Source organism: Trachypithecus francoisi, unplaced genomic scaffold (genome assembly GCF_009764315.1).
Source record: "Trachypithecus francoisi isolate TF-2019V2 unplaced genomic scaffold, Tfra_2.0 Lachesis_group0, whole genome shotgun sequence".
Lineage (NCBI taxonomy): Eukaryota > Metazoa > Chordata > Mammalia > Primates > Cercopithecidae > Trachypithecus > Trachypithecus francoisi.
This window is the reverse complement of record NW_022681453.1, coordinates 188,998,367-189,128,964: the sequence shown is the minus strand read 5'-3', so window position 1 is coordinate 189,128,964 and position 130,598 is coordinate 188,998,367. Positions and strand designations below refer to the sequence as shown.

The window sequence follows — 130,598 nt, the reverse complement described above, 5'->3', positions numbered from 1 at the left end:
TCAGTAGATAAAAATATAACTCCTCTCAAAAACAGTTTTAGCAGTATGAAAAAAAAAAAAACACAAATTTACTACAGAACTTGCCAGAAAAAATGATCTTTTCTTTGCCTGTGTGGTAAACATTTTTGAATAGGTCTAAAGCAGTGCCTTAGTTAAGTATTGCGTGTATATTTATTTACTGAAGTAGATTTACTCAGAAACATTACATTGAAAATCCATTGTGCATTTTATATACTGATAAGCAAAATTATTATTTTACTATTTATTATTATGAATAATGCCCAAAAATGAAAAAAGCTACCTAAAAAACTGTGAGTCAGAAAATGTAATAGCAAGGTATTTTTTTTCATTTAAAAGGAAAAGACCTTATCCTTTAATTCAGCTTATATAACTTATATGATTCAATATTTGTTGGTTTATGTCATCTTTGCACAAGAATCTTAAGCTTCACAGAAAGAAAGAAGTTGCTAGCTTAAAAATTTTTTTTCAAGATTCTAAGTTACCCTGAATATAATTTTCTTATGTTGTTGCCAGGGAGTCATGAATGTCACCACAAGTGCAATTTTTTGTTCTTATGTTGATTTCCATTAACTAAGCCTTTCCTTTTTCAGCCACTTAGTGTCACCCTATCGCAACCCAAATTACAGTCTAAATTACAGACACAAAGTGCTCCTGTCCTCAGTCATAGAGGAATGCAGACTCCATGGAGCAGAAATTCTCCCTAGGGCATTCACTGGTCAATCTTTCCTTTTCTTTCACATTCCTCATTCAAGGGAATTTCTGTCAAAATTATGTGATGGGAAAATGAATATTTGATTTCCTTGATATTTTGGTACATTTATAGCCTAAATTACTTTCATCATTCTATTAAAAATCGGATCAACTATTAACATGTTTAACACCTGAATAAAAACTAAGTAAAGACATGATTAATTATTAATAATATGCTGAAGTACGTGCAACCATTTTGTGGTTTAGATGTTAATAGTAGCAAGTACTTCACTTGACATTTTCTCCAGCCAGAAGGATCTCTAAATGCGATACTAATCATGGTGTCACCTTGCTTAAAAATCCTCGAAGCAATTTCATTTCCTGAAGAGAAAGACTTGTTCAGTCTTCTTATTCTGATAATCAAAGCCTCCACAGTATATCCCTGCATTCCTGTTTCCAGCCTCATTGAAGTCCTTTGTTGCCATTCCCCAAGTATGTCTTACACACTCTTGACTCTGTACCTTTGCTCATCTGCTGTCTTCCACCTGAGATGCTCATAACATTCACTTTTCTTTATGCATACTTAATGATTCATCTCTGATAATGTCTCCTCCATGAAACTTGCTATGAAATAGACACAAGGTTTTAAACAGAAAGAATTCAGAGTCAGAAAGTTTCATCATCCTCCAGTTAATATTTTATAAGTGTGAAGAAATGTTTCTATAATCCAAATTCCCCATGGTATATTTCTTCTCGTCTCTCATTATCTAACACTGGACACACCTAAACTAATACTATGCCTAAACCAATTGTTAATAAGGTGAATGAATGTATACCACAAATGGTTGAGCCTTCCATGGGGATAAAACCTAAGCTACATGGAAGAGGAGTAAATAGTTCAATAAAACCATTGCTATATGAAAAGAGGAATCGATTTTGATTAGGCAGTCATTATTGTTTTTAGCTCTTTGCAATGCAAAAACTAATTGCTATCTCTTTAAATCCAAATTGCATTTTCTTTACACAGTTATTAAAGAAAACATATTCCAGTCCTCTGTGTGTTTGACACAAGAAACAGACTTGAGACTTCATTTCTGTATCCCCAGTATCGAGCACACAGGGAGTATCAACAAAGGTCTGTGGAAGCAAATGCCATCAAGTGTATTCGTGAATAACAGAATGATGACTCTGTATGTACTTCGTGTCTAGACAGCAATACATTGAAGTTAAAGAGAGAAGAGGAGCATTTGTGTACACATGCTGCTGGCAGACATGGTGGTTTCTTTTTCCAATTCCTCTTCTCTCACTTGCTGGCTATTTGAATGTTGGCAAGGTGCACAAGTTCTATTGTTTTACCATCTCCATCTGTAAAATGGAATGACTTTACATGAAAGTAAGTTACAGTAAGGCTTAAGCAATCACTAATTGCAAATAGCTTATCCAGTGTCAGAGACTTGGTAAATAGTAGTGACAGTTAGTACGATCTGCTTAGATCAGAAAGTTGTGGCTATTTTGGTCAGCATGATATGGGAAAACAAAAGAAGCTTCCAGGAGCTTGTATTCTCTCCACAAACCAAACAGAGCCAATTTTCATAGTGAGGGACAGGCCTAACAAGTCACATTTGTCCTTAACTAACTGTCATGGAAACAGCAAAACTGATAAGTTCTGAATTCTCTCATCACCTCTTCTGGATTTAAAACAACAAAACAAACAGCTTAAAAAGTATTCTTTATTATTTTTAAGATAACCCTGACTCTAATATTTATGTGTAAAGTGAGAAAATCTGGCAGCCCAAAATGAAAGTAGGAAGGGAGGTATGTCAAATGAGATATAAAAGAAGAACTAAGAGTATTTATTCTTCATACATTCACAAAAGTTTGGGTAATACTTTGCATAACCAATTTTGAAAGTCAGAATTCTAAACTTTTAATATTTGACAATGAAGAAAATTCCGGTAAAATGTGTGAAAGGAATCATGAAATAGAATTTAATATCTGCCATATAGTATTTAGTAGACCAGTAAACTCACCTATTAAACAACGGCAATGTTGATTCAATGATTTTAAAAACAAACCAGAATTTGCAATTTATCAGGAATTCGATAATGTGGTCAGTTAATGAAAAAACCCCTACCCTTAAACACATCTAACCTAAGCACGATTTGTCAATGATTACCATAAACAGTGCCACTTACAGCAAATGTTTAACTCCAAGTTATGTCAAAGCACTTTTCAGAGTGATATAATTTGTGTTAAATTTGCAAAGGACTACATTTAATGGTCCATTTCAGACACGGCCTCTTAGTTGCTGGTACAATCTAGTAATGAATGTCGAACAAACCAATGTCAAGTTTTTCTATTCGAAAAGCTGTAGAGATACTATTTCCCCAACCTGGCCTTAGATTCATCTACCGACTGTGCCTTTGTGGCAACCTTGATTCTCTTCTTTCCTCTTCGTATTTTTCTGGTTAACAGTTTCTTATATTCACATGACATTAGCTTAATCAGTAAAATTCTAGCAAAAGTGACCTAAGCAGTTTCCTTTCTAGTTAGCCAACTGTTATGATGATTTTTAACCAGCCTCTAGGCCAGGTCACTTAAACATTACTTAGTTAATCAACTAGTTCATCTATTTATCAAATATTTATTGAGGACATAGTATGTGAAAGGTTCTATTTTAGGTACTGGAGATACACAGTGAATAAAAGAGGCAAAATTCCCTTTTTTCATGAAGTTTACATTCCAAATGATGGGGAAAAATAATAAGTACTGTATATATAGTATTACAAATGAGCATTTTCCAAAATTTTTTTGAAAACATAAATTACAAACATAGGATAGAGAGTGTTGGCTGGGGAGGAGATGGTTGTGATATCGATTATAGCAGTTGAGGAAAACGTCAATGAGAACGTGGCATTTCAGCAAAGACCTTAAGGAAGTGAGGAGGGAAGCCATATGGAAAGTGTGAGAGGTGCATTTCAGACAAAGGGAAGATCATAGAAGGCCCCTGAGGCAGGAAAATGCCTGGGAAGTTTGTAAAAAGGCAAGAAGGCCAGGGTGCCCAGAACAGACTGAATTGAGAGAAGATTAGTAGGCCAGAAAGAGAAGGGAGAACAGACCTTGTGAGGCCTTTTAAGCCATTATAAAAAGCATGTTCATTTCACTTTGTGGTAATTAAGAAGTTTACTTGAGAGTTTTGTGTGGAGAAGTGACAGGATCTGACATAGTTAAGAACATCATGACTGGGTGCGGTGGCTCATGCCTGTAATCCCAGTACTTTGGGAGACTGAGGCAGGTGGATCACCTGAGGTCAGGAGTTTGAGACCAGCCTGGCCAATTTGGTGAAACCCCGTCTCTACTAATAATACAACAATTAGCCAGGCACGGTTGTGGGCACCTGTAATCCCAGCTACTTGGGAGACTGAGGCAGGAGAATCGCTTGAACCTGTGAGGTGGAGGTTGCAATGAAACAAGATTGTGCCACTGCACTCTCTAGCCTGGGTAGAAGAGGGAGATTCTGTCAAAACAAAAACAAAAACAAAACACCATCATTCTTGTTGCTATATTGTAGATAGGCAAATGGAAAAACAGAAGTACCTGCTAAGAACCTACTGATGGTAATTTTGGTAACATATGAAGGTGGTTGGTGAGTAAGTTAGGTAAAAAGTTGCTAGTTAAGGTAGTAAAAAGTGTTGAGGGTCTGTATATATTTTGAAATTTTAGACTACAGGATTTACTGATACATTAGACATGGCATATGAAGCAGAGAACTAAAAAATATTTGTAAGATTTTTGGCCTGAGAAAACACAAAAGATAGAGAAGAGATAAGAAAAGCGAGAAGCTAGGTTTGGGTTAAGTTTATTTGGAGAAGCCTAATACGTCCGATGATGACATGGATGTGATGTGACATGTGACGTTTCCTCAGCTGCTACCACAAGTCTCCTCCCCAGCCAACTGACAGTCTCTGCTCAACTCCGTCTGTTCTAGGCACTCTGCCTTCTTGCTTTTCCACATGCTTCCCAGGCATTCTTCTGTCTCAGGGGGCTTTGCATTTGATCTTTCCTTTGTCTGAAATGCACCTCTCCCATTTTTCCATGTGGCTTACTTCATCACTTCCTTAAGGTCCTTGCTGAAATGCACCTCTCCCATTTTTCCACGTGGCTTACTTCATCACTTCCTTAAGGTCCTTGCTGAAATGCCACATTCTCAGTAGTGTTTTCCTCAGCTGCTATATTAAATATCACGACAATCTCCTCCCCGGCCAACTGATACGGAGTTGATTACATGAGTTCAGGGGAAATATCTGGATTGAAGATACAAATCTCAGAGTTGTCATTTTATGGATGATAACCTGTAAGACTGACTGAGATTCTTGAGTGAGTGGATGTATATAGAAGAGAAAGAGGTCTGAGAACTGAGTCTTAAGGGCATCCCTAACATGTCAGGTCTAGAGAGTTGAATAGAAATGGTCAGTAAACTGGGAGGCAAATCAAAACGCTATTGTTCTGGAAGCCAAGTGAGGAAGGTAAAGGAGCAAGAAGTGATTAACTGTGTCAAATGTTGTCCATTACTTAAAGTAAGATGACTAAAAGTTGATCATTGATTTGGCAATGTAATCAATATTTCCTTTCACCGCGGGAAGAAGCAAGTGGAGAAACTAGAGACTCCGACAGCTTGCTCCCTCATTTTATGTCCTCCTTGTATTACCTCAACTCCTGTTGTTTCCATGGATCTCTGAATTAATTTTGAAATTCTCATTTATTTTATTTTGTTGTGTTTTATGCTCTAGTAATCAACATCTTACATCCGTGCAATATCTGATTTCATGTTGATAGTTTCAATGTGATCTTTAATGAAATTATTTGAGAAAGATAATTCAATATTATTATCATTATTTTAGAAAATGCAGCTTTTATAAATAACTGTTTATTGTCATACTGCTGTTTATTAGTGACCAAGGCTTCCTAACTCCTAGAACCTTAACTTGTACTTTTAATTTTGATAAAAAGAGTAGCTGGTGCTCCCTTGCTTGCTCTTTGGACCTTCCTTTATGCATGCCCACTTTTATTCATACCTTTTATTTATTCTCACTTAATTCCTTGAATTTTGGTCCTCAATTCTTTCGAACAGCTGCATGCCATGACCTTTAAAGACAAATATTGATATGACTTCAGAGCTTCAGGGAATTTTGACTTATGTCAGGCTCCAAATCCAGAGGATAGTTTTCATATTTCCTGAACTCCGGCCATTTCAGCAGGATTAATTCCTTCTCACAAAGAAAAGACATAGGTGAATAACCAGAGCTGTGAAGTTGAATATATGTGTGCCCATTCTCTTGTAACAAAGACGTAGATGAAAGGTCCGCCATCCAAGTACTGGGCGAATTTTATACACTATCACAGTGCATGTCCTTTCCTCTGCTACAGATTCAAGTTTTGCTTACTTCTACTCTTATAATCAAACATAAACAGTCCCTAGAATCTTAGTGATCTAAGAGACCATACTGCTATGTATAGCACTCATCCATCTTCAGCTTGACTTTCCAGTGATGATAATTCACTACCACAAGTTCATGCACATAAGGATGTAGTTGGACTTACAAAATTAATCACACATGTTAAGTGATAAAATATCACATGTGCCCCATACATATGAACGACTGCTATGTACATATTTTTTTTTTTAATCATACAGATGGTGGATTTTCTCCGTGTCAATTTTATGGTTGTGATACTGTATAACAGTTATGTAAGACGCTACCACTGGGGTAAACTAAATGAAGAGTATATGGGATCTCTGCAGTAGTTCTTAAGACTGCATGTGAATTTAAATTTATCACAAAATAAGTTATTTTAATTGTAAGTATCTATTTAAAAAACTTTGCAGGTAAAATTGCGCTCATGGTCAGATTTTCTATTCCGTGACCACCACACTGTCATGATGCTAGGAAGGAAATGTAATAGATAAACTACTATCTTAGAAAATATTATACTGGACTTTGGAAGTGGCGTGGGGAAGTCACAGATGTAAATGGATAAATGGCAATTTGGAAATAGAAAGGTGGAAATGAATGTAAAATTTGATTTTAGCACCAAATATAATAGTGGTGTTTGCGTTACTATTGTGACTATAGACTCCACCTCCATTCAGCTGCCATACTCTTAATCAGGCAGCTGCTGCAGAATCATGCTTTTTTTTTGGGGGGGGGGACAAGAATTATTTAATCCATGTATCTAGTTGGTCATTATTGCAGTTTCTGAAGCAAAATCAAATATGCTGCCCTTATTTCCACTCTCTTTTCCAGTCATCTGGCCTCTTCCTTTCCCAGAAATTCTTAAGATCATTGACGCCACCGACGGAAGTCAGGCTTCTGACTGCCTAATAAATAAGTTCACCAGTGAAAAGCCTATTTTTCATTCTGCTTAATTACAGGCTTCAGAGACACTCAAAATGGAGAGTGTCTTAGGGATAAATAATACTATAGATTTGGTTTACTTTTCTCCTATTGGCATTGGCACCAAGCCCTTCCTCTGCTTTGAAATTCATGGCTGTGACTGTGGCTGCATACTAAACAGACCATGGTCACCACACAGTCGGCTTCACCCATCCAGATGCAGCTCAACTAGTCCGTATACTGCAATGGCCAACTCTGTGCAGTAGTTTAGTTAACACTGCTGGTTTGTTTCTAGAGTAATCTATGTGTGTGACCATAAATCGGTTCATATATTACAATTTGAATTGGATTTCGTGAACTACACTGGAGCTTGAATTACAATGTTCTCATTCTGCATTGCAGATGATTGCCTTCAAAATTGGCTCTTAGAAGTGAATGTATGTATAAAATAATTAGATGACATATGGACATCGTGAAAATATCAAAAATACAAGGAAGTAACAGTGAAAAGTAAATTTCCTTCCCACTCTCGTTTTCTTAGTTTCCAATTTCCCTTTTACAGAGCAGCCACTGTTAGCAGTTTCATGCAGAGACATCCTATGCATATATAAGTATATATGCCTAAGCTTTGTGTATGGAGAGAATACTATAGCTCTACCTTCCTATTTTTGCATACAAAGGTAACATGATGTACACAATATTCTGTGATTTTTGTTCCTTTCATTCAGTAACTATTAGAGACCTCTCTATATCAGCATCTGTGATTTGTCTCCACCTTTTAAAGCAGAGTCCTAGTATTCTGTTGAATTTATATAACCATTTTGTACTTAGTCTGTCACATTTTCACGAATATTTGCTGTTTCCAATATTTCGTTAACACCAACAATGCTTTGATGAACATCATTGCCTATAATAATTTGTGCCATGTGTAAGGGGTACGTTCATGTATCTTGCGAGGAGAATTCTTGCTCTAAGGGCATATTTATTTTTTATGTTGATGTATATTGCCTACTTGTTTTCCAGATAAGCTGTACGGTTTTCCCAAACATATAAGAGAGTATTTGTTTCCCCATATTTATCCCTCCTCCCTATAGTATCAATTTTTTGAATTTGCCAATCTGATTATAATTCTAAGGTATGTTTATCTAATTATGACTGAGGTTAAGCATCTTAACAATCATTCGTTGCATTCTTTCCACATAACCATTTAGTTCCTCATTGTACCCTGAAAGAGATCCATCTTCTCTCCACTAGTTTAAAATGGAAGCTTAAATAAATTTGCTTATTTGAGTCTAAACTCTCCATTTCTACACTCTCTATTCTTTTACACTTACCTTATTATTTACATGTATCAGTATCAATTTTTGTAAAATGCATAGATTAAGACATCTTAATGTACAATAGGTTAGTGCCTCTTCTTTCTTTCAGAATTTCCCTAGATATTCTCGCTTTCGTTTTCAGTGGTAGTGATGGAGTTGTTCCATAAAATAAACACCGAAATAAACCTTGTTTAAAAGAGGGATATTATCACAATAAAACAGGGAACACTTTATGCCTAAGGTTGGTTTAGACCTGGAACTGAAAATGGTGTGTAGGAAAACAAAGAGTACCAACAAAGGGAAGAAAATTGAATACATGTTCCAAATATGAGATACTATTAGAAACTCAGAAGTTCCCCGGAATAAAACATGCCCTTGGATGTGGAAAGTTATTAAGTAGCCAGCTAGCTCTGTAGGTCAGCATTTATAACCCCTGCTTTTAAAGGCCTTGACAAACAGTGCTAAAGTTCTGACCTTAAACTGAAATTCCTTGGGCTCTTAGTACCTGTAAACATGTCCCCAACATTCCTTCCCCTAGCACGCACTTTACCAGTCACAAGGAGCCATTATTAATGCATGTCCTGGTAGGAAGCGTAACTTACAGGGAAGCTAGTACGTTCTGAAAAGAAGGAAATAAACACAGGCACCAAACCACGATCCTAAGCTGATTGTCCTTTAAATATGTCAAGATCCAGACTTTTCAGTGTCACTTCAGTGATCTCAACAATAGGGATCTTGTGTTTGCCACTATTCCAGGTAACTCACTCTCTTTCTGGGTTAAGGTTTCCAGAGGTACTCTGAGGACTTGATTTGCTATAGGTTTATATGTGAGCAACTTAACTGCTCTACATTGGAAAGATTTCTTTCAAGCGTTACTAGCATCTTATGATTTCTTGTATTCATTGGTCAGAGGGACAAAACAAAATGTCCATGGCATTAGTCTTATTTCTCCTTTAATTACTTCTATTGCTACTGAAATAATGTGATTGCAAATTTAACCTTTGTTTAACTTTGCTATGCTGTATATATTTTTTTAAATTCAAAATGCTATTGACACAGAACAAAATGCTATGGCTGGATTAATTTAAGACATGTTTACTATTGCCTGCAACCATACTGGATGCTTGACAGTTTTTCAATGCTGACTGATGTAGACAGAACCATTTTAGGATTTATTTCAGTTCCTCTGCTCCAGCATCCCTTTCTGACTAATACGTGCATCTCTATATCTGTGCTACTTCAATGTAAGGTATCTGAAATATTTAGATCTAAAGTAAATTATGGCTTTTCTTACCTCTTCATAATAACTGGAAGTTTGAAAGGTAATGTGTTGGCAGTGAGGTGCTAATAATTTAATACTATGTACTATTGCTAGGTTACAACACACACGAAAGACATGGAAGTGACCAGAAAGTGAAATGCTGGCTTCATTTATCTGTTAAGCTGGATCCCAGATGATTTCATCTATTCATAAATAAACTTTCTTTATGGACAAAATGTGAATGTTCACTTTCCTTTCACTTAGTATGCAAATCTATTTGCAGCATTCTAGCAAAAAAGAATGCAACTCATTTTCTGTGCTTATAAATTGTTCATTACCATGCTCTCTGATGGCCAATTCATGGCTCCATCTGCAACTCCACAAATCTCTTTGCCCAGATAAACTTGGCGGAGTAAATACAAGGTGCTGAAGAAGATGTACTTGGGATTAAGGGGGGAAAGACACATCTCACATAGAAATCCCAAGTCTATCACTTTAAATTTTGTAACTTCTTTTACTTTTATTTGCATGTTATAGTCCAGGAAAATAAATACTTCAACTGACCTCATCAACTAAGTGTTTAGAGCTACATATAAATGCCATTTAAAGACTTTCTCATTGTGCAAGGAAGGAGTCCTGGTACAAAGGGTCAAGGAAGCAAACAGATAATAAAACCTTTAGAAAGAGGTGCCTTTTTCCTTGTGATTTGGTGTATGAGATGTTGTCACCTATGACACTCAGTGCAGAGAACTAAGAACATTATTTTAGAATGCTTATAGTATTGGTCATTTCAAACAAAGCGAGCAAGATGATTACTTTTTTCCTCTTCTCTGATAAAGAGAAGACTGTAAATCTCAACTGGAATGTCATGTGATCTTAAATGGACCTTACCCTTAGAGCAGGTTAAAGTCACCCTTTCATGAAGATATATTTAATACCCATTAATGCTGACAGGATTGACTCCTGTTTCCATATATGTACCTGGAACTTTTTTTTGCGTGAAAATAATACTCACTAATAATGAACCACTGTCCTCTAGCTAAAACATGAAAACAAAAAATGCAAGGTGCACAAAAGCTCTTTAGAGCAAGCAAAATCTGCGTATAGAAAAAACAAAAATTGTCGTAAAATCCATTTATATTGGTATGTAGAAATGGAATCTGGTTCAAAATATGTATCTTCTGCCACTGCTGAGCTTAAGAATCCACCCAGAGATTTTTTTCAATTAAAATTCTGTGTACCAACAATAAAGTCTGCTACAGAGCTTTTAATTAAAAAAGCAAACGAAATGATATAAACCCACATTGTCTCTAGGTGCTGCTTGTATTAAAGGATAGATTGATGAGATGTTTGGATTTTATTGTTCTAAACATGTGTTTCAGTTGGTGCTCTCGGACCTACCATGTGAAGAAGATGAAATGTAAGTAAACACCAAAAAACTCCATGTTTTTATTTAGCATTAAAAAAATTCAAAGTATAAAAAAGGCTCAAGTCATTAGAAAAAGCCCAGCTGAGTTACAAATGATCATTATAATCAGAAGAAAAGTAAATAGTTTGTAAATGCAGATTGCTCAATTTTTTTTTTAAACAAGAAAGGTAATTTTCATTACGATCAGCTTTGTTAAACAGATAAGAGGTCTAGCTGATTTCTAGATAATTTTGCACACTGAATTTCTCTTCCACAAGGTTTCAAGGGTATTTTCAGTTCATAAAAGAATCACGATGTTATCTATGGCTGCCTCCACACTCAAAAATCACAGTGACCAAGGGAGGCAGTTTTCTGTATAACTCAGTTTAAAATATAAGCAAACGAATCAAAATTCTAACCTGTACTGTGTGTATATTTCAAAGTGCTCGTGATATGAATTATGTGAACAATTGACTCAGTTTTTTCACTTTTTGTGCTATAGACTTAATGGTTCTCAGAATTCTATTCAGGAGATGAAGAGAAAGTGCCATTCATAATGGTACCGATAATTAATATCTGTAATTCATTGTGATTTAGTGCCAGCAAAGCACTTCCACCCAGCACTGTCTTCTCCTGGTTGCAGCCCTTACTGTTAGTCAGCTGTTTTCATTGCCTGCTACCCTCAAAGCCATGCTCTGTGTATAGCAGGAGGCTTATGCTTGTATTGCACAGCAGGGATTGGGACCATTCACCTGTTTCTGGTAGATCATCTTATGGTTAATAATCTGCTTATTACATTTGTGCTGCTCTTTCAGCTTTTGCATGGCTCTCGATTGCTATATCTTTACGTTAATTTTGGAACTGCTTTTTCCCTCTATCTTATGCTGTTTGTGATGTAACAGAGGATTTGATTGTTTGCATGCTTATCTGACTCCGGATTTCCTGGCTGCCCTTATCTTATCTCCTCATCTTCTGCCTTTGACCCACACTAACAAAATACAGAAGTTCAGAATTGGAAAGGATCTTAAATGTTGAATCTAACTCTAATCAACGTGACAGAAAAAATATGGTATTAAGAAAGTTTTTATGCTGACTTTAGAGCTACTGAGGCTACTGCTCTCCCTTTTAGGTGAAGGAATTGAAACCTAAGAGAAATAGTAAATTAGTAGTAGGGCTTCAACTGGTACTTAGGTATCACATTCTTTGGCTACATCATTTTGCATCTAAGTGTCTGTAATGTTTGTCATTATTTAGTACAATTGCTTTTGAGTAAAAACAAAACAAAACCCTCAAATGAAATGTAAATTGGCAGAAAATAAAAACAAAAAAGAGAGTGGCTGGGAATGTAGGGTGGTTGTATAAGGTAAGAAAATGTATTGAAGATGGGCACAATATCTCAAATCTTTTGTTATCACAAGACTGTGTCAGCGGAATGAATCTATAAGGAAAGTCACGCTGTTTTCTGCAGGAGTAAAAAGTCCCCCCCCAACAAAATCCTCTTTCTCTAACTATATTTATACAAGAGACTTCAGTGTAGAATCACTTCTTTGATCTGGGACATTATCTCCTGTTAACATACACTACCCAGCCAAGAGACCATATTCATCCATTTACCAGCACTGCTATTAGACAGTAACACACAAACATGGCAGATAACAGTGAAAAGGACCATAAAGATGGCCAACTCCAAATGTCTTTCAGAAATAAGAAACACAAAAGGACAGTAACTTGTCCAAAGTTCACATGCAAAATGGACACTGGAAAGGGAGACTTGGATTGGAATGCAAGGGAGTATCAAAGTAAAAACATGAAACATGGGTCGCCTAGGTAGAGGTCATGGTGGAGGAGGCGCTGATTAGCTAGAAATAAAAACATTGTATCAGTCAACTTCCATGTTCCAAGAATTGTGCAAAACAATTTGCATATATTTTCCATTAAAAAAAAAAAAAAACTGGTCGATCGACCGGGTGCAGTGGCTAACCCTGTAATCCTAGCACTTTGGGAGGCCAAGGTGGGTGGATCACCTGAGGTGGGGAGTTCGAGACCAGCCTGGCCAACATGGTGAAACTCTACTGAACATGGTATTCTCTACTGAAAATACAAAAATTAGCCAGGTGTGGTGTCACACACCTGTAATCCCAGCTGATCAAGAGGCTGAGGCAGGAGTATCACTTGAACCTGGGAGGTGGAGCTTGCAGTGAGCGGAGATTGCAACACTGCACTCCAGCCTGGGTAACAGAGAGAGACTCCGTCTCAAATAACAGCAACAACAACAACAAAACTGGTCTATTTTATTATTACCTATTTAAATTTGTTTTCAAACACCAGGGTATGTTTTTCTGATCCAATCCAATTATTTTACTTTTATAACTCTACTTTTAACATGAACAAAGCATTGCTGTGCTGTCTTTGTATAAAATTTAAATGCTAACAGTAATTTATTTTATGAAATAAAACATGACAGAGCCCTCTTATACTTCTGACTTAGTCCTCTTCTGATAAATAGCCAGGGACACTGATGTGCATGAATCTACAAAAACAGATTGATTTATGAAACATAAATATGACTATACATATAAAAGATTCTGTAAATTAATTGCATTGATAGATTTTCTAATGACATACCACATCTTGCTTGGCTTCGATAAAGAGAAATAGTTTACTTAGGAGTAGAAAAGCAAGTTAAAAGGCAGAGCTTGGACTTGGACCTGGGACTGACTCCTGAGGCCAGAATTTCAACCACAAAGTTATATTGTATATCCAACATTTAATCAATTACACATCTGATGAAATACCTGAGAGATACACAGTCCATTCATTCTTTGAGATACTGTACAATTTACTACCAGTTTCTGGGTGATATGATTGTGACTCATCTGTCCCTCAAATTACTATAGCTGAATTGCACTTTGGCCTACGTTGAGAAATGATTTTTTAAAAATAACAAAAAAAATCATGAAATTTGTTGTTGAATTTATTCTGAGAATACTATGGAAAACATTGTTCTTATGTTAACAGTGCTGTCTTTGTGAGGCCTCATAGCTTGAATTTTTCTCTCAGTTCTAGGCCAGGAATAGTTGTACATCTGGTGAGTAATGCTGTTCATTTTGTTAATTTTAGAGGACACTATATAACCAATATTCTCTCTCATTATGTTAGCTGCTAGGAAGCTTAAGTTAGATCTACAGTTCAATTCAAATTTTATATATGGTATTTACTATATTCGGTTTACAAACTGATCTCACTATTGGCCTATTCTCTTTGTCTGATCCTCACCAGGCTCTCATTTCCTCTTTTTTTTTTTTTAATTTTCAGTATTTCCTTAAAGCATTTGGAACATGGGATGTTGGATTCACTCAGGCAATACTCCACACAGTAATATGAGGTTAGAACTGGCTATTACTGTTCCCAGTGGCACCACTACATGGTGCTAAGAGACATGGAGTCTGCAGCCAGAACATTTGAGTTTAAAACCTAGTTCTACCACTTCCAGCTATGCTAACTTGGGCAAGTTACTTAATGTCTCTGTGACTGAGTTTTCTCAGTTGCAAAAGGAGCATTATAATAGTATGACCCAAACGTATAGTGATGGAAGTTTGAGAGTTCATTATTTCACATATAGTTACACATCTGATTTCAGAAGAGTGTCTGCCCTAGAAAATGCTGAATGATGTAACAGAGAAACCAATGGAGCAACTCTGCATATTTCTTCCTGAATTTATCAAATCCATAAATGTATAGTTAATCTAAGGTCCACAGATTCTCAGCACCAAGAAGAAGAATAAAGATCAACTCATCTAAACATCCGTGTAGCACAGAAATCATCTCCATGACCTCAAAGTAACAAAAGGAAATCATTCTGATAAGGACAGAAATTATCTCCTTCAACAACTAATTCTAGATCATTCTTATTCTAAATGTCTTTCTCACACATTATAGTCAGCTCTCACTGCCCCCTGACGATATTTCTTTTTAGCTTAATCATACCAATTTGACTAATCTCTGAGGAATAATTTCATTTTCAAAAATATAATGTCTCCCATACTGACTATCTTGGAAGTAATATTTGAGGAATTAGAATACTCTTACCTTTTTAGGAACTCAAAAAGTATCTGTTTAAAACTTGAATTGAAGAGAGAAATGGAAATAATGTTTAGGGAGGGGAGCCTATGGAGCCAGAAGACACGTGTAGTTCTCTGACTAGGCAGTGACCTTCCCACTTCCTTTCTCCACCTTAAGTCTTAGTGGTACACTGTGCAAAATCCTAAAGGTGAATAAACGATCTCAAAGGTGCCTGCAATTTGGAACTTACATGATTACTGCATTTCTCCAGCTAACTGCTTCCTAGTCGTGTTACTGCTTATCAGAAGCTCCACCAGAGGGTGCACCAGCTCAGAAAGAAAAAGTGAAACAAGTCGGTTTGGAAAATTGTTAGCCCAGAAAGAAAAAAAAAGAGGGCCTTAAAAATTAGATTTAAGACTTTGGGAGGCCGAGACGGGCGGATCACGAGGTCAGAAGATCGAGACCACCCTGGCTAATACGGTGAAACCCCGTCTCTACTAAAAAATACAAAAAACTAGCCGGGCGCGTTGGCGGCGCCTGTAGTCCCAGCTACTCGGGAGGCTGAGGCAGGAGAATGGCGTAAACCCGGGAGGCGGAGCTTGCAGTGAGCTGAGATCCGGCCACTGCACTCCAGCCCGGGCGACAGAGCAAGACTCCGCCTCAAAAAAAAAAAAAAAATGAGATTTAAGAAACAAAATGAGGTGGTTAATATTTAGAATTGAGTTCAACTATAAGTAAAGGGGCTATTTTAAAATAGAAAAAAAGAAAAGGAAGAGGAGGGAGATGGAATAATCCGTACTCCTGGTCATGAGCTTAGATGTCACAATTCAAAACAAAACAAACAAAACAAAACAAAAAAAACCCTTCTGCTTTATTCACTGAATCAGGACACCAAGAGAATTTCCCCACTTCCGCCTCTTAAAAAAATCTGTATTTTTAATGTTTTAATTTTTTAATGTAATATTTTAAAGTTCTTTTTACTACAAAGTGATTCATGTACATTACAATAATTCAAACCATAGTAAAGGGATAGAGTTCTTCATAATGCCATCTTCAAGAGAAGTGGGCACTTTAGTAGTTTGGTTTATATTTATGTCTGGTAGTAATTTTGGTGAAATCATTGTACTTGTGAAAAATAATATATACAAAGTAAGACTGAAGGCTCTATACTACTTAGCAAGACTTATTTATAAGCATGTCTACATTATTTTTGATGATTTAATAATATTCCTTTGTAAGTATATCCCATTAATTATTTTTCACATCTTTTATTGATGGTCATTTGTCTTAGAATGCTTTTTAAAGTCTTACTTCAGTTGCCATTTTTTCTTCCAGCCATGCCTGTGGATTTTTTTCTTTTTTTTTTTTTCTTTGAGATGGAGTCTCGCTCTGTCGCCCAGGCTGGAATGTGGTGGTGCTATCTTGGCTCACTGCAAGCTCCGCCTCCCAGGTTCACACCGTTCTCCTGCCTCAGCCTCCTGAGTAGCTGAGACTACAGGCGTACCTGTGAATTTTGCTAAACACTCTGTGTGCTCAGAACAAAGAGCAAACAAACAAAAAACAGATAGAAAAAAAAGCAGCAGAGATTTATACGTGGAGGGGGACGAAATCATCTGTAGGCTGGGTGATTGGTTTTTGTCTTAAACGTTTGTGATAAAATTTTTAAATGGACACTTCACATACGTTAAAAGTCATTTCTGTCTGATGTGATGATGGGATGACACCCTGCCTCCTCAGGGAAGAGGACGCAGTAAATTAACTGACATTTATGAATGTCTTCAAACTGAAATGAAGTGAGTTATTTTAACAACGGCTGAAGAAGATATGATTAAGTATAGTGTCTTCTCAGAAGCGTATCTGACGGTGAATAACAGATTTCCACTGCTGAAGCACAGAATACCTTAAAAGTAGTTCGTACATTGATGTATGAGAAAAGTCCATCAGCACATTTACATTTAGTGTGCCATGTTAGGCATAGTGAGGGACTCTACACTTGCCGAGTTATACCTTCCAAAAATGACTCTGTGAACTTTGTCTGTCTGTGAGCTTTTAAAACTTGTCTCAAAAATGATTGAGTTGTGGCTAGACACACACAGGAGGGTCAGCTTCCTGACTGAAGGAATCGACTTCTAACTCCTTGGTAAATGGTAGGTATGGCCACATTCATTCATTTTCCTCCTAGCCTAATTTCTTTCCTCACCGATTGTATAACAAGAGTGCAAAGAGTTGTCCAATGCCTCCTATTCTCTACCGAGATGTTCTTCCCTGGAGAATTTGAGTTTTACGTGACTGTGGGTTTCTAGATGAACAGTATATAGCTATAATGGTTATCTGCCTAACACGCAACACCTGTGCTTTGTTGTCCCTGAAGAGTTAGTCACTGCCTTCTCAATGAATAACAGTATTTGTAACTCTAGAATCAAACCCATTATAATACAATTATCTGTTTATATATCAGTCTGATAATTTCACATTTACTTGTATTCTCAGTGCCTTGAATTGAGTGGACATAAACATTTGCATAATTGTGCTGGGTGTGGGGAGGTGTGGGCTGGCATGGGAATAGGTAGGTGATTGCTCTGGAGAAACAAGTGTGATCAATACCAATTTTATTGGGTAAAAGAAATAGGCTTTGGCTCTCCAGAGTTCCAAGACTAACCCTCTTCCTTTATCACTAGGTGTGTAAATTATAATGATCAACACCCTAAAGGCTGGTATATCTGGTAAGGATATCTTCCATTTGTTTTACATGACAGTTGGTGGTATATACACACGCTTTCTCCTAAATAATTCAAGATGGTACATGAAATCATACAGCTTAAGGAAAGATTAGGGGTCATGCAAATGAATATAGAGATATCACTTTCAGATTGTTGGCCAATGTTTCCTTAAACACTTCTTGTCACAAAGGGACTCACTATTTTTAAAAATAAGTTTATTCTAGACTTGAAAATCTTTAACAGCAAAATAATTGTTATTTTTGAAAATATAGTAGAAAGAAACATTGTTATTGAAATCTCCCTAAATGACCCTCCACTGATTTTAGTTCTGGCCTTAAAAGCCATTCCAAATGACTACTATCTCTTCTATGAGATAATCCTACAGTTTTTTTTTTTTTTTTTTTGAGACAGAGTTTTGCTGTGTCACTAGGTCGTAGTGCAGTGGCACGATCTTGGCTCACTGCAACCTCCGCCTCCTGGGTTCAAGCAATTCTTCTGCCTCAGCCTCCCAAGTAGCTGGGACTACAGGCGTGCACCACCACATCCAGCTAATTTTCTGTATTTTAGTACAGACAGGGTTTCACCATGTTGGCCAGGATGGTCTCGATCTCCTGACCTCATGATCTGCCCGCCTCGGACTCCCAAAGTGTTGGGATTACAGGCATGAGCCACTGCACCCGGCCCCTTCAGAAATTTCAACCTCTTAAATCTTGACATTTGTATATTCTAAACTTAACATTGTCAGTTCACTCAATTAGCTGGTTATCTCCTTAAAGGCAAAGACCCTCTCTGCCTACTTTTGACTTCCTAACCCCAATATCTAAAGTGTGTGCAGTTGCTTAAATAGTAACTGGATGGATGAATGGATGGATGAAGGGATGAATGAATGAATGGACGGATGCATGGATGGATGAATGGATGGATGGATGAAGGGATGAATGAATGAATGGACGGATGCATGGATGGATGGATGGATGGATGTCTGAAAGGAAGAATGGATGAATGAATTAAGACACTGCCTTTTAGAATAAGCCTCCGATTTCTAAGGAGAAAATGATTATTACCACCTGGAAAGATTCACCCTCTCTGAGGCCAAAGAATATTTCCAGTTCAGTGGAAATGTATGGGTGGTGGTAGGAAATTGTTTAAGGAACTCGGTGTCCCACATTGCTTGTGGCCAGTCTAGCTGAGTCCTCACCCCACTTCTAGGTAGTAATGGAAGCTCTTAACTTCCCCGCATGCTCTACCTCATTCTTTTCTCGGTTACTTTTGGAGTCAGGATCCTGCTGCTGGTTTTGGTGGCAGCTCTTCTCTGTGGAGCAGTGGTTCTCTGCCTCCAGTGCTGGCTGAGGAGACCCCGAACTGATTCTCACAGGCGCACCATGGCCGTTTTTGCTGTTGGAGACTCGGACTCCATTTATGGTGAGTTGTCTATACACTTCTGGACTCTTTTTTGATCCTTTGTAGTTTTGTGGTGAATTGAAAAACTGTTCTCCCAAAAGCAGATGTGTGAACTTAGAAAAAGATGTGGCTTATTGGAGACACCAATGATTGCATTAAGAAGACTTTAAAGGAGAAAATGTCATAAGAAAGGCAATCCCAGAAGAAAGAAAATGTGTCTGGGGAACTGACCCACAGTTAAGTATAAGGAAAGCAACTACACAGTTTGTTGTTCAGCAAGCAGAAGAGAAGAAGTATGCAGGGCTGGGCAGTCCAGGTGAATGGTAGGGTTTAGGGTACCGAAAAGCATCTCTGCGCTTTTATTATCAACCTATCTTAACTTGTATTTATAATCTCATTTACTGAGTTTTCTATGCTTTACTGAACTCATCTGAAGTAACATTGAACAACACTTTCCAGACTGTCTGTGGTCAAGGCAGAATCTGAAATTCCGTGAAGTGGTCAGGGGAATGTCAATTTTCATCCCCTTTCATCTCAGCATCCTGATCCTGTCAGCTTCCGAGCCCCTCCCAAAACCATGCCCTTCCCTTCATTTTCCAGTTTGCATAAGGAAGTAAAGACTGCAGGAAATTAAGGGCTTAGAGTTATTTGTAGCTGCCAGCCTTAGCTGTGAGCAGAAAAAAAAACAACTTACTGATTTCTGGGAGGCCGTAATTGATAGCTATTTCCTCATCTTAAGTATTGTCTCAACCAGCACTGTTGTGAGACTTTATTCTAAGGTGCTGCATTACACACCACAGTTACCTCGAGAGCGCTTAACAGAGATAATAGCCAAAGCCGTCTTTCAGGAACTTGGGCCACCATGAAATTTGCAACAGATGGAGAAGGGTGTTCCCTGAGGAAAACTAACAGCAAGATGAAAAGTGGGGTAAAAATAAACAAAAATGTGTTAACATCAAACTTAGTTTTCTAAGATAATGATTATATTCACCTCTGGCTTTTTTTTTTCCTTCAAAAGTTATTATTTAACAGAGGCAACACATTATCAGTTTGGGAAGTGGTTATTTTAGGAAGGATAATTAAAGTCTCCAAAACAATAGTTCTTCCTCCTACAATCAAAAGCACCTTCCACGGGGCATAGAGGGAAATAGGGTTACTGATCTTTTAACAAAATATGTTAGTCAAAAGAGTCAACATGGTAACATTGGACTATTTTTCTTTATTTACCTAGAGGTATTTAATAAGTCAATGCAATCATGCTTCTTTCATCTGAGCTTAAGTTTCTAAAAAGAAAAATGCAGCCTAGTATTTTCAGCTCTTCTCTCACTTTGAGAAAGACCTTTTCCTCAACTATCTTGAATCTTAAAAGAATTTGTTTTTTAAATTTTAAGTGTATTATTAAGCTAGACAGTTATACTGTTAAAATTTTTAAAGCAGTTTATGTGCCATGGTTATATACCTCTTTATCTAATGTTTTTCTATTTCTTGCATGGCAGTTTCCGGATATGCTCTTGAACTTGGCTGAACAGTCATGAGTGTGAGAGAAGGTGTCGAGGCTGATGTACTGCTTTAGCACACTGCATGTGCTAGCACTGAGTGATGGACGATAGACTCACATACTCTATATTACTCTGAAATCATTCAGAACAGGCACACACACAAAAAAAACCCTTGGGGGTAAATTGCTTTTTTAAAAAAATAAGGTCACAATTTTTTTTACGTCTGTCAAATGCTAAGCAGTAATTTGAGGATTTTCAGATATTATCTCTAACTCCTAAATATCAACTTGGAAAAGTGACTATTATTTATCTTAGAGGATGTTATTTACTTCTCTCACTCTCAAGGGGAAGCATGCATGCATAGATGTTTACTGCAAGTCAACGAATCGAGCTTAAACTGTCCAGAAGTTGGAATAGGGAACCTATGAAAACGTAGGCTGGTCACTGACAGCCCAGCCCATCCCTGACACTAAGTACAGCCTCACTATTTGAACACCTACGCTTTTCGATAGAGCAGCTTTTCAATGGTAGGGCTTGTGCTCCAGGATCTTCATGCCCATCCTCACTCTGTTCTTTCCTCCCAATTCTACTGGCTTAACTTCTGGATATCATTTTGCTCAAGAAACATTTAAACTCTTCCATCCTGAGATGCACTGCAAATCTCTCTACTACTGATTCCCATTACTTATTCTGTCCTATTTATCTTTTCTTGTGCCTATGCTGAATTGATTGTTAGGTTGTTCCACCCACTGCCCATGTTCCATCGTGTCCCAAGGATGCTCAGGATGGCAGGACAGCCAGGGAACAGCCATTCATACAGTCTTTGATGTGGATATGGTGCCCAGAGCTGAGCTTTGTGGCATTCCTGTTTCTCTTCTCCAAAACAAAATACAAAGGAATAATTTAGGAAGTGGTGATCTCCCATCTCTAGCGACTTCTTACCTAGTAATTTCTGGAAGTAAATTTCAGGCAGTCAATATTTTAAGACAGTTTGAAACCTGGACCCATGCTAAATTTATGTTCCTCACTGGATCTTCATGATACCTTTACTTCTCCATATAAATGATTCTTCCTACCTAATATTTCTACAAAAAGAAGCTGCTTTCCAAAAGGGAAGTTAGAGAACCACTTGCTTTTGTGGCTACAAAGGAGGTGAGGGTCAAAACCACAGCATCTACCTCCGCAGCTCCCACAGAGTATGTGCTCACAGCTAAGAATTGAGTCCAGCTGCCTCAGGATTCATACACCCACACTGAGGTTATGGGACTGTGCTTCTGAATTTCCCTCACAGTCCCTGTTCAGAAGAGAAAGAGAAAAATGAGAAATCTCTGGAATGACACAGGCGACATGGTAGAATATAAAATAAGGTTTCTGAACTCCCTGCCATTTCTTGATGACAAAGGAGAAGATGGGATGTTCCCCACTGAATACAGAATGTGGGAAATGGGTCATTTGAAACATTTTAATGGAGAGACTAGATTTGATATATTAATGTTGGGTTCCTCCCAGAACTTAATTTTTAAAATTTTTATCCAAACTTATTTTACTTAATTATCACCAATTATTGAATACATTAATTGAAATAGCTCGGCTCTTCTGACCTGTGGAGCAAACGGTTTGACCCTCAGGATCTCCTGGAAGCTGCCCTCAACTAAGCAGAACTCAGAGGTAACTTTTGACTGAGCAACTGAGGTGGTCAAATTGTGCTAATGTTAAAATACATAAAATAGAACATTTCTTTCAGTCAGAAGTACTGACACTATTACATGGCACAGGTTGCCAGTTATTCTGATTAGAAATACTAAACAGAAAAAGAAAACACTTGGCTTGGATCCTTATAAGAGGTATTTAAGGAAGGTGTTGCCAACACAGCCCTCCCAATGTCTGGTGAGATTTCCTGTCTGGGAGAGGTCTGTAGGATCTCACCCAAACACCACAGACCCCAGTAGCATTTCCTGGACTCATGTTCCTGTCTTTTCACAGTGCTCTGCTGATTTGGTCTTTAGATAACTGGCCTTCTTTCCTCTTCACAGGATCTATACCCCTGAAGTGTGGGTCCTTAGACTCAGGGGCTTCTCAAAAGTCTTTGGATTCAGTAGAAAAGATCTTGGCACTTACTTTGCTCAATGAACACTCTCCGTGTCCACAATATGTCAGGAAGCTCTTTACCCTTTAGAAAGGAAAAAAGATTCCCTCTGATGCCCCCTGTTGTGGGCTGAGGTGTGTCCCACCCAATTTCATATGTTCAAATTCTAACCCCAGTTTCTCAGAATATGACTACATTTGAAGATAGGGCCTTTAAAAAGACAAAGACAATGAAATTAAAATGAGGTAATTGGGATGAACCTTAATTCAATATGGCCAGCATTCTTATAAGAAGATATTAGCACACAGACAGACAGGCACAAAGTAAAGACCATGTAGAGACACAAGGAGAAGGGTGGCCATCTGCAATCCAAGGAGACAGGCCTCAGAAGAAACCTACCCTGCTGACACCTTGGTCATGGATGTCTAGACTCCAAAATTGTGAGAAAATAAGTCTCTGTTATTTAAGTGATCCAGTCTGTGGAACTTTGTTATGACAGCCCTAGTACACTAATACAACTCCTCTCTTGGGGAGTGAGGAGGAAGAAGAGGGGCTGTCAGAGAAAGAAGAAGAGGAGAAGATCAGAAGAAAGTCAACAAGGCAGAGAAGGAGAAGATGCAGAGCAAGAGAAAGAGGAAGGGGAAGAAGAGAATAAACAGTTTAAAATCAGAGATATTTTAAGGACTAAAATTCAAACCTACTTATTTTATACAGACTCTAAATTCTTCTTTTTTTCTTCAGCCCCACTTCCTCTTCCTGGTCACAGCTCCAGAATCTCCTCCTCTTTCTTCTCCTCTTGTTATGCTCCCCTGAACTTAACTCATCTTCTGTATCTGGTTCTCCTTCACCATCTCTGCTATAAGCCAGAGAGCATCCACTCAATGCCCTCATGTCTTCTCAAATGGCATCATCCATGCCATAGCTTCTGAGACCTTCTTAGTTCCTTCTCTGAACCGTCAAAGATGAATAATTCTAGTATGACATGGGTGTGTTGTTCAGCATCCATGTTTAGGTAATTTTTTTCATTCATTTCAATGTTTTCTTATCTTAGTGTATCAGTCCATTTTCATGCTGCTGATAAAGACATACCCGAGACTAAGCAATTTACAAACGAAATAGGTTTAATTGGACTTACAGTTTCATGTGGCTGGGGAATCCTCACAATCATGGTAGAAAGCAAGGAGGAGCAAGTCACATCTTACATGGATGGCAGCAGACAAAGAGTGAGTAAGGAAAATGCAAAAGCGGAAACCCCTGATAAAACCATCAGATCTCATGAGACCTATTCACTACCACAAGAACAGTATGGGGGAAGCCACCCTGCCATTCAATTGTCTTCCACCAAATCCCTCCCACAACACATGGGAATTATGGGAGTACAAATCAAGATGAGATTTGGGTGGGGACACAGCCAAACCACATCACTCACTATCTTACCTAATTTAATAATGCCTTCAGAATATCTCCTAAGTGATAATACAACTGAAAACACAGAAGACTTCCTGTATTAGTCCATTCTCACATTACTATAAATAAATACCTGAGACTGGGTAATTTATGAAAAAAAAAGTTTAAAATTGGCTCATGGTTCTGCAGGCTGTACAGGAAGCATGATGCTGGCATCTGCTTGGCTTCTGGGGAGGCCCCAGGAAACTTAAATCATGGCAGAAGGCAAAGAGGGAGCAGGCACTTCACATGGCTGGGCCAGGAGGAAGAGAGAGGGAGTGGGGAGGTGTTACACACTTTTAAACAACCAGATCTCATGGGAACTCACTATCACGAGAACAGCACCAAGGGTCTGGTGCTAAATCATTCATGAGAAACCATTCCCATGACCCAGTCAACTCCCACCGGGCCCCACCTACAACATTAGGGATTACAATTCAACACTGGATTTGGGCGGGGACACAGATCCAAATCATATCAATCTACAACCAGTTTCTCCCCCCCTCTCTAAAATGTGGAAATGGGAAGTGAAAACACACATTGAGCCACAGACAGTGATTTTTTTAAAAGGAATGTATGCAAATTTTTAGTAAAGATTGGGGGAAAAAAAGAGAAAAATCATTAAAATTCTCACATGACCATCTGTATCCCAAATCTCTATTGTTTGTGATCATTGCTCAGCAGTTGATAAATCCAAGGACTATAATTATGATAGGGTAAAACAGATATTAAAAATAATTTTTAAAAAAAGATAAGGATTTTGGTTTTATTGATTAGGTTAATTGTTTTGTTTTGTTTCTTAAATTTGTATATTAAAAGTAGGCAGTGTCAAAGGAATTTTGGAATTTATTAAAAATGAAAGGTTATTTTTATTTTAATTACTAAAAACGAGGATGACAATAATGTTTTATTAAAAATAAAGTTGTGATGCTGAATAAAAACCCATGTTAATGAGGAAGCAAGACATTTAAAGATAATGGAAAATGTTTGGAGTTTTGGAGGTGAGAAAAGGACAAATAGAGCTTGAGGAAGAAAAACAATTGACTATGCATTAGAAAAGAGAGAATTGGAGAGCACAGGAGAGGGACCGCACAACTGTTTGTCCGTGTTTTTAATAAAACATAATCAATCACAGGACATTTAAATAAGGGTCCCTTTGCCTCTATATCATGAGGTCTGTGGATTGGAGCTGGGTTCCCTCAGGCTTGACAAGGCTTCCCGATGAGTTTCCCTGCCTTTCCTGAGCTGATTGCAAGATGAAGCCCAAGGGGACACCCGTTCTAGGGACACTTATCTTGGCTTAGCTTCTCACTGGGGCAGATTGATTGATAATGCAACTATACAATCTCTCTGACCCCATTTCTTCTGCAGTTTCAGGGATAATCTTCCCTCTTTCTTATTTCTGGGAAAATAGAAATACCAGCATTCCAGCAGTGATTATATATGAGTGCTCTGAGCTGGGAAGAAGAAAGAGGGCTCCAGAGAGGGGAACAAGAAGCAAGGTCTTACAGGCTCTGCTCTCTTCTCCCTCCAAGTCTCCCAGGATTCTTTTAGTTTATGATTTTTCAGAAATGGCATTTCTCTATGTTTCATGTTGTATGTGTAAATATTCTGTGACTTATTTTCAGTAACAAAAAAGGAAGTATTTCATTCACAGATTTTCATGGGAAGACATGATAATAGTAATGACTCATTCATTGAGCATTTCCCAGGAGCCATGCCCTGTGCTAACACTTGACATCCTGAATCTCATTTATTCTTCCTTACCACTCTATGAAAGTTCACTATCATTCTGACCACTCTACGAATGAGGGAACAAAGGCACTTAGAGATTAAGCAACATAGTAAGTAGACGGCAGAACTGTGACTCAAATCCAGTCCTTCTGGCCACTCCCGTAGAAGAGAAAGGAATGAGGTAAAGGAAAGAGAAGAAATAGGTAGAAAGAACATGTAGAAAGAGGTGAAGTCTATTTGAGTGATTCTTAAAAACATAGGAAATCTCAACTCTGGCTATAGAAACTAAGCAGTAAGTGTATTGGTTTTACAAAATTAAACAATAAACTCTGATATCTTAGACAGCAGTTCTGTAAAAACTATAGGCATTTTTTATTCAGTTCTCTCAGTTTCTTAATTTGTCAAAAGATAAAAATGCCTGCTCTCCCCAGTATCCAGTCACTTGATATTATATGTAAACATGCTTTGAAAAAAAATGGAAAACTGATATAACCTGTATTTGGTTTTCAAAACTTCCTGAGCACATGGGCTTAATTATGTTTACCCAATGCCTTGTGGTTTTAATAACAAGTTTAAGATCAACAGCAAACTTTGTAGTAAGAAGATAATGAAAGTTTTCTACTAAAGCAACTATGATGGAGAAGGGTGTTCCCTGAGGAAAACTCTATCACTGGGAGCACAATATTGACAGTGGCAATCGTAGACATAAATTGGAGCTAGTACAAATAATAGATGTGTCAAGTAGTTTGGTTGACCATTTCTAGGCAGAAAGAGAGTTACCTTTGACTTTGTACGGAATACACGAGGTGCAGTTCACCAAGGAAATAGCCATCATTCATTGCAAGTATTCACAATGGAGGAAATTACTGGGACAACTGTATTTTACCAGTGTTAACTCTGATTGATCAAGTCCCACAGACTTATCTGACATCAACCCAAACTTACAAACTGCAAAGGGCTCTAACTCCATGATACTTTTCATTTAATAACTTCTATATTATAATTAATAGTGATAATGTCTAAATCATTATTTAACTATGAAAAGAGGATGGATTGAAAAATAATATTGTAAATAAAAGAAGATGCATGCATGTTCCTAGCATTAGTACAGTTCTTGACATATTGTAATAATAATAGTAAACCCTGATGCATAATTACTGTGCCAGGCCTTATTTTAAGTACTTTATGCTCATTTAGCCTTGCTTTATAGAGGTAGACACTAGTATTATACCTTTATTACCTAAGAGAAAACTGAGGTAAAAAAATATTATGTAATAACCCAAAAGTAGACTATTTAATCAAATAGATAACTCTAAGAAAAGTGCTAAACCAGAAGGTGAGACATATATTCTAAATACGCCCCACCCTTTACATACTTGAATTATTAGTCTTTGCTCTGGTACCTGTGAGATAAGAAATAAGACAAACGCAACTGTATGAAAATCCATCATTCTAAATTAACATTATCCTCTTCAAAGTAATCATTTTGAGTAATCTCCATATGGATCCTAGTGAAGCAGCTAATGTCTAATATGAAACTACTCTTTGAATTCTTTTGATCATTGTGGCATGTTGTTTGGAATATTCCTAGTGGCATCAAATCTTACTCCTTTAAGGAAGGTCAGCAAACTTTTTCCATTAACAGACAGATAGAAATTATTTTTGGCTTTGCAAAATATATGGTCTAGGTGGGGACTACTTATCTCTGCCATGGTAGTACAACAGGAGCCATAGACAATATGTAAATGTATGAATAAGATTGTGTTTCGTAAATTCAATATAAAAAAACAGCCGGAGGCCAGATTCAGTTCAAGGGACTAGTTTCTTTTTAAAGATGAATCTTTGATGGTTGCTATTGTTTTGGCAAAAGGCAGTCAAAATCATTTAAAGGTGGGTAAAGATCCAGGTGAATATATCCAGGTGAATACATATTCTTTATATATAAGCATTTATATATGTGTGTGTGTGCATGTGTGTGTGTATATATATATAAACCATCTTTATATATACAGCCATATATTAATATAAAGATGGTTATAAAATAGCATTTTTTGTGTGTGTTACCCAAACACCATCTTTCAAGGAAATACTAACAGGCAATTTCCAACAGAGCCATTAGAGTAAGCATATTGTCTTTCTTTCAAAGTTACCAGTTAGTGAAAGAAAAGGCCAGTTTGTAAGAGTTCATGTCCTGTATTATGCCTAATCTACAAGTCACGAGCTTTGATTTCAAAGTATTTTTTTAAATTTTAGAATATATTCCTTTATTGTGTGTGTATACTTTAAATACATGCTTTTCATCACTGAGCTTAACATTTTTACTATTTACTAAAGAGGAATAATTAATTATTTGTCTTAGTTGAAGTTTGCAACCATAAATGTAAAATAACACAATTTCGAAAGTGGTATTTTAATTTTTCTAATGCAACTTACATTTCCCATGTTGGGAGCATTAGCTGAAATGCTATTAGTGTTGAGGAACCCTGTTTTGTGATATACAAAAGAAGATATTCCTTCTAGTTTCAGCTGCTAAATTGTAAATGCTTCTTGATGGATTAGACAATGATGATTTCATCGGTTCAGGTAAGCGATTTTTTTTGCTATGGTGACTAAACCTTCCCTGCAAAGAGCAAGATAATTGTAATTTTTTCTCATAGATACAAATAATTTTCTGTTGCTTCAGAAATGCCAGCTTTTATTGGGCAGTTCCTGTACCTATGTTTTATGCTCACTAGAAAGATTACAAGTCTTCATCTTTCTCTTTCCAGGGACAGAAGCAGCTGTGAGTCCACCTGTTGGAATTCACCTTCAAACTCAAACCCCTGACCTATATCCTGTTCCTGCTCCATGTTTTGACACTTTAGGCTCCCCACCTCCATATGAAGAAATTCTAAAAACAAGCTGATTTTAGGTGTGGATTATCAATTTAAAGCATTAACGACATGTGTAATTCCAAAACATCAAATTTAGGAATAGTTATTTCAGTTATTGGAAATGTTCAGAGATCTATTCATATAGTCTGAGGAAGGACAATTCGACAAAAGAATGGATGTTGGAAAAAATCTGGGTCATGGAAATGTTTAAATAGTAAATTAGTGGGCTCTTGATGTGTCACTGCTGTGTCATACTTTTATGCTACACAACTAAATTAATGCTTTTCCACTCGTACCCAAATAGGCAACGATTAGGTGCTGAAAGTTGTTTCCATTAGATTTAGGACTCCACTGCAGTATACATCACACCATTTTCTGATTTAAACTCTTTCCTAGTGTGGAGTCCATAAAAATTATTATAATTTAACAATAGCCCAAGCCAAGAATCCAACATGTGCGGAACCAGAACCAGAACCAGAAAGATAATATTTGAATGAAGGTGAGGGGAGAGAGTAGGAAAAAGAAACGTTTGGAGTTGAAGGGTAAAGGATAAATGAAGAGGAAAAGGAAAAGATTACAAGTCTCAGTCTAAGAGGCTTTATGCCTCAGCCTGAGGAGGAAGAAATTGTAGATAGAAGGTGAAGGAGATTGCTGAAGATTTGGAGCACGTTTAATGCCAATAAGGGGAGAAAAGAAAAGTTCCCCTTTTACAGGAATGAATGTGGACTCCATAGTCCATAGTGTTTCCCTGGAGCCTCAAGGCTTGGCATTTATTGCAGCACCATGCTGAAAACCTTCGGCACAGATATCTGTTCTCATGAGGACTGCAGAAGTAGCAATGAGACATCTTCAAGTGGCATTTTGGCAGTGGCCATCATCGGGGGACAGAAAAAAACATCCATTGCAGATGCCATATGATCTTCAGCTGACAAATTTGTTGAACAAAACAGTAAACATCAATAGATACCTAAAATTTAACTTGACCAAACTTATTTCCTAATCTTCTTTTTCCAAATCGGTTTTATCCAAACCTTCCCCATCTCAGTTAACTGCAACTGTTGCTCAGGCCAAAAAATACTTGGAGCCATAGAAGCTAGGGTAATCCTTTCTAATAAACTGTCTTAAGAGCAGTTTTAGGTCCAAAGGAATATTGAGCAGAAGGTAGAGAGATTTCTTATATACACCCGGCTTTGACACTTACATAACCTCCCCCATTAACAACATCTCTTGCCAGAGTGATACACTTCTTACAACTGACGTGCCTATACTGACATCATTATCATCCAAAGTCCATAGTTTATATTATGACTTACTCTTGGTGTTGTACATTCTCTAGGTCTGGCAAATTCAGAATGACACGTACCTACCATTACAGTGTCCCACAGAGTAATTTCACTGCCCCTGAAAGTCCTCTGTGCTCTGCCTATCTATCCTTTCTTCCCTCCCTTCTAAATCCAAACAACCACTGATCTTTTTATTTTCTCCATAGCTTTGCATTTTTAGAATGCCCTATAGTTGGAATCATACAGTATGTAGCCTTTTCAGGTTAGTTTCTTTAACCTAGTAATATGCACATAAGTTTCCTCTATGTCTTTTCATGGCTTGATAGCTCATTTCTTTTCAGGGTTAAATAAAATCCATTGTCTGCTTTACCAGACTTTATGTATGCCTTCACCTGCTGGAGGATATCTTGGTTGCTTCCAAGTTTTGGCAGTTATACATAAAGCAACTGTCAATATCCACATGCAAGATTTTGTGGAGATATAAGTTTTTAACTCCTTTGGGTAAATACCAAGAGCATGTTTGTTGGATTGTATGTTTAGTTTTGCAACAAAACCACTAACCTATCTTTCAAAGTGTCTGTACCATTTTGGAATTCTAGTGGCAATGAATGAGAGTTCACGTTGCTCCACATCCTCACCAGCATTTGATGTTGTCAGTCTTCTGAATGTTGGCCATTCTAATAGGTATGCAGTAGTATTCCATTGTTGTTTTAATTTGCAATTCCCTAATGACACATGATATAAAGAAACTTAATATGTGGAGTAATCTTTTTATAATATAAGGAGCATCATGTACTTTTCTACTGGTAGTCTGGTATGTTTCTTCCAGGGCTAGAATGTAAATCTTCAAGTGAAGGAAATCATTGCTTGTACTGAAACTAAGTTTTAAAGTAATGTTTCCTAGTTCTGGAAATCCCCGAAAAACTGGAAGAGGATTTAATGGGGGTAAGGCCTTATGAAAGTGAGGGTGAGTAAAAGCCAGAGACAGCTGACTTGGTGCTGTTAACATAATCTCACTTGTATCTGCTGATGAAAAAGATCTGAAGAAGCTTGTGTTTATGTACTGCAGTAGTCCCTGGTGTGTGTGTAGGGCTATATGGTGAACAAACTGCTTTCATATATGCTATCAGATTTTATTCTAATGACAATTTTGTGACCTGCCTATTCCTAACTTCAAGTTAAACATGGTAGAATGAAGACGTCTACTCTCTTCAGAAACCTACTAAGATTATAGGAAAGAAATTAAAATGTTTTAAATTCACAGAGACAGAGATAAGAGGATGACAGTAAGAAGAAAGTTAATCATAAGATTTTAGTACTTGGAAAGATGAATGAGATGGACACAGATGGTTGTCATGATTGACTGAGACTTTGAGTTTCTCTACTTTGCTAAGTGTCATGGAAGAAATAGAATGATTAAGCTAATATTTGCTACGGCAATCCAGAAATGTCCAAGAATTAGAGGCAAAAGAAGTGAAGAGAATTCTGAAAATGATAATGAAGTTAACCTATAGGAAGACAGCATTGCAGCAGCCCGAAGAAGAGCCAGTTCCAATCAGAACATAACAGCAATGAGCTACAGAAAATAAGAGGAATGATTAAAGAAAAATATATATGTAACTTTAATGTTAAATTAGTAGTAAGTAGAAAACAGAGGAAGTGAAAAAAGGCATTTATTAAATCCATGAAAAACAAAAATTAGATTAACTATAAAATGGTTAAGCTATGAAAATTACAAATAATTAGTACTGTTAAAAATGGTTAAGTGATGAACAATGTAAATAATATTTAAATTAATCAAAATTGTTAAATTAATATTTTAAAATATATATTATTTATATTAACAAGATAGGCAAAGGGAAAAGGTTTGTGAAGGAAGGTGGCAGGATACAGTAAGAAACATAAATGCTAATCTCAGATTGTGGAAATTTAATTAATTAAAGGAAAAACCAAATGGTGCTAAAGCATATCATTTTAAAATTAGATCATAAATATTTGTAACAAAATACTAAAAGAGTTGAAAATTATTGTCTCAAGAAATTGGACTCGGAGATAATGTGTGGGATTAGGTATGGCAGAAAAGTACTGATTTCTATTACAATTCTACAGCACTACTTGACTTTTAAAATGAAGCTCATTTATTTCTTAAATAGAAATAAATATAAAATTAAACAAGTACATGATTTGGCGGTGTTATAGCTTGTGATTCCAAGCCAACAAAGGAAGTCATACTATGAAGAAGTAAAAAATGTAAAACATATCTTCAGATAATGGGGCTACAGGTGATTTTATTTTTTATGTTTCTTGATTTTCTAATTTTTCAATAATGTATATATATATATACTTTTATAGTTGAAAAGCTCACAGATTCTACTATAAAAAATAGACACAAAAGATATCTCTATCTCTCTCTCTCTCTCTCTATCTATCTATCTATCTATCTACCTATCTATCTATCTATGCATGTGTGTCTGCTTTCATTTAACAGATGAGAAAGTGTGGACCCTGGAAGAGGATTTGACTTGCCCAACTGTATAGCTACTTAGTGTAAGAAGCAAAACTAGAGACTAGGTATTGTCATCTTCCCGTTCCTATTTCAGGTATTTTTCCACTATGATCTTCTAACTTTAAAAGTGACTATAATAAGTAAACATCAGAGAATGATCAATATAACTACATTGACCTCAAATGACTGACTCTAAGAAGAAGTTTTTGTTTGTATCCTATGAGCTACATATGTTACATCCCATTCTGTTTACAGAGCAGGCAGTGGTTATAATTAACCCTTAGAAAAGTGTAAGCACATCTAGAAACAGGGCTAATGATTTAGCAGCTAATTTGCCTAAGACAGTAGTGAAAGTCAGAGTTGAAGTAATCGGAATTTATTTTAAAGTTACTTGCATTTATGGGTCAGTGCACTTCAAACAAAAGTACCTGTTTGGTGTTGGTTGGTTGATTGGTTTATTTCTGTGTTTGTTTTTTTGTTTTGTTTTGTTTTTGTTTTTTTAAACTGTAATATTGTTTTTATTTTTTTTATTTTGAAGTGTAACATATTTTATTTTATTTTATTTATTTATTTTTTTATTATACTTTAAGTTCTAGGGTACATGTGCATAATGTGCAGGTTTGTTACATATGTATACTTGTGCCATGTTGGTGTGCTGCACCCATCAACTCGTCAGCACCCATCAATTCGTCATTTATATCAGGTATAACTCCCAATGCAATCCCTCCCCCCTCCCCCCTCCCCATGATAGGCCCCGATGTGTGATGTTCCCCTTCCCGAGTCCAAGTGATCTCATTGTTCAGTTCCCACCTATGAGTGAGAACATGCGGTGTTTGGTTTTCTGTTCTGGTGATAGTTTGCTAAGAATGATGGATAGGACTGAATTTTTTTTCTTCCCATGTTAAAGAAAGTTACTTATTTATTTATTTATTTTTGGAGACAGAGTCTCACTGTCACCCAGGCTGCAGTGCAGTGGTGCGATCTCGGCTCACTGCAACCTCCGTCTTCCAGGTTCAAGCGATTCTCCTCCCTCAGCCTCTCGAGTAGCAGGGATTACAGGTGCCCCCCACAATGGATGGCTGACTTTTTTTTGTTTGTATTTTTAGAGGAGACGGGTTTTGCCATGTTGGCCAGGCTGGTCTCGAACTCCTGACCTCAGGTCATCCGCCCACATCGGCCTTCTGTTATTACAGGCGGAGCCACAGCGCCAGGCCAAGAATGTTCATTTTTCTAAAATGAGGGTTTTTTGGCTTTTTTTTTTTTTTTTTTTTCCATTTTTACTAATGAGTGTAGCAGTTTCTTTGAGCATCCACCAGAGGGCACGAAAGCCAATCTATGATTCCAGCCCATTAGCTAGATTTGACTTAATGGCTAGATGAAACTATGAAGCTGAGTTACTACTGATATCAAATTTTTGACAGACCCTACCAGAATGGAATAATAATGAGGTTCACATTTGCAAAAAGGTATCTGGTTTCTTTTACAAGACAGCTGAGCATCAGGTGAGATGCCTGGCATCAGAATGTAGAAAATTTGAAATAGAAACCATCTTTCTAAGGATGAGGCCTATGAGTTTCAGGTGTCTACAAAGGTAGGCTAATTTGTGCATATAATGCCCACGTGGTATGCAATATCTACGACACAAGCCTTATAGGTCTAGCCCATATCATTTTTACCTGACTGCAAGTTACTTTTTAATTTTCAGTTTCGTAGTTCCAAACTTGTTTCATTTACGTTAAGACCACAACTTTATAAGAGACAACTTTAAAATTCAGTATCTTTCACAAAAATGAAATAGAGCTGGGATAGAGTTAAAATAGCATTCCTGTGGACAATAAAATGAAACTCACTCAGAATATTATATTTAAGGCAAAATGTGAAATTCTTCAGAATTGCGTAAGAGAAAATGAAATAATGAAAATGTGTTGGCTATAAAACCACTCTGTTGAGAGTGATTAAAAAAAAAGAAGAAAGAAAAGAAATATACTATACATTCCAAGGGAATCTTTTACTTTCAAATGCATTTTGCTTTGTGATTTTGTACAAAATAATCCTATGCAGGCATTTTTGAATGATTGATTAGTATTCGATGATGGCTACAGTTCTGTGAAAATGAAATAAATGTAATGCCCCTTTACGAAATGGAATAGGTTGATAATAAACGAAATGAAATTTGTATTTGTGCATTTGGAAAAGAGTTATTTTTTCTCTGAAATTATGCCAATTTATGCCTGTGATCTAACTCATGAAGAAAATAATCTGTATCAATCAAAATGCTAGATTTGTATGTAATTAAGATAAAAATGGCATTGCTCAGAATTACCGACACTGTTGATGAACGCAGGTTGCTGAATTTTACTATTATGTTTGTTGGGGAGGATTTCTTCTTTGGAAAATCTGTTTTGAGACATGATAAGCAAAAGTCATACGAGTTCCCTTTTTCTAATAATTAATGTAATAATGGGTCTCTTTATATTTAATAAATAGCCAATTTTTCCCATAATACAGAAAAGCTGGCCATACAAAATGAAGTCATATCAATTTAGATTATTCTCTCTTTTATATACCTACACCTAGGTAAACTTATAATGTTAGAAGAATCTTGGGTACTACTAATTGTGTTTATTTCATTTAATGTAATGTCCTCCAGGTTCATCCGTATTGTCATAAATGACAGAATTTCCTTTTTTTTAATGGCTGAATAGTGTTTATTGTGTATAGATTCTTATAGACTTAGATATAGCATTATTGCATGTGATGCCATTATTTTTAAAGTCTCTATATTTTTATTATGTTATTATAAAAAATAATGGAAAGTAAGCACCTTTGTAGAAAGAGTTAAACATGACCTCAAAAACTTGTTCTAGGGATAAATTGGTATTACTATATACATCTAAATCACTAATATAGTAATTCTCTCCTAGATTTAAATTTTTTCTGTTACATTCTAAAAGTTTTGAAAGAAAATATCTATGTTCATTAATGTCACAGCATGTGTACATAAATTTCTAGTTCTATGAAGAATTAGCTAAGACACTCTGTGGCAATTAGAGTCCCATTTCTGTATTTACCTCTTTCTAAAGTTAGATTTAAATGAAAGCAAATTGATTCAGATAATTAAACTAGTAGATGTCAATATAGAAGACTGCTTTGCAAATACAGCAATAATCTAGATAAAATAATCTTCTCTCTATACTGTTTTAAACATGTTTTGTAATTTTAGAAAATTTTCTAGAATATCTTTATCATCATCTTCTTTCTTTCTGTATTTTATATTTTTATATAGTATCTAACTTTCAATAAGAGGCACTGAAAAAATACTAAATAAACTACTTTTATAAGAAGTATGTTAAAGCCAATACATCTTCTTATAGGAGGCATATGTAAGTTATTTTTTAATGACCCTGTTATTGGCAAATAAAATGATGGCTATGGTAATCATTCATTTTATTTCTTAAAATATATTTCTTCAAAAATATTTAGATTCATATTTAAATTGAGCAGCAAGTCAATTTCTAAAGTGAGTAAGTGGTAGAGATTTCTACTGTACTTAAAAAGAAACAGTTGTTCATGCTTTCAAGCAAATTCAATTTTGAGCCTTTATGACATCTCAAGCATTCACAAAATAAAACCTATGTTTAGAGGAAATCAAAGAAATACTCCTTGACTTTATAGTCTAAATAGACTACTTGATTTTAATCCCAATAAGGATCGTGTATGTGTATACCTTTGGACGTGTATGTATAGTCAATTATTTTTAGTAATATATCTGTATATAAGCTAATATTGATTGTTATGTTTTAACTCAATGTACTTAATAAGTTTAAAGCTTCCAGTACTATAAACCAGAAAATTGGCTGGGCGCGGTGGCTCACACCTGTAATCACAGCATGTTGGGAGGGCAAGGAGGGTGGATCATGAGGTCAAGTGATCGAGGCCATCCTGGCCAACATGGTGAAACACCATCTCTACTAAAAATACAAAAATCAGCTGGGCATGGAGGCACGTGCTTGTAATCCCAGCTACTCAGGAGGCTAAGGCAGGATAATAGCTTAAACCTGAGCCGAGATCATCCCACTGCATTCCAACCTGGTAACAGAGTGAGACTCTGTATCAAAAACTAATAATAATAAAATAAAATTACATGATGGAAAACATAATTAGAAAGCTGAATAGTTGTACTATTCAGCTTCCTTATATGGAAACAACTTTAACTCAGATCTTTTTCTTAAAGTAATTTTTAAACTTGAGTCAGTTAACTGATACTATGCAAGCTGCAGAGGAATCATGTAGGGAGTGTATAATAAATAACTTCTGGAGTTCTGGTATAATATTATTTCTTGATCTTGATGCTAATAGTGTTTTCAGTGTGAAAAATTCATCAAATTATACACTTAAGATTCATGTACTTTTCTGTAGGTATGTTATACTTGAATAAGGTTTGCACAAAATAAAATACAAGTAAATATTAAAACACATAATTTAGAAGGAAACAAAAGAATATTATCATGACTTTTGGTAGGTAAAGATTTTTTATCAGAGCACAAAATCTGACAGCCATAAAGAAGAAAATAATAAACTGGACTACATTAAAAATAACTTCTCTTTATCAGAAAATATCATTAATAAAATAAGAATGTGACACATAAGCTAAAAGGTATTTGCAATATGCATCTCTGATAAACAACTCATCTCAAACGTATATAAAGATTAGCTACAAATAAATAAGAAAAATAACCCAATAGAAAAATTAGAAAATAAATTGACCATGAAATTCAGTATATATGATATCCAAATAGACCATAAACATATTAATATGTACAGGACTTCATTACTCATCAGAAGGATGAAAGCTAAAGCTACAAATTTTTATTTGTGGATAGCAGTACATATAGACACTAGAATGGCTAAAATGAAAAAAAAAGATAGATTATACTAGGTGTTGGGCAAATATGTGTAGCATTGAACTCTCATATACTACTGTGCAAGGGTAAATTGGTACAAATGCTTTGCAAAATTGTTTGGTAATATCCACTATATATGAACATTTCTATACTTGTTATATGGTTTGGCTCTGTGTCATCACCTAAATCTCATCTCAAATTGTAACCCCCATGTGTTGAGGGAGGGACCTGTAATCCCCAAGTGTTAAGGGAGGGAGGTGATTGGATCATGGGGACAGTTTCCTTCATGCTGCTCTCGTGATAGAGAGCAAGTTCTCATGAGATCTGATGGTTGTATAAGTGTTTGACAGTTCCTCCTTCAAACACTCATTCTCTCTTGCTGGCCGCCATGTAAAATGTGCATACTTCCCATTCTGTCATGATTGTAAGTCTCCTGAGGCGTCTCCAGCAATTCAGAACCATGAGTCAATTAAACCTCTTTTCTTTATAAATTAGTACTCTTGGGCAATTCTTTATAGCAGTGTGAGAATGAACTAATATAGTTAATTTGTATCAAGGTAGTGGGATACTGCTATAAAGATACAGAAAATATGGAAGCAACTTTGGAACTGGGTAACAGGCAGAGGTTGGAACAGTTTGGAGGCCTCAGAAGAAGACAGGAAGATATGGAAAAGTTTGGAACCTCCTAGAGACTTGTTAAATGGTTTGGACCAAAATGCTGATAGTGATGTGGACAATGAAGTTCAAGCTGAGGTGGTCTCAAATGGAGATGAGGAACTTAATGGGAGCTGGGAAGATTACTCTTTTTATGTTTTAGCAAGGAGACTGGTGGCATTTTTGCCTTTGCCCTAGATATCTGTGGAACTTTGAACTTGAAAGGGATTATCTGAAATTGGATCTTATGTTTAAAAGGGAAGTAGAGCGTAAAAGTTTGGAAAATTTGTAGCCTGATGATGTGATAGAAAAGAAAAACCCATTTTCTGGGGAGAAATTTAAGCTGGCTATAGAAATTTGCATGAGTAATAAGAAGCCAAACATTAATAGCCAAGACAATTGGGAAAATATCTCCAGGGCATGTCAGAGACCTTTGAGGCAGCCCCTCCCATCACAGACCTGGAAGCCTAGGAGGAAAAAATGGTTTCATGGGCCAGGCCCCTGGCTCTGCTCCTTTGTGCAGCCTTGGGATTTGGTGCCCTGTATCCCAGCAGCTCCAGCTCCAGTTGGCACTAAAAGGGGCCAAGGAACAGCTCGGGCCATAGTTTTAGAAGCTGCCAATCCTTGGCAGCTTCCACATGGTATTGGGCCTGTGGGTACACAGAATTCAAGAATTAAGGTTTGGGAACCTGCACCTAGAGTTCAGAGGATGTATGGAAATGCCTGGATGTCCAGGCAGAAGTCTGCTGCAGGGGTAGAGCCTTCCTGGAGAACCTCTGCTAGGGCAGTATGGAAGGGAAATGTGGGGTTGGAGCCCACACACAGATCCCCACTGTGGCACTGCCTAGTGGAGCTGTGAGAAGACAGCCAACATCCTCCAGACCCCAGAATGGTAGATCCACTGACAGCTCGCACCATGTGCCTGGAAAAGCTGCAGACACTCAATGCTAGCCCATGAAAGCAGCCAGGAGGTGGGCGGTACTCTGCAAAGCCACAGGAGCGGACCTGCCCAATGCCATGGGAACCCAGTTTTTGCATCAGCGTGACCTGGATGTGAGACATGAAGTAAAAAGAGATCATTTGGGGGCTTTAAAATTTAATTATTGCCCCACTGGGTCTTGGACTTGCATAGGGTCTGTGGCCCCTTTGTTTTGGTCAATTTCTCCTATTTGGAATGGGAACATTTATCTGATGTCTGTAACCCCATTGTATCTTGGAAGTAACTCACTTGCTTTTGATTTTACAGGCTTCTAAGTGGTAGGGACTTGCCTTGCTTCACATGAAACTTTGGACTTATACTTTTAGATTAGTGCTGAAATGAGTTAAGTCTCTGCGGACTGCTGGGGAGGCATGATTGGTTTTGAATGTGAAAGACATGAGATTTGGAAGGGACCAGGAGTGGAATGATATGGTTTGACTCTGCGTCCCCGCCCAAATATCATCTCAAATTGTAATCTCCATGTGTCAAGGAAGTGATCTGTATTCCCCATGTGTTGAGAATAGGAAGTGATTGGATCATGGAGGCAGATTTCCTCATGCTATTCTTGTGATAGTTAGTGAGTTGTTATGAGATCTGATGGTTTATAAGCCTTTGACAGTTCCTCCTTCAAATACTTGCTCTCTCTCACCTGCTTCCATGTAAGATGTGCCTGCTTTCCCTTCCACAATGATTGTAAGTTTATGAGACTTCCCAAGCCATGCAGAATTGTGAGTCAATTAAATCTCTTTCCTTTATAAATTGCCCAGTCTTGGGCAGTTCTTTATAGCAGTGTGAGAACAGACTAATACAATCTTGATGGAGCAAACCTCATCCTATGTATATTTCTAAGACAAAGGAGTGCACATGTCTCTCAAAATTGTGTCCAACAGTGCTCTTAGCAGCACTCTTTGCAATTGCCAAAATCAGGAACAAATTAAATATTTATCTCCAGTAAAATGGATTAAACATTTGTGTTATATTTATGCAAGATAATATTCTACAGCAGTGAAGATAAACAAACTAAATCACATGCAACAATATGAAGGAATGTTGACCCTTACAACATAATAGTAAGTGAAAGAAGCCAGACAAAAAGAGTTAAATATATAATACTTCAGAAACAGAAAAAACTAATCTATGACATTTGAAATCAGGATAGGGGTTACCCACTGGATTGTGAGAATAATGACTGGGTCCAGAACTTCTTGCACAGTGGACTTGTCGGGGAGAGTTGGTAGTAATCTGCTACTGATAGCAACAGGAGACATACAAATTCCTAGGCAGGCAGGGACAGGTCCCTGGTGAAAACTGACCTTCAAGTTAAAGGCAGTTTAAAGCCTGAAAACTGAGCTGTCAGTTCTAGGTAGAGTCCATGATGGAAGTGAGAACTTCCTCGATGTCTTTTAACCAATCAGTTGGTGCTTTTCCCAATTCACCCATGGACCAATCAGTATGCACTCCCTCATTCAAAGCCCATAAAACCCCCAGACTCAGTCTCACAGAGGCCTACCCACCTTCAGGTCCCCTGTCACAAACAGAGTTACCCGTTCTTTGGTCCCTTCTCCTCTGAGAGCTTTTCTCTGTCACTCAATAACATTCTTCTTTGCTCTGCTCACTATCCAGTGTCTGTGTGCCTTGTTCTTTTTGGTCATGGGACAAGAACATGGAACTCACCAAGCTGTGTGTGGCAGGAACAAGAGAGAGGTGTAACATTTGTTGATACTCAGATCTCAGGACACTCTGTGCGAAGAGCTGTAACACTCCTTGGGGCTTCACAGTTGTTGGCATCTCCAAGTTTTCAGATGCCACCACATTACCCTTGTCTAGACACCAATGCCCAATGTGGAAGCTGCTTGTGGCATGCCTGGTCCAGCCACAGGCTGAGTGCAGATCCTGTGGTGGGTGTGGGATCCGGGCCAGGGCATGAGCTGAGTTCAGTTTGCTGAGCCGAGTGGACAGAGTGAGCCTGGCAGGCTGGAGCACAGCCCCGGGCAGAGGTCATGGCAGCCAGAGATTTCAAGCTGGAGAAGCAGCACTGGAGGAATTCTCTAACACAGTAACCCTCCTTCCCGCTTGCCAAGCAATGGGGGAAAAAAAGCTACTAGGTGCCATTCCCTCCTGCTCACCAAACTACAAAAACTGCAACACTATTTCTTAACATAATATTGATTGTATAGGTATATTCACATTGTAAGAATCTATCTAGCTATAAACTTGTCATTTTCTACATACACTCCAACATTAAGATTATTAAAAAAATATTAATAGGCCTGTGTCGAGAACACATAGGAGTTAGCTTTAGAAGTCTCTATTGATCAAAAATGTAATAATTTGAGTATCAAAACAATAATGATTAGAGTAGATTAAACATTGAATTAGAGAAAATCTATAATTCTATAATGATACTCAGAAATGGAAAACTAGTAAAAAATTGTACACATAACTCTTTAAGAGAGTGACCACATGGCCTTGCTTTCTGAGGAACATCCTGACTTCATGATTAATGGCACTCACTTTTGTTCTCAAAAGTATACCAATTTGGAAAACAAATTATCTATCGTATCACTAACAAACAAGCTTCTTAGTTTGTATTAGTAAATTGGTGAATAGAGGGAAAGAACTGAGTATTCATCCTACCCTTTCAGGCTAACTTGAACAGACTCCAATGAAGGGGAAAAGGCTTATTTTACAGAAAAATTTCTATGAAAGATGCAGATGCAATAGAATTAGAAAGTTCTCTTTCTACAAATCTTTATGAAAGCATTAGCTCAGTTAAGAATTACCAGTTGTTAAAACTATCATGTATATGGTTGATGAGTAATATGGTATTCCCATAGTTTCACAATAACACTACATTGATTACTTGTTTTTATTAATGAAATAAATATATACATTTCTTTACTGTGGATTAATATATGAATATATAAAATACTGCCATTTGGAATGGCAGATTCACTGACAGCTTGCACCCATGTGCCTGGAAAAGCTGCAGACACTCAATGCTACCCTGGATATATAAACGCCACCTATTAATCCATATTAAATCCATATATTATATATCAATATATTTATATATATCCATTTATATAGATTCCATATATATATGTATATTCTCTGTGTGTGTATATATACATACACACACGCACAGAAAAATTGAGGGATCAGCTCACCAACTTTCTTTTTTTTTTTTTTTTTTTTTTGAGACGGAGTCTCGCTCTGTCGCCCAGGCTGGAGTGCAGTGGCGGGATCTCGGCTCACTGCAAGCTCCACCTCCCGGGTTCACGCCATTCTCCTGCCTCAGCCTCCCGAGTAGCTGGGATCACAGGCGCCGCCACCTCGCCCGGCTAGTTTTTTGTATTTTTTAGTAGAGACGGGGTTTCACCCTGTTAGCCAGGATGGTCTCGATCTCCTGACTTCGTGATCCGCCCGTCTCGGCCTCCCAAAGTGCTGGGATGACAGGCTTGAGCCACCGCGCCTGGCCAGCTCACCAACTTTCTAACCCAGTGAACAATGTTAGCATTTAAACTAAGAGTAAATCAGCCAGGTATTAGGTCTCCAGGTATACTGTCCTGTCATCTATGGTGTATTCTACAAACTATTTAGCTTGATTCCATCTAGTCCTTAGATTTAAACTCCAATTACTGAAAATAGAAGGCATTGAGAAATTAAGCAAAATGACATCCCCAGACAAATCCAGAAGGTGGAACAAAGGGTACAAAAACTGGTCCTATTGTTTTAACAAATCAAGGTCAGTGGAAAAAAAATGTAACTTGGTTAAGAGAGACTTAAGGGACATAACAAAATGAAAGGCAGATCCTTGTTTGGTCAAAGTCGTTGTGTAGAATATTTTTAAATGTTTGAGGAAATTTAAACATAGACTAGGTATTAGATATGAAATGTATTGTTACCATAAATCAGAGGTAGTTAAATAAGAAAAAAAGTAAATATAAAGCAACATATGAAATGATCTCTTCAAAGAGAGATACATATTTATACGAATGTCTTTATGGGCATGTGCATAAATGGAGAATATCCGGGGGGCTGTGTAGAGATTCAATAAATGTTAGGAGTAGTGATGTCCCAGGTGGAGAGAATATGGTGATAATTTTGCCTTAGTATTTAAATAAGATATATTTTTGAATATTTGTGTTTTTTACACAAAGATTTTACAATGCACATATATTGATTTTACAATAAGGAAAGGCTAATTTTAATTTAAAAAATTGATCTTAGAAAGAAAGTAGTTACTAAAGGGGTGGATAAGTAGCATTGTCCAATTAAAAAATTTTGTTTTTCTTTTCTTGTATTGCAATTAATAGGCATGCCTAAATTGTAGTACCCAGTATTTAGTGAGCTATTTTAATGTTTCAGTCTAATAATCTTACTTGTATATACTTTTGGATTATATCGCTTTTTTCCTTCTTGCCATGTTATGTCACAACCTGTCAATTATTACAGCTTCATCAGTTAGTATTTGCTTTGTTGTTCACTAGTTGCCATATAAGCATAGTCTTCCTTATGCTTTATTGTGGGATACATCATTAAATTACAATGAATTAGAAATGAATGTTTCAAATAAATTAAAAAAACAAATTTTGACATTCCTCCCATTACATACAAAATGTTTTAATTGAGAAAAAATTCAAAATAGTCACACATATCAATTATCATCATGGTTCTCTGAAATGTTTTCTTATACAAATGAAATATTTAAAATGAAAAAAATTACATTTTAAAAATCGAATTAACTAAATATTTTTGTCCTGCCTTTCCCCACAAGGATTTCAAGAGACTTATTGGAATATATAAAGCATGACAGACAATACAGTATAAAATAAAAATGGGAATAAATGTTAAAAACAAATATTGAGGGGAAAACACAAAATTAATTTTAAAATGCATAGAATAATGATCAAATAACTAGTGAGTATGATTTATAAATATTTTTAATGTCAGTTACACAGTTAATAATAAAAATGAGATAAAGTTAAATCAATTGCTGTTAATTCTCCAACTAGATTGGAACTGCTTCGGAGAATACTGTTAAAGATACTGTGGGAAGCAATAAACAGCAATCTCAGAACGCTAATCCATGTAGTAGGAATCATAATCTCATTTTCACATCATTCTTTGTTCTTTAAATTTGAAACACTTATTTCAAGGTCTTTATAAATTTACAACTTAATTTTTTTTTCTTCAAAGAACTGATTTCTGGGTGGGTGAGTTGATATTCTTTCCAGGCATTGCAAGGGCACCTTAAGGGTACTAATGTTATTAATGTGAATGACAAGTAATTAGAAAACTGGAGATTACATTTTACAAACATTTTTAAAATGCTACAATTAAAAAAATTCAACATGATTACATTACGAATATGAATGAAATTTCATTAGCGACTTCTTTAAAAGTATATGTAATTCTGTATTTTCCCCAAAACCCACATTTTATGAGGAACATTTATTTATTTATTTATTTATTTATATTTTTTTAGACGGAGTCTCGCTCTGTCGCCCAGGCTGGAGTGCAGTGGCCGGATCTCAGCTCACTGCAAGCTCCGTCTCCCGGGTTCACGCCATTCTCCTGCCTCAGCCTCCCGAGTAGCTGGGACTACAGGCGCCGCCACCTCGCCCGGCTAATTTTTTGTATTTTTGGTAGAGACGGGGTTTCACTGTGTTAGCCAGGATGGTCTCGGTCTCTTGACATCGTGATCCGCCCGCCTCGGCCTCCCGAGGTGCGGAGATTACAGGCGCGAGCTACAGTGCCCCACCAGAACATTGATTTTTTTAGTAGAGTCGTGAACTTTTATTTATTTAAATCAACATATATTTGTTGAATTTTGCCATATGTCTAATATGTTGCTTGGGTGCTGATGATTCAGTGGTGTGTGGGCACTTGAATTGGTGAATTCTAACATAGTACATTACAATAGTATTTGGATGTTTAATCAATAAATGAGTAAATTCTCTGGTTGAGCTATTACTTCTGCAGTCTAATAATTTGGCAATATATCTGCAAAGCTAGAATAGTGGTGAAATAATACACAGATCCCTTATGCTGTTAGTAAGGTGGAAAGTCACCACGAGCTCCAGTATCAATTCAGCATTTGCCTTTGACATTTGGAGGGAGGGGGCAGATCTTGTCTTTAACTCTCACCAGTGGCTGCTACACCAAGTTGTTATTTTCTTTTTCTGTTTTAATACAATCAGAGTAATGGTAGGCATTGATATACTAATATGAATATAAAAGAATAATCTTCCTCAAAGTTATCAAATAATTCACCCACTTGTTAAAAGTACAAAAAGTGAACCAAAAGCTAGGGAGAAAAGTAAGTTTGTCCATCTTTTCAAAGATTAGGGTTCCTGGCCTCTTTTAAGATTGCTTTTTATTTAAGCATTATTTCATTTAATAGTACCATGTCATAATCTCTAATGCTATATAGAAATCACAAACAAACATTTCTACATTCTAGAAGACTTATCTTAAAATATAGGGAAAGTGTGTGTGTAAGGAAGAAGGTTAGCAGAGAGAACGAGGGAAAAATATGACAGTAATAGAAAGGAAAAGTATAGGAGAGTCAAACATTTGATTAAGCTAGCAATTAATTTAGTTCAATATGAATTCTATATAACTGTTTCTGGATTGACTTACTATTTTATCAATGTAACCATATTGATTAATTAAATCATATGTAAGCACAGACTGAGATGTGCATTTTACACCCTTGTGTCTACAGCATACATTTTGGCAGTCTCAGTTCGAGCGGCTGAGTATGACTTGGTCATGGAAACACCTGCAACTGAATAGGCTTTCCTCAAAGAACAAGGATAGTTTCTCCCAGGTCCAACACCTGTTTGAAAGAGATATAAAAATAAGTAGGACTCAGTGAACTTGGGAAAATTATAAAACACCATTTTATATGTTTTTCCTCAAAAGGAGCAAGAATATAGATAATCAAAGAAGGTATCATTTTGGAACTCTAAGAAGAATCCTAGGAGACAATTTAAGATTTTCATTCTGAAAGTTACTTTTAGGTTTAAAATTCAGCCAAGTAGATTTCCTTTTATTTTTTTCTTCATCAGGAGAGGTATTCCCTTAGGTTTTTAGGTGATATTTTTAGAAACCCAACATAACACGTTAAATTCTTTAAAAAGAAATATTTGGCTGGATCTTAGTCCACTTCTCCGTTTAACACTAAACATACATTAGGTTGAGTGGGTGAAGATATATATGTATGTATAACTGTAATACAGCAAAATATATATACATGTTTATATAAAATTCACAACTACAACCATGTCCAATATTCAAAGGTATAATAGTTATTTTAATGTATTATAATTAGATGTATATATACCTATATATGCATACAATTATAAAAGTATAATTGTATATATGTATATACACATATATGTATAATTCTAATATACATATACAAGTATATGTATGTATACATATACAAGTATATGTATGTATACATATACAAGTATATGTATGTATACATATACATAGTTATATGTATTCCTACCTGTTACCATTAAAAATTCCAATGACTGTTAAAAATTCCAATTGTTCAAGGGCAATTGAATTGTAATACTCAAACATTATTACCCAGTTAGTGTTATATTAATTGAAAAATAAAATCCACAATTACGACCATATCTAATATTCAAATGTATAATATTTTGATGTATTACAATTATACATATATGTATATACACATATAGTATATATACATATATGTATATATGTATAATTGCAATATGTATATATGCATAATTGTAATATGTATACATATATACATATATGTATACGTATATGTATATACGTGTATATATGTATATATGTATAATCGTAATACATTGAGATAACTATTAGACATTTGAATATTGGACATGCTTGTAGTTGTGGATTTTATTTTTCAATTAATATAACACTAACTGGGTAATATATTTTTCAATTAATATAGCACTAACTGGGTAAAATATATATTTTTCAATTAATATAGCATTAACTGGGTAATAAAGTTTGAGTATTACAATTCAGTTGCCCTTGAACAATTGGAATTTTTAAGGTAATAGGAATGCAAATAAATAGCTTTTTTTTTTTCTTGTGAAATGTGTTTCCACTGGATTGGGAAAAGTGATAGTGGAGGCAAGGAAGTTTGCTATTTTATTTTATTCTTACCTTTAAAAAGGTGTAAGCAGCAGGTGAGAACGGCTCCAGCCAAAAAGCAACCCAGAGACCCAGCCATTCCTAGCCAACAGGACCAACCAAATTTATATTGGATACCAAGAAATATATTGTGCAAAACCAGAGTAGAACGTTCCACATAGACATCAACAGCATACCACACAGAGCCAATGATTCCTGGGGTACCTGAAAGAAAGGGAGGATGCCACAAATAATAGGGGACATTTTCTGAATTTAAATCCACAAATACCTGTTTACTACCCAAAATGGCTGGCGTCATTCAGAGAGGTAAAAACAGAAACATGGATTCATGTTTCAAAGTTTGGACACTTCTTCTCTCTCTTCCTTTTGCTTTCCATCTTGTATCTTTTTAAAATTTTATCTCAGTTTATACATAAAGAAAATACAAAAATGAAATAATGCAGTGCTCATGTTTGTGCAAATGGAAATTCGTCGTTATGGTTTTCTTTGATTTTCTTGTCTTTCCAAAGCCATGTTAGTATTGTATACATGAAAATATTAGAAACAAAACCAAACAAAACAGAAAAAGAATATAGTCTAACACAAACAACATAGAGCATATGTTCATGCCATACTGATTTTTTAATTGTCAGTAAATACCATTATGAGTATTTAATGCTCCCTCTACCCCCTTTTGAAGCTATGCCAGCTACGTAATCAGCACCCATGTGAAAACTGTTTTTAAAGTCACTGATGTCAGTGTCTTTAAGTCAAAAACAAATAATTGAAGTAAAAATTGTTTTTATTTTCAAATAAACCTTTATCTAATACCCCCACACCATATAAGAATGGAGCAAGAAATGTTACTCCCTTTGAATACATCTCCACAGATTAGCCTCTCTAATAATTAACTGGTTTGAAATGACACCACTAGAGTCCTGGTATTTTAAAGGTATAAATTGCATGTCAAAGCCTGGATGCAGTAAAGAAATGTGGTGAGTTGGAGGACAAAACACTGTATTAAAAGAGTGTTTTTGAAATATGTAGTCTCCACACGTTCAATGTCTAGTGAAGGCAATGAGAAGAAATCAGCAATCTCTATGTTGTCTAAGTCTGCTTGAGTTGGATTTTCAGTTATTTACTTCTAAATGTATGCTTACTGATATCCTGAAGCTATATCAACACTAGTGTTAAGATCACGATCTTGCCCACCAATACCCAAATAACTGGATCCTGCTTTTCCTTCATTTCAAAATTCTGCTACTCTGTGCTCAATTAGATGCATGTCTTCACAAAGAATCTCTTCAGATTACTTTCTAGAGTTGTTTTACTGTCTAATGAAATAAATATTTGTTCTTCCCAAATCTAAAAAAACAAATAAAATATGTAGTCTCCAAAAAATTTTACATTTTTTCCCCCTAGAGAGTCTGTGATATCTATTTAAATCACTATTTAACTATATTCTTCTCTTAATTGTTTAATGTAAGAACTTTAAGAAGGATCAGATAGGACGGGCACGGTGGCTCACGCCTGTAATCCTAGCACTTTAGGGGAGGCCGAGGTGGGCGGATCATGAGGACAAGAGATCGAGACCATCCTGGCCAACATGGTGAAACCCCGTGTCTACTATATATACAAAAAGTAGCGGGCATGGTGGCGGGCACCTGTAGTCCCAGCTACTCGGGAGGCTGAGGCAGGAGAATGGCGTGAACTTGGGAGGCAGAGCTTGCAGTGAGCCGAGATCGCGCCACTGCACTCCAGCCTGGGTGACAGAGTGACACTTCGTCTCAAAAAAAAAAAAAAAAAAAAAAAAAAGGACAGATAATAAACACATAACCTTTAGAAAATGCAGTATATATTGCAATAGCGTTTCTATAATACCATCATCTGCAGTTTTCAGGTAGAAATTCCTTTTCTAAAACTTCAAAAGAGATTATAGACTTTAAAAAATAAATTTTATAGCACACTAATTCTAAATAATGTTTCCAAAGCTTAGGACATGCTTTGTCTTTCAATTTAGTTATTTCTTCAGTCATTCCTATCAGGATTTTCTTCAATGACTTATTTTTTAAATGTTATTTGTTTTGTTGTTTTGCGTAAGATGGGTTATTTACTGACGATGCCTCAAAAATATTCTGGAACAAAATTGCATAGCCGTAAATAATTAAATAATATTTAAATCTTAAATGAAATACATTGTATATTAAAAAGTTCAAAGCTGTCAGTAAGTGAGATATTGAAATAAATAACTTACAGAAGGGAAGAATTCTAAATTTTTGTAACTTTATGATACAATCTGAGGATTATTAGGACGCTGACTTAACATTTCTGTGTCAAATATCAGGGAGGCCCAAGTTTTAAGCATATAAAGGGTTAGGCAGTCAGCTAAGAGTCTGCTGTGCCCACATTGCATCTTCACATAGCATTTCAGGGTACATGTTACTACCTTAGCTTCATGCTCCTTTGCAGATTAGGAAACAGAGACATGGGTGAAGATACCACACATACATATCTCCAGGTGTTTGTAGTTCCAAACTCCATATCGATATACTACCCCACATTGCCCGGTCAGGCTCCCACTTGTATTCGCTTTGTTAGCAGACAAGATTTTTCCTGCTAACAGACAAGAAGAAGACATTATGTTGTAAAAGAAGAGGACTGGCTGGGCGCAGTGGCTCACGCCTGTAATCCCAGCAATTTGGGAGGCCGAGGCGGGCGGATCACCTGAGGTCAGGAGTTCGAGACCAGCCTGATCAACATGGAGAAACCCCATCTCTACTAAAAATACAAAATTGGCCAGGCATGGTGGCGCATGCCTATAATCCCAGCTACTAGGGAGGCTGAGGCAGGAGAATCGCTTGAACCCGGGAGGTGGAGGTTGCAATGAGCCATGATTGTGCCATTGCACTCCAGCCTGGGCAACAATAGTGAAACTCTGTCTAAAAAAAAAGAAGAGGACTAAGCTTTGAAGTTGAAGACAGACTTGAATAAAGTATGATTTTGCTGTTTCACTAATAAATATGATTTAAAGTGCTTTTTGATGTGTTATTAGTCAAGCTTGACTAATAAATATGCTTGAGTAGTCTTCAGAATTTCAATTCTTTATCTGTGTCGTAAGTGGGGATAGCAATATGATCTGTTTATTGTTACATTTATGAACAAATGGGTTAGCACATGGGACAACATAGGACTTGGCACAATTGTTAGTTTATTGTTAAAAAGAGTTGGTGGAGTTGGTGGAGGTGGGTACAGGTAAGGAGGTAGAAGTTTGTGGTTTACTTTAGGATTTTAACTTTAGTAATAATCACAAGATAAATTATTTTAAAACTTGAAGTTATGTAACTTTTTAAATGGCTAAAACATAGTTTTAGAGCTTCTTTCTTTCTCTTTCTCTCTCTCTCTCTCTCTTTCTTTCTTTCTTTCTTTCTGTCTTTCTTTCTTTCTTTTTACCCCTGAGATGGAGTCTTGCTCTGTTACCCAGGCTGGAGTGCAGTGGCGCGATGTCTGCTCACTGCAACCTCCACCTCCTGGGTTCAAGCGATTCTCCTGCCTCAGTCCCCTGAGTAGGTGGGACTAGAGGCGTGCACCACCATGCCTAGATTTGTATTTTTAGTGGAGATGGGGTTTGACCATGTTGGTCAGCTGGTTTCGAACTCCTGGCCTCAAGTGATCTATCTGCCTCGGCCTCCCAAAGTGATGGGATTACAGGCATGAGCCACCACACGCGGCCTGAGAGCTTCGTATTTTGTTCTGAGATATTAACAAAAGACTAATTACCTGACTTCAAAGCTAAAGTAAGCAGGACTGGTAGATGTGATCTCTAGTTTTTCAATCTAGAAAAGGAAGCCACATATAATCCAAAAATGAGCAGCTTCACCACAACACTTTCCCTCACCTCAAGTCCTTAGCAGAGTCTCCCTACCCCAGTTGCTAGTCCAGCCAGACCAGTACCTGCTATTAGTAATGTAGTTCCAGCAACAAAGCAGATGCGGACTTTAGTGTACGGCTCATCAGGGAGGAATTTCACGCAGTCAAGACCAAGGAGCAGGGTGAGAAATCCAAACCCAGCTAGAATATCTGCAGTAATCATCAGCGCTCGAGTTACCACCAGCTTCACTGGAAGACCAGGGCATATGGTTAAAGCAAAGTTAGAGGAAGGAACCATATTAACTCACAGAGATATAGCAAGAAAACCAGACAAGTAGGTAACATTAACACACCCCACTGGTAAAAGTCAGACTTTGTATGAACTTAAACAGGAGTACTCCTAATGTTTAAAACTAAAAAAACGAGATTATTGACATCATTAATTGTTTTACCACAGGTTACTACTTAGTTTTGTTGGTATACTAGCAGATAGCATCCTGGTAGACAGTGGGGACTAAAGAAATGTTTTCCTTTTTGCCTCCTGCCCTGGAAAATGTCTCCTTCACAAATATTGTAGCCAATTGCTGAATCGAAGGTAGCATATCTGTTCTACAAAAATTTCTTAATAAATATTGAATAAATAATCACTATAATTGTTTAAAATTTTATTTAAAAATAATAATTGGTTAAAATTTGACACAGGGAAGCAGAATAAAATACTTCAAGACTTCTTTGGGTCAATTCAGGATAGAAGAAGCCATCAGGAGATCATTAGAAGAAGGAGAGTTAGTTTGTGCTATGAAGTAGAAGATAATTTCTGGAAATTAGATCATTTTCTCTTTCAGCTATTTAAATCATGACTCTACTTGGCCAATATTACATATTAAGCTTTCAACCTTGCATTGTCAATGACCATATTTTAAAGCTACAGACAGTAAAAATAAGAATATATGGTAGACAGTCCAGGAAAGAAAAGATCAGGAAGATGAAAGTGGAATAGTAGCAGTCATCTTCTGTAGCAGAAGCATCTTCAACTGTGAAAGCCTCCAGAACTCTGAGTTATAGTTATGCTGAGCTCAACTTAGGGAAATCATATCTCAAATAGAAGGTTAATTAACTGAAATCAGAACTACTACTATTCTAGCTGGCTGATGGATAAGAGTAATAAAATGTATTCCTTTTATGGTACAGCAATTATGTTTTATTTTCATACTGATCTGGGGTTTCCTTGTATTTTAAATAATTTTTACCCAGTGGTAGGTAACCTTAGGGTTTATTTGGAAACATGTTGCTTGCAAATATGCAGACAATATTCCTGAACTTAAAATAAAAAATTTATGACTCATCTGAGAGAGAAAATCAATGCATAAAATCAGTCCCAACCTCATTAATAGGTAAACATACTATTTATAATTATCTTAATATATATGAATATTTGTCTCTAAAACACAATTCATAAGATCTCAAAATTTAGCATTATTTCAGAAAATTTAAGTGTTCCAAATCTAAGACTCATTTTTCTCAAAATTGAGGAAAGAGAAAAATATGTAACCTATTAATAATACCACTATTTCAACATATCTTCTTGATCACTAAATAGCATATACAAGCAGGCCTCCTACTCAGGGCTCTAAACCAAAAGGTCTTGTCCTTTGGATAGCCTCCCTTGAAATTTTCCAAGTACTCTTTTGAAACCTGGGACTACCTGGGGTCAGCTATACCATCAGGATAGGGTGGTCTGAACTCATCCAAACTCTCATGGGCCTAGATCTTCTTCCCTTTGGAACGCTCCAACTCCTATCCTACATTTAGGGTCTCTGAAGAGCTCATGGGGTGGACCAGGGGCCCCATGGCCAGCCTGGATCCAGGAAGGGATTCCTGAAAGCAGATAGGTCATGTTGGCCAGTAAGAAATTTCTTTTTCTGGAATCATGTGAGATTTGACTGTCAGAATGCTGTTAATATGCTGATTTGTGGGGACTCAAATTATCCATATCAACTGGAGCCATGACAAACATATTTGTCTGGATTAAACACCCTAAGTATACAGGACAGTGGAAAGAGTTATCTAATTGTAGTTGTATGAAAGATAGCAAAAAGTAAAAATAAAATCCTACTTCCTCATATGTAACATCCTAACCAAGAGGGCATAGATATGTCATTTTCCTAGAGTCCATTTTCATCTCTGCTGTCTTTAAAGAAGATGGAATTTTTTAAAGAAAGGTAATGGGCCGTTAGTGTCTTATGTGAAAGTAAGAGGTTAAAAAAGGGAAAAATGTGACGGCATAGGTCAAAGATGAAAAAGGAATATATTAAAATATAAATGGTGGTTTTCTCTATGTAGTGAGCTTATGAGTGATTATATTTTCTTCTTGTACAAATGCATATAACAGTATTTAAAAGTTTGAAATACTTAATCTTTCATTTTCTTCTCAGCTTATGAATTAAAATCCACTTTAATGAATTTTTAGAATAGGCTAAATGTTCATTCCTATTCAGCAAATAGTGTTTCTTCGTAACTATTTCACACAGAGAGGGGAAAAGAAAAGGAATTAAGAGAATCTTTTTTAACAAAAATAAAACAAAGGCCTTATGAACTATGTTTTAAAAAATGTTCCAGACACCCGACTTTTAAATAGCAGATGAAGAATTTTAGAGCACTGCTCCTTTTAAGTGCTTTCCTCTGGACTGAAATAGCAGTTCAGGGGCAAAGTCACATTCCAAGGGTTTAACTTTTTATTTATCTTGAGAAGAGAAGTTGCTTTATGGTGCCATCACCCATCATTTGCTTTGCAAGAGACTAAAACCACTTTGCTTTTATAACAGAACAGGTATTTCTTAGCAGGGTTCAATGTTCTTATAAATAAATAAACACCATGGAGAGGACTAAGAGAATCAATGGTAAGATTTTTAAATTTAAGAGATTTCTTTACTCATAGCAACATGGGCTCTGCTAACATGTTACTCTTTGTTTATTTATTTATTTATCATTTTATTTTTGAGATGGAGTCTTGCTGTGTCTCCCAGGCTGGAGTGCAGTGGTGCGATCGTGGCTCACTGTAACCACTGCCTTCCGGGTCCAAGTGATTCTCCCACCTCAGCCTTCTGAGTAGCTGGAACTACAGGCTCCTACCAACATGCTCAGTTAATTTTTTTTCTTTTTGTTGGTATTTTTAGTAGGGATGGGGTTTCACCATGTTGGCCAGGCTGCTTTAGAACTCCTAACCTCAAGTGATCCCTTGCCTCGGCCTCCCAAAGTGCTAGGATTACTAGCGTGAGCCACTGCACCTGGCCTTAACTATAACTTAAAGCTAAAAGTAGGGAAGATAAGGGAGCCAGCTTTAATATTGCCTGTAACAGGGTGTCACATGTGTTGGTTTTTTCTTCCACTGATCCCCACAGTCTACGTCTTTGTCTCTGGCTGTCTACCTCTTTCTGCCTCTGCCACTGTATCTTCACCTCTCTTTCTTAGCAAACCTTCAATTGAAATAACTGTAAACTTTCTATTTGAACTAAGTCATAGGTTAAAACGTCTCTGAAAAGCTTTCCACTTAACCTGTCCAGTCTAATCATGAAATTACAGCACCCTAAAGAATTCATCTTGATTAAAAAGCCATTTACTTTAAGCCTACTGTGTATGAGGCACTATGCCTAGACCTTTGGGGGACAGAGAGATGAATAAGATAATATTTTTCCCTCAAGGAATTTACAAATATATGAGAAAAGAGAAAATGTGCCAAAGTATGTCTTTAAATTCACATTTCCAAGACGAGCTCAATTTCTAACCATTTCAAACTGGACCGAGCCTTAACAATGTACAATAGAAAACAAAGCACAAAATGGAAACCCGAACTCAGTTTTCTGTCCCTTTCCATTCCTGGCAGGCAGCTAGATCTAAGGCATACGTACAGGGATGTTCCGCAAGTATGGAATCGTAGTCATCGCAGGTGCGAATCCCATCAAAAGCATTGGTGACGCATTCCCACCAGAGGCCTCGGCATTTTGTGCTCACCTAGAGGTCAGAGAAGACACCGTGTGAAACAATTCATGCAGGCACACTTCAGTTCTCCTTGATCAAAGGGAGAAGTTGGCTGTTGTGTTTGATAGTAAAGTAAGTGGTTACATGCGTGATCAGAGTTTCATTTACAACAAACAATGCATTTTAGAATATTTTCCCTTAAGCACTGACAATTGAAGCCTTTCTGGTCAGGAAATGAATCCACTTCCTCAGGTAGGGTGGGGGTAGAGAAATAAATCATGTCCAGAAGAGATAAAAACAGAACTAAATATATTTAAATATCTATGTCTGCTTCCACCATTGAGTTATGGTTATGGAAAAACATCATTTCATGTCTCTGTGCTGACATTTACTCACACACACACAAAAAAACCATATGACAGTAGATGATAACTGTTGACACCTTGAGTCTATTAGAAATATATATTGCTTCTTTATCATGAATACTGAGTTCCATGAAGAAAAATATTATCCTTATATGTGGTGTTTATAAATGTAAAATAATTAGCAAAGAAAACCAATAAATGAAAAGATGCCAATAAATAAAATATATAAAGGCCCCAAGTCTTATTTCTTGCTCCAATGATATATTATAAATGCTTAAGCTATGTAATGGATGTAAGCAAATTGAGCATTAATTGCGTACAACTTGACAACTGTAAACCATTTTTACTTGGAAATGACGTGCAGATGACTGTAAGCATCCACTTAGAGCTAAAAGGTATCAGTGCCCTGAACCTTCTCACACTTTATCCACAAACCGGAAGACACAGTAGATTTCTTAGAATCGTAAACATGCCGACAGAAAATAGTTTCAGGTGTGCTTGATAGAGCTCACGCATATGGAACAGAGCTAACACAACTGTTTCCTCTGACTTGGTTATGGATTCAAATTACCTTGTGTATCTGGGGATAGTTTAGTAGTTTATGAGTTATCTTGGAAAACAAAAACTTAATTCTTTCCCCAAGAAAGAATAAAATAACAGAGCCGGGTGGGAAGAGGAATGCGAAGGAAGGGGGTTAAATTGCTGTGGGAAGAAAAAAAACATAAAAACACTTTACTTTTGAAAATAAAATAATATTCAGGAATACATGCACTATGAAACTCTCTGCCCCATGCCGTTTTTTTGAAGCATGTTATGTGCCAAATAAAATTCTACTGCTTGCAACTTCATCGTGATTCTGAATGTTGTACCTCTAATACTACTTTATATGTAAAATACTTATCATTGGTGATAATTATTCGATACAGAGTGTATATCATGAAGCAGTTACTATTTAGCATATTATTATTTTTCTTATTTCTTAAGGGGCCTCAAGAGATATTATCTATCATCCATTTTACAAATGAGGAAATTGGGGCACATGAAAGTTAAGTGATAACCCCAAGAAAGCACAGTTAATGGAGGAGATAGGGCTCAAACACAGCAGTGCGTGGGTGTGCTCCTAAGCATTGCAGTGTATGTAACAGCCATTCTTTATGATCCAACAAAGCTCACTATTGGGCATTTATTCACAGAAAAGGAAACCAGTATGTCTGCACCTCCATGCTCTTTGTGGCACTATTCACAATAGCCAAGATATGGAATCAGCCTAGATATCCAACAACAGAGCAATGGATAAATACCGTGTGGTATATATACACAATGGAATGCTATTTAGCTATTTAAAAATATGAAATTCTTTTACTCAAGTCAGCATGGATAGAACTGAAGGACATAATGTTTTTTTTTTTTTTTTTTTTTTTTTGAGGCGGTCTCGCTCTGTCTCCCGGACTGGAGTGCAGTGCCGGATCTCAGCTCACTGCAAGCTCCGCCTCCCGGGTTTACGCCATTCTCCTGCCTCAGCCTCCCGAGTAGCTGGGACTACAGGCGCCCGCCACCTCGCCCAGCTAGTTTTTGTATTTTTAGTAGAGACGGGGTTTCACCGTGTTAGCCAGGATGGTCTCGATCTCCTGACCTCGTGATCCACCCGTCTCGGCCTCCCAAAGTGCTGGGATTACAGGCTTGAGCCACCGCGCCCGGCCTGAAGGACATAATGTTAAATGAAGTAAGCCAGGAATAGAAAATTAAACATTGCATATTTTTATTCATATGTGGAAGCTATAAAAAGTTGATCTCGGCCGGGCGCTGTGGCTCACGCCTGTCATCCCAGCACTTTGGGAGGCTGAGGCGGGCGGATCACGAGGTCAGGAGATCGGGACCATCCTGGCTAACATGGTGAAACATGTCTTTACTAAAAATACAAAAATTAGCTGGGCGTGGTGGTGCGTGCCTGTAGTCCCAGCCACTCGGGAGGCTGAGGCAGGAGCATCGCTTGAACCAGGAAGTCGGAGGTTGCAGTGAGCCAAGATCGCGCCATTGCACTCCAGCCTGGCGACAGAGCGAGATTCCGTCTCAACAACAACAACAACAACACGCGGTAAAAAGCAAGACAGAGGATACTGAAGGCTGGGAAGGGTAGGGGTCAGGGAATAAGGAAAGATTTGTTAAGAGATACAAAATTGCAGCTAGATAAGAGGAGTAAATTCTAGTGTTCTGTACCAGTGGTCCTCAACCCTTTTGGCACCAGGGACCGGTTTCCTGCAGACAATTTTTCCATGGAACCAGTGGTTAGAGGGTTGGGGATGGTCTGGGATGAAACTGTTCCAGCTCAGATCATCAGGCTTATAAGGAGTATGCAACCTAGATCCCTCGCACGTGCAGTTCACAACAGGGTTTGCACTCCTGTGAGAATCGAATACTGCCGCTGATCTGCGAGAAGGTGGAGCTTAGGTGGTAATGCTCTCTTGCCCACTGCTCACCTCCTGGTGCGCAGCCCAGTTCCTAAGAGGCCACGGACTGGTACTGGTGTGTGGCCTGGGAGGTGTGGACCCCTGTTCTATAGCACTCTAGGATGGCTCTTGTTAATAATGGTATAATTTCAAATAGGTAGAAAAAGGATATTTAATGTTTCCAACAAAAAAATATAAATGTTTGAGATGATGGCTATGCTAATTACCCTAATCTGATCACTATACATTATGTATATCAAAACGTTACTATGTACCCCATTAAAAAGATGCGTATGTGCTAAAAAAATTTTTTTAAACAGTTAAAAGTGTTTAAAAACTTTTTTTTTTTTTTGAGGCAGAGTCTCGCTCTGGTTCCCCGGCCTGGAGTAAAACGGCGTGATCTCAGCTCACCGCAGCCTCCCCCTTCTGGATTCAAGTGATTCTCCTGCCTCAGCCTCCCGAGTACCTGGGATAACAGGCATGGGCCACCACGCCAGGCTTTTTTTTTTTTTTTTTTTTTTTAGTATTTTTAGTAGAGATGGGGGTTTCTCCATGTTGGTCAGGCTGGTCTCGAACTCCCGACCTCAGGTGATCCGCCCACCTCGGCCTCCCAAAGTGCTGGGATTACAGGCGTGAGCCATCCTGCCCAGCCTAAAAACATGTTTTTAAAAATAATTCCAAATCCATTTTAAGATAAAGTAATCCAGAATTGGGTATTGGATGATAGCTTTGGGTGAAGTAAGCCCTAACTTGAATCTCATCCCAAGGCTATTATTCTGCAAACTTCACCTTGGCATGTTCTTCTTTAGGTTTAAGTTGGAAACAATGTCATGGACTTTCTGGAGGATTATCTGACCCTGTGTAACACAGAGACCAAAAAATCTAATGATAAACAGCTATCTTGTGAAATTCAACACATAAATTTCTAAATAATGTGAACATCTAAATTTATACGTGCATTACATAGAAATTAAATTTACATATGCATTAAATATTAAATATAGATTGACACTCTTACTATGTATGTTGTAACCTTGAGGAAGATCTTACCTTTTTTGTCCCTCAATCTCTTTATCTGTATATAGGATGGTTATGAGAATTAAAAATTACAAATATGCACACAATACAAATGATATGCTTGATACATAAAAATAGTGGTAGTAACGTGCTTAAACATCATAATGACTTGAGTAGTGGCTGTGTTAGGCTTTACTAACTAACCACAGTGAAGGTGGAGAAAGAGGGTGGTCTTCAGAAAGATATGTCCACATTCTTACCACCAGTATATGACCTTATTTGGAAAAAGGATCTCTGAAAATGTAACTGAGGACCTTGAGATCATATTGGGTTATCCAGGTGGGCTGACAAGTTTCATTAGAAGAGACACACGGCAGGAGAGAAACAGACAGAAAAGAAGGATGCAATGTGACCGCTGAGGCAGAGATTGGAGGGATACAGCCACAAGTCAAGGATGCCTACAGCCACCAGAAGCTGGAAGAGGCTAAGAACGGATTCTTCCAGAACTTTCAGGGGCAGCGCAGACTTGCCAACTTCTTGATTGTAAGCTTTCAGCCTCCAGAACTGTGAGAGAATAAAGTTATCTTTTGTTAAGCCACCGAGTTTATGGTCATTTGTTACGGCAGCTGTAGGAAACTAGGATATTGGAGGCGGCTTGTACAGAACTGCTATATCATAACAGAAAACAGAACAGAAAACCTTCTCAAAGCTGGCTGCCCCTCAGTCTCTTAATTAACAAGAACACACTGCATCTGGTTCACTTTAGCTCGAGCTAGGTGATAGGAGTTTGAAGCCACTGTGCTGTAAATCAGACAGCGACTGTCCACAATTTCCTACTAAGCCAGCCACTGAAACAAACTAGCCTACTATGGTCATTCCTGTTATAGGTGACATTATTTAGAAAGTGATCTGAAATGCATATTCAAAAAGTCTTATTTTACACTAATAAGAGTATTTCTATCTTGCCAAAATAATTCAGTAGTGGTATCAGTTTCAAGGCTATTGATCATTTACCTGCAATGACCATATTTAGAAAAGCAATGAGCTCATTAGAGAAAACAAGGAATCCAATTTCATTAGGTATTAATGCTCAGGGGCACACTATTAGATGGCTTGGTATTCACACTCAGTTAAGGTACGTGAGAATAGTGGCTGTAATTAACTAAACTTCTGCGTTAATATAGCACTTACAGGAGACACCCTTAAAGGTGCCTTTGTGCAAAAAAGACAAGGTTAAAATTTTTCATGTTTTTTATTATATTTAGGAATGCTGTCTGGTATAATTTATCGTCTTCATTTACTTATTCCTCTGTTGTAAAATGGCTTATTAGAAACTAAAAAGCAAGCAAATCTAAGTTCTTGAAAATTTTAAGACAGGGTTCTTAAAAAGCAGACTGATGTTTAAAATATTACAGCTAACCTTTCTTAAAGGGTAAAAAATGCAAATGTTAAGTAATAACTTTTAATCTGACAGAGTTGTCTGAAATAGAGGATTCTAAATTTAAAATTTATCCTTCTAACATGCAACTTATATATTAATAAATAACATTAAAACAATGCTAATTTATATATTATTTCAATGAATATCTATTGTTCCTAAAAGTGAAGGGTGGGTTATCTCCTAAATGGAGAGAAGTAGGTTTATTTAAGGTATGACAATAAAGTAGAAGTCACAAGCATGAGGAAAGCAAACAAATCTCTTAATTAGTTGCCAATAAAGTATAGAGATTTTACAGAACAGTTCAGATATCAGGATTCCCTTACAAACTTGGTCTGTCTGGGTACCTGAACTCACCAGTCTCACGACGCAACAACTAGCAAGAAAGAAGTGGCTGCTCCCATTTAGGTGGGGCTTGGGCTCACCAGGCTCCCCACAGATCCTGCCCAACCTGCCTCTCTCATGAATGCTGGCTACTTGGTTCCTTAAGGCATTGGAGTTTTCTCCTCCTGGTATATATTAATTATGCTAACGAGAATAACTCCCTTTGCTCTCAACCTGTCAAACTTCTACTTATTATTTAAGCCTCATTTTAAAGACTTCTGTGTTTCCATTAGCCTCCCCACCACCCAAGTTTCCCTAGCTGGCATTTATCATTTTCTACCCTGAAATCTGACAGGAAGTTGTCCGTATGATTATAGTATTTAAAATATTGCATTATCTTTTGTATGTGCAATTATAGGCCATCTGTCATTCTTCAAACTATATTTATTAAACGCCTGTTATTTACTAGTCAACATGCTGACTATATTAATGCTGGAGATACAGTGAAGATAAAGACAAACATGGCAGCTGGCTTCAAGGAGTATACAGTCTCTTACTCTTAGTACATAATAGGTGCTTAATAAATGTTTATTGAGGATAAGAAAATCTCAGTTTTTCAATCAATTCATATTAACTCTCATTGGAAGTTTGGAGTAGAGAATGGTTGTTATATGCACAGTTGCTACTTAATACATGCAATTCCTACTTGACTACACAAACAAAAACAGCTAAATCCAGAAGCTGAAGAATTATGATTTAGACTGAAGAGCTTACATTGATTTCGTGTCATTCTGGACCTTGTTTACTCAACTGGCTCTGGAAAGTGTTTACTACAGCACTAAAAATGAGTAATGTCACTTAAAAGTGTTAGGAAACCATAGAGATGATGACTCTTCCCGGTTGAGTTATAGTGGCATAAATTAGTTCCTTGATCCTGGGATTTCTTATTCTGGACTCTGTAGCAGTTTCCCATTAAGAAGTCTCTATCCTAGTCTTTCCCAGTTTCTCTTTTCTTATCAGTCTTGAAATATAAGCAGCAACAATTTTGCCTGCCTTGTCTTTTTTATATATCTTTTGAGAATTAGAAACACTCAGAAATACTTGAGAATTAGAGACATTGAACAATGTTCAGCATTTATCTCCTCTCTAGTAACATAGGAAATCATGTCTGTGTGTGTATCTATCTATCTATTATCTGTCTATCTATCTATCTATCTATCTATCATCTGTCTATCTATCTATCTATCTATCTATCTATCTATCTATCTGCAGAGAGAGACAGTAAATATACAGAGTAGATTTTGTAAATGTTTATTGTTGTTATCCACTATCAAGCAAGATTTTTCTTTGTCAACATTCATTAAGATTATAAGTGTACAGACAACTAAAAGTAAAATAAGCTATTAAGATATATAATTTTAAAAAACCACCTTACATATACAAACTATAAGAATTTATAATTTTCACACCACTTTACCATCCATGTGCTAATATATTTTAACATTGAAGATGTAACTTTCCTACTTAGATACCTACTTAGTACTTACTTAGATATATTTATTAAGATGCAGAAGTTTCAATAATATTGTAGTAAATAATGTTTGACCACTAAAACTGGAAATATTTTCAATTTCAACATAAAATGCATTTGAATTTTTCAACTAAGATTCTGAACATTTTACTTTTACATTTTATTTTATATTTTTTTTACTATCCCAGGGCCTAAATGGAGTCACTACAGGCCTTAATAAAGATGAGGGAGCAAGACTAAAATAATCATAATCAATGTTGCCTTTTCTTTTTACTTTATATCCTGTATTTATAAGATATGAAAGAAAAATATGACTTTATTGGCTAAAATTTGTTTTGGTTCTGGTTATTTGTGGAGCACTGGCTAGAGGTATAGATCATAAGAAATGGAGTAATGCCAACTGAGTAGAAAAGTAAAATTTTGTGTTCTTCACAGGTATATGACCTAAGTTATGTATCTCAACTTTCTAAATATTTTCATTTTAACATTTTAAAATGTTTACATACATTAAAATGTTTTCCTTTTAAAAGTATGGCATTACAACTTTGCAATGATTATTGCCAGTGATAAGGATCACAATTTATGTTGAATGAATTATTACAAATTATCAATTTCTTTTTTCTCTCTCTTTTTTTATTTCTCTCTTCAAAGCACCAAGCAAAAAGCCACATTCTCTAGCCCAGAATATACTCTTCATCAACCTTATTAGATATCCCAAGAATCAGATTTTTATTCCAATTTGATTTTTAAAAATGAGCCAAACACATATCCTGAAAATATTCAAATTATAGCAAGACATAAAATCCTGCTTTTTAAAAAAGTGGTCATTTCATTACAGACATACTTCTTACTTGAGGTTCAATGTGAGATTTTCAATAATCACCTCATATTTTATTATTAATGTATTCATTCTTTCAACAAGTAGAATTAGTATGTTCCTGGGTGCTCTGTCAACTCATGTGAGCAAATGCATCATGAGTTCACATTAATGTACGTCAGTGCTAGGTGCTTAGGAAATCATGAGATGAATATGAGAATATCTGTTGCCTCAAACATCTGCTGAAAGAGTTTGAAATCAATTGGAAAGTTAAAACAAGTATATAATCAAAGGGCAAGCTGGATATAATAATTTTATGATTTACTTTATGTTTAAAATAATTGTAATATTATTAATGCAAATAGAAATTCCAGAAGATAATCTGATTATAGAGATAAAATAAATATTAATGTGAGCAACTTTGTTTCGAGGTAATACAATTTTAATCATACTAGTGCTGAGTATATAGCAGATTCTCAATAAATAATTAACAAAGATGGACTGAAAATGAAATCTTCTTGTGAAGACACTTTTTCCTTTTTATAATTGAGAGATCAGTAACTGTTGTGTGAGGAAACTATTTCAGTGTAAACAATTAAGAATTACATATCTTGTAGTTAACATATTAACAATGCTATTATCTCATAATTTATTTTCTTTGTCAAATGCGAGCATTTGATAAATAACCGTCACTCCGTCACTGTTTCACTTACTGTCTGTCTTATTTCCCTGGTCAGACAAAAAGGAAATAGATGTAACTATAAAAATGGGCGGCCGGGTGTGGTGGCTCACACCTGTAACCCCAGCACTTTGGGAGGCCGAGGCAGGCGGATCACCTGAGGCCAGGAGTTCGAGACCAGCCTGGCCAACAAGGTGAAACCCATGGTGAAACAAAAAATACAAAAAAAATTAGCCGGGCGTGGTGGCACTTGTAGTCCCAGCTACTTGGGAGGCTGAGGCAGGAGAATCGCTTGAACTCAGGTGGTGGAGGCTGCAGCGAGCCGAGATCATGCCACTGCACTCCAGCCTGGGCTACAGAAAGAGACTGAAAAAAAAAAAAAAAAAAGCAAACAACAGCTTTACAGAAGTAAACAAAATTTCTCCAAGAGAAGCAATACCAAAAATAGGAATAGAATTTAAATCTGCTATGTCTCTGTTCAGCAAACATTATGCAAAATGTCATCTCCTTCTCCAGAACAAAAACAAACCAATAAACTGCAAATAGACAATAATATATCTAATATTTATTGGGCTGATTCATATCTGCCTGCTACTGTGGCAAATGCTTTAGAGACACAAGCTCATTTAATTCTCACAAGAAACTTATGATGTGTGTATTATTATTCTCTCATTACTGAATAGGAAATGCGGTTTATAGCTACTTAAGAGTCTGTCTAAATTCGTACAGTCACTGCCTGGTAAGGTGGGATTTAACCTCAGCTCCCTCTGATATACAGTTAAATCTGTAAACTTCTCCACTGTAAAGAATTGTGTTCCTACCTCTGAGTATTGTATAATAAGCTAAGCGGAAAAAAATACTAGGATGGTTCAGGGACATTGCTCCATGAAGATTTCTATATAGCTACTAATTTTCATTCATGTAAGCTCTTGGTGAATCATCACCAGCCCTCCAATTGCCCCAGAGCAGAAAGGCAGATTTCAACTTTGACTCTCTCTCCTCATCACCTACTTTCCCACTTGCAGTCAATTATAACTCTCATCAATTTGACATTTTTAGAGTCTCCCATATTTCATATTTCTTCACGCTTGCTGCCACTCAAGTTCAAATCACTATTGTTTCCCTTCTGGTCTATAACAAAAGTCTCCTAGTTGTTCTCCCCACACCTCATTTTACCCTTCCAATCTCTCCCCACAGATAGCCAGAATGATTAATCTTTCTAAAATACGTGTACATATTGCTTACAGCAACAAACCCTTGCCTATGGTATAAGATCTATATTTTACATGCTATGCAAAACTTTTGATGACCCAACCCCTGTATTCTTTTCTCTAAACTGGAAATTCTTACTATGATGAAATATGTGAAATACCACAAACATGCAGTGCTCTTGTACCTTGATCTCAGTTCCTGCCATTTTCTGAGTTTGGAATACTCTCTACTTCTCCTGCTTCACTCACCTGTTCTTCAAGTCCTAGTTTAGATATCTCTTCTTTTGGGTAGCTTTCACTGGTTATCCAAGACCAAGTGAGCCACCTGCTTAGGGTTTTCATTATCATAGTATCTGCTACATCATGCTATAACTGTCGGTTCACCTATCTGTCCCACTGACTACACTGGGAGCAGCCTAGAGAGGCTCCAGGTCTCATCCTACTTCATAACCCTGTACCCACCATGGTTCCAAGTATACAGAAGTTGTCAAAGATTATTTGTGAAATGACAAAACATAGAAAGAAAAGAGAGAGAAATGCAGGGATAAAGAGACGAAGGAGAAAGGGAAAGAAAGAAAAAGAAGGATATAGGAGGAAAAGAGAAGGAGGTAAGAAAAGGGAGGAAAAGAGAGAGGGGAAATAAAGAAGAAGAAAGGAACAAGGAAATGGAGGAGAAAGAGAAAAAAAGTTGGAATGAAGGAAGGGAGAGTGTGTGAAGTTACAGAACAATGGAGGGCACTCCCGCTAGATCCCCAATGGAAATGCCTGGGGAAGCACCAGACACCACCAGTCCATTATGAGTGTCCAACTCTCTGGAGTTTCAGACAGTCATGGAGACCTGATGTTAAAAAAAAAAAGACTGAAAAGGACCTTAGAAACAACTGAGTTCAACAATATAATTGAAAAAACTGAGCCAAAGACAAGAAATGACTTGCTTAATAGAAGACAGTTAATAAGGCTTAAGATGCAAACACACGCTTGAAAAATCTCAAAACCCAAATTCTCTTCTCCCCATCAGTCTTCTCAGAGACACAAATGAATCAATAATGACTCATTTGTCATTATTTGTCAAGGAGCAGGATGGCAGCTGAGGGCCTCTGGTCACTGATTTAGGGTTGTGCACATCGCAATTTTGTGTGCTATTTTCTTTCCTAACATTTTTACCCAATACAAAGAACTTCATTTGAGATAGGTAGAGTGTGGTAGGCAAAAAAGAATATCTGAGCTTTTTCTGCCTCCTGCTTTGTGTTACTCACTTTACTCCTCTAACAAGCCCTGAGCTTTTCCTCACTTTGCACTTTTGCCACTTTGTCCCCTTATCTGAAAGGCCCCTGCTGCCATTTCTACAATTTGAAATGCTTTACATTGTTTCAAGGCTTTGCTCAAATGCCTTTTCTTTCACGAGACCTGCTTCGATGTCCCTGATAGGAAGTGATCATTGTATATTTTCTTCCCCAGTGATACCTCACTTATTTCTTTCTCAAAATATGAATTTATTTATGCTTTTTATTATAGTTTCATGTGTATCTTTGTTGTCCCCTCATTAAATGTGCACTCCTGAAAGGCAGAAGCCATTTTTGCTTTATCTTTGTCTCTTCTAGTAGGAGTAGCATCATTCCTTTTATATTTATAATTGCATATATTTTTTATATTGAATTGAACCACAAAACTCTTCTAACTCCCATGCTAACATCATCCAAAAATACTAAAAAAAAACCTAAAAAACAAAAAAAAAACTAGAAAAGTACAATACTCCTTCTTATTTAAATTGTCTATTGGTATTCCTTTTTTTCCCCAAAAAATCAAAACAAAACAAAACACCTGTTTCATTGACTTTTGTCCAACAATTGATTAAAGTGAGCTGTTGTGGTGGTTCACTCCTATAATCCCAGTACTTTAGGAGGCTGAGGCAAGAGGATCACTTGAGACCTGGAGTTGGAGGCCAGCCTAAAGAACAGAGAAAGTCCTTGTTCTTACAAAAAAATTTAAAATTAGCCAGTTGTAGCAGCATGCACCTGTAGTCCTAGCTACTAGAGAGGCTGAGGTGGGAGGATCATTTGAGCCTAGAAGCTTGAATCTGCAGTGAGATATGATCGCACCAGTACACTCTAGCCTGGGTGACAGCGTGAGACCCCATCTATAAAAAAAATAAAAATAAAAACATAAAGTAAGTTGTTATATGGACCAAAGGTGATATATAAATGAGGATGGGGGGGCAAGAAAAGAGAAGAGCAATTGAGCCAGTACCAGAACCTTCAAATTTATGGATAATATAACTTTCTATCCTGGCCTGTTGAAGTAGCAATTATAAGAGATTTTTGTCTCTTTAAAAATATTGACAACTAAAGAGATTGCTGAAAGAGGAGGCCGGATTTGTTACAGAATTCTTCTTCTTCTTCTTCTTCCTTGTTTTTTAGATGGAGTCTCGCTCTGTCGCCAGGCTGGAGTGCAGTGGCACAATCTCGGCTCAGTGCAACCTCCTCCTCCCTAGTTCAAGCGATTCTCCTGCCTCAGCCTCCTGAGTAGCTGGGACTACAGGTGCATGCCACCATGCCCAACTAATTTTTGTATTTTTGTTAGAGATGGGATTTCACTATGTTGGCCAGGATGGTCTCAATCTCTTGACCTTGTGATCTGCCTGCCTCAGCCTCCTAAAGTATTGGGATTACAGGTATGAGCCACCACGCCTGGCCTCTTCCTTTAAATGTGAAGGCTTCTTGGGAATATTATAGCAATACATTTTAAGTATGGGAAATAAGAAGGAAGCTAAGAAATATTAACTATTTTTCAAGGTTAGCAAGGGTTTACTTGAGGTGTGTAACCTGGACTGCTCCTTCCATACATTTTAACTAGAAGAATTATTTCATGGGATAGATGGCAAATTGGTTGGTTGTACTAAAATGAGAGAAGACACTTTAAATTCCAGGACTCTCAATCTCTCTCTCAGCAAGGTTTGACCCTTTCTAAAACTATTTCTTATCAAATGAAGTTAGCAGTTATGTCAGCTTAAGCAGAAAGACTTTTAAATTGTTTTAGAAAATATTTTAACAATGCCCCTAAATGGGATTTTACATTTTTTTGAATTTTAAAAAACATAATTATAATTATGCTCAAGTTCACCATATTTCTTATTCATCGGCTACTACTGGCCGTCTAGATAATGGCAAACTAATGACAGCAGAACATTTTATCTGTACTTTTCCCTGAGCACTGTCCAAAGGGCATTTATTTCATTCTCTGCATATATTCGTGGCCAGATAAAATGCATCACTGGGCTCACTTACAGCAGACACCCTTTACAGTAGTTCAATTCTATCACAATTTTTGGAAATGTAATTTTCTAGCATTAAAGAGGTATTCATAACTCCATTCGTTTTGAAATGCCATGCTGAAGTCAGAGGAAAATTAAAAGCAAGAAAAAGTGAGTGGTAAAAATAATGCACAGCAAAATAGAATGATTATTACTTTCCATTTGGAACTCCAATTTGAGAGTTTAATAAAGAAAATTAGAAGAAAAATATATAAACTCACTCAAGTATCTTTGCTAAACTTTACAGAGGTGACATTATAGCATTTGCTAGGGTAAATTGTTCCCTTCAGGATGCACAGTAAAAAGCAAATTGTTTTGCTATATACTCCTTTTTCTGAGCTCTTGAAATATTGTTTCTTTTTCTTACCTGTATTTTCCTAAGCCTCATTAATGAACAGCAGCTAATTCTGAAGATTTGGTTTTTTACTCAGTTCTGCCTCTCTCAGATTCCTGTGGCCACAGGTAATGCTTTTGAACTTCAAAATTTCTTCTTTCTGACCTTCTCCAATGAGAAAAATAAAATCCTCAAACGTGAACCCACTCACTCATCTTTTGCATAGTAGTCAGTTCCCTAGAGCAACTCATTTTAAGGGAGGATTTAAGTCCATGCCTGTCCCCTGTACATTGGGATGCACTGGAAAGACCTTTTCTCCCTCAAAATATTTTCTTTTATTTGGAAATCATTAAGATAATGTTTTTTCCTATTGCATGTTAATTGGGTAGGTTTTGCATGCCTTGCATTTTCTTCCTCAATGTTTTAGATTATTAATACTCCTTAAAAAAGTCTATCACACTATTCTTAATGCTGTCATCAAGAGTAACAAATTTATCTTAGAAAAAAGGGTGGTAACGAAACGTTATTCAATTTGATATATGCAGCAATGGAAGATGTGAATTTCTGGAGGTCTCAGTAGCAGAGATCATTTAATTACCCTTCTGCAAATTTATCCTTATGGAAAAAAAAAAGAGGAACTATTTAGTAACTTCATCTATTTAATGGGATAACAAGACCTACCTCATAAATTAACTATGAGGATTAAATGAGCTGACAATGTAAAGACTCAACAAATAGTCCATGTTGCCTATTTTTGCTATCATTAGCCTTAGTAAAGATACTGAATGTTGTATATGGCAGGTGGACTTAGCGAGAATTTGGGCTGGCCTGGGTCACGAAAAGAAGTTGCTATCTTCTTACCTCCAGAGAGTCATCAGCATTCACCATCCAACAGTCAGTCCAGGTGGCCACAATCAAAAACCCAGTAGAGAAAAAGGCAAAGAAGCAAGCGATGTATTGAAGAAGATCCCTCATTGTGGCAAGCAGCCCATCCAGTTGGCAACATGGGCAGACACCAGCCCTGACCCCACTTAGGTGGCGAGTGTCAGTCTTCTGTGTTTCTGGTACCTGGGGATGTGAAAATGCTGGTCTTTTACTTTTTCTCACACCCTGCCGCAGGTGTCTTGAGTTGCAGTAAGAATATTACAAACAGGCTGTAACCAACAGTGGGGTCCTGGAGGTTATTATCCGAAGCAACCAGCCTCCAATCAGAAGCCAGGTCAGTGCAAGGGCTGAATGTGCTTCGGGTGGGGGAGAGAGGAGTTCTGTAACGTTTTCTGACCCACTGTGGGCTAGTGGTGCCCACCAGACCAAGTGCCAGTGCCAAGACAGGGGAAGGAGGAAGGGTCCCACCCCATGCTGGAACCTGTAAACTGATCCTTCTTAGGCCCTCAAGGAGAATGAACTATTCTCCCCCTCAGAAGAAGGCTACATGGTTGACTGAGTGTTATTTTATTGTTAGGACTATTTTAATATTCACTGACTACCTGAGACAGACAGGCCACTGGCGAAACTATGCTAAACAAGTGCTTGCTCAAGGGAGTCTGCATTCCAAAGTGTTGTGTAGAACAGCCTCATGAAGGATTTGTAGCACCTGGGCGGCAGGGACAGCCAGGGCTCCCACCCTTTCAGCATCGTAGAATGGGAACAAGTGTGCATTTTAATGCAGACAGCTCTGGGTGGAAATCCTTGCTCTGAATTTATGGTCTGAGAGCCCTTGGGCTGTAGTTTCTGAAAATGCATGCATTCATATTTTCTTTACATAATGTTTGTTCTTCATATGAGGAATAAAAGATATTGTGTCTGTAAGTCACTTAGAGTAGTGTCTGTCAATAATAGCTAAATGGAAAATATTAACATGACTAAGAATTTCATATATTATTACTTTTCCCTCATGGACCAATGTTTGAAAACGTGTCTAATAAAGAAAAAAAAAAACTGTTATGTTAGAAAGAAAGTTTGTTCCTTTTTTGTAAAAAAAAAAAGTTTTTAATATAGAACAGGGGCAACTGGAATTTTACCTGTATCTGAATAGGTATCCTTAATGGGTCTAAAAATTCCATAACCAATACTCTTTAATATGCTTCAAAAAGCACATATATCAACATTTTCTCTTCATCAGGTAGACTTCTAGATACTAAAATAAAATTTTTGAATGAGAACAGTGAAAACAAAGTGATGATTCTTAATGTAGGAGAGAATGTCAAAGGGGAGACAGAGTGAGAGAAAGAAATTGGGAGGGAGAGAAAGAAAGGAGCAGATAAAAGTTGAGAAATAGGTAATTACTCTGGAATGAATCAGCTACTAAGATATTTATTTTACTGACAGCTCATAAGAGGATTACATTTTTCCATTTGAAAATTATTTGATCACAATATATAGTATAAAAGGCTAAAATCAGTACTGATAAATCATTATTACAATAATAAACTTTTGTGACTAAACTTTGTTTATTTCTAATTTTAATTCATTTTACTCAAGTATATAAAATGTAAATTTAAACGTAAAAGCTGCACGGAAAACCATAGGTGGAATAGAAGCTTACTTATTTCTATATACAGGGTCTACAGTGCCACCCCTCAATCCGGAGTTTCCCTTTTGAGGTTTCAGTTACCAGTGGTTAATTAAGGTCTGCAAAAATTACATGGAAACTTACATGGATAAACAATTCATCAGTTGTAAATTGAGCACTGTTTTGAATAGCGCGATGAAATCTCGAGCCATCTCACTCCATGTGAGACATCAATCATCCCTTTGGCCAGCGTTACCACACTGTATGCACTACCCACCTCTTAGTCACTTAATAGCTGCCTCAGTGATCTGACCTACTGTGGCGTATAGAGTGTGTAGTGTCCCGTACTGTCCTTCGTTTCTGACATCCACTGAGGGTCTTTGAACATATTCCTCAAGGAGAAGGGGGCATTACTGTACACATTAGCAATCGTTATAACTAGTCTGTGAGGTACATCACAGATGCTTTTATTTTACTTATTTTATTTAACAGTTGGGGAAAAAACATACCTGTTTTTTAAGGGCTCATTAAAAGAATGTCATTGCCCATGGAATACATACACCCACACATGCTGCTTTGGTGAGTCACAGAGAATCTTTCCCTATGCCCTAAAATCTAAAATGCTATGAAGATTTACTCTGTTGATCCAGGAGAGCAAACCAATTCCAAAAGCACACACCCTTTGCAGGAAAAGTCCTGGACTTGTTGCTGGCATTTCATGCAGGGGCCTTTCACAATGTGCTTTGCCTGCTAACAGTGCACTCCAGGGCAGCAGTTCTTCAACTTGAGTGTACCCTGGACTCTCTAAGAACACTTGTTATAAATGCAGACCCAGGAATTCCACTCCCAGAGATTTGGATTCAGGAAATTGGAAGTGGAAGCCAGGAATTCTTATTTGACATGTGTTTTGTATAAAAATTCTGATTTTGAAACAGATGGCCATACTTTGAGAGATGAGTTTAAAACAACAAAAAAAAATCAATTCTTTAGAGTTATATACTACAAATCACAGACAAAGCTTTAGAAAAGAGGATATCTGAATTCCATCTTTGCTACAAACTCTTCCCTAACTAGCACCAGTAGGTCCCAAATCCAAATATCAGAACTTAATGGAGAGAAATAAAAACAAAACAAAAAAAATGCTGAGCATATGTACTCCCATATGCAAACACACACATGCGCATACATATCTCTGGAAATCAGATTCCTTCACAAAAAAAGATCTAGACTATAACATTCATTCGCTCCTAATGGTCACTGAACATTATATGTGATTGGGAGTGGGGAATTATTCAGGTAGCTATAGCATTGTTCCTGAATTTAAGTTTACTACTTTTAGAGAATAACATAAAACAGTCAGGTTTGCATGTTGATTTCTGTGAGTGAGGCCATAATATAACAGGAGATACAAGAAAGGAGAGTCGCGCAGACTGACGGAGCAGTGAAGACTTCATGGATGGGATGTGAGGTGCACTTCTAAGAAACGTGTAGGGAGTTGTGAGGATGGAGGGCACAGATGCAGAATAAACTGCTCACCAATCTATATAGACACATCTCTTTTGCATTCTGACCCTCCCTAGGCTTCAACATTTTGGTTTATCAACTCTTTTACAGTTTAATTCCATTCCATCCAGCATACATTTATGAACAGTGTACTCTGACTCTAGTACTTTCTCTTGGGATACAGAGGAAATAAACGATTGGAAGAACTCATCCGAGTCCTTGAGAGGTTTACTCTTCAGTGAGTGGACCAGAAGCAGGAAGCAAAGAACTCCATTCAGGTAATTCTGACAACAGTCTTAAGTTTATAATACCACTCCCAATAAGAGTACATGGCATATTAGTTAGAAATATGACGTGTTTTCTAATTTATTAAAAACATGAAGAAAAGTTATCACTGTGTGTTGCTCAATAGGGTTTACAAAATATTTTCAGATACATCATCTCATCTAAGTTCTGTGAAGACAGACATCTTTTGTTCACCAGTGCATTCTACATGCTTAAAATTCTACCAGGCATATGATAGGCTCTCAACAAATGTGTACTAATTTAATTCTCAGAGCCCCCACATTTTACAAAAGAGGGAGTAATATTGGACTTTCCTCTTCTGAAACATTCAGGGTCCTTCAGGATGGATACCAGGCTAGCAAGAGTGTCCTAGTCATCTTTGCAGCTCCAGGGCTATTCATTCCACAAGATCTCTAAGACCAGCATTTTGGTCAATTCACTATGCACCATGCTCCTGCTCACCCAGTGCTTGCACTACTCCTGGATGAGGCTTTAGAGCCACCTGGTGATCAGTCAAATGACATCCTTCATCTAGCACCCTGGCTGTTGGTCTATTAAAAGAAGTAATTGTAGAACTTTAGGTATTGCAATTGTCCTTTTGGTCTGCAGGGGGAAGCAGCCTTGCATTTTCAGTTGAACAGAACAGCAAGTTCTTGTGTCAAGAACAGCATGCTTTTGTGTTAATTCCGTTGTTTCCATTCATGTCACAAAATGTTCCCTCTATATTTATTAGGATAATATGCGTTCTTAGAAGGAGTAAACTGACTTATACCATATCCTATAAATAGTCTTCTTACTCCCTTTGAAATCTCCAGTGCTCACTGGAAAAATCTAAACAAGAAAATCAATTGCTGTTCTCAAAGGCCATGCTAGCTATAACTAATGTAAAATAAAGTGGTGGTTAAAAGCTTGGACCTCAGAGTCAGGCAGACTTGATTTTAGGCTAAGCCCATTTATGTATGACAGATCTTGAGCAAGCTGTTTAACATTTCTGAGGCTGCCTTCTTGTCAATAAAATGAGAATTATGAATTTTGTCCCATAAAATGGCTGTGAAAAATGAATAACGTTTGTAAAGGTCTTAATGCAGTGCATAGAACTCAATAAATAAGCAATAAATTGTAGCCAGTATGATTTTTATGTTTGTTGTTTTACATATGTGCCATGCATATACACATGTATGTTTCTGTGTACATATATGTATGCATGTATGTATATCTATATTTATCTATCCATCTATATCTATATATAAAACAACTTAGTAAGTTGAAAACACAGGAAAGTAAAAGTGTAATCATAAAACAACTTCATTTTTGTCTCCTATGGTGCTTTCAAGTCCATTTGGTCTGGGCCTATTCTTCCCCTGACCCTTGAATACAATATAGGGCAAGTTCTATGACATTTATGTCATTTTCAGGTAATATTTCAGGTAATATAATGTATTTTAGTCATTTCAAAGCACAAAGACACTGCTTCATTCCAGTGATATGAATATCTGCACCCCTGTACACAGGCCAATCTATTTAGAGCCACTCCTCCAACATGCAGTCACCCTCCATCACGCAGGCAATGTGCCTGCTACAACTTTTGTTCCTTAGATTTCTTAGCTGGAGATGTGCAGAGGTTTACCTTGTTTCTCTAGATCCAGGGAGCAAAGACCAAGTGTTCAGAGTAGACGAACTGAAGTCTTACTCTTTAGGCTTAAAGTGAGATTCAAGAACTCCCAGTGTCTGCCCCTCAATGGTGACATAAAAGTGGTACTCAGTGCATATCAATAGCTCCCTCCAAAAATTATCTCCTAATCTCTAACTCCTTTCTTGGGGTTAATTTTATTTGCTTTTTGTTTGTTTTGAAGGGGAGAGAGACAGCTGGTCCACTAGGGGCTCCAAAACTGGTTCTCAGACACCGTTTTTGCAACTCCGGCCTGGGTCTCTTCTTTCATTTTGGAATTTTGTCTTTATCGTCTAGCGGTCTCAGTCAAAACTGAGTCAGAAATGATTCTAATTTAAAATCCTATTACACTGGCTTATGTGATGTTGCACTGGAATTCTAGAGTTCATTTTGGGCAGACCGCACCTGGATTTGTTGTGTTTACTCTCGGGTGCCACCATTTATGATAAACCCCAACTAGAGAAGTTTCCAATTAGTGAGATCCATGAGATTGGCAACTATCTCACATGAGGCATGACTGAAGGAAATTGGGACAAAAAGAGTATTTTAATTTTTTTAAAAAGGGAACAGAGCAAACGTGACAGTGGGTTTTTAATAATGGTTGGATGGCCCAAAGGAATTATGGTCTTTCTAGCAGGCTTCAGAGAACATAACTAGAAAATATTGTAAAAGCACAGAGAAGCAGAATTATGCTCAATTAAGAAAGGACTTTCCAAGAATTAGAACTGACTGAAAGGGAAATGGTCTGGTTTGGTGGGGGTTCAACTAGTAGTAGGATCACCATTGGTACAAATGTTACCTATAAAATTCATGAATCAGTTCATGATGGGAATAATTGACATCTCCGATGTGGAGACTGCTTGGGCAAGCAAGAGGCCCTGAAAATTGTCTGTTCTTTATGTATCTGTTTTCTTACATCGAATTTGAGTTTTACTTAAGCCATACCTCAGCAATTACTCAGTGAATCATTCATCAAAAACCAACCTCAAATTCAGTAGCAAGGCATATGTTGTTACTCATTCTGTAACTTATTTCACCTGGAAAAACAAGATGTTCATCATGGTATAGCATGATTAAGCAACGAGGGGTGTTTTGAGTGAACCAGGTTAGAATAAATCTAATGCGAAAGGTTAACGTTTTACTCCCTTTGAGTTAGTAGACAACTCATGAAGTCATTCTGGCATAAAACCTTTCTCTTGAATGTCCTACACCCTTCCATATATATCCTATGTTCATTATGAAATGGGACATAAAATGAATCTGTCCGAATTGGGCTTAATCTCACAAGTTGAGGTTTTTTTTTTTTCTTTCGACTCAAACACTTTCAATTGGTCATTATTAATATTCTCTCACCATTTTGTATTTCCTTATTCTTGTTTTGTCTCCAAATATTTAAGTATTCTCTCATGAGGTCGATGTTAGGTCTTCTATATAAATCAAAAATACTATGCAAATGGTAAGATTTCAGTGCATATTTAATCCAAGTTGGGCAAGGAAACACTGACATTGCCAGGAAATGTAGAACACTCTCTATAAACTGTTAGGTTGAGTCCTTATCACTGCACTCATGCTAAGCTTCCCAGTCCAGTTAGCTTAACTGGTGTGTTCTTAACTCAGCACATCTGTTCTCACTTAAACATTCTGGAGTGACAGATACATAAAAGGAGTCCCTACCTATCACAGTAGATGACTAACTTTCTATTTTATTCCAATACGCCGGTGCTAAATCACATCAGGGGCAGAAATAATGTTATCAAGGGCCTTGACGCAGTAGGACAAAGTATTAAATTAAGAAGCAGTGAGTGAGTACTTTGGTATGTCCAGAGTTTAGCATATGTTTAGACCAGCATAAGAAAATGAAGCTGGAGTGGCAGGTTATGGTAACATTGTGGAAGATCTTCAGTTCCAGATGAAGGAGCATGAATAAATTTGAACTTATCTTTGAGAGTCACTGAAGGTTTTAGACAAGATAGTAACAGTGATAAAGCAACAGACAGATTAGGTAACATCCTTTTTAACTGCTACCTGTAAACTTAAACTTCTATCTACTTACACTTTTAAACCAGAGTGAACTCCCACCAACCAGGTATGGGGAAGCTAATAAAAACAAGTTCTAATCAACTGTATTTTAGGAAATTACCTTGAGTTCTCTCCCTTTACTCTTTTTCTTGCTGTTTGCACTGCACCTGCATCACCTCCCTATCTTCTAATGGCCTCTTGAATTTGCAGCCTTTGTAGTTTGTCATTTATATTCCAGTGCTGACCTTTTGGCTTGAGAATTGACTCTGGGTTCCCTATCTTTCACACTTAGTATTCCTTAGGGTGCAACTTGTACTCACACTCGTTGTTAATCTGAATAACCTCCATCCTGTCCTATTTAGCTCTGGTACCTGGAACCCTATCTTGCATCAGTTAATTTTATAGAACCATTTCCATTTCCTTTTTCTCAACAAGGGGAAGCAACTTCAGGCTTTGATTGTCCTGATTTCTTGACACACAACTACAAATTCGACTAATTTATTTCCTGTATTTATTTCTTTATTTTGAGACGGAGTTTTACTCTTGTCGCCCAGACTGGAGTGCAATGGCATGATCTCAGCTCACTGCAACCTCCGCCTCGTGGGTTCAAGCAATTCTCCTGCCTCAGTCGCCTGCGTAGCTGGGATTACAGGCAAGTGCCACCATGCCCAGCTCATTGGGGGAGGGTATCCAATAGTATTTAGACTCTGTAGTTTTTGCTAACTTTCTATCAAATGAGATATTTTACTGTGAGCGTTCTAAAGAGATCCTTCTAAGATGACCCTGTAATCATATAGGGATATTATGAAATTTTTAATACTACAGACAAAAAGAAAAATGAAAAGCTTACAGAGCTTCTTTTGCATATGGTGATGTAACAGGTATGACAACAGCTGTTTCATAACAATAATAAAAGTAGGCAAATTATATGAAGCAACTCTTTTTTTGTTTGTTTTCAAATTTTAAGTTCAGAGGTACATATGCAGGATATGTAGGTTTGTTATATAAGCAAACGTGTGCCATGGTGGTTTGCTGTACAGATCATCCCGTCACCCAGGTATTAAGCTCAGCATTCGTTGGCTATTCTTCCTGATGCTCTCCCTCCTCCCACCCCCTGTCCTCTGACCATCCCCAGTGTGTGTTTTTCTGCCTGATGTGTCCATGTGCTCTCATCATTTAGGTCCCACTTATACGTGAGACCATGTGGTATTTGGTTTTCTGTTCTTGTGTTAGTTTGCTGAGAATGTTTTCCAGCTTCATCCATGTCCCTGCAAAGGACATGAATTCATCCTTTTTATGGCTGCATAGTATTCCATGGTGTATATGCACCACATTTTCTTTATCCAGTCTATCATTGATGGGCATTTATGTTGATTCTATGTCTTTGCTATTGTGAATAGTGCTGCAGTGAACATATGCATGCATGTGTCCTTATATTAGAAAGATTTATATTGCAGATGAGATATTTTACTGTGAGCATTCTAAAGAGATCCTTTCTAAGGTGACCCTGTAATAATGTAGTTTATTTTGGAATGTATTTTACATTCAAGAGGCTAATCATTTTAATAGAAAAATGGACTGGAATTATAGAAACTTGGTTTCAGTCCAAGGTACACTTCAGAATTTTTAAGCTTATATTATATTGAAATGAAGGAGGTGAAACTTTGACAATCGTTCAGTCAATCTGGCCATTATAGAAAGCCAGTCTATGTAACTGAGGCTCAACAACAACAAATCAAGTATATTTCTTTGCTTATGCCTCAAATTAGCAAAGGTCTATAGCCCAGTTTTTGAAGAATTAATGGAAATAACTATCATTATTCCTCATTTTAGTCATATTCAACTAGAGTATATAAACATTTGTATTTATTTTTATTTCATACTACAAGACACAATTGGAAAGGCATCATATCACCATTTTATAGATGACAAAAATGAAGACTATATATTAAGTGACTTATTCAACCTGACACAGCTAGAAAGTGGTAAAATTAGAGTTTGGATCCAAGACAAGCAAAGTAGAACACAGGCAAACATCCAGTGGAAATTATGAAAGCCAATGTAGATGAGTCAGGGAAATGGAAGTCCTCCCAAGGAGAGTGAGGCCTACTCAAAACTGGCACTTATTCAGGAACAAGCTTCCATTTCACATGTTACTTGTCCAAACCCTTACTCATCAGGATCCTACAGCAGGATTCATACGTAAGAACTCATCGACCATTGAACAGGATGGAATTAGGGCCTGGCGCTCATGACATTTGGACTGTAATCCTGGTTTCATGAAAGCTCTCTGCTGAAATGATGAAGCAAGTCCCTTCATTCCTTTGAATTTATCAGTGAAGTAGTTTCAATCATGAGTGATCATGAGTGATCAGCCCTCAGGGAAGCATCACTCATGAAAGGTAGAAGGTTCTATTGTACTGTATATCCTGTTCTATACATGTGTGAAAACCTTGTGAGTTTTACCTTCCCTTAGAAAGAACTTCTCTCATTTTTGTCTCTTCTCTCTCTTGTCTGCTGATTCTACCTACTGAGACCTTCCTCCATCTTCAAGGATCTTTTCAATTGCTGTCTTCTTATAAGTGCATTGTGAGCCCTCATTCGCATGTGACCTTTTCTTTGAATTATTATTAGCTCTTTGCTTGTTGGAATAATAATTATATAAGAAGTAGTCACTATTAAAAGCATGTGTTTAATGGACGAGGAGATAGATGTTTGGGTTGGTAACTTATCCCAGTTTTTACAATAAGTACATAATGGAGCCAGGATTTAAACCCAGGTTTGGTTGACTCCAGAGAACATGGTCCTAAATAAAACTAGGCAATACAGACTTCTACCTTATTATCTCCATATCTTTCTCTACTAGATTAGTGGAAACTCCTAGTTAAAACTGGAAAGGACTTTGGAGACACTCTTGTTTAGCAATTCATTTTACAGATGAATAAATGAAGGTTGCAGGCAAGTATTTTACCCAGAATGACAGCTGTTAATAAGACACATAAGACTCAAAACTTCTTTACTTTACACTTTTAGCTCTACCTCTAAAATTCATAAGGGTAGAGAGGGCACCTGCTCACCCTCTTATCATTCACAGAATTTACACACACATCTTGCTCGTAGCAAGGGCTTTAAGAACTATATTTCACTGGAATTTTTTGGCAACCAAAGATCACTAATCAGAAAACAGTGAGATTTTAGAGGTTATCATGGTGATTAATAACATACATTGAGTACAAACCAGTAACTGTTACTTATTTGCATATCTAAGGAGACTTTAAACAGAGAATCTCAAAATATAGAGTTGTTTTGTTTTGTTTTGTTTTGCCAGCGACAAAGCTTAACTAAACTTATTTGCAGAGATGAAACTAACAGAGCCCCAGATGGAACCCAAGAGTACAAACTCTTATGATAGAAGGATAATGACCATGTGACCTCCATTTTTAGTAAAATGTTTCAACCCAAGTATTTAAACAGAAGTGGGAAAAAAAGTTATTTGGATATCAAATGCATTAGCAGCAGCATTTGCTTGGTGCTTCCTTTACCACATTCCTATCTTTTTAAAGATTCTCATCAATAGAAGAGTAAAATGCAAAGTATTTAACACGATATGCAAGATCTTTCCCAAGCTGGGTCTTTTCTTCTCTAGATTCACTTCTCATGCATCCCTAATATGTACCCTGTTTTCTTGCTATTCTGAAATGCATACAGTTCCTTTAAACCCAATAACATTTTCAATGGCATCCAGAAAAGGCTCTTCCCTTTGCCTGGAAGATTTCTGTCCTTCCCCTTTCCTCTCTCCTTCAGCACTTAACTAGCTCCTCTCCCTCCTTCTAGACTCAGTTTTCATCATCCAATAGGTAGTTGATTCTCAAGCCTGTTTGATCACAGAGTCACCTGGGAGTTGCTATTAAACATCAGATGCCCAGAGAAATAGTGATTTACAGGCATTGTCATTGCTTAAAATTGAATCACCAGGAGATTCTGAGAAAGCACTGTCTGAGATAACTTCTCTGAGTCTACCTCTTTCTGTTACATCACTTATCAAACTGTAATTCTCTGTGTCTCTACTCCCAATTCTTTATGAGCAGAGAAACGTGTTACATTTCTCTAATGGCAGCATTAGATCAGTGATTAAGTTTGGATACCTAAATGAATATATTAGGTTGGCAAATCATTAGCTTATTTACTCAAATTGTTTCCTCTGCCTACAATATGACCATATACACTGCTTTATTTTCCCATAACTTTTTCAGACTCTTTTGGTTAAAATTACTCTCTTCTTGCTGTATATTCCCATGGCAGATACTTTTGTTGATTTTTCTCTCACAACACTTTATAGTCTTACTTATATTTATGTGTCTGTACATCTCTCCCACCGAGTTCTCAGCTCCTGAAGTCAGAGACTAAGATTTTTTTTTTCAATTTTGTGACTCCTTCAGTAGTCATCAACATACCTCTCCTTTCTGTTGTTAAATCATCAAAATGTTATATTTCTTTAGTTTCTTAATCTTTCATATCATTGATATTCTCAGAATAAAATCCTTATGACCATTTAATATTCCTCAGAAATGCGGTTCTCCTGCACAAGTGCTGGGGAAAGTCTTATGTGCTCAAATTAGGTACAAGATTCTTAGTAATAAATCTGTAATTGATAGTTTCAGCACAACTTATTCTGAAGTCAGTGATGTGGATTCCTTTGAGAATTTGCCGCAAACATCCAACCCTATTGTTCTTTCAGTTCCAAGTTATTCCTAGTAGTACCTGCCACTAAAACAAACAAAAAGTACAAGAGAATAATAGTGATGCTTGGCAAAAGTGAAGGGGGTTGCTGGAATTATTGTGCCAGATGTGATCTGAGATCAAGATGCTAGCACAGCAGAGACATACATTTGAAGCCAGGTGACTAATCAGGGTTTTTTTGGGGGGGGAGGGCGGGAAGGGGTAGGGGGGAATGTTTAACTGAGAGGCAAGGGTGAAGAGATGAACAAGGATCAGATAAAGAAGATAACCAGAGGAAAGCAACAATTTAGTTGGAGAAGCCAAATCTTCTAAAAATGCAAAACCTGTGAGGCACTCATTTTGCAGTAACCCACAAAAACCTTGCTGGATAGAGGGAAGACTCAAAGGAAATAAACTGGGATCAACTGTAAATGTTTAATAAAGAGATAAGTGAAGAACAAGCAAATGCATCAATGAATATCCTGGTTTTACTTACATCTACAATTTCAAGTAGTACCATAACAACCTGTTTTTTAACCCCCTGCTATCTGCTTTGTGTACCAATGTCTAAATCTCTCAGCTGTAACTAGGATCAACCATAAAACTAATTGGTTTCTTCCTGCATGACCCATGGTTATGTATGAGGTACTTCCTCTCAGTTCCAGCATGTGATCTTTTTTCATCTGAGTTCCTGTAATGGCCAATAGCTTTCTCTAGATCTGTAGCCATTCTACACTTGCAACCTTGGCATTCCAAACAGCCTAGAGGCTGAAGCAGAATTAAATACCAAGTTTGCAAAACAAAATGAAACGGCCTAAATCCCCTTGGTCAGTTAACATTTGCAAAAATGCTGTCAGTAAGTTATTAAACAAAGATTATTTCTTTGACTTTAAGGAATTATATATATGAAAGAAAAACGTAGGGTTACTTTTCACTTCTCCTAAAGTGCATCTCAGTAACTGGAGTTTAAACATCCCTTCTGAATAAATAAAAATGAGAGGGTGAAGTGCAGGAAAGACATAAATAAAAAGATGACTCCTTGCAATAACACACAAAATACCTTTGAAAGTTTTATAAGTATACGGCTCTTTTTTTTTTTTTTTTTTTTTTGAGATGGAGTCTGCTCTGTCACCCAGGCTGGAGTGCAGTGGCGCGATCTCGGCTCACTGCAAGCTCCGCCTCCAGGGTTCATGCCATTCTCCTGCCTCAGCCTCCCAAGTAGCTGGGACTACAGGCGCCCGCCACCTCGCCCGCTAGTTTTTTTTTTTTTTTTTTTTTGTATTTTTTAGTAGAGACGGGGTTTCACCTTGTCTGCCAGGATGGTCTCGATCTCCTGACCTCGTGATCCGCCCGTCTCGGCCTCCCAAAGTGCTGGGATTACAGGCTTGAGCCACCGCGCCCGGCCTATGACTCTTTTTATAAGGAAATACAGTATAGGTATAAATCCAAGATACTCGTAAATCTAATGCTATGTAAACTTATTTAACTGTTCCCTATTCTCTACCTTTATTTTTAAGATGTTAAGTCCTATTTACTCTCTGCTTATATTCTCAATAATACTTAACACTAGACCAAATATAGTAATAAAAATCAGCACACAATACATGTAGAATTTTTGAAATCTTGTTTTAGGTTTAGTAGCCTTGATCTTTTTAAAAACAAACTTTCTTTTTTTGTTTATTTTAACAAACAAGTATTGTTGTTCTTTTTTAAAATAAATGATGGAAAACTGATGAATTAAGACTGATAAATAATATGCCTGGATCTAGCTAGAAAGTTAATGTCTAGATGTGGGAGAAAAGCTCAAAACTTAACACGCTGACCTCCACATGCTGTATGCATTAGGTCCAACCACAGGAGGATGGTTTTCCACACAGGTGGCCAACAGCGAGTTCAGTCCTGCAGAATGATAAAGAATGGATTGTTTAAGGGTATTAGAGCAGGAAAGGGAAGCAGACACTTAGCTTGCCACTCCCTTAAATGGTATCCTTTATGAACTTTGGCATCGTTTGTGAACTTTTTCTGGTCAAAAGCAATTCATGGAACTTGTTGATAACTTACACATTTGGCCCTGTACAAATTAAGGGTCTCTGACTCTGTTTCAGGGAAAACCACACACATACACACACACACACACAACACACACACACACACACACCCCACAATGTTTTTCAGGGCTGGAAGGAAAATAGAGAAACCTAATGCCTCCACAGATTGATGACTCCATTACTTATATGGTAGACCATTCTGGATTCTTGGAATCTGGAGATTTTTACTAGCATTTTAATATCTCCAAAACCTTTCTATGACTGAGTTCTATGATTATATGACACAAAACCTAACAAGTTAAAATTTTGCTGCTTAAAATTCCTCATGTTTTATCATTCAGAAGAAACTATAAGCATTTGGGGCTAAATTCAGCCACTGAGAAGTTTCTTCCATCCAAATGGAGAAAAAGGGGAATTCAAAAGTTTCCTAAGGAGTAAGGTGAGTCTTTTACTTGCAGGGGAAATGTATAACGCTCTCTCAGGTTTCTTGCCAGACAACCAAAACACTGCTGGTCTCTTTTCTCTTTTTTTAAGTATGGGCACATTATAGGCAATATAAAATATGGACCACTGCTATCGATATTTCCTACATCATTGACTGGATCTGAAGAATTTATTCATGCAATAAAAATGCTGCCTGTGCACTGGACTAGCTCTTGGATAATCAGCGATGACTAAGACCTGTTCTCTAAGAGCTCACAATCTATCTGAAGCACAATAGCATTATTTAAGGCAATATAAATTAGTCAAATGCAATGTATTATAACTATATTTGAGGTCTAATCACCCAAACTATACTTAAAAAGTTTAGTAAAGAATAGTCTTTCTGAGAGCCTTTATGCTAAAAAAAAAATTAAGTCAAAATTTCTTTGAAGATTTTCAAGAAGATTGAGAATCAGAGGACAAATTCATTTGTTCTAAATGAGTTACTCATAAAATTATATGTTCTTAGCTTGTATGATTAATGAAACTGTTAATAAATTGCTGCTGTGGTCACAGGTGTGAGGTAAGAATTTGCTGGCTAATAGGCTTAGTGACTCCCTGAGGATGAATGAGGGATAAGGAGCAGATTGGGTGAGTCAATGGACTAAGCCTCTGGAAACCCTGGCTTCAACACCAACTGAGACAGATATTTATTATATTAAAAAAATCATAGAACTGCCTTGAGCCTCATTTTCAAAGTATAAGGAGAAAGGGAAGGGACTTCTCAGCTGTTAAAATTCTTATTCTAAATTGGATTTCCTAAATGCTACAAATGTCAGATAAACAACACTTGAGAGACAGAGCGGGCTGGCTATGTCAGGGATTGGAAGGCAGAACAAACAAAGGGGCTGCCCTTTGAAGAGTCAGGCAGATTATCAGCATGCGTAGTAAGGATTCCGACACAGGCAGAAATGCCAGAAGGAAGAGAAAGATGAGGGGTTAAATGGCTGGGGTCAATCGTCAGGAAACAGGAACTGGGCTGTATGGAGCTAAAGATTCAGGCTCAGATAAGCAGATCAGATACAGGTACAAGCCCCCCGCATTGGGAAGACCTCGATACTTAAAGAAGGTCTTTGACAAATGCCTGCTTGTATGTTTTCCTTTAAGGAAAGGATTGAAGGAAAGCTAATTTGAATGAAATTGCTAGGGAGCAACAGCCACATCACACACGTTCATAAATACTAGCTCATTTTTGTTTAACTTTAATTTTAATTCATTTATTTATTTATTTTTAGTTAGAGGTCTAGTCTTGCTCTGTCACCAAGGCTGGAGGGCAGTAGCACATTCACAGTTCACTGCAGCTTCAAACTCTTAGGCTCAACTGATCCTCCCCCCTCAGCCTCCAAAGTAGCTGGAACTACAGGTGTGTGGGACAAGCCCAACTAAATTATTTTTAATTTTTTGGGGGGGATCTCAACATGTTTCCCAGCCTTGTCTCAAACTTGTGACCTCAAGAGATATTACAGCATCAGCCTCTTGAGCATCTGGATAAACAGGTAAGAGCCACTGTGCCAGGCTCAATACTAGCTCTAATTTTGGTTTGTTTTTGAGGAAACTGAAGTTCGGAGAGCATCAGTAAATTTCCCCACTCTCAGGGATATGAAGGAACTGGGTGTCTATCCTGAAAGTACTGGTAATGAGGCTGACAGTGGTGTCTCCCTCTGTTTGCAAAGCTTTCCAAATCTTGGGTTGAAAAAAAAAATTTCCAAATGCTGTCCAAATGCAAGATTCATCCTTTGCCAACCTCAAGTACAGCTAATCCTGCTGGGATGTGATCTAAATGGGAAGTGAGAAAGACTGTCGGACAGGGCATGGGACCTGAGATAAAACCCATTTTATACTGGAGCAGGTGCTCAGAGCCAGACTAAGATACCCTTATATGTGAGGGCAAACAGCTTGAGAAAGCACAGAAGCAAAATCTTATGGTGGCCAAAGGCAGCCAACAGCCCAGCCAGGTAGATGCTCGGTGACCTGGGACTGCAGATACGTGGACTTCAGTGTCAGGGAATCTGTTGTCTCTCAATTTACATAACCAAGGAAAATGGTAGAAACTTTGGCAGACTGAGCATCTGACTTGGAACTAGGGTTCAACAATGAGCAAATCACCAAACTGCTTTGACAAATATTTATCGGTTACTTCCTAATTGAAGACTTTCCTCCAGCCTGGGATTATATCAGTGAAAAAAACAGACAAAAATCACTACTTCATAGAACTGACTTTTTGTTTGAAGGAAACCAGCAAATAATTTGGGTACCGAGGAATAGGCTGGGAACATAATTTCAAGAGCAGGCATTAGTGGGAAAATTGAGAACATCAGAGTCTGACTTGATTCCTTCTGCCTTAATACGTCTATGACTTATTAAGCTCCTTCTTAATAGAGACACATTTGTTCCCATACCCTGGAGTGGCAGTGAACCTACGAAGTGTAGGGTTTGGAAGTGTGAGACAGCAGGAAAGTCAGAGAAACTAAAAAGAAATTATTATGAGCAAGCGTAACCCTCACATATGTATGACTCATGTATATCTATCTGATTGCCTATATGAGATGTTTAACTGTTGTATTAGTCATGGTTCTCTAAAGGGACAGAACTAATAGGATAAATATGTATATATTATACCATATATATATATATATATATATATATTAACTCACACTATCACAAGATCCCACAATAGGCCATCTTCAAGGGACAGAACTAATAGGATAGTCTATAGAGGGACAGAACTAATAGGATAGTCTATAGAGGGACAGAACTAATAGGACTAATAGAACTAATAGGACTAATAGAACTAACAGAACTAATAGGACTAATAGAACTAATAGGATAGTCTATAGAGGGACAGAACTAATAGGACTATATACTAATAGAACTAATATACATATTATACCTTGTATCTATTTATGTATATATACACATAAATTTATATATATATATGTTTATATAAATACATATATATATATATGTATAAAGGGTATTAACTCACATGATCACAAGATCCCACAGTAGTCTGTCCACAGGCTGAGGAGTAAGAAAGCCAGTCTGAGTCCCATAACTCAAGAACTTGGAGTCTGATGTCTGAGGGCAGGAATCATCTAGCACGGGAGAAATATGTAGGTTGGGAGGCTAGGCCAGTCTAGCCTTTTCACATTTTTCTGCCTGCTTTATATTCTGGCCACACTGGCAGCTGATTGGATGGCGCCCACCCAGATTAAGGGTGGATCTGCCTTCCCCAGCCCACTGACTCAAATGTTAATCTCTTTTGGCAACAGCCTCACAGACACACCAGGAATCAATACTTTGCATCCTTCAATCCAGTCAAGTTGACACTCAGTATTAACCATTACAATAGTCATGAATACACTTAAAATCAAAACATACTTTTTTTTCAGGTTGCACATGACATAGGTTTAGCTCATCATTCAGATCACAGTCACGTGAATTACACCCCTGCAGGTAAGTTACACACAACAAGCATGGCCACATTTAGAAACTCTGAAATTTTACAACCAAGCTGTAATGACTGATACTAATTTGGTAGTGATGTTAACCAAGATGTATGACATTAAAGTCATTCACTAAAATTTGTTTGGAAAACACTAAGTTTAAATTAATGAGTATGCTCATAAAGTAGGTAGCTAAAGATACAATATAAATTGAGGAAATATTTACTTTACTGTCTTTCTTCTAGAGAATGGAGGAACTTTCAGGATTAAATGGAAATAGCTGAAGAAATAAAACCTACACCTAACTGATACACCACATCGTTCAATCCAGTCTCAGAGACTTAAAATAGCAGAGCTAGAATATTTCTAAGGTATGTCTTAAAAGGAAAGAGACCCTCCTAAGGTTCCAGAATTGCTAGTGACAATTCCAGTTTCAGAGCCCAGGTTTCCTAATGGCCCATCTAGTGCTCTTGCCTTTCTACTACATTGTCATACCCATCATATAAAAGAATGTCAGCTATTTAGGGTAAAAACAAATGTCCTCTGTATGTCTCAGCCTTTCTCAGAATACAAAATTCGCATTAAGGCTTTTTGCCAATTCTCAGTTCATGAAAACATCACAGGTTTCATCTCCTCACACCTTTTACTCAAGCAAGGGAAAATAATATATAGTTTCTCCCTGCAACAAACAAGTCTAAACAGAGCCAAGGCTGGTTTAGTCAGTTTTTCAGCCATTCTTTCGTAAGCTTTTGTTTATGATCATTAACCTGAGTCACTGTTTTCCCTAAAGATAGATACAAAGAAATACATGAGAAAGTGGTTATGAGGACACAAAACTCAATAAACAAATAAACATATTTATGTTTGTTAACATAGAAAGATGTTCATAACACACTTTTAAATGATATAAAACTAATATTAGTAAAGATTGGTTTTTCTAAGATACACCTACAATTTCTATTAGAAAAAGACTAGGGTAATGTACATCAAATTTATGGAGACATTTCAGATTATTTTCATTGCTGGAGTGGTTTGTTTATCTAGATTTTCTGCTCCATAATGAATATTCATTGTGTAATAAAAATGTCATGATAATCAAATTATAGCAATTTCTCACTGCATGTTCTTTTATGAGCAGCTTCTCTAAACCAGATCAATAAGCAATTTCACCTGAGCCCTACAATAGCTTTATGAATCAGTTAAAAGATTTGCTAGAACTGGGACCTTCATGGTAATCATTACAGAGGAAAGAAAAGACATGGTTGGGTACAATGGGCCCGTGAAAATTACCTTGCTTTATTCTGGCTCCTCGGAGGCAGTGACTTTCTGAGCAAGGGGTCTAAATTAGAGTTCATATGGCAGCGGGATTTAATAGTCAATAGAGATGACCTAAATAAGTTGAATAACAGTGATACATTGAAAAAAAAAAATCTGTCTTTCAAGGAGCATGACACAAGACTGCATAACCCATAACAATGGAGAGGAGGGCTAATCAGGTTAAAATCTATGACTACCTGTTTGAGATCACAGTCTGGACGAGGTTTTACAAGACTACCGTTTTTGGTCTAATAACACATTATAAACTAAGATGCTTGTTAGCATTTAAAGGCAGGGCCTCTATCTATGTATACACTGGGATGGTCTTTGGTAGCAAGCAACAGAAAACCGAAATAAAACAAGTCTAAACAATACAAGGGTTTGGCTAGCTTAGAAAAGGGGAAAGATATAAAGGAAAGGTGGAATTATAAGCATTTTTAACCAGTTATTTATGCTCTACCCTCTTCAGAATGACAGCTTTGTCTTCATGCTGGCTTTCCTTGTCCTGACAGAATGGTTCTGGCCTCCACATACACACATTTAACCATCCAAGAAATAGGAGAATATCCATGTACAAGAATTTCCTTCAAAAGCCCTGAAAGTCATTCTGAATTGACGAACTTAAGTCACCTGTCCACTTTCATTCCTATCACTGTTGCAAGAAGAACGAAACACACAGATTGGTTTAGTCAAATCACTGTATTAGACATCTACTACTGTGTAACAAATTACCCCCAAGACTTAGCAGTTTAAAACAACAAACATTTCTATGAATCATTTCTTTCTATGGATCGTGTTAGTTGTGTGGTTCTGACTCAGAATCTCTCATGAGGTTGCAGTCAAGCTGTTGGCTAAGGCTACAGTCTCATCTGCAGGCACAACGGGGGAAAGACTTGCTTCTACTCTATCATTGTTGACAGGCCTCAGTGCCTCACTAGTTATTGTCAGATCATCAGATCCCTGTCATTTGAGCCCCTCCACAGGCTTCCCACAGAGTGGTCAGAGGGACAGAGTGTGCTTTCAAGATGAAAGCCACAGTCTTCCGATAACCTAATCTCAGAAGTAACTGATCATCAATTCTGCTGAGTTCTATTGATCACACAGGCCTATCCCAGGATGTGGGATCGAACTGTAAAGAGTATGAATACCAAAGGGACAGAGATCATTGAGGGCTATCTTGAAGACTGCCTACCACAGCCAGGTAAGCCACTCTGCAGCCAGGAGCAGTATCAGCTTCCCCAACACATCAGAACCCAACATAAATCAGATTACAGAGACTTCTGGGAAGGATAAAGGGAGGAAAGATTATGGGACTGTAATCAAAATGCAAATTGCAGAGACTTTGGGGAAGGAAAAGGGGAGGAAAGATTACGGGAATGTAAGCAAAATGTATCTACTGCAGCCCACAGCTTTATATTTCATATTAATTAATATGATTGTTTCTAGCCCCACATTGCTGCCACTAAAAATTTTCAAGAATGAAATGTGCATAAAACATATTCTACTAACTCTAATAAATTACATGGAGTTCCACAATAAAATAGGCTCTGTGGCCAGAGAGTTAAGGCAACAAAACAGAAAAGGTTTCATTTTTCATAAGAAAGCTATTTCAAAACGATGAATTTTGCAGACCCTATGTTCTGTGTAATACTCTTTGACAAACAATAAATCGGACATTTGGGCAACATGTTCACATTGATTCCCCTCTAATCCTAATATATTATATATTCCTTGCTTATTCAACAGGCATGTACTGAATTTCCCCACGGAAGAAATTCACCCTGGAGAAGTAGTATTGAGTCACCAGTTCACAGGCCACATTTCTCTATGTGATGGCTTTCATATGGTGTGTTAGTAAATTCCAGGGAGAGGATAATTTATGCCTATAATTTCAAGTATTAAGTATCAATTATCTAAAAGGTCACAAAATAGAAAGATTGTTTCATGAAGTAATGATGTAGATTTTCTTGCTTTCTATCACATTTAAAGTTTCACCATGCACTTTAATATCTATGGTCAAATACAAACCTTCGGAGTTATCAGAGTAGATAGTATTATCCTATCATAAAATAAAGAAGGAAAGAATATTTGTTTCTTTCAGAATGACAAATGAATGTCCCTAATCAAAGGGGAGCAAGACATGAAAAACAGTCTAAAGATAAAAAGCATTTCAAAATAACCCGTGGTTTTAAGTGTTGTGCTAAAATTAAAATCTTGAATATTTTTATGTATCTTGTTCTTTGAACACTCCCACATGCTGCTTTGGGGCAATTTTAAGGCCTTTGTGTACATCAGACATTCTTAATTTTGGAGGTCTCAACTCATATCAAATAAAGCAGAAGCTATGTTGTGTTTCTGAAACCCCTCGGCAGGAATAAGATACTGACTTCCCAAAGCTGCTGGGAGACTTACATGATGATTGCTCAACACTGAGATCCTCTCTAGCGACTGCTGTTATAGGGAACTTCTTTCCTAAGGATAACCTCCCTCCTAGAAAGCACCCACATCTCAGGATGTAGAAAACAGCGTCATGGCCCTTTTCCCCAGTTTGGGTCAACTCTGAAAGTTCATCCCAAACACGGAGCTCCATAGGGGCTTGGCCAAGGTGTTTTTGTAACCGTATCAAAGTTTAACGTTTCCCTCTGTCCAGTCTGACTCTCACCCTCTTACAGGCGTGTTTAGATGAGCACTGGTTAGTAAATCTCCTGCTTCTAAGTCTCCAGCTGAGAGTCTGTTTCCCCCAGGAATGTGACTTAAGAGCACTGGTATCAGGAGTGGGCCGAAGATACAATCTTTAAAACAGGATTTTTTAAAAAGCTAGATCACCTATTAACCAGCTGCAAATGAAGACCCTGTCACTGGGGTAGATGGATTACTCATAGCATTGGCATGCTGTGTCAGTGACATTGTCAAAAGTTTCACTGGTGATGAACTTGGCTGGCATAATATTGGAAAGTAATGCATGGATGGTGCAATATGTCATACATTTTGAGAAAGAAAGATAATGAAAGGCTAAAAGCTAGGAATTCTAATTTAAATTACCAATTTAAGGTAAATGTCAGAGGCAGCATACAAAATATTCTCATTTCCCACAGCTGCAGGGACAATAAAAGCAGGCCCAGGACTTATTGATTGAGAAGTAGGATCTTTAAATTTAAGAAGGTAATATCTGGGCTGATGTACTTACAAACCTTGCCTTCCGAACGTGAATCCTCTCCGCTTGTAAGAGTGGCCCATTTCTTCAAGTTAAAGACTAGTGCTCCCCCTTGCTTAACAATTACGTAGAGGCCTGTGCCTTGCAAGGCAACATATACACTCTCTAACTTTGAATATACCCACACTTCTCCTACAGGCCAACAACAGGGTTAAGTCACAGCATACTTGGCTGAAAAGAACTGGGTCTGCTAGGGGAGGAATGGGACACAATGGTGAATAAATTGCCAGACCTAGACAAAATAGATTGGCGAATCTGGGAAAGTATGTATAGTACTGGACCCTAAGAGTTGTAAGGGTGCTAAATAAAAGGAGATTAGTAAAACACAACGATATCTAATGGAGAGTTGCTTAATTTCAGATCATTCTTCTGTGATACAAGACTTAATACTTGGTCAAGGATCCTGGAAAATAGAATTAATGAGCCGCAAGGCTGGTTCTTGGAAGTTTGGGAAAAAAGATGGCTCATACTAGGTGAAGTAGAAATACTAGAACTTTCATGGGAGATGGTGACCAAAAAAATATAAAAAATCTCAAAGAAGTGTGCATAGCAAAATGGTTATACCACCTAAGGCTGGAAGCCCACTATCCACCAATATGCTCTGGAAGAACCCAAAAGACATTTCATTGGCCAATACAATAAAGAGTGCACTGGTGGATGGAACATCAGAATAGCTGAAAAGATTAGTGGTGGCTATCCTTAGACGGCCAGGACTGATGGCAGGGAAGGCTATTGCAGAATGAGCTCTCTGGTAACAATGGAGAATCCCAAAAGAACACAGGCCAGTGGTGCTGATCAACCATCTGACGCAAGGACATCTAATGATTGTAAAGTTCATAGTGGCAGCCAGGAAACACGAGGGATATGCAGACTGATGAAGATAGTTAATAGACCGTAGTGTTCTTAGGAAGAGATAAACAGCCAAAAAGAGTGTTACTTAGTGCACATAACCAAAACAAGTTAAGGATGGATAAACAGGGGGCTGAGAGCAAATTCCCAGTAAAATTTCTAGTTTTCAGATCTCAGCCAGTTCTCAAGACAAGAATCCATTGACTAAAGAAAAAAAAGAAGAGATACATCCTGGTGAAGAGAAGCCCTAAAACACTCAGGGGTCTGCCGTATCAGTGAAGTTTTGAGGGGCTCTGTGATGTGGGGCATGTCGATATAATCACCTCGAAAAGAAAAAGACAACACTCAGCTCCCCTCTTTGGGACAGCATATTCCACATCTGGGAATATGTCTTTGACTCTCTGACAAAGTGACATTCAAGACTGCCAGCTTTGAATGGGCCCAGCACGATAAAGGGCTCTTCAAAAGTTCTAGACTGCAGTGCAGGCAGTCTTACCACTTGAGCCAGCCAGATCCTAATACTACTAGAAGTGTAAGTTGCAATTAAGAGAACCACAGTAGAAATCCCTAGGGCCCTAAAGCAAGGCCAGGCATACCATCAGCAGCAGAGAAGTAAACACCATTTGAAAAGTAGTCCTTGTTATGCAACTGGGATCTGGTAGAGATGGAGGATCTACCCGTGGGACAACAGGAACCATTTGGCCAGAGCTACCTATCATGAGCTACGTCTGTCAGAACCACAAAATGGTAAGATCAGCCAGATCTATAGCAATTTATTGTTAGAAGAGGTACATCCAGGACGGCATGTACAGGACAAGAGCTACATGAACATGTGGCCCAGAATCCCAAACCATACACCACTGCAATACTGCTACGTCTCCCTCAGCCGAACTATATTCACATGCGGGTGTCCTATTATCTGGCTGAAGGAGGACGAAAAAGGATAAGCTTGGTTCACAAAAGTATTGGTTTGGCTTCATTTATAGTGCAATCCAAAAATAAAAATAAAAAGGACCATTCTGCCCCACAGCCTCACTTAGGATAACACTAAAAGATGGTAGTGAGAAGACAGCCTCCAATTAGGCAGGCAGAATTCTTCAGGCAATACAATCGATACTTCACTTTTTGCGGTAAGAGAAATATTTCTTGGTAAGAATATGCACAGATTCGAGGATAGTGGAAAATGATCACGAGTCTGGAGGAAGATTAGATTTGAGAACAAAGAGAATGGGAGAGAGACATGTGGATGAATCTGTGGGGATAGGTGCAAAATATGATCTTTGGATCACATGTTAATGCCCACCAGAGAACACCCACTGTGTAAAAGGCACTAAACAACCAAATAGGCCATTGACATCAACAGTAAGTACAATTATCTACAGTTACCGCTGTAGCTCAACTCAACTCTTGCAAGTAACTGATTGATCTATATCTTACCCTAATTGCCAAACAGAAGAATATATATATGTGTGTGTGTGTGTGTATATATGCATATATATACATATATACACATATAGCGTGTGTATATATATAGTGTGTGTATATATATACATATATAGTGTGTGTATATATACACACACACACACCAGCTGGAATTTAATAAAAAATTATTATACAGTCAATGAAGCAGAAATATGTGAACAATAATTAAAAGAAAACAGTTTGGAGAAGCAGGTCTACATATAAACCATACCTATTTATTGGAATTAGAAGACGAAGACTTTAAAATAACAGTTAAAAATGTGGTAAAGCATTTACAGGTAAAGATGAAATGAATGAATGAAAAGATGGACCAGTTTAAAGAGATAAATGGGAGTTGTAGAAAAACAACCAACTAGAATGCTTATAACTAAAAGACGCAATACTTGAAATTAGAAAATTCGTTGAATGGTGTCAATAGCAAATTGAACAGTCAAAAAGAAAAAAATAATGACCTAGAAAACAGGGTAATAAAACTACAATAGAAAATAAAGAAAAATTCTGGAGAAAAATTAGTGCCCTGGGAATTAATATCAAATGGTTGTAATCGAAGTCTCTGAAGGAAAGGAGAAATTGGAAGATAAAAATATATTTTAAAAATAATTGCTTGAAAAAAATTTTCAATTTGATTTTTAAAAAAATGCACATATGTAAGAAGTTCAATAAACCCAAGCAGAAAAAATGTAAAGAAAAGTACACATATTCAATTACTTGCCCAAAACCAAAACTAAAGTGAGCATCTTAAAAGAGGCCACAGACAAAGGAAAAAGAAAGACAACAAAAAAGGAAAACATATAATGTATAGGGAGATACAGACATAAAAACAGTAGCCTACCCTTATCCACAGTTTTGCTTTTCGAGGTTTCAGTTATCTGCAGTCAACTGTGGTCTGAAAATAGATTCATTTTGAAATAAAGCTAATTAAAACAAAAAGTCAAGTTGTGATTTTTTATTTGCTGAAAATATTCTTCAAAAAATGAAGGTGAACTAGTGTAACTGCCCAACGGGTTCACTTTGCCTGCTGCCTAGACAGAGCCATTTTCTCAAGACACGGGAATTGCCATGGGGAAAGAGTCATTCCGACAGAGCCGGCTATGAGGGACACTGGAGTTTTATTATCACTTAAATCAGTCTCCCTGAGCATTTGAGGATCGGAGTTTTTAAAGATCATTTGGCAGGTAAGGGCTCAGGAAGTGGGGAGTGCTGATTGGTCAGGTCGAAGATGGAATCAGAGGGAGTCGAAGTGAGGTTTTCTTGCGGTCTTCTGTTCCTGGGTGGGATTGCAGAACTGATTGAAGTCAGATTACTGGCTTGGGCGCTGTCAGGTGTTTGATGGAATGAGGGTCTGCAAAATATCTCAAGCACTGAGCTTAGGTTTTACAATAGTGATGTTGAAATGACCTCATTGTCGGGAGTAACACCCAGGGTTCGTTCTTTCACGGCCATGGAGAACAAGGACATGGACACACAAAGAGTGAGGTTGACAGCAGAAGTTTAATAGGTGAAAAAGAGGAGTCCCAGAAAAGTGGGTCGTCAAATGCTAAGAGTTTTATAGATGAGCTGGTGAGGAGGTGCTGTCTGATTTACATAGGGCACGAAAGACTGGTTAGACAGGTGTGCCATTTGCATAGGGCCCAAATCCCTGGTAGCCCCCACCCTCATGTTTTATTATGCAGGTGGGTTCTCTGCCTGAGCTGTGCCATGTTGCCCATTTCTTTATTACGGTACACATTGTAACAAAAAAAGGAAAGATGGAGCCCCCATTTGGACATATCTGGCCCCCAGATAGCCCTTTTCTGTTAGCACAGCTGCTGGGATTCCCCCGTGCAAGTTTCCAGCTTGCTCATCTATGTTTGCAGCTCAGTTTTTCAGGCTGCTTCTTTGTTAGGAAAAAACATAATTTCTTGGGCTGCTTTTTGTTAGAAGGGAAGCTCTGCTGAGGACTCTTTTGCCCTCACTCTCTGCCTAAATAATTTCTTTCTACCTCCTGTATCAATGTTATCTCCAGGAGCAATTTGGGGGTATTCAGACTTTTGCAGCCAGAGGCAGCATGACCTGTAAACCATGATTTCTAATCTTGTAGCTAATTTCTTAGTCCTACAAAGGCCGACTGGTGCCAAGTCAAGAAGGGAGTCTTTTCAGGGAAGGGCTATTATCAATTTTGTTTCAGAGTCAAACCATAAACTAAATTCCTTTCTTTGGTTAGTTCAGGCTACGCCCAGGAACGAACAAGAACAGCTTACAGGTTAGAAGCAAGATGGAGTCGGTTAGGTCTCATCCCTTTCACTGTCATAATTTCCTCAGTTACCGTTTTTGCAAAGGCACTTTCACTAAGGACTAACTGGGATAATGAATGGTCAAATGCCCAATTGCTAATGGGCATTTTATAAACAGTATAAAGACTGTGAGCTCTCAGTGCCTGTTGAGTGACTAACACATAGTGGGTGCTGGGTAATTACTGACTCAATGAAAGAATGAAATAATCTTATTATATTGAAGTGTTCGAGTTTCTTTGCTGTTTATTTTAAAAACCTAAAATAAAGACGTTTTAACATCAATAAAATTGAAGGAATTAGTTCCCAGTAAACCTACACTAAACATAATTTCTTAAATTCTTAAAAAATAATTTTATGGTTTAAAGCAAGTATAGTAACAATGTGTTATGGAGTTTATCACATTTAATAATAGCACAAAGAAGAGTGGGGGTAAATACGTGTATATTTTTGTAAAGTTCTTTGTAAGTGAAGTACTGTAGCATTATTCCAAAGGTGACAATACTAATTTAAGAATGCATATTATAGTCACTAGAGCAACCACATAAAAATAAAATCAAAGTCAAAACAAGAAAAAATAGACAAAATGGCAATAGAGGACACTAAATCGAACTCTATGGAGGAAAAGAAAATAGCTAATCCAAGAAAAGCAGGAAAGGAGGAAAAAGAGAACAAAGAATATAATGGGAAAAAAAAATAAAAGGATGCCAAGATGTTGGCTGATGTTCAACCAAACAAACAATTACATTATAATTAATTATAATTATAATTAATAATGTAATGGAATATAATATGAAGGGACTGAAAACTCTAGCTATATTTTGTTCTTATCACACTCATCCTCCCTATTTCAACTCTGCTATTACACCAGCTGAGTTTCTTATTATCTCTCATTTTGATGATTGAGAAGACTTCCTAAAATGGTCTTCCTGCCTCCACTCCCTCACATGTCACACCAGATAAATCTTTCTAAAACCCAAACCTTGACATGAAACTCGGCTCGTGCAATCCTTATTGCTTTACTAGTTTCTCTCCCACCTACATGTGAGGTTTCAGGCCTCCTCTCAATAAAAGAAGGACTGGGGCTGAATTTGGAACCTTAGGAAATATTTCTATTTTCCTCCCGGGAAACAGTTTATACTATTTTAGAGAATTTTGTACATCTTCTGCCTCGGACTAGACTTCTACTGTTTGTTGTATTTCTTTGGGTGTCTATATTTGGTTTGCAAAATTTCTTTGTTTCTTGCCTACTTTGCTCTAAATAACATAGTCAGTTTCTTTTTTGTTCTACAGTTTAAAGATCAAGGGTCAGCCAAGCCTCAGTCTCAGCTCAGCCCAACCCAACATAGCTTCAACCAGCCCAATTAAGAATTCCAGCCGTAGCCAGAGTGTCATCTTGGCCAAGAGAAGCATTCAAATACCTTTCAGTGCCAAAACTCGAGATCCATGTTTCTTCACATCGAGCCTCACAGCTCCTTTTAGGACATAAGTTCTAGTCATATCAAATTTCAAAAGTTTCTGGACATTTCTTTCTCTTTAATGTTTGCATCTTTAGACCTACCTTTCTTCTTTATGAAATATTCTAACCATTTTCTCTGCTTTTGGAATTTATCCTCTAAGACCTGGCTCAAGTCTTTAAAATACTCTGTGAAACGTTTCCTAAGCAGAATTAGTCTGCCCTTTCTTCTTCAGTGCTCCCATGCTACTTTGAACAAGCACGGATCACATTGTTGTAAATATTACCTGTCTGACTCAACCATTGGACTGTAAGGAACAGGATTTTATTTGACATTGCATATCCTCTTTGTATTTAGTACTAATGCTAACATTTAAAAGCTTTTCACTAAGTGATAGTTGACTAAATATACAGCATTTTTGCAAAGTAGGATAAGAAACATCAAAAAATGAAACATTATATTCATTTACCTTTAGAAACAACTGTAGGATTGCAATAAAGCTGCACTGGATTCGACTGATTTAATTCAATTAGAGTTTACTAAACACTCACATACAGCTAGAACTCAAACATACGTGGAAGAAACTGAGTGACAATACTGAACAGGCCTTAAGAGAGTCAAATTTGGAAGTCCTTCATGCAAGGTGTGTAATGTCTGAATTTAAATGTTAAGGTCATTTGTCCAGGAGCAAAAGATATGATAATTTTTATTCATCAAAACTTTTGCCAGAAATAAGACAAATTATAATGCAAACAAGATTGCAATTGCAGGAGGTGCTTAAAACACTTGAATGACCAAATGGTAGCATTTTCCAGTCATTCACTTATATACAGAAAACAAATGCCCTGATTACAAATCATACTATGCTATAAGAAAAGTTTTTTAACTTAAGTAAATATATGTATCAAAACAACAGAATATCAGAAAGCCCAGAATGAAGGCTTCTGCAATTTGAAAAATTTTATTCTTTAACAAAAATGATAAATTAGGTTTCAGTAATGTCCTGAACTATGAATATTCTTCAAAGGAAAGGTCATAAGGCCTCTCATTTAGGAAAATTTACCTAATAATTGGATTATATCTTTCAGTAACTACTGATGTCCTTCCAAGGGTAACAATGGGAAGAAACATGGTCTGCAGCAGAATTGGATTGAATGAAAAAACTATGTTCATTGAATTTCAATTTAGGCAGGCTGGCATGATGGGCCAGGTCATCATTAGTTGTCTAACACAATATTAGCTTGTTGAAGTCCTGAGTAATGAACGTCAGGTCATCATTTGTTGTCTAATACAATATTAGCTTGTTGAAGTGCTGAGCAATAAACTTGTTTTTGTTTTCTTTTTTTAATTTTGCAGGAAAAGTTTACTGTGGAGATTAATTATGAAATCTTGGGAAGAAACAGCCAGCTCTTATTGCAAAATCCTACACAATTTGCAATCATCCTACAATTGCTGTTATCCCTAGTGATGCTTTTGCTTTCCAGTCTACCCTCTGTGTGTGCTAGAGAATTCGCAGAGTGAATCTTTCTGTCTGACTGATCCATGTGTTTGTACTCAGAAGGGATGAGTCTGATTTTTATTCCACTTGAAGTATTCAGTCCTATGTGGCATTCCTCCTTGAAAGTTGTTGAATTGGGGAAATGAATGCACTCATGATTAGATATTCTTTTTACATTATTAGAGAAGACATGCTTTATAATGCATGCTTTATTTCTGGTATCCTTATAGTAACTCTCAGCAGCCCTTATTATGACATAAAATTCACAGAGTCATACTCAGGGCTTACAGAAATTAGAGGCAAAAAGAAAAAAAAAAAAAAACAGGTCTCCTAAATCACAAAGCAAACTATATTTATTCTTATTTGTGGAAGAAACAAAGAGGAAAGAGATCAGAGTTTAAGATCCAGATTCTTTCTTTTTTTTCTTTGTGTAATGCTGCTTATCCATCAATACATGTCATGTTTAGAATCCTATTCTATATACACGTATTGAAGTCCTACTACCAGACCTCTGTGCTAGTTTCCATGACCCAGGGTAATACAAAAATATGAAAGTAAAACAAACAATCTCTCCCGTGAAGGAATTTACAAATTGTGGCAGAAAGACACTTATACAATGTAAATTAACATGTAACAAGGACCATGAGACTAGTCTGAAGTGCTGGGGGATTGTGGAGAAGAAAATGTAAATGATACAGACTCAAAGATGGCTTTAGGCAGGCTGTGGTTTGATTTTACAAGCATAGAAAGATTTAGGAACAGCAAGAAAGAGGTACATTTGCAATCTGGGCTGATGGACAATCATGAGTAAAGCACCAACGTGTGAAAGAGAAAAACACAGTCAACATACCAAGTATGCAGGGTGTGATGTAGGAGTAAGAAAAGTGAGTTTAAATTATTTGGGGAAGAACTTTGAGCATCACGCTGAGGAACGGGACTTTAGTCTTTGGAAAATTGGAATTCCTTAGAGGTCGTTTTTGAAGTTTAGAAAGATCCCTCAAGAGCAGAGGTGAAGCACCGAAGAGGAACTAGAATGACGAGAGGAAAATGAAGGGAGATGAAAGAAGAGTTAAAGAGTTGTTATGTTAATCCAGGCAAACATAGAGTGCTTGAACCAAAGTATTGGCTCTAAGGAGAGAGGACACAACGAATATGAGAAAATTTTCAAACCAAAATTACAAGTTCTCAGTTAGAGAAGGGTCTGCCTTAATGACAGATTCAAGGTTATGTTTTTCTAATCCTAGATCTGCATGGTTTTAGAGAAGTTTTATATTTTAAAAGCACATCTACAGAATTCTGCCAAAATTCTGTATTAGGACACACTCATAGCAGGATATTAATTCTGTATGAACATTCCCTGTAAAAATGAAAACAACTTCTTTTTGAGTTCCAAAAATAAGGACTGTGATTAATTTGAGTACCTTTAAACCTTTAAAGTGGATATAATGATATCTACTTTGAATATATCAGGTAATAATCCATAGGAGTTTTAACAGTGAACATTAATTTTCATCTTTTGAGAATGTAAAATGCAAGGCTGTGTATAATCTACATAGCGAATTATATGCCAACTACATTAGAATCTTTGTAGATTAATTCACATGGGATAATTTTGCAATTTGAAGGCAATATTACATAACTTTTAATAATCGAATAATAAAATATTTTAAACCTAAATAATAAATATGATATCTGCAATCATTATGCCTCAAAATTATATAACTTATCGATAGTTGCAATAATAATTCTTTCTTTTATAGCATGGAATATTTATTTCAGTAAGACGTTATGGTATGAGGGAAAGATAAAACTTTATTTCTTCAAAATAGAGAGTTACCTCACTATCACCCATTGAATATTATATCCCTACTGCTTTTAAATGTCAGCTTTATCACAAAGTAAATTATTTTATATGTTTTAGTATGAATAACATTGGGTTTTAAATCAGATTGAGGAAAGGCTATCTAATCATTTTAGATAAACATGCCTTTGGTTTACCACAGACAGGTAATTTACCACAGTGGTATTTGGGTCTGGCAGTTCGAAAATTTTCCATCAACATCCACATTAGTCTGAAAATCTACAGATTTGTCCAGACATGAGTATGTATGCTTCATGTAGACAACATTTTGTTACAAATAAGAATCATCTAAATTTGAAAGTTATGACTTTCAGATCTTATCTTATTATAGCAGTATTTTTTCAGAAATTACTAGGATAGTCTGAAAAAAAAATGAAGAGACATATTCAAGCTTGTTTTTTGTTAACTCCATAAAATGCAGGATAAAAATAATCTAAAGATGTCATTACTTATATATTACTTACACTTTCTTGGTATAAGAACCTGAAAATAAAGAATGTATATGCTTAGCCTACCAAAATGATGGCTTTTATTTCTTTCAGCAAAAATCATATGGATTTTCCTCAATTTCCTCTTCACCCTGAATTTCAAGAGGAAATTTCAAGAGGAAATTAAGAGTCACTAAATCTGAACTGCACCTAAAGTAATTTTAGGCTCAGTTCAGTTTTTAGTGACTCTGACTTTCTTCATGTTAAAGACTCTAAAAAGTAAAAATTGACCAATTCAGGTATATTTCACAGGAAGTTAAAAAAAATAAAACAACCAACCAACAAACAAAAAACCCTCAGAAATGAGAAATCAAAATATGGATTCACTTTTTTCCTGATCTAAGCTATATCAATAATTAATTATACTGCTATTTTTCTTTTATATGGGTAATCTGGCATTGGCTGTGTGCACACCACTAGAATCTCAATGCAAGTGAACATTCCATTAAAATGCCCTATATTGGTTCTCACAAGATTGCAAAGAAATTTTTCTTCTAAAAACATTGTAACAACGTAAATGTTTATTACTAGAATTACTAGAGAATGACATGTAAAGTCTATAAATCACACATTTTTCTAATAATCTGAGATCTGATGTTTTGTTTTAAATTCTTATGAAGTTTAAATTATCCTAGAGAAAAGGTGGGCCTTTCTACAAAAGTATTTCTCAAGTAGTTTTTATTAGAAAGTTTTCAAAAAAGAAAAATAGAGTCCACAAAATCTTGCTTTTGCAGTCCAAAATCAAAAGTTTGAAGAGAAAAGAAGAGAACTTGGGGATTTTTAACAGGCCAATAATTGTTAAGTATTTGGCTAAGGTGGAGGTAAAGAAAAGTCACAGAAATCAGTATTTTGGTGGGAATTAGAATATATTAAAAAAACAAAGTTAAAGACATCAACAACCAAAAAACAAATGATTCTTAGTCTAGCCACGACAAACCCTGTTTATCACAGACATTTAATTATCTCTAAAAGTATATAATAATGGTGTGAGAAAGAGAGACCAGATTACCAGGAGGGTTTGTTGTGTGTAAGTGTAATTTGAACACAAAGGAGCTCTAAAAATAACTTTGAAATCCTTTTAGTGTGTTAGACATTTTTTAGTTACTTTTCTTCAGATGAATATAACAGTGCCAAGAAAAGACCATCAGGATAATGTTGATTTATTGAACTAATACTTTGACCTTTTCTGTGAGCCAAACCACTTGTTAGGCACTTGACATGGTAAGCAGAGTTCTTTAAGGTGTATAAAAACACAGTCACTCTGAGCAAAAGGAAAGATTTTATGACATCACATTAAAAAGCAGAGATATCAGAAAGTGTAGGAATAGATCTAATCTCAGGGACATCCAAGTTCAGGGCATTCAACCCTTTAGGGTTTCCCATCTCTTCTCTCTGCTTCTCGCTAGCTGCATCATTCTTTAATGGCAGAAATATCACAAAGCCTGAAACTACAGGGTTTCAAGTAGTCCTAGGCTTGGCTCTGAATCTCTTCTTGTGAAATATTCCCCATAATCTCACAACCAATAAGAACAAAATTTTACCCAATTTGCACCACTTTTAAAAAGTAGAAATGTATCTTCTTGGCCAGACTGGATCACGTGCCGCCACAAAAACTGTGGTCCAGGCATCAGAATATGATGATTGGTTCACCCGTCTTGCCATCAAGAGAACACGAAGACAACACAAGAGTGTCATAAAGAAAACAGTGCGTCTTCAAAATCCCATTTTATATAAAATAATTCAAAATGAAATCCATCATATGACAGTTCCACTTCCATACAAGGGGAAATTAATATACAAGGTGGGGCCACCAGGAAGTGAAATCTTGGGAATTATTTCTGAATACCTATCATACCTTTATTAAACATTCCTGCAAAGAAACTGTGATTGACAAAATAATAGTTCCCTAAAAGATATTTGCATCCTTACTCCTGAAACCTCTGAGTGTTAATATTATATGACAAAAAAAGACTCTGCAACTTTGATTATCAAGATGAGCCTTAAATGCAGTCACTAGTATCTTTATGAGAGAGAGAGAGAGAGAGAGAGAGAGAGAGGGATTGATTCAATACAGACATAAGAAAAGGCAACATAACTATTACCAGCAGAGACTGGAGTGATGTAGTCAAAAGCCAAGGAATGCTGGCAGCAAGCAGAAGCTAGAAGCGGCAAAGAAAGGATTCCTTAGACCCTCTAGAGAAAGTGCAGTCCTCAAACACGTTGATTTCAGTCCAGTGAAACTGATTTGACTTATGGCCTTCAGAATTGTGAGCGAACAAATTTCCATTCCTTTAAACCACCAAGTTAGTGGTAATTTGTTACAACAGCCACAGGAAACTAGTACAGAAACCATGAGTTGAAGGTAAGATGAATAATGTTAAGAACAGGCAAACTCCATGAGGCAAGGAGGGCTATCACTTTTACTACTAGAACTGCTCTGTGTCAGCAACTTATCAATAAAAATGATGACACAGAAAGGTCTGGTAACGCCAACTATCAATAAATAAATGAATTAAATATAAAGAGGATGATTTAATATCTCAATTGTTTGAATGACTCTTAAGTGTGTATTGTGCCATGACTAATAGAGCCATGAAGAAAACCTTTAAAGTAGCGTTTATTTCATCTTGATCACAACTTCATTTAAGGTTTAATAAAACAAATTTGTGGTCCATAGACATAACTAAATAATTAAATATACATATTCCTGGGGTACATGCTTTACTCATTTATTTATGTTTTTATCAGGATTGGATGACCAAATGACTCTGAAAGCCATTGCCGTATAACAATGGGAAGCTATTGGAGGCTGGCTGCACTCATCATGATAAAATTTATATTTTAGACAGAATAACTTTGGTATGGTGTGGAAAGTAGGTTGAAGAGAAGAAACTGAAAGCAAAGGGATCAGTTAGGGGGTTGCTAAATTAAATTACTCACAGCAGGTCACTCTGAATTTTGGATGAAGGTGGCATAGTCTCACAGTTAAGAATATAATAATAAGCAACTTACAGGATTGCTGACTGGGTGGCAGTCTCTGTAACTCTGTACTAATGCTCATGATAACTCTTTGGAGTAGGCATTATGTTTATCCCATTTTACAAAATCATTTACTCAGTAAATATTAATGAACATTTACTATTGGTTGAGTATTTTATTAAGAGCTGAGGAGGAAATTAAATTGTAGTTAAGGGCCATAAAGCTTCTAGATACTGAGCTGGGATAACATTCAAGTCTGTTTGACACCTATTTATGAAGGGTAGAAGAATGAGGAAAGGGAAATATGAAATAATTTAGCACTATCATAATTGTTTAAAACCAATTGTCTACTCACTGCTTATATAGTTGATGTAAGAAAAGAGGTTTTTTTATTTCCTTTTTTTTCTGAGAAAACAACAGAGCCCCGATAAATTCTATGAGATTGTCATTGGAGGCCCTGAACTATTCTGAAAGCAACTGCAATATTTCAAGGACCTTTTGATGTTCTAGAATAGTGGCTTTTGCTTACACTAATGAGACATGGAGAAAAAGAAAATCATCACAGTAAAATACAGCAGTTTGCTGTGTGACTTTTCCCAACCATAGCTACTTTGATTTCTAATTACATGATTAGTAGCTAACCTGAATAGCTCTGCCTGGGATACAAAATTCAAATAGCACTTTGCTACAGAAAGTGGAATTTACTGTTAGAATAAACATTTCAAAATAGTGTCATAAATATTCCTAAAGCTGGAAATGACCTGGCATGTTAATCTTGTTTATCCTTCTACTTTAGGGCAGATATAAATAAAGATGATTCCAATCACATATTCTATTTCTGATCTATTCCAATATAATTAAATACAACAAATATTTACTGAGAATTTATATGTACCAGGCACAATATCTAGAGAAAGAAAAACTAAATCCAATTGGCAGTCTTTTCTTACTCTTTAGAAGTTTTAATTTTGTTTGAAGTTGGAAAAAAGCTATCCTGAACTCCCTTCCTTTTTTTATTGTTTTACTAACTTATTTGTCTTATAAAGAAAAAAAAAAGAGAGAACTCACTCCTTCAATTGCCCTCTAGTTTCGGACAAATAATATTTAGAAAAGCATGATCCCAAACTTATAATCACTATCAAATTACGACCATTAATTACCTATGTGTTCTCAACCTAAGCAAAATGCAGAATATATGCAATTACTTTGATAATTCAAGTCGGGAAAAACATGTTGCTATACTTGCTAGAGTTCTCCCTGATATTCTGATTTATATTTGGGAGAAAATGGCCCCGTTTAACTTGAATACTCTTGAATGTTTCCACAATTAAAAGAGAATATTTCCCAATGGCCCTACCGTCAATATTACCTTTCCTTTTAGAATGCTGGTAGATAAAATAACCTTAAATTTTTGTGATTTTTGACTCCAATATTTGTATTAATTATTTACATAGCTTGTTTCTTAGTTATTTTGTTTTCCATCTGCTTACCTCTGTTTCTCCCCAGCAACAGACGATCTTTGGCCCAATATCTGCTAATATGTTTCATGATTTTGACTTAAAAAAATAAAAACCTTAAGAAGTAATAATAACAACAATAATAAAATGTTCTATTAATTAATTCAGTGTTTACTAAATGGAAATCACTGTACAATTTTGCTTTAAATTCACTGGTTTGTTTAAATATTACTACAATCCTATGGACTAGGTTACATTTTACACATGAAAAAACTGAGACTCAGAGAGGTGTGTTAATCTGGGTTCTCAAGAAGCAGCTCTCAAGATGGGATTAAATGTGCAAATTTAAGTAAAGGAAACACTTATGCAGAAGAAAATAGAGAGCTGGAGAAGGCTGGGAAAAAAACAGACTGTTTCAGGCCCTTTTGCATTGCTATAAAGGAACACCTGACACTAAGTAATTTATAAAGAAAAGAGGTTTTCTGGCTCATGGTTCTGCAGCCTGTCCAGAAAAGATGGTGACAGCATCTACTTCTGGTGAGGGCCTCAGGAAGCTTCCAATCAAGGTGGATGGTGAAAATGAACAAACTTACTTATATGGCAAGAGAGGGACCAAGAGGGTGGGGGGAAGCGCACACCCTTTCAAACAACCAGATTTCCCAGGAACTCAATTAACACTCATTAATCAAGAAGAGCACCAAGCCATGCACGAGTGATTTGCCCACATGACCCAACACCTCCCACTATGCCTCAATGTAAACAGAGGGGGTCATAGTTCAACATGAAATTTGGAGGAGACACACATCCAAACCATATCACAGACCACAATGCAAGTCTGGCCCAGAATGAGGAAGCCCATGAGGGAAGACTGCCTGGAGGCTAAAGAAGTTGGAGCAAAATCATAGGGAACCCTTGAGCCAAACTCAGTGATAAAAGATTTGCCTAACTCCCAGGAACAGGTCAGCCTAGTATCTCCTCTATACTCAGTCATTGTTCAGATAAGCCTAAGGAAGTTATGGCCTTAACCCCAACACAGTAATAGGTTTCAATGCCAGTAGCCTGAGCCCAGTCAATTAAGCTGCCTGTAAGGTCTGGAAGGTGCATTCTCATGGCTGCCACAGCTAGGAAAATGGTGGAGCTGAAATTCAACCTTGTACATTCCTGACTCCAGAGGCCTTTCCCTTTACCTATGATATTTTTCATGACCTTTGCATGTTCTCTTGATTTTGGAATCAAATACTTTTTTCAACATTATAAAATCATAATTAGCAATTCTTAGTTGCTTTTCAAGATACACATTGACTCTTTTTAACATTAAGTCATTTTTAATATCTTTAATACGGTAAGTAACAATACAATCCAACATCTATAATAAAGTATATATATATATATATATATATAATTGTGAACTATGATTCTTAAACTTCAAGCGCTACTCTTATGTAGAAAAGCTTTATCATTTCACACCAGACTTTGGGCCAATTTGAAGAACTTTATTCAGGGAATAAAATGAATCATGTCTCAAAAACCTGTTCCTTTTTCATACAAATTTGAAAATTTCTACTGGATTCTACTGGATTCTTAGAATCTTCATGATATATTAAGATGTACTTAGATGTGGGAGGGAGATGGTTAAACACTTGCCTCCATGCCCTGTCCTGTGCCCTGGTCCAGTCACCTATTCCTCATTTTCCCATAGCTTGATTTCTTGGGTCATCCCTTCAAAAGATTAGTACATCAGCCATTTCTGTGTACCAAACCACCCCAAATTCAATGGTTTTAAGACCAATCCTTCATTATTGTAGCTACCATGCTTGTGACTTCACTGGGCTAATCAAGGCTGACCCAGTCTGAACTCACTTACATACCTGCAGTTTGACTGGGGCTCTGCCCCAGGATGGGCTTAACTGGGCAGCACAGCTAGGAGGTCTTTCATTTTCCTTCTTTACCTTGGGTCTAGCTCAGGCATGTTCTTCTCATGGTAATGGCAGGAGTGCAAGTGTATAAAAGGAACATGCAAAGCCTCTTGTGATCTGCATGCAGAACTGGTACACTATCATTTTCACCTCATGTCAATGGATAACACAAGTCACAGGGTCAAACTATGCAAGTCAACAGTTGGGAAACAATAATATATTCCTTTTATAGATGAAAACAGTGAAGTCACACAGCAAATGATATGGACTCAGGAAAAGTAAAGACATGACCAGTGATGAAACATACCATGAATGGAGGTCTGTATCAGTCTATTCTCGCACTGCTATAAATACCTACCTGAGTCTGGGGAATTTACAAAGAAAAGAAGTTTGACTGACAGTTCCTCAGGCTGCACAAGAAGCATGGCTAGGAGGCTTCAGGAAACTTACAATCATGGCGGAAGGGCCAAGGGGAAGCAAGCATGTCTTCATGTGGTGGCAGGAGAGAGGGAGTGAAGGGGGAAGTTCTACGCACTTTTAAACAGCCAGCTCTTGTGGGAACTCACTCACAAGAACAACAAGGGGAAATCCACCCCCATGATCCAATCGCCTCCCACCAGGTCCCCCCCCCAATGCTGGGGATTACAATTGAACAATTGGATTTGGGTGGGGACACAAAAAGCATATCAGGGTCTTATCTTACTATTTCCTTTCTTCTATTTGAAATCGATTCATCAACCTTAATGCCCATCAATGACAGACTGGGTAAAGAAAATGTGGTACATATACACACGGGAATATTGTGCAGCCATAAAAAAATAAGATTATGTCTTTTGTGGAGACATGGATGGAGCTGGAGACCATTATCTTTAGCAAACTAACACAGGAACAGAAAACCAAATATCACATGTTCTCACTTAGAAGTGGGAGCTAAACGATGAGAACACATGGCCACAGAGTGGGAAACAACACGCACTGGGGTCTTTTGGAGGGTGGAGGGTGGTAAGAGAAAGAGGATCAGGAAAACTCACTAATAAGTACTAGGCTTAGTATCTGGGTGATGAAATAATCTGTAAAACACACTCCCATGACACAAGTTTACCTATGTAACAGAACTGCACACGTACCCCTGACCTTAAAATAAAACTTAAACAATGAGTTCATTGAATATTTATTGACACAATTTTATAAAAGAAAGTTTGCTTGGCAATGGGGACATAGTTTTCATTTTAATGGGATAAATGGACACGAAAGCATATTATTTTCTTTCTTCTGGTCTGACCACCTTTTATTCATAAGAATTAAATGACTGCAGGCCTGTGTTGTAGGCTTTTGTTTTCCTTCACTCTGCACAGTCTCTCTAAGCAATATGCTCTATTCCCATGGCTTTCATGAAACAAAAATCAGTGTGGGTGTATATATCTTTGTAAGAAACATAATCTTCCAAAAACACACACACCACACACACACACACACATTGAAGTCTTGCCATCTTCCTTGACATCGTGGTCTCATCTCTTTTTTTTTTAATTTATTAATTTTTTTTGAGACGGAGTCTTGCTCTGTTGCCAGGCCGGAGTGCAGTGGCGCCATCTCAGCTCACTGCAACCGCTGCAGCCTCCGCCTCCCAGGTTCAAGCAATTCTCCTGTCTCAGCCTCCCGAGTAGCTGGGATTACAGGCATGTGCCACCACGCCAGGCTAATATACATATATATTTTTTGTATTTTTAGTAGAGATGGGGTTTCAACGTGTTAACCAGGATGGTCACGATCTCCTGACCTTGTGATCCACCTGCCTTGGGCTCCCAAAATCCTGGGATTACAGATGTGAGCCACCACACCCAGCCCACAGTCTCATCTTCTACTGATGCCTCGCTGTATACCACCACTAGGTTCCCTATGCTCCAGCCACAGACCTTTTTTTCTGTTCCTCACAAACTACAAGATCATCACTACTTCTGGGCTTTTGCAGGTCTCACCTCACTTGTCACCACCTCAGAGAAGCCTACTTTCATCCTCCAAACTGAAGAAGGTAATCTCTACCAATCATTGACTTTCATATCACCCCTTTTTATTGTCTACACAGCAGACATGTCTAGTTGAAATTGTCTTATTTATTTTTGTTGTTTATTATCTGTCTCCCCCGTCAAGAATGACATTTCCATGAGGGCAGGAACTTGCCTATCTTATTCACAACTGTGTCCTTGATACCTAAGATAATAATTGACATGTGGGAGATACTCATAAGTATTTAGTGAATGATGAATGAATGCTTCAATTTTCTGATGGTCTAACCCAGACCTTTCTTTTGAGTGCCAGACAATTATATCCCTTTATAACTATATGTTCCATGGGCACTTCAAACTCAACACTGGCATCTCTGAATTTTCCTCCTTTCTCTCTAAAACTACCCTTTGTCCAGTGTTTTCTAACACTATAAATAGAAGGTCTACCCAGGTGCTCAGGCCAGAAAACTGGAGTTTTTCTTGACTCCTCCCTACTTTCTCTTCACATCAAAATTATTAACAAATGTTATTGAGTCTACTCTAAAAATATTTATCAGAATCATCTATACGTTGCCATCCCCATTGCCACCATCATCATGGCTCTGCAATCATTTCCTTGCTTGTCTCCCTGTCAATTGGTTCTGCCACATATTAGCTTTGTGACCTTGGATATATTTTTAAACTTCCTGGTGCCTCAGTTTCCTCTCTCACCTCTCTAGTTGGGCAAACATCTTACAGTATGAGGATAAAGAGTATCCTCCAAAATAATAATAGTGTCCTCCAAAGGGTCCCCCTACTCGAACCTCAGCATGTGACCTTATTTGGAAATAGGAGCTTTTCAGAAGTAATAAGGTAATACTGGATTAGGGTGAGCACTAATACAATAATTGATGTCCTTATAAGGAAAGAACAATTTGGACACAGAAACATGGGCACAGGGAAGACAATGTGAGACACAGGGGAGAATGTCATGTGGAAAGGCAGAGGCTGGGGTGCTGAATCTGCAAGCCAAGCAACACCAAAGATTGCAAGTAACCGCTACAAGCTAGGAAAAGGCAGGGAAGGGTACTGCTCAAGAGCCCCTTCAGACTACGCGTGTGACCTTACTGGTATCTTGATCTCAGACTTCTGGGCTCCAGAACAATGAGAGAATAAATTTTTTTAAGCCACCTAGTTTGTGTTAATTTGTTGCCACACCCCAAGAAACTAGTACAGATGTTGTAAATAATAACTAGGACAACTTACATAAAGAATGTACAGTTTTGGCTCTAGTAGGCATAAAATAAAATGTAGTTATTATTTTAATTTCAGTATCATTATGAATCTAGATCAAAACTGCTAAAATACAAATATGACCAGGTCACCAATTGTTCACAGAATAGAGACCAAAACTTTAAAACAGTTTAAAATTCCCTGTAGCAAAATCTGCTCACACACCCACCTCTCTATATGGTGCTTCTTTTTCCTTTATTTTTTTTTTCCTTCCCTAACCAAACAGAATTTCTTTCGAATTGTTATTCTCTCTCACCTCCAGGTGTTCTAACATGTGGTTCCCTCTGTATCAAACACTTTCTTTTCTGTTTCTTTCCTTCGGTCTCTGCGTAAATTCCTGGTTAAGGAAGATCCCTCTGGCTTACGTGCCATAGGACCCTTCAGTTCTGTCCTTGGCTACTTCCATCACACTTCCGAATGCTCATGTGTATTGTCACTTACACTGCAAGACCCAAAAGGACTGGCTAGAAGAGTCTTGTTATTTGTGTTTAGTCCAGTCCCTGGCATATACTCAGCACTACCTCAATAAATACTATGTATATTACATAAATAAATGAATAAGATTATTTCAGTACAATGTAATCAATACAGTAAGAAACATACAGTTGTTACTTTAAAGGAGAGAACAGATGGATAGACTGGCAGATTACCCGGGACAAACTGAAAGTCAGAATTGTATGAGAAGGAAGGAAAGCTGCCAAAGTGTGTTTATTTTAGCCTCTTCCTGTATTTCATGAATGAATAACTGGAAGCCCAGTGAGGTAAAGCATTTCAACAAAGCTGAACACCTATCAATGGCAAAACTAGAACCAGAATTCCTTTTCCTCACCAAAGAGTCTTTCTAGATAGATAGCATTACACTGCTCCTGATAAAGAGAGACAGAGCTAGGCCTGTAAAAAATAAATATGAGCTAACACAACTGAAAGAAGGGGCTCAGGAAAAACACTGGGCTTGTTTACAGAGGAAAAATCACAGAGATGAGATGAGAGCATTTTCAAATAATTCCAGGATTGCCAAATAGGGTGATTCAAACCTGATAGGAAGTAACTCACATTCCGTAAGTGCAGTGAGAGAATGTGTAACTAAGGGAGGAGAAGTCAAATTCCTGAGGTGCAGTGAGTGTGTGATATGAAGAGGAGAAGAGAAAGTCCCTAAACTGAGAAATACCACAAAATGAACAAAGAGGTTGTGAAAGCCCTTTTATCTGGTAATATCCATCCAAGCCAAAATCCTGCCTGCCTGCCCCTAGAAGCTCTTGCCAGCTCTCTCCCTGGTTACTATCAAAATTGGTAAGACAACAAGAACCAGGAACTTAAAATGTAGCTGAATACAGATTCAGCTGTCAGGACTGTGTGTGTCAGGACTGCGTGTGTCAGGTGGAGGGGGTGTCCTTAGTCAAATTACTTTACCCTTTAAATCTACAAATTTCAGTGTTAACACTGGTATTAGCTTAACTCTTCCTCTGTCTCTGAATTTTTCTATTTTCACCATACTCTTCTAAGTAAAAGTCCAATCTTCTTATTCATTTATTTACACTTCTGGGTAAATAGAATTATTTCCTCTGAATCGATCTGTCTGAAAATACAACTACCTAACCCTTCTCTGCCAATATTCAATGTGTCCCTAAATCCCAACCAAATTCCTAGCATGAGCAAGAAGACCCCCTTTGTACCTTGGCCTAAGTTAATTTTTGCAACTCTCTCTCCAGACATTTATCCTCCTTTATTCTATAACCTAATCACACGATTCTCTGGAATCCTTAGTTATTTTTTTACATGTCCACAACTTTCCTTATGCCACTTATTTCTGGAAGACAAGGAAAATTTAGTGTTTGAATTCATAATGTTTTGCCAAAATAAAAATGTCGGCTAAAATTATACATATATAATTTTAATATTTAATATATTTTCACATTTATAAAAATGCATTTACAGAATATATAGTATACAATACAGTATGCACTGTGTATACTTATGAATTATATATAACATATTATTCACTACTCTATAATACTTATATGAAAATTAAGAACAATTTATATGCACATTAAATCTATCAAATATTAATGACTGTTTAAATAATATTTAATAGCAATTTATCTGTAGTACTTTTAATACCAGTATTGAATATGATTAAGATAATTAAAGCTTCTGGAAGATGCATGAATAAAAATCCACATGTAGCATTTCCGGGAATTTTAAGAAGTTATTGAGAGATGTTTAGGTAATATAAGCAATTTCTTTGAGGACATTATTTAGTTACAGAAATTTGGCAACTCTATTTTATAAAGGTAGACTGATGGCTATTCTTTATATGTGCTTTCAAAGGCTTTTTCAAAATTATTTTTTATATTTCATTTCATTAAAAAATGTATTGTGCACACTTAAGTTATACAACATGATGTTATGATAAATGTATATAGTAAAATGGTTACTGCAGTGAAACAAAATAGCATATCCATCATCTTACATAGTTATTCATTTTTCGCCCTATTGCATGTGAAGGTATAATCTCATTTAGCAAAAATCTTGACTACAATACACTATCATTTACTGTAGTCTCTATTTGTACATTAGATCTTTCAACTTGTTCACCCTACATTTCTACTTTGTATCCTCTGGCCTGTATCTTCCCATTTTCTCCCCCAAACCTGAACTCTGATAACCACTGTCTTATTTTATATCTCTTTTTATTGATTTGACTCCCCTGCCATTTTTTTTTTTAAGATTCCATATATAAGTGAAGTCATGTGATATTTTTCTTTCTGTGTCTGTCTTATTTCACTTAGCATAATGCTCTCAGATTCACATATGTTGTGGCAAATGGCAGAATCTTTTTGTACTTAAGGCTGAATAATACTTCTTTGTATATATATACCACAGTTATTTTTTATCTATTCATCCACTGATGTACACTCAGGTTGTTTCTGTATCTATCTTAGGTATTGTATGAACAATGCTGCAATGAATATGAGAGGGCAGATATCTTTATGAGGTGGTGATTTTATCTCCTTTGAGTATATACCCAAAAGAGATATTGCTGGATCATATAGTAGCTATATTTTTTATTTCTTTAGGAACTTCTATACTGTTTTTTATAATGGCTGTACTAACCTACACTTCCAAAAGTGTACAAGGCTTCCCTTTCTTCCACACCCTGGCCAACGCTTCTTATCTCTTGTCTTTTTGATACCAGTTATCCTAACAGGCGTTAAGTGGTATAGTAGCTTATGACGTATTTTCCTGATTATTAGTAATGTTGAGCTCTTTTTCATACACTTGTTGGCAACTTTTATGTCATCTTTGGAGAAATGCCTATTTCAGTCCTCACCCAGTTGTAAGTGGGTTATAAGTTTTCTCACTATTGAATTGTATGAGATCTTTAAAAATCTTTTAAATTAACCCTTTCTCTGATACATGATTTGCAAATATTTTTTCAATCTGTAGGTTGTCTTTTCATTGTGCTGATTACTTTCTTTGCTATGCAAAAGCTTTTTGATTTGATGTAGTCATACTTATTTACTTTTGCTTTTGTATCTTAAACTTTTGGTGTAGTATTCAAGAAATCATTGCCAAGGCCAATGTGAAGGAGTTTTTCCCTATGTTTTATTCCAGGAGTTTTATGGCTTCATTTCTTATGTTTAAGTCTTTAATCCATTCTAAATTAATCTTTGTGTGTGCTGTAAGGGTCTAATTTCTTTCCTTTGCATGTGAAAATCCAGTTTTCTGAGCACCATTTATTGAAAAGACTATATTTTTCCCATTGCGTCATGTTGATATTTATGGTAAAAATTAGTTAACTGTAAATGTTTGGATTTATTTTGGGACTCTCCATTCTGTTCCACTAGTCTACTTGCCTCTTTTGTGCCAGTACCATGCTGTTTTGTTTACTATAGCTTTGCATTCTTTTCAATTTCTTTCATTAATGTCTTACAGTTTTCAGTGGACAGGTCTTTCACCTCCTTGGTTAAATTTATTCCTAAAAATTTCAATTGTTTACGCTATTGTAAATCAGACTGTCTTTTTGCGTTCTGTTTAACCTAGGTCATTATTTGCATATATAAATCCTACAGATTTTTGTATGTTAATTTTATATCCTGCAACTTTACCAAATTCTGCCACCATGTGAGACATGCTTTTCACCTTCTGCGGTGATTGTGAGGCCTCCCCAGCTATGTGGAACTGTAAGTTCAATAAACCTCTTTCTTTTGTAAATTGCCCAGTCTCAGGTATGTCCTTATCAGCAGCGTGAAAATGAACTAATACAGTAAATTGGTACCAGTAGAGTGGGGCACTGCTGAAAAGACACCTGAAAATGTGGAAGTGACTTTGGAACTGGGTAACAGGCAGTTTGGAACAGTTTGGAGGGCTCAGAAGAAGACAGGAAGATGTGGGAAAGTTTGGAACTTCCTAGAGAATTGTTGAATGGTTTTGCCAAAAATGCTGATAGTGATACAGAAAATAAAGTACAGGCTGAGGTGGTTTCAGATGGAAATGAGGACCTTGTTGGGAACTGGAGCAAAGGTGACTTTTGCTATGTTTTAGCAAAGAGACTGGCAGCATTTTGTCCCTGCCCTAGAGATTTGTGGATCTTTGAACTTGAGAGAGATGATTTGGGGTATCTGGTGAAAGAAATTTTTAAGCAGCAAAGCATTCAAGACCTGACTTGAGTGTTGTTAAATGCATTCAGTTTTAAAAGGGAAGCAGAGCATCAAAGTTCAGAAAATCTGCAGCTGACAATGCGATAGAAAAGAAAATCTCATTTTGGGGGGAGAAATCCAAGCTGGCTGTAGAAATTTGCATAACTAATGAGGAGCCAAATATTAATCACCAAGTCAATGGAAAAAAAATGTCTCCAAGGCATGTGAGAGACCTTTGTGGCAGCCCCTCCCATCACAGACCTGGAGGTCTAGGAGGAAAAAATTGTTTAGTGGGCCAGGCCCAGGGTTCCTCTGCTGTGTGCAGCCTAGGGACTTGGTACCCTGCATCCCAGCTGCTCCAATCATAGCTGAAAGGGGCCAACACAGAGCTCAGGCCATGACTTCAGAGGGTGCAAGCCCCAAACCTTGGCAGCTTCCACCTGGTGTTGAGCCTGCAAGTGCACAGAAGTCAAGACTTGGGTTTTGGGAGCCTCTGCCCAGATTTCAGAGGATGTATGGAAACACCTGGATATCCAGGCAGAAGTTTGCTACAGGGGTGGGGGTCCTCATAGAGAACCTCTGCTAGGGCAGTACAGAAGAGAAATGTGGGGATGGAGCCCCCACGTAAAGTCCCTACTGGGGCACCACCTAGTTGAGCTGTGAAAAGAGGGTCATCATCCTCTAGACCCCATAATGGTAGATCCACTGACAGCTTGCACTGTGGAACTGGAAAAGCTGCAGACACTCAATGCCAGCCATGAAAGCAGCTGGAGGAGAGGCTCTACCCTGCAAAGCCACAGGGGCAGAGCTGCCCAAGACCATGGGAGCCCACCTCTTGCATCAGCATGACCTGGTTGTGAGACTTGGAGTCAAAGGAGATCATTTTGGAGCTTTAAGATTTGACTGCTCTGCTGGATTTCCGACTTACATGGGGCCTGTAACCCCTTTGTTTTGGCCAATTTCTCCCATTTGGAATGGCTGTTTTTACCCAATGCCTGCACCCCTGTTGTATCTAGGAAGTAACTAACTTGATTTTGATTTTACACAGGCTCATAGACAGAAGAAGCTTGCCTTGTCTCAGATGAGACTTTGGACTTTTGAGTTAATGCTGAAATGAGTTAAGATTTTGGGGGACTGTTAGGAAGGCATGATTGGTTTTGAAATGTTAGGCCAAGACTGGAAGTGGCCGGGGGAAAATGATATGGTTTGGTTGTGTCCCTACCCAAATCTCATCTTGATTTGTAACTCCCATGATTCCCACATGTTGTAGGATGGACCTGGTGGGAGGTAATTGAATCATGGGTGGGAGGTCTTTCCTGTGCTACCCTCTCATGATAATGAGTCTCATGAGATCTGATGGTTTTTAAAATGGGAGTTCCCCTGCACAAGCTCTTGTCTGCCACCATGTGAGACATTCCTTTCATCTCTGCCATGATTGCGATTGTGAGGCCTCCCCACCACATGGAACTGTAAGTCCAATAACCCTCTTTCTTTTGTAAATTGCCCAGTCTCGGGTATGTTTTCATCAGTAGGATGAAAATGGACTAATACAGTAGGCATCCTTGTCTTATACCAGATCTCAGAGGAAATGCTGTCAGTTTCTTCCCATTGTTTATGCTAGCTGTGGGTTTTCCATAAATAGCCCTTATTGCCTTATTAAGTTGAGGAACTTTCCTTCTATACCTAAAGTGTTAGAAGTTTTTGTCAAGAAAGGATGTTAAACTTTGTCAAATACTTTTTCTGTGTCAATAGATATGATCATGTGGCTTTTTGACTTTATGTCTGTTAATATGATATATCATCAACTGATTTGCTTATATTAAACCAACCTTTTATTCCAGGGATAAATCCCACTTGATTATGATGTATAATCTTTTTGATATGCTGTTGAGTTTGATTTACTAATATTTAACTGTTGACTTTTGCATCAATGTTCATTGGAAATATTATCCTGTAGTTTTTCTTGCTTTCATGCCCTTTTGCTTGTAATTCTAGTATAAAATATATTTTTTGACTTTTATAACAACTATCAAGATAGTCATGATTCACTATTAAGACTACAAGCTCCTCAAGAGTAGTAGTAATATTTTTTTACATATGTAGTAAAATAATAATTGTTTAATACGTTTATAAGGCAATGTATGTGGTTTCAATTCTCGTAGGAGGTTAGGACATATTGATCCTTAAATCAATTTTACTGCTGACTTATTTTACAAATTTACCTAATGTATGCTACCGTCAATGATTATTACACTTCCAGCCCTTTTCAATTATTTTCTAGATTATCACCATAATCTATGAAATTATAGTTTTGCAGCTAGACTTGTCTTTCATCCATTCTATCCTCAACACTGCTGCCAGATTGAACTTTCTAAACGTTAATCTAATCATATTACTCCCTGCTTGCTTCTGCTTCATTAGTCAGGATTGTGACAGGAAACTGATGTCACACATAAATGAAGAATAATGTATATACAGGAAATGACCACTAGGTGAGACTGTGGTTCTCCATAAAGAAACACAGCCAATGCCACATGTAACTGAGTTAGGCCCAGAAGCCTAGAAGCAGAGTATAAGACAGAGAGTCTTGTGCAGGTGATTTCTTGAAGGAATACTCTTAGAAGTCTTTAAGGAAGCAAGAAGAGCAGGAAAAGATGAAGGATGGATGGAGTTAGGCAAGAATATGACTTCAGGAGAAGTTCAGGCTCAATCTAATCCCATAGGTAGCTCTCTAGAACAAAGACTATAATCAGATATTTTCTTGGCCAGAGAAAAGAGAGCACTGTATCTTATCCCTGCACTGGTCAGTCTTTGGAGAGAGAACAGTGTAACTTCTCAGGCATCTCTGGGTGAGGTAGCTTCAATCAGCTAAGGACAACCCTACAGTTGACAACCCAGCCAACTTGAGCAGTTATCAGCCAAAACCTGCAGGGGCATGGGTGTACCAGCCCAGGCAAAGAGATCTGGAGAAGTGCCAAGAGCCACTTCCAAGTCTGCCACTCGCACTTCTCAAATCCATTCACTTCTCACGGTAAGTTCTTCCCATCTGGTCTTAGCTTCTTCAGAATTTGAGTTGGTCTCAATTTCTAGGAAAACTTGTAAGAGGAGCATTTGTAGGATGAATTACAGTCTTCTTTGCTGCAATTGATCTCAAGGCTGTCAACAATACACATTATCCTTGTCAGTTACAATTATAGATTCCTTTTACACTCAGCTAGGACTTCAGATCATCTAGATGGCTTGTCTGGTGGGATGTCTCAGACACTCATCCCTGAGAGCCTTGATTCCCTAGTTACTATGCACTTGCCAGGCAATACTTGCTATACTTGTTAATTTGTGATTAAATTTGAGCATGAGGGTACCAAGAGATAACCTGCAGCTCACTCGAGTATGAAAAGCATTTCTCCATGCCCCTATTAAGTAATAGCAGCCCTTTTCTTTAGGTAATCGGGCTAAAATACCCCAGTACACATTCAGATGTCCTAGTGTACACAATCTTGGCAGTATGATAATTCCTTTTCTTGCTTGTTGGTCCACTTGAAGAACTAGAAGTCATCATGTATCAGCTGTATCTTTAAGTTTTGTGACACTCTTGCTGTGTCCCTGAGTGAAAGCATATCTTCTCTGGAACCTCTGGATCCACAGGTTCTAAAGTTGAGTAGACAGGCAACACAATGTCTCCTAGTCAATTCTTGGAGTGTAGTGAAGTAGGGCTACTATTTGCCCCATCTCTTGGTTACTGAACTCATGTACTCTACCTACTGGGGACCCTGGCACCATGTAATGGCTGTTGGTTTAGGATGAATGTACATCTTTCTGAAGTATAGTGTCCCCATCTACGGGCATCATCTCCAAGGTGGCACTACAGCTATACTTTAAAAGGGGCCTATGCTCTATAGGGTCAGCTGCCACTAACTGATTCAATGTATCATAGGATCAGAGGATATCTTTGCCATGTTCCCACTACCATGCTTCCTTTCCCATAAAGGAGTTCTCTTGATCTGAAGTGATATTGTATGAGATGCTATCCAACATATCTCTCTGTGAGCATTTCCGTATAATGCTGACTGAAATATTACTGGTAGAAAAGGCAAACACATCCTTGGAATGTGTGTCACTACTACTTAGGATTAATTGTTGCTTTTGTCAGGATGAGAGGAGTCTAGTTTTATCAACTTGCCAACAAAATGTCTGGCTGGTTTTGTCAAAGAACATTATCATATAAGGAGCTCAATGCAGAAATGTGTTGGTTGATGGGCTGGACATGGCATTGGGTATATCAGCTTTGGTGAGAGGAGAACACATTCTTACAGGTCCATATATTGTCTCCATCTATGCCGCCATGACTTCTACATTCGTGAGGCCTTTCAGCTAGCTAAGTTGGCTTCTAATCTATCGGGCCATTCTCCACACTTGGTTGCTTTGTGTCTCTAACCTGATGAGGCTTAACACATAATGACAAGTTCTTCTTACTTTCTACCCATTTCCATATGTTCATCCACATGCTTCTTTCTTGGAACTTCTTGTCCCTAATATGAAAACATTGCTTTGTTCAGGCCAAGCCATCCACCAATGCCATCCATTTGTGAACAGCCTTCTTTTAAGCCATTTGTCTCTCAACAAAATCGGATTACAAGTAACACTAACTCAAATCCTGCCCCCATGCCTATTTTCCCATGAATACTATCTTCTAGGACTTTCCAAATGGGGCGATATTGTAACAGCAGTCCATTGTCCACACCAACATACTGAGCGGAACGATCCATGGACCAAGCCTGTGTTGTTTTCTTCCTCTATTAGCCGCTCATAAGGATTCTCCCATGAGGTTACAGGTGTGAGCTGACTGAGTGGTGTCAGGTGAGACTGTGCTGGTGACCAAGAAATCTGGAATATTTGTTCATCCAGCTTACATATGCCCTTTGGACATTTTAAGGGTGATCCATTCTGTAACACTTCCATTTTATAAATAGTTGCTGCTAGGGCTGCTATAGTTTATTACTTGGTCTGCCAACCCCTAGTTCATCGTGAACAGCTTTTGTCTCATGTCTGGATGCAACTGCATTTTAAATCATATGCTCTGCTGCAGATGGCATGGCCTTGCTCCAGAATCTCAGCAGTCTGTTATGAAACCCTTCTGTTGGGGCTTGTCAGAGACTCCACACAAAATCTTTATCTCCTAGAGATAATTTTTAAGCCACTGTAGGATCTATTGGGCCACATAAGCCATGTGGTAGGACAGCTTGTACTATATGGCCTGGACATGCCCCTTCTTGTTCAGGACCTCACTGAAAACTGGGAGCTTTCCACAGCACTTGCTAAATCATTCAGTGCAGTATTCGCAAGTGTTGTATTTGCTGTGCTTTACTTCTTTTCTAATGGTAGGATACAAAAGATGCTATAACTTTGCCTTTTACCTTGGAAGGGATGTCTCAGTATGCACCAGACCACTGGATCCCTAAAAGCATCATATATGTGACAAGCCACTGAATCTTTGCATGCTTAACTCCCACTCTCTGAAGCACATCTGACTTATTATGGCATCCAGAGTCTTACCTAGGCATGAATTTAGGCTTTTCTGAAGTTCTGCTGTTGTCACAACTAAGGCCGATGGTTCGCCAGCTCAACATGCTCCCAAGCTTCAAATGAGAAGGGTCTCTTTAAAGACTTCCAAAAATAACCTCGGACTTTTGCACTTAGTTTTAAATTAATGATTAGTCATTTTTTTTCTCCCAAGTAACCAAAAGGCACACAACAACTAACACCAAATTCCACATTCCTTAATCTTGTTATTTACCCTACTTCTCTCAAATGCCAAAGACACTGTAAAAGCTAAGGCATCTCCAACACTTTAGCAATTGTACTGTTAGAACATTCAAGAAACTGTAAATACTCTACTTACCACCAGGTTTGGGGTCGTCAATACTACCCAGCTGGGGTCTGACTCAACTCCAGAATTTTAAATCTTTAAAGTCTGCTTTATGGGACAAATTCTGGCAATAACTATCATTTATACTGAGCTCCCTACAAGCTGTGTTCTCTAGAATCAGTGTCTGAGACAGATAATTTATGCAAGTCATTTATTCAGGGCATGCCCTTAGGATAAACCTTTTTTCTTTTTTTTTTTTTTTTTTTATGGAGTCTTGCTCTGTCACCAGGCTGGAGTGCAGTGGCACTATCTTGGCTCACTGCAACCTCTGCCTCCCAGGTTCAAGCGATTCCCCTGCCTCAGCCTCCAGGTAGCTGGGGCTACAGGCATGTGCCACCATGCCCAAATAATCTTTTGTATTTTAGTAGAGACAGGGTTTCACCATGTTGGCCAGGATGGTCTTGATCTCCTGACCTCGTGATCCGCCCGCTTCGGTCTCCCAAAGTGCTGGGATTACAGGTGTGAGCCACTGTGCCCAACCAGGATAAACCTTTAAAGAGGCAAGAAAAGCAGAAGAGTACAAAGGAAGAAGCTAGATAAAGATGTGATTTCAGAAGAATTCATCATCAGAGCCAGGCGCAGTGACTCACACCTGTAATCCTAGCACTTTGGGAGGCTGAGGCAAGAGGATCACCTGAGGTCAAGAGTTCGAGAGCAGCCTGGCCAACATGGTGAAACCCCGTCTCTACTAAAAATACAAAAATTAGCTGGGCGTGGTGGCGGGTGCCTGTAATCCCAGCTACTAGGGAGGCTGTGGCAGGAGAATCGCTTGAACCTGGGAGCCAGAGGTTGCAGTGAGCCAAGATAGTGCCACTGCACTCCGGTCTGGGCAACAGAGCAAAACTCCATCTCAAAAAAAAAAAAAGAAAGAAAGAAAGAAAAGAGAAGAAAAAAAAAAGAAAAGAAAAAGGAAAAGAAAAGAAAAGAATTCATCTTTAGACTGAACCCACCAAGAGCTCTGGAGTGTAAATTGTTTACAGAGGTTGTACCGCCTAGATGCAAGGGGACAAGGCCATTACACTATTGCATAGGTCAACCACTGGTTACCAGCCACTGGTGAAGAGGAGAGCTGCATACCTTCCCAGGCATGTCTAAGTGAGATGGCTCTCACTAGCGAAGGGCTTTCCTCATTGCTGCTAATAATATAATTTGTTAGTAGCTAATACCTGTAGCACCTGGGAGATGGGTTATCCTCCTAACAAAGAAGATGAAGTGGTGGTTACCAACGAAATCTACCATTCTAGCTTCACTTTTCTCCTGTGCTCTGACTTTCTAAAGGTGCTTCTCTTTGGCCAAAGCCAGAGCGCAAGAGAGACTATGAATGCAAGTAGAAAGGTTCACTTGCTGGGAACAGACTGAGTGGAAAAGATTGCAGAATGGATGTAGAGGCGCACACACACAAAATTGCCCATTGCTTGTACATAAATCACTCAATGATAAATTCATTCAATGATAAATCAATTCATTTATCATTGAAAATTGATTTATCATTGAAAATCATTCAATGATAAATCATTCTTAGCACATAACCTCAGAGAGAAAGCACAAAGTCCTTAGCATAGTGGGCCCTTCTCAGTCTCTTTATTCCATTTTGCAGCTTCATATTCCATGGCCCCCTACCTGATATAGCATATACTCCAGTCAACTTTCTTATCCTTCCACTTCTCACTTTTCCTCTTATTTGATATTCCTCTTCCTAATCTGAATACAGCCTTCTGCTAGCCCACTACAACTTCCCTCATTGTGCTAAACACACACGTATAGTTTTATCCTTACAACAATCACTCTGTACTCTAGTTTGTTATAAGTTATTTCTCAAATAGATTTTTAATTACTTGAGCACAGGAATGGCTTTGTTTTTGCATCATTTTGGCAGAGTAGCAATAAATGAATGAATGGAAGAAATAATGAATGATTCATTCATGTCCTTCAAGATTCCATTTTAAGCAACATCTTTTTAATGGCAACTCTAGCCCCTCCTCCTTGTCTCCAATTTTAGGTGCCACTCTACCCTGATTCCATAATACTCTTTACTTAAAATTTTCATAAAATTTACATGGTTCTGTGACAGTGCTTCTGTCAGCTGCATGTTACCCCTCACCCCACTGAAGTATGTGCCTTTTATCACAGTATTTCCAGTGCCTTGCAAACAATACACCTTTGAAGAATATGAAAGATTAATAAACGATTGAATGAGTAAATGTGTGTAATAGAGAGTGAAAAACCATAGAATTTCAAGGAGGGACAGTATATTTTTCTTTTTCATTATCAGAGAAAGCACTCCAAATTATGATAAGATTTTAGTAAGGGTGGCATGCACCATGGGCTGCTGAACATTAGGCAGGATATCATAGAAAGATGAAAGATCAGCAGATTTATAGAAAGATGATAGATGATAGATAGATAGATAGATAGATAGATAGATGATAGATTAATGATAATTGTTTTAGCTACATAGTGTTCAATCCCTATAAGGGAAAATATCCTACTGGTATTATATAAAATTTGATCCATAGTTTTTGAGTAATAGTGTATATACGTAAAGTACTTTAAGGCACTCAACATGGGTAATTTGTTAACATATTTAGAGTGTCATTGGCCCAGATATTTCTAAGAATCTGAATAAGTCTTAGAATTAACACCCTTTTAGGGAAAATAAATTGTTTTAACACACCTTGATCTGAAAGTTGTGGATCCTCAGAGTTCCTAAACCTGAGGTCTGTTTCATTTAGAAAGCTTCTACTTGCCTAATTTTACGGAGAAAATGCCTTTGTCTCACTCTTTGACTTACTGCATAACACACATGCTAATGTCTACAACAAAAAGAGTCTCAGTTGTTTATCAATCTTGTTGGGTGTAAAGGTTTATTTACATATTATCCAATAGCTTTTGACAGAGATGTAGGTCTTCTAATGGCAGTAATATTCGCCTTTTTCCCTAAACACCTGGCTACAATAAAGCAGGGGGATAAAGAGTTGCTTAATCATGCATATGACTAATAATTAATGTCAGTCTAGCCCAACTGGAAATACAATGCTCCCTTAGTGTTCCTCCTTCAGTCTCAATTCTTAATAAAGCAAAGTGTCTTGTAACCAAAAAATTAAAATCATGCTCTGCTATACCTGATTAAATAATCTTTCTTTAGTCTTCCAAGACATATTATCTTGTTTAATTTTCCAGTAATACACAGCAATTCTGTATTACTCAATATTGTGCTTTTGCATAATCTTATCTTTCTGCTAACTTAACTAATAGTGGAAAAATTAAGTGTTGGATGAGACCTTAGAGATAATTTTAATCTGTTCTCCTCCTTTTATCTACCTGAAAAATTTAAATCCATAGAAATTACACAGGTGAGTAAGTGGCTATGCCAGGAAAAGAACCCCATTTTCCCAATTAAGATTCCATGTCTTCATTTATCCCACACTACTATTTAAGGTGTTATTAATGTCTCTCTTTACTCCATCATGAATTCATGCATATAAGCTCTTAAAATCTCAGCCCTTATTGTCTGGTGCATATTAAGTAAACTATTAACATCTTATTTTTGTTAATTAATTTCATTATATATAATCAGAACTTTTGTTAAATTCAGAATTATGTGAATAATTACCTGCAATATATTTACATAGCCCCTTTCTACAAGGAAAATCAATGTACTTTATAAAATATTTACTCATGATGGGAGGTAGAATAATAACCTCCCTCCGCCAAAGATATCCATGTCTTTATTCTTCAAACTTAGAAATAGGTTATATTACGTGGCACGATGGGAATTAAGATTGCTCATCAATCGATCTTGAGATGTGGGGATTATCTTGGATTATCTGAATGAGCACAATGTTATCACAAGAGTCCTTAAAAATGTCAGAAGGAGGTAAAGAGAGTCAACCAGAGAACTGGCTTTGTGAAAAGCATTTGGCCCATACTTGCTGGCTTTGAAGATGGAGGAAGATGGCCATAAGCCAAGGGATATAGATCCCTCTAGAATGTACCGGGACAAAGAATGGAGCCTCCAGAAAAGTACGTAGGCTTGTGGACACTTTAATTACAGTCCAGTGAGATCCCTTTCAGTTTTCTCAACGACAGAACTGCAAATAATACATTTGCTGTTTTAAGCCACTAAATTTGTGGTAATTCATTACAGTAACCACCGAAAACTAATAGACTAACTTTTAGAGAGATATTTAAAAAATTTCAACAGAGACTATCCATGTAGTCAAATCCATTTAGGACTGTGACAACAGCACTCTATTAGTGACGAACAACATAAGTATGTGAGGTGGCAGAATGCTCTATATCTGCATTGCCAGTATGTAGTTACTTGAAATTGTCAAGTACAACAGGGAAACTGAATTTTTTACTTTCGTTAATTAAAATTTAAATAGCTACGTGTGACTAGTGGCTATCAAGTTGGACAACGCAGTTAGTGCCTAGATTATAACTAAATGCTTCTTCCTATAAATCCTGCCTAGGATTCCAAAGACAATTTTTACAAACTATTACCGTAGCAAACAATAAATAAGCCTTTGGCTGTTCTAAATCCTGGAGCTGTGTTTAGTGAACTGTGTACTCAGTAAATATTTGATAAAGCTTGTGGGAATATGGTGGCAGCCACCATTAACGTCAACGGTAGAGGAAGAAAGTCGCTTGGCAGAAGACATCCACTGTTTGCAGTCAAATTCCAGCCAGGATGATCTCTGCAGCACTAAGGGCAGGCATAATCAGACAGCAGATCACGCTCATCTATTGACCCTAACCTCACATAGGTATGGTAGCAAAGGTCAGAGTAACAGAAAATCCGTTTCAAATTCATTCCTAACTGTGGGACTTTTGCAATGTTGCACTCTGTCCTCTTTCCATTTCTCACGTTTACTCATTGATTCTGGTTCTACCTGGTTTAACCTCTACCTTGTGCAACTGTCACAGAATAAGCAGTTGTTTCTGAGGCTATCTGAGAGGAGAGAAAACAGGATGGGGTACAGGGCTGAAATAGGAGCAGATTTGATTTTAAGACTTCAGTTTTAAATTTGAAGGTTAAAAATTACATAGACACATGCATGCCTTTGGAAAATTAATTTTACTTTTGATTATTTTTCTAGTGGTTATGGCATGTTAATTATTTATAATTCATCTTATGACACAATAAGGCAGCTTGTTCCATTGTAAAGTCTCTCGCTTCATCCCATACTCTATCCTTAGGGTCATGTACTGGTTCAGATTCTCACATCTTCCTCCTATAACAGTTATTATAAGAGATAAGATTTATTGAGCAGCTAACATGTGCCGGGCTTTTTGCTAAATAAGTTATGTGTAATAATCCACCCTTTACCACCACCAGGTAATGAAAGTAGTACTAGTATTATTTTGCAAAGTAAGACAACAACAACAACAAAACGAAGCATCCAGAGGATGATAAGTAACTTACCTAATATTACACAGCGAGCAACCAGCAAAGCCAAGATTGGAATGCATCAGTCTGAAGCAATAAGTCATGCTTCTTGCTATTTTTACCATATTGACTTCAACAACTTCATTATGACACACAGAGAGGGAGCTTCAGTTAGAACATGGATTAGTTACTATTATTACAAAACAGCATAATTTAGTATTTTAATAGTTTATTCCTTAGAACCAACATTTCACAGTGAAACAACAGTTTTCCAGTAAACAAAAGGTAATTCAAGTTTCTGTCTCTAAAATCTCAGGCAGCACGCTTAGAATAGTGAGCACACAGTTGGAACTCAGCAAATATTAGGTACTATATTCTCGATTTTGGGAACATTTCTAGCTAGTGAACTTGAAATTGCATATAATCTTGTATTCGGTTATGCATATGATTAAGTGATGCTGAGGGGAAAGGTTGAGATACTTCTTCTACAATATTTCAATAGTCCCCAAATTAGACAGCTCCGTACACTAAGTGTGGTCTCCGTACACTAAGACTCCAATCCCATCATACTTTTTCAACTGTTTCTTTTCCTGTTTTTCTTTCGACTCAGACTTCAGTGCCGAACTCCATTCCTCACCTAGATAATACTAACATCCTTCTAACTGGAATACACTGCTATAACTCTCCAAGATCCCTCTCGCCAAACCATTCTTCACTCTTCAGAGTAATGTTAAAATGCAAGTCTTATCAGGTCTTGTTCCTCCTTTAAACCACTGAATGTCTTTCTATTCTCTTGAGAAAAAATTTAAATAACCACAGGTTAAGTTAATCATTTGCATGAATATATTAATTAAAACTAATGTCTAATACCCAGTCTTCCTCATCAATCTCTCTGGTTCTAAGTCTTATTATTCCTCCTAAGACAATACAGCCAAATTGCATCTTACAGGCTAAAATCACGTATAATATCATTGTTCTTGAAAATCCCTCAGGAAAGAGCCATAATAAAGATTGACATACTGTATAAGTCCAAAAGGTTGAGCTTCTCCTTCATCTCTGAAATGGCTAAAACTGAGAGAGGGAATAAGAGTCATTCTTCCTATCCAATGTTTATTCTCCTTTAGGAACACAAGTAATGTCTTGTCCTGTGTTGACTGGGTAAAATCCCCAGAAGCTTTTGAAATTGTCATGGCTCTTAGCTCAGAATAAATATGAAATCACATAAAGGTATAAATATTCACTTCCACCCGTCTCTGGTAGGTGCACTCATCTCTCTATCTGCAATGTCCCGCCTTTGGCATAGTTCAAACCCTCTCACCAACCCATCCCTAAACTATTCAGCCTGTTCATTAAATTCACTTCTATCTCTTCCTTCTGCCTCCCAAAAAAATAACAAATTTGCTCAAGTGTCTTCTGAAAATTCTGTGATTGCTCCTTATTGACCACTAATGTGATAAAGTCCACACTTAGCTTGGCATGCAAATCCTGTAAATTACACTATTTATGTTGTGTGCTACCTACGCATATATTGCACCAAATGCCTACAGGGCTCAGAGAAGTAACATAAATGAACAAAGTAGAAAAAGCAGATACTATGGAGAAATCAGAAACCATAGAGCTGCATAGTATTGCCATCTCTTTTGATTATTCTAAACAAAAGAGAATGTAGATTTTTAGGGAAATCTTTCAATTTTTCAAAGTTAAAAGCTAATTTAGTTTTTGGAAAATTACTGAGCACTTCAAACAAAATGCACATTCAGGTCAAACCTGAGATGCACCTCACTGGTTTGTAACACTGCTGTCTATTTATACGTATATATGTGTTTTTTAACCTAGAATGTTCTCTCCCTTATGTAGCTGGGAGTTGAGTTCAAATATTTTGTTCAGCATGATCAAGTCACAGTCAGCTTACCACATTCTACTCCTTGGAAATGGAATCCTCACCCAGGGTCTCAAAGTACTGCTATCATTTATCAAGCACTTTCCAAGTTCCAGATACAGGATTTAGCATTATCCATAAGTTACCTCAATCAATTTTGTTTACTTCTCACAACACTGTGAGATACACACATTTATTTTCTTTTACAGATGGAGAAAATGAGGCATAGAAAGATTAATTAGCTTATCTAACATCATGTCTAATGGAGAGAGAAAGTAGTATCATATCCTAGATTCTGTCTTATCTCAAAGATCAAGGTATTAAAAATTAAGATCATTTTTGCATGTGTGACAAATCTCACCCTGTCACCCAGGCTGGAGTGCAGTGGCATGATCACAGCTCACTACAGCCTCCATCTCTCAAGCCAAAGTGATTTTCCCACCTCAGCCCCCCGAGTTGCTGGGACTATAGGTGCATGCCACCCATGTCTAGCTATTGTTGTTTTTTTGTTTTTTGTAGAGATGGAATCTCACTATGTTGCCCAGGCTGGTCTCGAGCTCCCGCGATCAAGTAATTCTCTCACCTTGGCCTCCCAAGCTGTTGGGTTTATAGGGATGAGCCACCACACCTGTCCAAAAAATTATGATCTTCATTGTATTGCTACTTATTTCTGCTTTGATATGTTCTCCACACAAAAAAACAAGGAAGATCTCCTTGAGAGTCAAAACTGTTTTCACTCCCTACAGTGTTCCTAGCGCCTTGGATTATAATAAAGATGAGCAATTCTTCCTGTATCAGTTCATCCATCTATTCACTAATTCAATTAGTTACCCCTCACTTACTGAGTACTTCCTATTCACTCTGATATGACTCTGATTTGGAGGCTTGGTGAGGATGCAGTCTTTGGGTATCACTGTACTAGGTAGTTGTAACTTTGGAGAGTTACAAAGGAGGTAAACGATAAACATTTGCTTCGGGAGTAGGATGGCACACCGCATAAGCTTTCTGGATCAAGAGCCAGAACAACTGAGTTTGGAGGCCAACCCTGCTTTTTGCTACCTGTGTAACTTGGGATAAAATACTTTACTTACTCATACTCCACTTCTCTCATCTGTATTGACAGTTATCTAATTCAGTGGCTTTTTTGAGCACTAAGTAAGTTTATACAAGTAAAGCCCTTAGAATCTAAATGATCAGTGAGTGTTAGTGAGTGTGATGATTGATTTTATGTGTCCACTTGGCTATGGCGTCCACATGTTAGGTTAACACCAGCCCAGATGTGGCTGTATTCTTTCGTTGTG

The 130,598-nt window shown here is 37.3% G+C and overlaps 2 protein-coding genes across 2 annotated transcripts; one reads left to right on the top strand and one right to left on the bottom strand.

Annotated features, from left to right (window-relative positions):
- Positions 1-9,013: 9,013 nt before the first annotated feature.
- TMEM207 (transmembrane protein 207) lies at positions 9,014-29,888 on the top strand. The gene is made up of 5 exons (XM_033201466.1): positions 9,014-9,181; positions 11,069-11,106; positions 17,835-17,879; positions 19,156-19,298; positions 28,811-29,888. Exons 1-5 carry the CDS (start codon positions 9,107-9,109, stop codon positions 28,945-28,947), a joined length of 438 nt encoding a protein of 145 aa, XP_033057357.1. The 5' UTR covers positions 9,014-9,106; the 3' UTR covers positions 28,948-29,888.
- Positions 29,889-43,846: 13,958 nt separating this feature from the next.
- Positions 43,847-70,137, bottom strand: CLDN16 (claudin 16). Its single transcript, XM_033213048.1, has 5 exons — positions 69,572-70,137; positions 55,168-55,270; positions 51,344-51,508; positions 47,426-47,617; positions 43,847-46,088 (listed from the first exon to the last, which is right to left on the bottom strand). The coding sequence occupies exons 1-5, from the start codon at positions 69,683-69,685 to the stop codon at positions 45,955-45,957; spliced, it is 708 nt and encodes a 235-aa protein (XP_033068939.1). The 5' UTR covers positions 69,686-70,137; the 3' UTR covers positions 43,847-45,954.
- Positions 70,138-130,598: the final 60,461 nt, after the last annotated feature.

Coding starts and splice junctions, on each gene's coding strand:
- TMEM207 (XM_033201466.1), top strand. CDS start 9,107: ATGTCAAGATCCAGACTTTTCAGTGTCACTTCAGTGATCTCAACAATA. Junction 9,182..11,068: donor TGTGTTTGCCACTATTCCAG/GTAACTCACTCT, acceptor CATGTGTTTCAG/TTGGTGCTCTCGGACCTACC. Junction 17,880..19,155: donor CCTAAAGGCTGGTATATCTG/GTAAGGATATCT, acceptor TTTTGGAGTCAG/GATCCTGCTGCTGGTTTTGG.
- CLDN16 (XM_033213048.1), bottom strand. CDS start 69,685: ATGAGGGATCTTCTTCAATACATCGCTTGCTTCTTTGCCTTTTTCTCT. Junction 51,509..55,167: donor CATACTTGCGGAACATCCCT/GTACGTATGCCT, acceptor CTGGTCTTCCAG/TGAAGCTGGTGGTAACTCGA. Junction 47,618..51,343: donor AACTACATTACTAATAGCAG/GTACTGGTCTGG, acceptor CCTTTCTTTCAG/GTACCCCAGGAATCATTGGC.